General features: G+C 46.4%; 2 protein-coding genes across 3 annotated transcripts; both read right to left on the bottom strand.

Annotated features, from left to right (window-relative positions):
- Positions 1–5109: 5109 nt before the first annotated feature.
- On the bottom strand, positions 5110–41198 carry LOC126522885 (uncharacterized). The gene is made up of 7 exons (XM_050171727.3): positions 40629–41198; positions 31711–31904; positions 23643–23866; positions 17330–17586; positions 14835–15131; positions 9328–13974; positions 5110–7942 (listed from the first exon to the last, which is right to left on the bottom strand). Exons 1-7 carry the CDS (start codon positions 40713–40715, stop codon positions 6239–6241), a joined length of 7410 nt encoding a protein of 2469 aa, XP_050027684.2. The 5' UTR covers positions 40716–41198; the 3' UTR covers positions 5110–6238.
- A 4404-nt stretch (positions 41199–45602) lies between these two features.
- LOC126522889 (histone lysine demethylase PHF8-like) lies at positions 45603–91641 on the bottom strand. Of its 2 annotated transcripts, none has more exons than XM_050171731.3 (19): positions 91256–91641; positions 90522–90607; positions 89728–89786; positions 89589–89647; positions 88370–88530; positions 86549–86690; positions 86062–86260; positions 83749–83999; positions 82084–82190; positions 77077–77165; positions 75604–75690; positions 74860–75116; positions 70790–71103; positions 66518–66713; positions 63806–64116; positions 61685–61774; positions 59123–59235; positions 53581–53722; positions 45603–49352 (listed from the first exon to the last, which is right to left on the bottom strand). In XM_050171731.3, the coding sequence occupies exons 1-19, from the start codon at positions 91351–91353 to the stop codon at positions 49273–49275; spliced, it is 2841 nt and encodes a 946-aa protein (XP_050027688.2). In that variant the 5' UTR covers positions 91354–91641; the 3' UTR covers positions 45603–49272. The 2 variants fall into 2 exon arrangements, with proteins under 2 accessions (XP_050027688.2, XP_050027690.2); XM_050171733.3 differs by having other exon boundaries at positions 70814–71103; positions 91256–91639.
- Between the last annotated feature and the right edge of the window lie 30255 nt (positions 91642–121896).

Here is a 121896-nt window from a genome sequence, read left to right as displayed (position 1 = left end):
CGAGCCAAATGCAACAGCTCGCGTGCGACGCCGTCAGCAGAAGTGCACCATGTAGCAAAAAAGGAACGGAAGCGGGGCTGTGACGTATGCATCATGATTCTCGAGCTCTGGTATAAGAACGCAAGGAAGGAATTTCACTTGCGGAGGCCAGACAGGGCAAGTGGAGAGTGTGTCTCTCCTGGCAGTGGCGTTCGCCTCCTAAAACCATGGGTTCACAGCACTGAAATATTTCTATCTCAGCTATTAATGAACCAATTTGAAACATTCCTGTGGCAGAACACTCCCTAGAGGGCACGTAACAACCTCCAGCGTATAACTGAAATTTGCTATGTAACCTGGTTAGGTGCCCTTTAAGGAGGTGTGAGCTTATTGCATTGCTTGCTTGCTACAATGGTACGAGCCATTGCTGCTGATGATGATATTTTTGTACAACGTGACAAAATGCTGCATTTTTTTAGGTATGAGCCATTGCAACGAGCCACTTGAGGCTTTCACCTTGAAATGGAGAGTGCGCACACGTACTTGGCGCAGACGCTTGTGCAAGCATTCTGAATATGCGAAACATGGTGGACGTCTTCCCCATTGCTTTGACAGCCGTACCCGATATACTTAATTTATACCAGCCCTTCACTTTTCTCCTACAAATGTACTCAACTGTTACAGGCATTCGCAAAACCAGGTTGAAGTTTGTCACACTTGTCTGGCCGTCTGCCAACACCTCCTCCTTCTGCTCTTCATTAACCCTAGGCTTTCCTTTTGATGCGATTAGAATTCTCAGGATACTTGACACACTTTCTGGTGTCAATCTATCAATGTATGGATCAGACCTTGCTCCCTTCACGCCAAATTGTGTCACCGGGCATGTGCCGCTGTGTATATATGGGCCGTTCTCAATTCAACCAACCTCTTTGACACCAGCTAGGTTCCCTGGGTGTGCCCTGCTCTTCAATGAACGGAGGTGCAAGAGGGGAGCCCAGCTGCAGTACGTGCCCCACACGATGCGGTTCAGCAATGGCAGGTACGGTGTGCTGCTACATCCCTTCAACGCTTATTGCATAAAACCAGTAAGGCGCTAATTACTTCCGCTGAATGAAAACTTACTGGCACCCCATTTCTTAAATCTTCAGAATCTTAAAAAGCATACAGTTGCAGAATAGATCAAGAATTCTCGATTCCTTAGCGAATTCTGCAAGGTTTACAGAATGTGGACTTGGTGCAAAAGCTTGCTGCAGGTACATCAGATATGAGAATATAGACTACTTAATGTCTAGCAGCCTTGAAAAGCCCCTATCCAGCTACTTGAAGATAACGACTGGTGCAACAAACTATGAAAAACAATGAAAGTGAACCCGATACATACAATGACATACTCACAGCAAGCAAAAACACCCAACCCTCTACCTTCCCACTCGTTTCATAAAATCATTTTGCACGTCACTCAAACTTGCAGCACAATTCCAATAGAAGCATTTCAAGAAGTATGCAATACATTATGATCATTACTACTTCGATCAATGCTGATGCACTTCTCTCGTTATTGCAGTATTTTCTTCCTTTTTCCTTCCCTCCCGTGTGTGGCAAGACTGTGCGTCATGGCAAGTGCTTACTGCTGCTTTTCCCAACTCAAATTTCGCAGAGGGATTTCGTTCCTCAGCCCACGCTGTCCAATAACGCACTTGGCAAGAAATGGGGAAGCACCGTTTTAACTACATCTCACCGTTACAGAAGTGAACTGCCGTAGAGGTGTGATGTGGAATGGCTTCGCTGCCCGTATGCAACTAAATGTAAAGACTAATCAGGCAAGCTACGACGTCAAGCGTCTCATTGAATAATGTGCATCAAAAGATGCACTCTTGCTACGACATTTTTGCGATTACAAAGCAGCACAGAGTCCTAAATTTTATATTAAAGTTGCTAAAAAAAAAAAAACAGGTACAGTGTAGACTCGTATTTAAATTGTATCACAAATTTTGTTTAAGGAGACACTAAAGAAAGAAATTATATGTGCCGATTACGAAATAACCTTACTGCAATGCCAAAAGAAAGAGAGAACGAAGCCACTTTTAATGCAAGAGGAAGATCTACAAGCAAGACACGAAACGCAACGCAGGTGGTGACGAATCCTGGAGTTGCTAAACAGCTCGCCATGACGCAATAGATTTCGACAGTGTCGATAATTTTTAATCGGTGGAGATGAACTTATCTTTTTCAAAAAATTTTAAATGTAGAAAATTGGAATTACATTGTGTTGTAAAAGAGCCAAATACTGATCTTGGCAAGTTCCGAGAACATTTACTTTGCTGCAATGGTCCAAATACGAAACAATATGATGACATCCATGACGTCATGTGGACATACTTGCACTGAGGTGTTAGTAGAAAAATTTTAAATATATATAGATATGTGCTCCTAATTTCTCTTCTAATACACAGCCAATTACAGCAAAATTAATGAAAATTGAGCTTTGAAAGCATATACTTTATCAAGCTAAACTCGTCTAGTGTTTATGAGGTATGGTCCCCCAAACATAACTAATACTTAATATACATATATGCCTAGTTGCATTTGATCATATACACTACTAGAACAGTTATTAGACACATGTGCAACCATCACTGCAAACGCATGGTCAGTTTTAGTGGCTCCCCTTTGCATTGGTGATCATCAACATACACAGTAGCCTCAATATAAAAACGAGCATGTTCAGATGATTTGCATTCCACGAATGTCCCTTATGAGCCATTTTTCCCCAAGTTCCTTTGCATGCCACATAATTGGGCAAGCTTGAATTGGGTGCCTTCAAAACGGATTAAAATCACAAGTCCTACAAAAAGTTGTGCATTTGTTTGAATTGACCAGAATTTTGAATGCTCCAGTTTCAAATCACCATATGTTGCTGTACACTGTACACTGCCGCACAGTGTATGCTTTGAGTGCAAGAGTGAGCCGAGAAGAATGGTAGCTTGATGAGCAGTCTTCTCATGCGAAGAAGGGAAAAGGGGAGAAGGGAGCAAGCTCGCGATAACACGATCAAGTGCGCTTGAGGGGAGCAGGTTGGCATGCATCCCCTTTTCTAGGGCCGCCGTGGCTGCACACGGCTGTCAACCGCAGAGCCCGTGCGCCCTGATTTCGAGGTAATCTGCCATGTTTACAAACGGTGGGTGTGCCGAGATGGTGTGGCATCATGTGTGCTCTTTCCGAGCGTTTAGTAGTGAAGGTTGCGTAATCTCAAGCTTTGGATAAGCGTTAAAGCGAGAGGCAGATGAAGCATTTGCTCCCCTCTGCCAGCACTTTACATGATAGCGTCGTCCCACTGAGGGTGACAATATCAGCTACGGGGGCGGAGTGAATGCGAAAACATGGCTGGCTTTGCTTCATGCTATGTGAAAATATCACGGCATGAAACCGCATCTTTCATCAGTGACTCTGAAATTCAACAATTTTTTTTCTTTCCCATTCAAATTTGCTTTCTATAATTCACAAAATTTGGCAGCCCCTCCTGTGTAACAAAAATCCATCGGTAACTGTACTTATTGGCACAGAAGGTAGAATTTCAATATAACAATATTTCTATGTAACAAAGCAAATTGCAAATTTTACCGACTTCGTTACATCAAGGTTCAACCAATTCTGAATCGCTCCATCATCACTAGCACAGTTTCATTCCTGAAATGCAAGCAAAGCCACAACAGACTTAGACAACAACAGCCATGTATTGCTGGATGTGGAAGTTCACAAGAAATCGCCAATGTCGAGAAGCATTTGCCATGGTCAACCGATCAGAGAATGGCCTTGAGGGAAAGCCAAGACCCAACAGTCTGCCAAGAAATAAGTAGGTCAGGGCTAGCAATAGAGAGCTTTACTTTGTCCGTAAACACATTATTGTTTGCAGAATAACACATTACTGGAAAGGTGTAGAGCAGCTACAATGCTAATAGCAATATCTTGACACGCAGAGTTTAACCTGAGGGCACACAAAGCTATTACTGCAGTGATTCATCATATTCGACTTCTGGTGTAAAGCGTTGCCAGCACCAACTTTAATGGCGCCGTTCCCGAGGCTGGATTGGGGGATTCAGACATCTCCCAATATTATCGCTGTGGCAGTGAGCTTCTCAGCACAACTTACGTATGTCATTATATAATACATATATATTCATTGTCAATGTGCAGTCCTCGAATTTCTTCATAAGAACACTCACGAAACACAAGTTATTCAAACTCATTGCAGGTGTAGTTGGACAAAGCGTCACAAAATGTCGCTGCCAGCCTAGCAACTGCCATTTATGGCTCCAGTAACCCAGTAATCCGCAAACAGTAGGAAACTTACGGACAAGCAAGAATTCTAGTGACAAAAATTCTCTTTTGTAAAGAGTGCTCTCTTTATGATCAGTCTTCGAATGCCCATCGTCTGTAAGAGTGATTTGCGTGACGACACTTGCTGCAGCAACAACCAATATCAGCCAGCACATATTATACGAGAAGTTTTGTGAATGAGAGGCTAGTATGTCTACTTTGAGCACAACGGTCATAGTTTCTGCAACACGGAGTTTACGCCTTTGAAAAGAACACACGAGGTCCATTCAATCTGCCCGCTTTTCCTGGCTTGGTTAAAGAAATTAAAAAACACAATCTGATTATGATTAATTCCTTAATGTGCACGTAAATCTAAATATACATGGCTGTTTTCACATTTCGACGGAGGTGAAATGCGGCTGCTGTGGCCAGGATCCTACGACCTCGTGCTTAGCAGCCCAATACCACAGCCACTAAGCAACCACGGCAGGTCCTGGCCTTGTTCAAGATCCACTACGCCTCACTATCTGTTTCAACAGTGCAACACGGCATCTGCATGTCGTCATTTGTTTCACACAGCGCAGGCTTTGGGAAGAACTAGTTCACAGCAGACCCCGCACATGCGAGAGAAGCAGTGCAGCGCTCATGCAAGAGGTGAAGGGTGATTTCTGCATCAACATAGAATTGGCGCTGAAGCACAATGAACTGGGTCATGAGGTAGAGGGCAAATCAAATGGGCCTACGTGACAGTTCAACTACAATCATGCAAGCAAATGTTTAGAGCAATACACAGCACGTGTCTGCATACAGCAGTACAGGTTAAAAAGTTTTATTGTATAGTGAAAGTATATTACAGTTGAATTTTCGAAAAGAAAAGAAAAGCTTGCTTCCAAGCAGGGATATTTACAGGTGCCGACTATTATTGTCCATGTGCAAAGAACAAGCGCATCACTATGTACAACAGTTTAAAATACAACTGAACGCCATTCGGCCGCATGATTTTGCACGAAATGTAATAAACTACTCAACTTTTATCAACGCACAGGGCAGAGCACGATTTCAGTCTTTCCAGTTTGTTGAGTGCTACCCGCACGCAGACACGACTAGAACATGCCTGTTCACACAAGACAACCGCAGGACTTTTCTTTGCATTCGAAAGCCATGCCACCGTTCCAAGCCTCGTCGAAATGCCTCCCAGAGAACACCAGTGCTGTGCTTTTCCGCTCTAACACCCGGCAAAGAAAGGGAAATAAACTGGTCAACAGCCGAATGCTACAGCGGGGCTGTTCTATCGATGTTGGGACTTGCAAGAAAAGGTCGATTGGAGGTGTTGAGGCAGGCCAAATAAGTTACAAGCACGGCATCTCATAAATTAGCTTTAGAAAATCTCAGTAAAATATATCTTCGACGATGAAACATGACTGCACTCTCTCTCTCCCCCTCTCGGGCACAATCACTATGTACATTTTGCAGCCAGCCCACAGCAAAAATAACAAACTTCTCATTTCACAAGTATCTTTCACACGGAAGAATGATGTGTAAGGCTACACTCAACCAAACAACAAATAAACATCTGAAAAACAACCCACAAAAACAACAATGGTTGATGAAGGGGGGGGGGGGGGAAAGAAAGGACACAATGAAGTTGGCATCTGTTCTGGTGCAATAAGCCCGCCTGCAGAAAGAAAACAAAAAGGATGGCTGGGGGTTGGCGACATGATGAGTGCAATTCCTCCTGAGGCACACCCAACAGAACACGCACACAGGTGGGCCTTGATGGCACTGATGTTTCGGTGTTGCGTGTTCCCCGAATCCAATGCCCATTGCACACGAGTACAGTTATCACAGGCAGAGACGCAAAGCAACTCTTGAGCTCCTCACCAGGGTCCCAACGTCACGGGGCCCACACACTTCCACCTCACACCAGAGGTTCTGCCGCGGATCACCTTGTCCTGACTTTCTTGGTTGCCGATCGCGTCTTGCCACTCGATGAGGAACTCCGCGTCAGGCGCTTCTTGGGTGACGAGTCCTCACAGCAAGGGCAGCTGCGCTTGACGGATGCCTCCCGCGAACGCGTCCGGCAGTGGCTGGTGCACGGTTTTTCCTCCCCTTCCTCTGCGCGGGGCTCCATGAGCTTCTCATTGGTCAAGGCAGTGGTGCCCGCCCCATCCGACTCCTCGCTCATGTCGCCCGCATCTTCCTCGTCTATGTGCGGCGAACCATCGGCGAAGCTGAGCAGGCCTTCCTGGTCCTGTATGGACATCACGTTGCGGGGCGCAACGAAAAAGTCGAGGCTGTCTGTCCCGTACTCGCCGAGTGACTCGACTGCCTTGATGCCCTCCAATAGTGCTGCCTGGTCGACCGCGTTCCAGGGCTCCTGCGAACCTTGGCCCTCTTCGTCCTTTATGTCCGTCATCCCCATGTGCTGCACCGTGGGCTGAATGTCGTCAATGTCATCCTGAGCGTCGCCACCATGGTTGGCTCCTGCCTCCTTTCCGAGCAGGCTCTCCAGGCCAGCTTCAGCTTCCATCACTTCGTTGACCTCGTCGTCGCAGTCCATTGACCCCGCTGTGGCACCGCCGCCCCTGTTCACTAGGGGCCCCCTTGTCGACGTCCAGGCGGACATCTTGGCCACTTCCAGGGACTCCAGAATGTCCGCTGGATCGAGGTTTTTAGAGAGCTCTGGCGAATCGTGGCTTTTGACCTGCTTGGAAACAAGACTTTTGGGAGCCAGCTGCTTAGCGCTTCCCGCGACCACATCTGACAGAGACAGCTCGCGTTGATTGTCCTCTTTTCTTGAGAAAAAGTCTCGTGGAACCTGAGGAATGACGTTAAAAGATGCATTGTCGCAAATGAGTGAAGAAATGCCAGGATCCGATGGTTCATCCTTGATGCCATACAAAGCGCTCTCCTCTGAATCAGACGGAAGGCCAGGGCTCTCAAAGGACAGCCTCTGGTCTTCGTCGACAGACTGAGCGCAGAACACCTTTTCCGGACTTGAGTTCTCATCATCTTCAGTTACATCAAACAGGGTGCGCTTGGGGGGCTGGGGCGAGTGCTTCGGTGTTTTGTAGGGCTGGGGTGTTGCTGTGTTCCTTGATGGCTGCTTTGTCACCATGACTCGCTGCTGTGGAGAGGGGGTGTCCCTCGAGCCATGCGATGGCACATGCAGCGACTTGAACACCATCTTGTGCACATTCTTTTGATGTCGGCGCAGGTTGTATGCAGAGAAAAACCCCCTGTTGCATCGGTCGCATGTGAACCTCGAAGGCGACTGAAGTCCATTTTCTTGGCAATTGCCACCAGAAGATGAAGAAATCTTGGCCTTCATAGCCAGCTTCTTGGAAAGACTGGAGCCGCTTTCAAAAATGCTCTCGCCAACCGAGGAAGGTGTCATGGTGTCCCTGGCATCCCCGTCAGAGTTCAACTGTTCAAGCAGTAGTGATGACTGACTAGACCACTGGTATGGATCACAATCCGGCTCGGAGGCAACAGAGTCGGAAACGTACAGGATGCTGTTTAACTCGTCCTCGTGCTGCAGACGGCGTAGCAAAGCTTTCTCTTCATATAAGTCTTCCACACTACAATCTGATGAGTCATCACTGGAGTAGTCCAGCTCATATACTTGACATTCTCTGATAGTTGCCTGTGAAAAAAAAGAAGGAAGAAACGAAATGGAAATACAAGCATGTCATGAGGTGAGTGACTGTTAGTATGTATAATGTAGTATAACATATATTAAAGGTAATCTACCTTGAGACCAAAAAGCATTGCAAGAGCAAGCCTGCCCTTCCATAGTACCATGCATGTATTTGTAACTTTTTTTTTAAGGTGACGCTTTCATTAAGTTGCGCCCTTATCACACTATCACTTGGTGCAAGACATAGTTGCTGTATCTGAAAGTTTGCTTTTTTACCAATTCGATATCAAGGCAGGCACTTTTAAGCAGACTGCACATGCGACGCAAGTATATATAAAAGGCTTATGAGTGAGATTAGATTTGATGACTACCAGTAGTGCTTGCCACTATCGTTTTAAATCTAGTGTCGCATGATTACTAGGGACAAGTTTGCCCAAGGAAACATTCAATTATTTTGTTAGTTCTTTCCGCTAGTGATCTTACTTCTTCACCATCACTACACCATGACAGCAGCATATATTACAGCCCTCAGTTTAATTTTTTATTGCACTGCCTTGAATGAAAAAAAAGGGTGAAGCATTCACACTACTCAAGAAGCATTCGGATGGTCACACGGCTAAGCGTTAACGAAAATTCAGCTGGCATCAAAATGAACCATTTTACTATGATTCTCGAAAGAAACAAATTTTGATAAAAACTTTTACCCTTGCAAACAAAGACTGAGACCACAGAAAAACAAGTACCGCAGAGGCTCATTATTAGAAATGGCTGCTGAGGGCACTCGGAAAACAAGAGAATTCCAGCAAGGCATGCAATTAAAATTTGAAACAAGCATACAAACAACACATCCATAAGTTTCAGCAGTCAACTTACCAGGGAACATAAAACATGACAGAGACATAGCATGCTGCTCTAGCCTACTTTGCTAACAGCTGAGTAGGCTAGAGTATGAAAGTGTTGAAGAAGTTTCACAATTACCTAGGTGTTTAAATAGAAACTAAGAAACGTCAAGTCAATTTTCCCGGTTGCCTGTGAAATAACAGTTTTGCACAGAACAATATATCACAAAGTACTGAATTAATGCACCAGTGCGAATTCAGCAGGAATAGTTAGCTGCATCGCGAGAAGACAACTTTGAAGCTGCCAAGCTTTGGCGCCCTGCTGAGCAACGACAGCGAAGAGGCCAAATCAACAATCAGCATAATTCAATTTTACTAAGAGTACTCAGTTGAAAGAACTCTAAAATGTTCAGCAACATACTGCCAATAAATACACTTGAAACCAATGCCTGCTATTGTGTTCCTTAGACAGCAATTTAATCTGACGTAGTACTTTGGAAAAAGCTGCGGTACACAGAGAAGATTAACTCCGGTGAAATTGTTTTTGCTTACCTCAGCGTCTACTTTATTCTTCTCATCGTCAGTGACCAAGAGGCTGCAACGAACAGCGTCACAAATGGCGGTGAGGGACTTCGACATAGACTGGGAAAGGGGCTGTGGTTTCGGCTGTGCAGCTAACCGTGCCTTCTGGGCCATGGCAGCTTTCTTACGACGATAATAAGCCTTTGCGGACTCTTCATCCTCTTTCTGCTTCTCACTTCGGCCAGTGGGCATCAGCTCAGCGCTATTCACGGGTACATAGGTGGCGCCACTGGGACTGGGATCCACCAGGTCTTCTGGAAATGGCAAATGTATTCCAGTGCGCTGGTTTACCGCACTCACTGCTGTTGTGGTCACTGTCTTGGTCGTGGGAACAACTGTCGGCGGACTCTTTGAAACAGCCACAGGAACTGCTGGCTTCTGAACATCTTCCTCAGCTGGGGCAACTGGCATGCTCGCTTGGGTCGATACAATGCAAGGAGTTGCCGAGGCTGTGCTTTGAACAGAGGCCAGGACAGTCTGAACAGCGGATGCTGTCTGCGGTGTCTGTGCGACAGAGACGGCAATGCTCTGCGGCTGGAGAGCAGACACCGCAGCCTCGGTGGGTTTACATGCATTAGGCGTGGGCTTCTGTAGCAATCTCGCGAGAGGCACGGTCACTTGTCGAGTGACAACTTTTTGCGTGACAGGCATGCTGATCTGGCCGGCCACAGAACTGGGAGTGACGACAGCCATGGGCACACCCATCTGCATGGTTGGCATAGTGAGGTGGGTGACGCCAGACAGGTTGGCAATGGGGAGTGTCTTGCAGACAGACTGTGCCAGCACACGGGTAGTACCAGTGACAGATACCGTGGCCTGAGGACTGGTGTAACCGATGGGCATCTGCTGCTGTGAGGACACAGGGGCCAGCAGCTTGGCCTTTGTGACCTTCACAGGAGGCATGTTGCAGGCCTTCCGGTACTCCATAGCGCCCGGCTTGCTGCGTATCGGCATCCAAGTTTTCTTGACCGCCGTCGCACTCGGTACTCCTCCCGTTGTGGACACTGCTGACACACTTGTTGTTGCTGCTGAAACCACCACCGTGCTTGTGCCATCCATGACTGAAAGTGCCGCTGTGTTTGCATTCGACACTACTGCTGTGCCATTTGGCTGCAAGTGCTGCAGCTGGACTTGCTGGACCTGTTGCTGTTGCTGCTGCTGCTGCTGCTGTTGTTGTTGCTGCTGCTGCTGCCTCATTTGCTGCTGCAACTGCTGCACTTGCTGCTGAGCCTGTATTGACTGCTGAATTTGTGCTTGCTGTTGCACCTGCTGCTGAACCTGCTGCTGAACCTGCTGTTGAACCTGTTGTGCCAAGTTTGCAGCATCAGTGACAATCTTTGCTTGAGCAGGCTGGTTCTTGAGTATGATGACTGGCATACCTCCAGCTGACAGAGTGGAGCCCTGCTGAAGCAAGCTGTTGACAGGAATCATGATCTTGCCTGCTATGATGCGGCCTCCAACCAGTCCGCCCTGAAGAGGGAGAGTCAGGGCTGTGATGTTCGTAAGTCCCGCCTGTCCTCCAAGCTGGTCTGCCGATAGCACAGTGGCACCGCCAGCAGCGTTCATCTGTGCCATGGTGCCTGGTAGGGTGTTGAGCCGCACCAGCTGCTGTAACTGATGCATAGCTTGCATGTTCTGAGCACCCACCATTGTTGGTACAATCTTGGCTGAAACCATGTTGGGTGCTGCACTGCTCACTACGGTTCCGGACACTGTCGTGGAGAGTGTTGTGGAGCCACTTGTTGAGGCTGCCAGTAGTCCAGGCAGAGCATTGATGGCAATCTTTTGGTTCCCAACATTCAACACCTTCTCCTGGCCGGAGAGCATAGCAGCATTCAAAATCTTCATTGGCAGCATGCAGACACCTGGCGTGTCAGTCTTCACACCTGCCTGACCTACCTGCTGCTGAAGTGCTCTTGAGTAGATAGGCAGCCTAAGGACTGTGGCTTGTCCTTGCTTGAGTTGGCTAAGCACTTGACTTGCATCAGTGGTAACGTTTGTGATCAGAGAAGCACACGATGAGGCAATGGTGAGTGGCTGATTTCCTTGCAATGAGCAACTGCTAGTGGATTGTTGCACTGGGGTCGTTGCAGTAGATGTAATAACTTGTTGCGTCCCATGTGGTGCAGCAATTACTTGAGGCACCACCTGTGGCTGGGATGGTTTGGCGGCTTCTGCTACTGCAGCATTAGGAACAGACATTCCTAATGGAGGTTCTGCCATAGGCCGTGGCGACTCCTGAACTGGTGGCAAGGTCTCCTGTTGCAACGACACCACATGGCTAGGCAGAGGAGACGGCGCAGGAGCCATGATGCGCGGTGTGGTGGGTACTTGTACCTGGATTGTAGTATCGACAGTATGCTTGGGCAGGTCAATAGCATCAGTGGTCATCATGGCAGCAGGCATTACAGTGCTTTGACTTGCAGAAGTGGAGGTCGGCACAACAGATTGGACGCTGCCCATCGTTTTAACCGCATAAGGAACATTTGAGGAAACCGCTGCTCCTTTCAAAGCCTTTGCATAGTCCTTCAATGGGCGAACCATTGATGGCACTGGCTTGGAAGCAAGCATAGGAGTGTTCTTTGCAACAGTGGCACCTACAGGTGTTGAGGAGATTACAGCAGGTGCTTTTGCGACTATCGTAGTGGGAGCTTTGGAAACCAGCACCGGTGGTGCTTTACAAACTGTCCCTGGCTGTGTTCTTGTGATAATTGCGTGTGGTGGTGCCTTTGAAACTGGCACAGGTGAAACCTTGGGAGCGGCTACGGCGTGGGTCTTGGTCACTGGTGCTGCAGCCCCTTTTGCTGCTGGAACAGCCACGGGGACCACTTTAGGCACAGCTAATGTTGTTGATGCTTTGGAGAGCACCGCAACTGGTGCTTTAAGAGAAACTACAGATGCTGCCTTTGAGACTGCCACTGGCATTACAGCTTTGGGGACCGATACCGACTTGGCTGGTGTGGCAGGAGTCATTGGCACACCCTTCACCGACCGCATAGACACTTTTACAGGGACAGCCTTCTTGCTCGAAAACTTTGGCCTCTTGATCTGGTACCGCAGAAATCGCTTCAGAGGCGTGGTCTGAAGTCGGGCTTCAAATTCAGTGGCCACCCTTTGATATGCTGGACCCTGCGGCAGGTTTAGCTTTGACAGAGGCGACTTCGGTGCTGCAGCCCCGTCTGTCCATAGGTAAGCCCTCTTTGACTCGTCGTCTAGTGAAATATTGGGCAGGGACAAGACGGGCACAACTCGGAGGCCACTTTTCTTGTTCACCAGGTTATTCGGTGCACTCCCCGAGAGTTTGTCAAAGCGCTCCAGCACAACGCGCAGTGTCTGCAAGCACCCACCACCAGTCGGTGCAGGAGTGGCAAATCCTTCCTTTTTCTTGTGCGACACTTTTTTCTGACTTTTCTTTTTAACTTTGGGCATCCCTACTTGCAACGAATCGTGTGCTTTCTCTTCTTGCAGAGGTGGCCCCAAGTCTGTGGGGTCAAGGTCCATGGGCTCCAAGCCAATCGTTTCCAGTTCAGTTGCGTCGAGCTCGGTGGAGTCTAGCCCTGCATCCTCCAGGCCAGCCGAGTCGAGCCCTGTCGGACAAAGCTCCATTGGGCCTAGCTCAGCGGAATCGAGCTCTGTTGCTCCGAGCCTTGTCAGACCAAGCTCTGCTGAGCCAAGACCACTCATCTCCAGACCTGCAGACTCTGCGAGACCTGTCAAGCCAAACTCTGCAGCAGCATTTTCCACTAAGTGAACTTCCTTCTTATGCTTTCTTGAGCTTTTTTTCTTTTTTTTTCGCGACGACTTGCATTTAGCGTTTGCTCTTCGCTTGTCCCTGCGTTTGACCGGCAGCCCTGCACTATCCAAGACCTTCTTAATGTGCAGCTGAGCTCTTCGTCTTGCCTCTTCATCGCTCTCTTCCTCCTCCGAGGCCGAGTCCGTCTCGCTGTCGGCACTGCCACAGTACTCTTGAGGCGTCCTGTGGCTACACTCGTTAGACCTCCGGTTCCGTAGCGCTGCTCGTCGGCTTTCAAAGCATTCCAAGTACCAGCGCCAGTCGGAACAGAGGTTAACACACCTCGGACGCACACACTCGAGAACAGTCACAAAGTCTTTGAGAAGCCTGTAGGGGACCCCATCCATCTGCTGGTTGAGGATTGGGTGCCAGTAGTCCATTTCGTATTCAGGCCTCCCGTCGGCCAGGGCAGGACTTGTCTTCTGCTGCACGGGCTCATCGCTGCAACGGCCACCGCAACGGCACGCCCGAACATCCGCAACGTCCTCGAGTTCGCGGCCTGCACCCTGCTCCTGAGGTGAGCTGGGCTGGCCGCTGATGTTGTAGGTCGACTTGACTTCCACTTGCTCGGTGAGGGACTCGAGCTGGGCCAGCTGCTCCTCTGTGGGATCCAGGGCAAAGGCACTGAGGACGCACTCGCGCGACACTTCGGGCAAGTCAGGGAACAGGGTCGCCAGCTTGAGCAGAACACCCGCCATGTGCACCTCCATCTCTCGAACGTTGGCCCAGTTCTCCCAGTGCATGGCGGTCTGGAGGGCGTTGATGTCCGTCGTCAGCCCACGCACGAAAAGATCCAGGTAGACTGGAATCAGCTGTCTTCCATACTGCACACACACAGAGACAGAAACGAGAAATACTGTAGATGAACAGCCGCATCAATTTCTTCGAATCAACATAGGTGCACTGCCTGCAAGCAAATAGGCCTACCTGTTTCAGATGTATCAGGACAATGAAATACACACTTATGCAGAAAACTGGGAATATGCAAGGAACATTTAGAAGAGTAAAGCTGTTTAAACTGGTCAACCATTCTTTTGAAACACTGTTTTCATTAATTTGGCGTGAAACGGTTCATTACTACAGAAGAAAAGAAAGTGCAAACATTTTTTTTTCTGAATTTCATATGAAAAACTTCGGCCCAGGTACATCAATTTAACATTGCTGCTTTAGAAGTACTATTTTTCTATGCTTGAGCTGTTTTGGTGTAGGAAATGTTAGAGAAAATTGGCAAGAATGGGCCTATAGTTGGTTGACAATGCAACATAGTAGTCCTCTACTAATCCACAATTAACTAGACCAGAGTGAATCCTGTCAAAACGCAGTAAGCCCTCGTTATAATGAAGCCACTTTACTCGAGTGAGCGCTTTATTCTAAATTTCTCCCGGTCCCGACCCAAACGCATGCACTTTAGCCCGAATTGCTCGAAGCTCAGCTCAGAGCAAACTGGCAAGTGGTGTGTGTGCGCTCACGGCGGCACTCGGTGCAAGCTTTTCGCACCAGGAGAGCGAGCGACCCTCTCTGTCACCAGCTATGCCATCACACTGCCTGCGCACCCCTTTCCTCCATGCTACACCCGCGTGTTATCGGTGGCGAGCGGGTGCCACTCGAGGCAGCACTGCACACGAGCAAGCAAGTTACCCTCAACCTCTTCGCCGTACGCCGCCATAGGCAAGATCCCACTCACATGTTCCCACAGGACATCACAGAAGAGGTAGAACTGCGCACTGTTGGACGCATGGGGCAGCAGCAGACGTAATGCAGCCCGTGCCACTTGCGGCACCGCATGGCCCTGTATCCTCTGTAACTGGCACCAGAGCACCATGAGCTCGCGAGTGCAGCAGAATGGAGACGCCAGCAGGAGGTCTCGCACCAGGAACACGTGCGCGAGGGCTTCGGCCACATCTGCACGCTCGGGGTCATTGGCCCGCTGTGCCAGACCCCGCACCAGCTGTACACCTTCATGGCACGAGAACCTCGAAGTCTGAAAAGGGGGCAAACAGGCGCAAACTTATTCACAAACAGAATAATGTTTTGATAGGACTGAATGAACCCGTCATAAGGTTGTAAAACGAGCCCGAATTCATAAACTTTACAGACATTTCGGGAGAGCTGGCAGGTATAAAACTGGTCTTAACCCTTTCAGCGTCACTGACTAGTATGTTTTCACATTTCTGTCCCACCACATTCCTTCTGGGATTCCTTTTGCCAGATAGGAATGTGAAGACCACACCAGGAGAGCACTTGCCATTATCTGTGTCAGTTTTTTATTTCTGCACAGCCAAAAAATTAAAATTCTATGTTTGTTTTATAATATCCAAGAAACTCAATGCTGGGGGTGCTTGCCCTCTGAAAAAGCCCCTACATTGAAAAGTTTGAAGACCAACTACAACTAAATTTTGGACCTCACAAAAAGTCAAATTTCGAATAGCGTAGATGTAGATAAGCCTCCGTGCAAACTTTTATGTTTGAAATGAGAGAAGATGCGTCATGAAAAGGTCACAAAAATTATTGTTTTTCGTCCTCAAACAGAGAAAATCTCAGAGGCACTACACTAGGTCTTGCATCATAAGCGCTCATCACCAGGTACATGCGTAGCCTGCTTAGGCGCTATTTAATGGCCTTTAATAAAGAAAATCTGACAATTACCAGCCCTGCAGCTTTGCCAAGATTGCTCTTTTGTATACCCATAGTACTTATGTACATGTATAGCCAATTTAGCCATACATACTAGTACTTATGTATAACCAAGTTAGGGAAAGTTGGCCGTTACAGCTCAGACCACTTATAATTTAACTGATTATAGTGCAGATTAGGATATAATGCTCTCTTTCCCGACTCCCATTCATCTTCCCACAGAACTCAATGTATACGCATATCGCTTAAAGTGCCGCTGAGCAACGCAAAATATCAGTTATAATGCTGTTGCTGGAAAATCATGCAGACAAGCAAGACAGCGAGCACACTTCGAGAACGAGGTGCGCCGGCCGAGGGGAAAGTGCCGAGGGCGTTGCAATGGAGTAGTACGGTGCCCTGCTCGCTGAGCGTGTGAACGAACAAGGGGGAAAGAATGAGAGAGAGAGAGAGAGAGAGAGAGAGAGTGAGTGAGTGAGTGAGTGAGTGAGTGAGTGAGTGAGTGAGTGAGTGAGTGAGTGAGTGAGTGAGTGAGTGAGTGAGTGAGTGAGTGAGTGAGTGAGTGAGTGAGTGAGTGAGTGAGTGAGTGAGTGAGTGAGTGAGTGAGAGCATCGGCAATATGTTGGTTGGCTCAGCGGAGTGCAGGGTTGGTTAGGCGACAGTAGAACCGAAGAAGCGTTTTGCTCTAGCCACTTGCCGGTGGCACGTGGTCCAGCTCAAATGCGTGCGCATTGTAGCTCTGGCTCTTCAGTTTGTATGCAGAAAGTGAATTGTAACCGAATGTTCCTTTTCAAACACGGACGGGGTCGCAAACATGTCAGAATTATCAGACAGGCCGGAAAAACTAACTTCAATGGCAAAATAAATTTGTTATTTTTTTATAACTGCGGCACTGTAGAAATATCTGTCGGGGCCGCGAGTGTATTGCGCATTCGCCCAGCGCGATGCACATCGTCACAAAGTGCAGATATTGCATGTGCAATCTTGACTCCGCGACGCTGCGAGTTTTAAACTGTGTTCCACAATTTCATCAGTTCGGAATGTTGTACACACTCAAGCTTTCGCCGTCCCTACCAGCATATGAGCACGTACAAAATTTTGCAATACATGATCGGATACTAGCCAGCTGATTGCCTACAAACCCCACTTCAAGTACGCTGCTGACGGTGAAGCCTGTGCACGTGGATCTCACGTCAGATTAACGTGTACGGGCATGAGCCAATATCAAGGGAAAGTTTCAGTTTGGTTCAGAGTCAATGAAATGCTTCACAGTGGCTGTATGGGCAATTGGAAAATGGAGTTATGACCTCTCCAACAAAAGCAAGGGCACATCCCAGGGTCCTATGCTTCGATTCCCCCAACAAACAGGACCGCTTAGTCTACACGTTTTGCGTGCACCCACAACCATTAGTAAATGTTGTGGTTATAGTGTGGTACCATTGACAATACAAAAATTTTAGACTCTGGTAATTTACATTATAAGTGGCCTATGCTGTAGCCTGAAACGCACACACACACTCCCGCACGCACTGGGCTACAGCATCTCACCTCGGTGCAAAGTTCCTGGATCCTTCGCTGCCGGTAGAGGACGCAGAGCAGGTGTTCGAGAAAGGCCTGCCCGCCAACACCCACCCGCACCACTTCCATGCCCGTCTGCCGCCGCTCCTCATTGCGCTGCTCCAGCTCCTGCTGTGCGAGGATGGACAGCCGTTCTCGGCAGATCCTCTCGACCACGTCATACTTCTGCCAGAACCGCAAGCACTCCAGACGGCACAGAAGATCTTCGGAGTCACAAGCTTTCAAGGCTGATCAAGAGAGAAGTAAAAGAAAGGAGAGCAACGTTAAACAGAGAGCTTGTAGTTAGCACACAGTATTTAAAGAGAAAACAGTGCAGACTGCCATATAAAAGAGAATATTAGTCGAGATACACTGGAACCTCATTATAACAAAATATGATATAACAAAATAGTGGATATAACAAAGTAGATGAAATTCCCCTTGAAATCTGTATAGAGATCCATGCATTCAAAACCTAATTTTAACGAAGTGAAATTGCCCGGCCAATGGATGGATATAAAGAACTAGGTTCATCTCCAAAATCAAAAGATACCCGACCATTTTGGTCCGAGTACAGTTGCCGACCGTTTATTCGGACCTCACAGGGACTGCGAATGTCCGAATAAACAGGTGTCCAAAAAAGCGGATTAAGAAAAAAAAAAAAAAAAAAAAGAAATCCTTTATTTTCACGCACTTATTTGGGCTCGGCAGTGGGCTTGAAGAAATCGTGAATGCACCTTTGCACGCTGTTCTGTTTACGTGCAATCAGGTAAGCCTGAATCTCGGAGAGGGTCGTACGGTCACTATAGGTGGCTGAAAGCACAGTCACTGCTTGTACACGCTCCGCATACAATGGCAGCGTAGAACATGGTGCGTCATCTTCCAACTCGGAGTCATCGTCCGGCGGTGCAGCAGAAACCTGACGAATGATCTCGCCGTCGTCGAGTTCTGCGCATGTCAGTACAGCAGTGTCAGCACCTGTGAACCTGTCAAATAAGACGGTGTCCAGAATCGCAATGCAACCATTGCGCAGGTCTTGGCAGAACATTTTCGGCATCATTAGGGAGCACATTGGAAGGCGACAAATCCGAGGCCTCCCGGCACCCGCTTGCCGGCATTCCCCGGCACAGTCTGCACGGGCACTGTCGGCGCCATTAGACACTTGACGCGATGTTTCCGTATGCCGCGTTTCATCACCGCAACCTCGACACAGCACACAAAGCAAACATCACCATGCTGTCATGCCGACACCAGTCGCACAAACAAAAACGTGGCCTACTCGCAGTATCGTGCACGAAGAAGCAAATAAATCAGCTGCTGGATTGTCTTGACATGGCTTACTATGCCGAGGTCGGAACTGCTGTAGCTACAAACCAGGCAGAAACGATGATGATGAACGGGGATTCACAGTAGCGCAACTTCATGGGGCAGCAAGGAGGCTCCGTTTAAAACAAAGATGGCGTTCAGCAAGTCGAACCATGCACCAGTCTGAGTCGGTGCATGGTGCTCTCTATCGAGTTGGCTCAAGGAGTGTCCGAAAAATCAGACGAGAGGTTGCAAGGTGTCTGAACTTTCGGCAGTTGTTATACATTAGGGTCTATGGGGAGAATGGCGGTGCAACGAAGCAGACCGAATAATCGAGCATGTCCGAATTTTTGGAGCCCAAAAAATCAGTTGGCGAGTGTACATCGCTTCCCACAGGATTCAGCCCTCGTTCGCCGCAGCAGCTCAAAACTTCCATGTCCCCGCTTCAAATACGTCGTCGAACAACGCTACTATTTCTCACGGTCACATATAGCTGCACACCTGCACACAAGCGGCAGCTGACTATCGCACTTCTCCACTGACCTCTCTCTTTTCTCCTGCCCGTGTCTGGCTGCGCGAGATGTGCGGCAATGCAAAAGACGCAGAGCAGTGTGAAAGATTAGAGCAATAACTTCTACTGCGCGCCAAGCAGGCATGCGTACCTGGGCGTGTCCTCTGAGATCTTCCCTGCACCATCTTGGTCCTGGCTACGCGTGGCGGTGCAAAAGTGTCAGTGCATTGGCTTGTTTCTTTCTCTGTGGCATGCCACGCAGGCAGCTGCAGCTGGGCTTGGCCTTAGAGATCTCCCCGGCACACTCTCTGGGGGTCATGCCCCACGCCATGCATTCACTTCCTCCTCTTCCCGCGGCTCGCCGCAGGGGCTGACAGCTGTGCGTGACCTCCGGGATCACATTAGTATCAGTGTAACCTCGGAGGCCATGAGTCGACCAAGCCATGCTGGTGCGGCGAAGTTCGCTTGCCTCCTTGATCACACAGTGCAGCGCCGTGTTGTTGCCACGTGCTGCTCAACCATGACAAGCCAAGTAGAAAGCGGATGCGAAAGAGCATCACAATGGAACAGAAGGCAGCTATCTAAAGGCTGTCGCGTCAGGTTCCAAATTGAGTGTTGTACATGCCGAAGATTCTTTTCTCGTATTAAAATTTCATCACATGTGTGGGAAACGCGAAAAAATTCACTTTCACGAAAATTGCGTTGTGAAATGCGACAGCACAGACAGGTAATGCACCACAGAACGAAACTTTACTGTCAAAATTCTGCTAGCCTACTTTGGCAAGCTTTGCTTGAGGATATAGAATTGCACTGCAAACAGCACAAAGTAAGCTGCATGAGTCTATCAGCAGTGGCAGCACAGCTGTGAAGCAGTATTCTCGATCAATTGCTTTCAGATACGATCACTTTTGTGAGGTTTTGCGCAATTCGGCATGGGACGCCGAGCAGCAGCACTCCATTCATGCAGCAGCATTTCTCCAGCACACACTGTCGCCCGTAGGCACCAACGCGTCCAGTGCCATGTGCGAAAGTGATCACATCTCGTATACCCGAAGGCAATCGTTCGAGATTACGGCCCCTTCGCGCAAATATACGTCTGCCGCTAAATCCGCACGCAATGCCTGTCGGGTAGAACCAAAACTAGCGTTCTTGAAGCAAGGGATGCGTACGCTCGGACGATCGCTCAATCACGGCCTGATGCGTCGCACTCCATGCTGCGGTTGCCATCTTAAGCGTCACAAACAATTCCACCTTCATGGGACGTGGATTACCTTGTGCTTGCTGCATTTTTCTCACGAAGGCACTAATTACGCACTGCACAAGGTGTGCAAAAAGTTTGGAGGATGCTTCAGCTTCGCCTTTAAAGTGGAACGCAATAGCATTCCAAGATCCCCGACTGCTTCTCACGCTTCCCGGCAACTGCAGCTTATCTAACTGGCATGTTTACCCGGATTCGCCGGCAGTAAACGCTGTGCACGAAGGCGAACTTTCAGGTAGAAACGCCGCGGCCTCTTGCATGGGCCGCGAATGCACGGAGACAAGCGCCAACTGGATGGTGTTGTTGCAAGAAACCGAGCTCAGCACGCTGCTTTATGAATGGTAGAAACGTTGAAAAAGGGGTCTATGTTCGAGTTTCCGCGTAACAAAATTATGTTTTCTTGTATATTCAAATTAAAGTCCGCCGCTGCCATGTCTGTAGCGTTGTGTGGAAGTCGCACTTTAAAATTTTTTTGACACATAGTACTTTCAGAAATTGAATTAGTTCAGTAATGTCTTTGTGCTACACGGAGGGCCTGCGTGGTTGGGCATGCATGGTTCGGAATGATCCTTTTCAGTCAAAGACAGTCGACACGGGACGCCGACACCAAATTTTCTGTGACATGGGGCCCTCAACGCAGACGCGTTAAAACTGTCGTCACATGCCAGTATTAACATGCATGCCGCTTGAAACAGGTGATCAACAAACAAGATGGCGACCATTACATGTTTCCGGCGCACGCAATCGCTTTCGACACTTCGTTGTTTTTGCAAACAAAAATGGTGCCGCCCACAAAAATGTAATGTTGCGGTATTTAATGCAATTTTAGCGCGAAGAAATCGCATTTGAGCATTTTGGAGCTGCTAGTGTTGCACGAGTAGGTAATATGCGGGTTACGTTCTCGCAAATTTCGTTGATGTGGGATTGTAGTACCACAACATTTTGTTAATGAGAGGTACGAAATGCATTGAATCCTATGGACATTCGGCAGGGATACAAAATTATTTCGTTGTCACGAGAATTTCGCTGTGGTGGGATTTCGTTATTGCATGTTTCGACTGTACAATGTTATAAGCGGTCGCTTGAGAGGACTGAGGACTATGCACCATGGGAGGCAGCTAGCTACAAACGGTCGTCTTTGACAATACAGTCGCCGACTGATTTTCCGGACTCCAAAAATTCGGACATGCTCGATTATTCGGTCTGCTTCGTGGCACCACCATTCTCCCCATAGACCATAATGTATAACAACTACCGAAAGTTCGGACACCTTGCAACCTCTTGTCCGATTTTTCGGACACTCCTTGAGACAACTCGATCGAGAGCACCATGCACCGACTCTGACCGGTGCATGGGTTGACTAGCTGAGCACCATTTTTGTTTTGAATGGAGCCTCCTCGCTGCCCCATGAAGTGGTGCTACTGGAAATCCCCACTCATCATCATAGTTTCTGCCTGGTTCGATAGAGTTGCTACAGCAGTTCCGGTCTCAGCTTAGCCATGTCAAGACAATCCAGCAGCTGATTTGTTTGTTTCTTCGTGCACAATGCTGCAAGTAGGCTACGTTTTTCGTTGGTGCAACTGGCGTCGGCGTGGTGATGTTTGCTTTGTGTGCTGTGTCGAGGTTGTGGTGATTCAACGCAGCATACAGAAACATCGCGTCAAGTGTTTAATGGCGCCAACAGTGCCTGCGCAGGCTGCGCTGGAGCATGCCGGCAAGCGGGTGCCGGGAGGCCTAGGATTTGTCGCCTTCCGATGTGCTCCCTAATGGCGCCGAAAATGTTCTGCGGGGACCTGCGCAGCGGTTGCATTGCAATTCCGGACACAGTCTCATTTGACAGTTTCACAGGTGCTGACATGCTGTACTGACATGCGCAGAACTCGATGACAGCGAGATCATTCGTCAGGTTTTTGCTGCACCACCGGACGATGACTCCGAGCTGGAAGATGACACACCATGTGCTACACTGCCGTCGCATGCGGAGCATGTACAAGCAGTGACTGTGCTTTCAGCCGCTTGTGTAGTGACCATACGACCCTCTCCGAGATTCAGGCTTATCTGATTGCGCATAAACAGAACAGTGTGCAACGGTGCATTCACGATTTCTTCAAGCCTACTGCCGAGCCCAAATAAGTGCGTAGAAATAAAGGATTTCTTTCTTTTTTTTTTATTTCTTAATCTGCTTTTTCGGACACCTGTTTATTCGGACATTTCCGCAGTCCCCGTGAGGTCCGAAAAACGGTCGGCAACTGTACTTTGGCAAGTTCTGATCATTGAGATTGCAGCTCTGACAACAAATGAGCGATGCCATTGTGAAAATAAACACGTTTCAATGATTTGAAGAGAAAATAAAATATTAAGAAAAATCATGTTTTACTTCAAGGTAAGGTGGTCAACCTATATTGGGTTTATAAGGTAACGGGACAAAAAAAACAAAACAAGAGAGACAGATTAGTATGCACTGTTTTCTTTCTAACCAACCAAAGGGCTCAAAGGAGGCACAAAGAGAAATATCAAGTTAAGCTAGGTAGATGGATTGCCCAGCCTTTATCACTAAGAAAGGATTTAGACTACATTTAGAGGTACGTGAAGAATCAACGTGTCCACATGATGTGACAGTAATGACATGCAAATGGAGGAAGAGGACAAGTTGTGCATGCATGACAGAGTTGTGGCTGTAAGAGAAGCACATGGCTGTAGTAAGAAGGGGGGAGGAAGTCTACGTGTCCACATGATGTGACAGTAATGACATGCAAATGGAGGAAGAGGACAGGTTGTGCATGCACGACAGAGTAATGGCTGTAAGAGAAGCACATGGCTGGTGAAAGAAGGGGGGAGGAAGTCTTGGTACCAAATTTAGGGAATACAACGACTGAACTTCCCAAGAAGTGGTGTGGCACATCAACAAGACCACTTTCATGCTGAAAGTTTGTTTGAAAAAAAGAACAAAGAAATGAAAACAGATAAGGGCATTCATTATGTGAGCAAAACGAGTGACACCTGTAAACAGTGTCATCATTATATTCCTGAAAGTTCGGGATGTGTATAACTCCCGCTCCCCCTCCTCGTCTGCAATTTGTAACAAGGAGAGCAAGAGAGAAAGTAGAGAGAGAGAGAGTTGGCAGGAGAAAGGCAATTTGGAATAAAATAAAGTGAGGGTATTTCAGTGGAGACGCCCCACCCACATTCTCCTTCGGTACTTTTCCTGTAGCCTACATTGAAAGACCCACCTTCAGGAAGTGGCTTCGAAGCAGTGGCATCCAGGAGTCTCCGCATGAGTGGGTCACCACCTCGGCGCTGGGATGTCCTTTCCAGAAATTCACACACGGTGAGAAATGGTGCCAATGTCGCAGAAAGCTGTGTCTTGCATTCGGTGATGGCGAAGCGCAGCTGGGTTTTCGACACCAGTGGCGTGTTTTTGTTGGACGGCCCATTTATAAAACGCATTGTCTCCCTGGGGGGAAGAAAGAATAAAAAAAGATGCCGATATTGAAACATTCTCGCACATCCCACTTGCAAGCAAAAAGTATGCAGGTTGGCAACAGAAGAGGGCGTTGGACTGGTCGATTGCAATGTCTACAGCAACATGCACATGACCAACAGAATGTCGGCTAAACTACTGTGCTACCTGGCACGATGCTCATACACTCTTGTTTCAAACTTACAGGATGGAAGAACTAAAGAGTAATTTAAGCTGTTTCTGTCTTGCCACCAAGCATAGACAGACATGTGCAGGAGAAATGTCTATCCACTTTTGTTAAATCTAAGACTATCACCTGCAAATCTGTCCCGACTGTACCTTTTACATATGTGAAATGCGATATTGATATTATCACGGTTTGGTGACAACGAAGACGCCACTATCAGAAATAGTGAATAATTAATCTTGCATTCTACCAGGCAAACCCACGGACAGCAAGCAAAAGGACACTCAAGTAACAACCGTAGCAGTAAGCACAGCTGGCATTGATCATATCTGACGTCGGCGCTGAAGTAGGCCCGCCATTCATGCATGTGTCACCACACATTCCGGGGTCATTTCTAGTGACCACGTAGACTTCATAATGTACAACACTGCTTGCATCACACATGTAATATGAATGCACACCACCTCATCTAGTTCGCCCTTTTAACTCGGAGATTCCGAGAAGTGCGAAGTTCCACTTCACATGCTTTGCAGCACAGCTGTTTCCAATCTGCCACGCTTCCTACAACATAATTACTTCATACATTACAACTACAACTTGTAGATGTAAAGCTACATCAAATCACACATTTGTGCGCCTACGTGCTTCCAGCACGGGACACACTATGTTTTCCGCATAAGCGCACATGTTGCACTGTGGCTGCTTGTGGCAGGTACATGTCACTCTGCTTGTTCAGTGGTAAATATGTTTACATCTACAGTGCCTTCCATTTATTGTATCCTGCTTTGCGACATAAAAGCATGAGACCTAATTTCACATTGGATTACCCAACGTATACCTACAGCTTTCCTTCATGTGACACGCTATTTTTTGGTCCTGAATGCAAGCAGTGAGAGAAGTCTCTCTAAGCCTTCATAGTGTTGCCTGCTATGTGTAAAACAAAGTACAGTGCCACTTCGTTTTACATTTTCACTAAGTACAGTCACAAGCCTTGTGACCGTGAACAGGGAAGTGTGTTTCGCTTTGTACAAGCAGGACACACTGAGGAGCGACTAGAGCAATCTCGTAGTTTGTAGGTTTAATGGATGCACTCCCTGATCATGCTTGAGCATCGTCTGCTACAGTCCAAAGGCTGTGGGGATGCGAGACTCTCACGCATCCCCTGATATGCTGTTTTCCCGCACGGCTCGCGTGGCCTGGCGCCCGCGGCGGTCGGCGTGGTACAAGCGCGGTGCGAGAGATGGCGCGACCGTCGCGCCGCGGCGGGGTTACTCGGGCGCCGAGGGACAAGGTGCTGTCTCTTTCCCGGCGGGTCGGGCGCACGGCGTGGACGTCCCACGCGCGCGCGGCGACCCATGCTTCTGCGAGACCGCCTCGCGTGGCGGCCTTCGAGCGCGCCTCCGTTGGCGTGACCGAACACGCGAACGACCAGGCGTTGGGATCCAGCATGGGGCGAACATATTCGCTCGCAATGCGGTCGCGGTAAGTCGGACTTCTAGATTTGTCGCGCGCCCATCGGCATGTTTTGGGGATAGCAACTCGGCTAGCTGGCATTGATCTATGAAAGGTGCAATAAATGCCCTTGTGATTGTTTGCACTACTGTGTTGTCGTTCCTTTGTCCCAAGAATACGGAGGAGAACCCCATATCTCCCACATCTGGCTGCCCAACGTGGACCTCTTGGGGCATCGGACGATAGAGTTAACAGTTTTGCTTCGTTCGAGACCTTTGTTTGAACCGAAGCGTAGGCCTAGCGTGGATTTTGATCGCTAGCGTCGGCGGCGTGCTTTCTTGAGCGAGGCGACGGTGGCTGTAGTGTGTTTGAACTCATCAACATTCTAAGCCTTTTCGCAAATGTTTTTTTTTAATGACATTCGTCAGTACGAGAGCCACGTGGTCTGCATCCTGGGAGAGCGAGGCTGAGCGCCCGCGGAGCAGTGGCAAGCCTGAAGCGAGTGAGTACGGAAGCCTCGTGGGTGGTCCGAATTTCTTATGTAAATAGCTTCTTCTATGTCTTTGACTCGGATGAAGTCGCGGCTCTGGGAGCCGGGTGGCCGCGGGCCACGGGTGCCACGACGGGCTGACTGGTATTGCGGCCTGGCACCGGGCGCTCCGACACCGTCTGGGATGGTGGGCGCCGTCAACTTGGATGCTGTGTGCACCGAGCGGAGTAGGACCACCTCACAGAGCTAACGTCTCCTCGCGGCTGCCTGTTTTGCGCCCATTTTGGGTGTTGTTTTTGGATGCCGGTTGTTGTCAGGGTAGCGACAATTTAGGCCTAAGGCTTTACGAAGCTGCCTGTCGCACGTGGAGGGACACAACCTGGTGGACCGTGGCGTTGAGGCGTTGCAATTTGCTTCCCTCATTCTATTTAGCCTCTAATGAATTGAAATTACTCGTTCGGCTCAAGGAAGCGAGCTTCGTTCACGTGAACTTAGCGACTGAGTAGCCGCCCGATCTTTTGCTAGCCGAGTCGAACATCGTACCACGTGGGCGATGCGCATGCAGAATTCCTCTCTCTTGCACTACTTTAGTGTTTGCCGAGTGTGTTAAGTGTACGCAGCGTGACTGGAGCCACCCCTGGCTTGCTGTCACCTGCACATCGTCTGCGCTGCTGCCCCGGACTACGATCGAGCCACCTCGGGCGATGGTGATGCTGTGGCGAGTTCGGCGCAGCGACTTCGGCGGCCTCCTGTATCCAGCTCACAACCCTCGGCGGCGGACAAAAGAGCCGGCAATCACCGACAGCTACGGCGGCTCTTGCCAGCAGGGCGCGTCGGCGCGAGCGACGCTTGCTCGTACCGACTACTGCATCGTCGTCTCCGGAGTCCTGGCCTGGGATCGTGCCGTCGAGTCGCAAGGCCGCTGCTGTGACCGGCGGACGCCAGCGGTGCACCCAAGGACAGTCGGCTCGCATGCTATGGACAGCGTGTGGACATTTCCTCAGCGCGGCCACTGTTGCATGTACTATCTTGTTCGCGAAGCACGGGTTAATGTTAGACCGTGTCACATGTTTCGCCGGAATAAGAAGTGATTTAAGGTTGGGGGGATGTGGGGATGCGAGACTCTCACGCATCCCCTGATATGCTGTTTTCCCGCACGGCTCGCGTGGCCTGGCGCCCGCGGCGGTCGGCGTGGTACAAGCGCGGTGCGAGATGGCGCGACCGTCGCGCCGCGGCGGGGTTACTTGGGCGCCGAGGGACAAGGTGCTGTCTCTTTCTCGGCGGGTCGGGCGCACGGCGTGGACGTCCCACGCGCGCGCGGCGACCCATGCTTCTGCGAGACTGCCTCGCGTGGCGGCCTTCGAGCGCGCCTCCGTTGGCGTGACCGAACACGCGAACGACCAGGCGTTGGGATCCAGCATGGGGCGAACATATTCGCTCGCAATGCGGTCGCGGTAAGTCGGACTTCTAGATTTGTCGCGCGCCCATCGGCATGTTTTGGGGATAGCAACTCGGCTAGCTGGCATTGATCTATGAAAGGTGCAATAAATGCCCTTGTAATTGTTTGCACTACTGTGTTGTCGTTCCTTTGTCCCAAGAATACGGAGGAGAACCCCATATCTCCCACAAGGCAGATCGTAGGTCAATGCACATGAGACTACATGTTTCATCATTTGCAGGTGTTGCACAGCAGAAGACACATGAGCGTGACAAGAGAGCACATCAGCTGAACATATTATTATGGGAGAAAATATATGCATTTACAATATATACAGTTACAAGGTTGTAGCTCAGTGGCCAGGGTTAAGAGGAAGCTTTAGCTCGGGGGCTTCTATCTAAATACATGTAAAAGGAGAATTCGTCTTTCTTGGCAACCACTGCACCAAATTTCACGAGGTTTGTTGCATTTACAAGAAAAACTTAAAATCTAGTGACTGTTGGTTTCGAATTGTGCTCTGGTGCTGAAGGCTGACAACTAGCATACGCGATCACACAATTGGTGTCCCATTGTTGCAAGGGACAAGATAGCGCCAATGCCATGGCTGCTTGCATCAGTGAGAACTTCTGTGTAGGCATGCGGATCAAAATGAGCCAACACGGGTGGATTGATAAGGCGACTGATAAGCGTTGAAGATGCTGCAGCCTGGCCGGGTCCCCAACGAAGAGTGGTGTCCTTTCTGAGGAGGTCTGTGAGAGGACGAGCGATTTAGGCAAAGTTCTGGATAAATCGCCGAAAATAGGAACACAGCCCTAGGAAACTTCGGACATCAGTAGAAGAACACGCAAGTGGAAACTCACTAACGGCATGAACTTTATCAGGATCAGGCTGGACGCCAGCAGCGTCAACCAAGTAACCAAGTACTCGTATTTGGCGGTGGCCGAAATGGCATCTTGCAGAATTGAGTTGTAGGCCAGCTCATCGAAAAACAGCAAGGATAGCTGAGAGTCAGTGGAAATGGCTTTCAAACGTCGGAGAAAACAAACAATGACGTCATCAAGGTAGCAGAGGCATGTGGTCCATTTGAATCCGTGCAGAAGAGAGTCAATCATACGCTCGAAGGTAGCAGGGGCACTACACAGTCCGAAAGGCATCACTTTAAATTGGCAGAGACCATCTGGGGTGACGAAGGTGGTTTTTTCGCGATCTCATTCATCCAATGCAATTTGCCAGTAGCCAGAGCACAAATCAATCGACGAAAAATAACTGGCACCATGTAAGCAGTCCAGCATGTCATCAATAAGCGGAAGCATATAGACGTCCTTTTTTGTAATATTATTGAGGTGACGGTAATCAATACAAAATCTCCAGGTATTGTCCTTTTTAACCAAAACGATTGCTGACGCCCATGGACTGCAGGAAGGCTCGATAATATCTTTGGAGAGCATGTTGTCCACCTCCATTTGGATCACTTGGCATTCAGCCGCAGACACGCGGTAGGGCCTCCGGTGTATAGGAGGAGCGTCACCAGTGTGGATGGGATGAGTGACGACACAGGTTCGACCTAGCAGGCGATTGCCAAAATCAAAGATGTCTTCGTAGGACATCAGAATGCGGCGAAGGGCGTCGGCATAAGCAGGTTGTAGATCAGTAGCTATCATTGGTGTTAACTTGTCATTGCGTGAAGTAGGAGAGGCAGAAGCTGCAGCAATGCCGAATTGTGGTTCGGGTGTAAGAGCAGCTACTCAAGTCTTCCAAAGGGGACAGCACAACAAGAGATACACCCTCAGGAAGAACTTGCAGACACGAACCAAAATTCAGAAGAGGAAGCCACACTCGATTGTTGACAAGAGTTACAACTGAGCTTGGTAGTGCTATTTGACGTGCCAGGAGGACGTCGCAAAGTGGGGACACCACGTAAGGACCATCTCAAAGTGGTGTCAAAGGCGACATAAGGACGTAAGTTGTAGCATCAGGTTGCAGTCAAACAAATTCAGTAGAACAAAGTCGGGACTTGTGGTCGTCGGTTGGGTCGGCAGAGTAATGGAGCAGTTCAAGGCGAAGGGTGCCGGTTGCACAGTCAATAAGTGCTGAATGGGCAGTCAGAAAGTCGATTCCAAGAATCACTTCGTTGGGACACTCGGCCAGTACAGTGGACAGGACTAACACTGGACGGCTGGCACTGGTAACCAGGCGGCGCACATTCCCATCACGGCTGTTGTACTGCCATTAGCTACTCGGACGGCAGGCGACTCGGCAGGTGTCAGGACTTTACGGAGAAGGCTGCGAAGATCTGATCACATCACCGACACCTGAGTGCCAGTATCGATGAGGGCTTGAACGGATACATCATCAACGAAAATTTCAACAAGGTTCGGTTGAGCAGCAGGGGTCAGCGGAGGTTTTGCAGTCTGATTCGTCAATGCAGCCTCACCTCCGAGGGCTGCATTGCTTAGTTTCCTGAGAAGCAGCCCGCGTAGGACGGGGAAGTCGAGGTGTAGGCGAACGGAACTGCCGGCGTTGCGGCGAGGGCGAGCGGCTAGTGGGGTTTCCCAGAGCGGGAAGGCCGGCATGGTATGGTTCAGAGAGGGGCGACAAGAAGCGGAGGGTCTCGGTCGAAGCAGCGATCAGCATATGGTCAAGGTAAGGAGTACCAGCGGCTACTACGAGAATGCTCTGCCTGCAAAGGAGTGGCATGTGCTTCTGCATTCACTGTCATAAGGCTTGTGACTGTACTTGCTGTACAGTATGTATAACTGCTCTACCGTACATTTTGTGTGCGTAATGTGATACCTGGCACTGCAGTTACCTACAAATTGTCCTTACGTATTCTTCTTCAACCAACATTGCATTTAAACCTGACGAAAATTAACGAAAGCATTATTAAAGACATAATATGACCGACACATTTGAGCGGGATGAGCACCTTTGCAAAGATTGCTGTGGTAAGACTTAGACTTCAGTAAAATTTAGTGGCCTTCCACTCTGTGAAGAAGGATAACGAGCGAAGCTGTATTGGGATGACTATATAGAAAGCTATATTGATTTATATGGTTGTTGCTACATTGATTGAATAAAGACACATATATGTAACTTCATGATCTTTATCATTTTTATTTTGTCTCATTCATTACCACAGTTACCAAAGCTTTGTGGTCGCTGTGGTACACCGCGATCGGTTGTACTCCTATGCCAGACACGTTCTTGCCAAAGGTTAAATCTATACATGACCGGTGATGTGTGGTCGGCACATTGACGTCCGTGCAGCACTTAATTCCAAACCGTTCCAACAGGAAGGATACAATCCACTTGCCGTCGGGGCGCGCTAGGTCAACATTAAAGTCGACGACTGGTGGGTACACTATTGCGTTTTATTATGTTTTTCGACCCTCCAATGGGAGCACAGTAGCGCTGCCATCCCAGGTTTTCTATATGACCATAAAGGTCACGCATCACAACATGGTCGATAAGGTGAGAACATTCAGAGCGACCACCGCAACTTTCTTTTTTCTTTTTGCACGTACACATGGGGTTGTGCCAGAGGAGTTTTTGGCGTACAGGCAACAGACAGGCGGACGGACGAATCAGCCAGCCATATACAGCTTCGCTGTAAAAAAGTAGACTCACCCTAAATTTAAACCTCTTGAGAGATTTTCTTCAGAGGTAGCAGAAATATAAATGGCCTACAGTTGAATCATGGGCCATTACAAGTGACACACATTACAGCAGCATTAATCTCTCTCTCCTTTCGTGCGTTCTTCCCACACTTGTGACAATTCACTAATTAGCCATGCATGACCAGCTGAAATCAATTTCACTGCAAGGCTTAACATCCAGAAGCTGTACAGTAGGTTACGAGGGACATTGCAGTAGAGGGCTCCGGATTATTTTTACCACCCGAGGTCCTTTATTACGCATTTTTTCACGTTCCACTCCTACCGAAATGTGGCCACGGCACCCAGAAATCAAATCCAAAGCCACCGAGGTCTGTGTGCGAGACCAACTAGCCTCTAGTTCTCTACCATAATAGAATTGTGAAGATGCGCCACACCTTTTCAGCAGCACTGCCAAAGGTGAGCTCGCCTTGCTGGTCACCGGTGTCTTTTCAAGATAGTGCCTCACGCTGCCTCGCCGTAACTACTCGTAGCGTCCTTGAAGGAACAGGCTGCCAGTAAACCTATCATCAATTGGCGGAGGTTTCTGGAGCTCCCCCACCCATAAGGGAGATTAGAATCGCAAACAAAAAAAAACACGACCCAAGAATCACTCACACTGACAACATCCGAGCAGCCTCCTGGAGGGGTATAGCCTGGCGCCATGTCCTCAGTGATACCCAGCACGATGTCAACGTGAGCGCACGTTGGCCGGGGTCGGTCGCTGAGAGGCCATCTTGGTCCTCGACGTCCCTCACGAACTGTTGAAAAGCAGGGCATGGCCTCACACCTTCTGGCTGTTCCCACTGCCTCTGCATTGAACAATGGGCCGAAAAGGGGTTAAATGGGTTGCAACGGCAAAAATTTACAGGTTAACTTAGCCCTAAGCCTAACCCCAATGAAAGCCTAATGCGAGTGAGAAACACTGATGAGAGACTATGTTACACACGAAACACCTCTGCCATTTCGTGGGGTTAACGACACGACAAAAGCAGTGAGATAATACTAATGGTGAATTCCGCTGGCTGATCTACACTGGCTTCTCATGTTCCTTTATCTGGCCATTTCGCATCAAAGCACTCTGCTGCAAACCACTCCCTCTTGCTCTGCTGTCAGGACTTGGATACCGCCATAATAACTTGAAGGGCACCCTGCATCACTTCCATCTGCCGAGAGGACAAATTTGTCCAGTTTTAGTGCTTCATGCACAAGCGTTATTCCGCGATAGCGCATTTCGTGCACAATGACTGCACTTTACCAGCCTGTAGCTCTTTATCAGCAATCTTCAACACCCGAGGCCATCACAGTAGTGAAATTGAGTTGATAAGGTGCCTCAAAAGCCATAAAAAGTAGAGGCGAGCAGGCATATACCTACAAAAGCAATATTTATTTCGGTATAATTAGGTACCATGCTTGTATTTAGTGAAAAAACACAGCTAACCATCAGAGACAAAGAATTAATTTTAAACACAAAATGACAACCTAATTGTCCTTAAAAGCAAAGTGCACAAATAGTAATTCAATAACTTTAGAGCCTGGTTGCACACAAGCTTTCCAAGAAAGAATGGCTGTCGTAAGACTAGCTTTCCAAAAACGCCAAAGAAGTGGTAGCCGAAAAAAGATAAAAAGTTGTGGGAAAGGAAAGAAAAAAAAAGTTCCGAAGGACTAGTGAGCTGTTGACCCATGTGAAAGGGCCAACTACAAGGAAAACATCACACTAGGTTGTGGCATATATGATAAAACTGCTACATGACTGCCGAAAACACTAAATGACAAACTGCAAGAAATTAACAGGTTATCATATAGGCTTCCACTGCGAAACTGAAAGCAAAGCATGAATTATGAGCTTTGTTTCAACACTGCTTCAATAATGTATGTTCTCTCACTACTGATAATTTACATTCGGTCGTTGTGAAATACTTGGTTAGTTTTGAATATTCAAACATACCAAATAGTTCCTTTTCGAATGCTTTCCCACCCCTAACAAAAGCAATCTCGGTAGAAATATTCGCAAGCAGCAGTCAACAACAGTGCATTTTCGTGTGCAGTGACTATTTTCCGACAGGGTAGGTCCCGACTAGCAGTTTTAAACACCCCAAACGACAACTGTAGTGGCACTGAACTGATATGGTGCCTTGAAATAACTATAAATAAAAGTGAACTCCGTGGAAACTTGATACCAGTTGCAGAACCCGCAACCCATGGCAACTTCCAAGGCAATTCAACATGGAGAACTTGGGTTTTCAACAGGATGCTGGTATTGATTTGTAAAATTTAGGCGTTCACTCAAGGGTTCAGAGGGCTGCTCCAGATTGACTAGTGGCTAGTGCTCCAGACTGACGTTGTATTATTCGTGCTGATACACCAGCAGAGGGGATGAATTAATTTTGACCAGCTGGCCTTTTTTTCCCCTCCAATATGTACCCAAGCTTTATAGATTTTGCATTCCACTGCCATCGGAGTGCATATGGTGCAGCCAGGGATCAAGCCCATGACCCCGTGCTCAACAGTAGAAACAGTTCGGAGAAGTGTGTCCCTACAGCAACATTCATCTTTTTGTCTGCTCACATATAGTGCACTTGACTAACTGGACAATCACAAACTATCGACAAGTAAGTGGGAAAAAATGATAAACAAATAAAGCTCTCTGTACACTAATCCTTACAGGTGTGTGATCTGGACTATGTTATCTTGGAATACCAGTGCAGTGCAAAAAAAGGCCACGAGAAGAGCATGTGAACAGAGACACTGCGCTATGTCTGTTCATACTGCTCATGTGTCCTCGTCTTGTATACACTAGTATTCCACGATGGCATACCAATAAGCACACTGAAGACCTACAACTATGCTAGCATGCTACTTTGTTTTTTTGCCGTTTGCGGGCTTATGAGAAAAGCTTTGACACCACAATATACTACCTCTCCTTTGCGCGATGAGAGTTCTTCCTGTGTATCTCTCTCCTTCTTTTTATACCTCTGTGCTCATAGGCTCTAAACACTAATATTATTTTCAGAGAAATCTCGCATGCTGCAACCATTCAAACATAAAAATCATGCATAGAACATATTTTTTTACTGTGGAAGCACATTGCAGCTCATAAAGTTTGAATTCTGTTGTGTGCTTGCACCATGTTTCCTTAGAGCAGTGACATTTTTTTTTTCAAGTTTCACTACTAATCAGTTCCATTACGCAGTTTCCGTCAAAGAAAAAGCTTTGTACTTTCTTCTTGCACTGTGTATTTAATTACAAAGACGGGAACAAAGTCAACAGCAGATGGTTGCACACCATTCGTTGTCGTCGTCTCTGTATCCGTCCTCGTTATTAAGCACACAGCGCAAAAAGAAACTATGAACAGCCACCAACCAGTCCAATTCATCGCTCTTTTAAAACAATACTGTACAGAGTATGTGTAGTGCTAACTAAATATAGATGAGATTTGGACAGCAACACCCACTGTAAGCTTGCTTGTCCGGACCTTGACAGTGGACAAAGCTTCTGAGTATTCAGAGAATTTCCTATCAGAAGCAAGTTTTCTGGGGAGAAATTAATTGCCACAGAGTGCCGAGAGCAGATTGGATCTCAGTGTCGTGCTAGCTAAGAAGCATGTATCTGTCTTCCACTGAAGCAATTCATCACAGTGAGATCACATGCCAAGCATCAAAAGGTGCACCTTTAGAAACTGCTTGTAACGCTGAAGGAATCTTCTGTTGCCTTTTTGAATCACGTAATCACATATGTTTCTGACCACACAAACACTGACTACAACTCTCTGTCTTGAACATTCCATCCACAGGGTTAAACAGGCATTGAAATGGACTAATCTAATTAAGTCAGGTAATGAGTCAGCTTTTGAGTTCAAATATCCTGCTGAGGCCTTAAGACAGTTCAGGGACATTATCACTTTTCAATTCAGTTCTTACTACTGACAGGTATGTGTTACAAATGTGGGAAAGAATGCCACTGTTAGATGCCAGAAGCAGCGCCTCCATGCATGTAAACAAAGTAGCCATTTCCTTATGTTTGATATGGTTAAAAGCTGCTTTTCTTTGCATAAACAGAGAAATAAAGATGTAACACTGAATGGCAGGTTGCCATGGTGACACTGCGTTATGGATTTATGTCATTTCGCACTATTCAAGATGCACTTCATGGTTGCTTTTTGTCATATGTGACGACAAAACGGTCTATGTCATTTTTCTCTATTGGCATACAGAATATAATTAAACCGCTTTTATATAGTTCCACCTGCATCTACCGTCATATCAAGGGTGAATGTTAGATAATTATTTCCTAGTTAAATTCAAGAAGGACTCAAGGTAATGTGTAGTTTAATGCACAGCGGTTCTCAGGAGGCTATGTTTATTAACACAGATATTTAGACTACATCAAGTGTGACCAACTTGGATGGGCAAGCCACTACCTGACACACGCAGCGCTGGTGCACACACAACTGCAGTCAACACTTCAATTAGAATTAGGTTGAATGAGCATTGAAAAAAAAATAATGTGACAAGGCAATACAGTTTTGAAGCCAGATGTCAAAAGAAAGCATTTCTTGAAGTCATCTGAACTTTAGAATTATACTTTACATGTGTTCAGTGCAACTGTGCATGTATGGATATATGCTGGTGAAAGGACACAACAGAATAAAGCTGAAACAGTTTTAGATGGTGGATTATTTTCCCAGTACCTTATCATCTGGTCTTCGACGAGGAGGGAGGAATGGTTACTAGCAGAGAAAACAAAAACCAAGCATCACTTTAACTCATGCTCTAACCCTGGCACTGAAATCAATATGACATCCCAGACTGCACAATTCTGCACATTTGAATTCTTTTTGCATAGGAAAAGCCTACTAAACATTTCCAGGGTCTGTTCTCATACATTTTCTAAAGAACTAAAAACTCCTTATTCTATTAAAAAACAAATTAGTTCTAGCCTCCGACATACACTGTCAAAATACAATTGCATTCAAGGCAGCTGGTGCTGAAATTCCCAATATGGTGTAAACAGCTTTCTTTTCTCAAGTCCTTTTTGGCACAGCAAGCTTCCCCTAACTTCCAAGACTTGAACGTCAAGCATGACTGACCAATCTAGCTTCACATCTTGTATTAGTGTTCCTTTAAAAAAAAAGATCAGTTCTTAGCAGTCACAGCTGGGTGCTTTGCAATAAAACAGCTCTAATTAAGTCTGTGAACTCTCTTACAAATAAATAGAGAAAGAATTCACCAAATCGAGCTGCAGGACAGTGTACTGCCGATAAATCATAGAAATACATGCCTGCGCAACCAAATGTGGGAACGCCACATCTGCTTGGTTGGAGCAAGAGCCTCTGGCACAACACCCCCTTCACTTTTAATGTCACCATATATCTCTCCGTACATCTTTATGAAGCCTTTTGCAAGGAACATGCTATTAGTCATACAAGTCGTGTAAGACAAGATCTTCGCTGCACACACTGTTGAAGTAGTCCAATGGAGAGCTAAAAAATTGAAACAAAGTATGGGTTTAAAATCCCCAAACTGTACAGTGGGTTATGAGAGATGCCGTAATGGAGGGCTCTGTGTTAATTTTGACCGCCTGGTTTTCTTCAATGCAAGGTTTGTGCATCAAAGAATGTTTGTGCAATGGATGGACGGCTAAAAGGTGTCATAGAGTCGAGAACATCCCTAGCCAGCTAAGGCAATTTCGTTCCAATGCAAATAAACAGACAGCCTTCATCTTTTGCAAACAGCAGCTATGAGCTAATGAATGGGCTCCATGTGCCGTCCAGTTCGCATGAATTTCCAACAATGATCATCCAACAAAGAACTGCACGGTAACATAAGGGAACTGAACGAGAGCTTATGCATCTTCCAAGCCATGCACTCTAACCACTACTCGACGTGCACCTTCCACTGCCATCAACTGTTACAAGCTGGGATATTAAGTGAAAGTGTCTGTTACCATCTCAGCAGATTCCTTGAGCTGCAGAGAATGGTGCAGAATGGAAAGGGCACTGGAATGGTGGGTGTGAAGACAGAGATGAGTAACTATAGGGAAAAAGAAAACTTTGTAGCAGCTTTTGCTATTGAAGTATATGCACGGAAGCATTCTTGGCAACAGGCGAATGGAGAGCCACAGCCTTCACATCAATTGACGGAGGCCAAGAAGGCAATAAGCCGTAAGAATAAGTAGCTCAGGATTGGTTACATGTTTTTCGCAATGTCAGGCAAAAAATGGTGCAGCAGCTTGGAAAGACGCGGATAGCGAAAGGAAAAGAGCTGCAAGAAAACACCTCACACATGCTGTTCACAGTAATTAAGTGAAAGTGTCACTGGATCCTATGAGGTTTCTTTTTCTTTCCTATAGTGGATTCTGTAAATGCAAAAACTCCTGGCATCACTTACAATTTGTAAAGATAGTCTACTGCAGTATACTGTATTGGGCAACACTTAAGAAATTCGCCTCCCTCGTTGCTTCAATTTTATCCAAGAATCAATGCTGCAGCTTTCAACCTTAACAACCCCTTCTGGCCTGTTGTCGCAGCTTTGCAACATGCCAGTTCTTGGCCCCTCCATCGGGATGGAATACTTAGGTGAGAGAAAGCTCTGAACTCCGACACCATGCAAAGTTATGTTAAAAAATGCGAGCGCATCGCCACCTATAGTCTAGAAAGTGAAGTCCACAGAGGGAGCTTCCACTGAGGCTGACCGAACCAAGAAATCCAGGCAAATGTATTCATACAGGCACACAAATTCAAAGCTTTACCTTTACAATACCAGGAATTTTACAAGCTGCCATGTGATGCAAGACAGTTACCCTTCCTATTCAACGGGCATCATATAAGAGAGGCTGAGAATATAAACACATCAATAATTAAGGAACCTCTTCTGCCTTTGTTGCAGGTTCCTGTAATGCCCTTCTGCATTCCTTCATGTGATGCCCTCAGGCCTTGGAAATAAGTCAAAGAACTAAAGAAACTTTTTTGCTCAAGAACCCATTTTCTCAGTTCTTGCTATGAAGCCTGTGAACCTAAGAGCAAATAGTGTGAGACTACTTTAAAGCAATCTCACAAACTATGCAACTAGAACCAAGTAATAATGAAATTGAAGATATCAACAGCACCATTGTCAACCAAGCAAAAGCCAAACGCTCAAGCGCCAAATGCAGTATGGATGGCAGCGCTGAAAACAGCTGATCTGTGTGCTCTCTGACAAATTCTGAACTGCTTTCCTCTTTGAGCAGGCAAGTGAAGAAACATGGCACATATTCAAAGAGAACTACGCGGGTTGGATCGCTTTCTGTTTGGGTGCAGCCGTTGTTCCTAACCCACATCAAGTACAGTACGACTACTTGTCACAGAATTAAGGCAAGTCATCATTTGTACAGAACATGCACATTTGTAAAGAATGTGTCAATATAAAATTTAGCACCAGACTGAAGCTCAAGACGGGTTACTGCAGAAATGCCTAGCGAAACATCGCTTCTTGATGCTTGCCAAGGAGCTTGTGTAATCAACAAAATTCATGCCATATGCTTCCACTGCAGTGGAAGAGGCATGGTCATTGTCTGCAATCGCCCTGGCAAGTCAATTGCGTGCACAGGCTACGAGAACGTCTAATTTCAACCAAGTACAACCAGTACACCCATAAAAGTGACTCATTTCTAGTACCCCATTATTGTATCACAGCAGAGCTAAATTTACTAGTGATCAGAAAGGCTGCTCGCTGAGTCTTTCAAAAACGTTGATGGGCATAAAATACTGACGATAATAAACAATTTTAAGGTTATAAAACACACAATTAAGCTGCATCTGCATTTTATGAACACTAGTCATTCAATAGCCATCTGCGAAAATGAGCATGTTATACATATATTGTAAAAGAAATATGGAAATCAGAAAAAATAAGTGAACCAAACATAGGGGATCTATTAAAGCTGGCAATCGCTCGATGGGTGTTTGACATTTATTGAGAATAGGTATAACGCGAAAACAGTTTAACAACAACGAAAAGTACTTTGCTATTATAGTAGTCACCCAGCATGGAGACAAGCTAACCAACGAAAACCTCGTAAAAACCTGGACCCCGTGACGTCTTTTATCCGAGATATAAAGCGTTGTTCCAAGCTGAATCGACGAATGCCAGCCAAATGCAGACGCGAGGCGAAACACGGTACGGGTACGTTTTGTCCGTGGGGGGAAAATATATATATATTAAATCAGACATGCCTGCAATGTGGCGAAAAGGAAATTATGAACGGTGCGCGATCAATAGGCACGATTCTGCAAATCGTTTCGCGCGTTGCTCGCAGCAAGCGTTCATGACAGAGAAGTCACACAATCGACATTTGTTAACAACAAAATATGTCGGCCCTCATCTTATTCGCGACCTTTTCAGAAGCTACCGCGCGCACCGCGGCAGGCAGACATTGCGAGACGATAAAAACGCCAACTCCGATTTCTGTTCCACCGAATCGCAGAGCCAAAAAGCAGAACGCCGTCGCCTGCGCTGACATTACCGTGCTTTTCTGAGGCAGCGAATGTTCCATAATCGACAGCGTCGAGCGCTGTATCACACGATACCACGAAGGGAGATCGTAATTCAACACCGTCCATTAAAATTTCTGCATGATGGCGATCGCGAAACGGGAAGAAAAATACCGCGCGACGATCACGCACCAGCAACGCTGACAAATAACGAAACGAGGGGTTCGGAAGGTGTCTTGAATAACTGCAAATCCAAGCTAGAGATTTAGTGCTACGTTCAATAATTTATGATATGGGGTCATAAAACAGGCTTTGCCGCGCCGACTGCAGAGACGCTCGCCATGAGGTAAACAGAAGAGAAAACACACAGGATAAAAGAGGAGTGAAAAGTAGAATAGCTGTTGCCAGCGGGTAATTAAAGCGCAACTTACTGGCACACAAGAGGGACAACTAAATGTTCATTTAGTAGTTACCAAGCGCTTATCTATGCACGCGGGACTTGTTTCGGTGCCACGCGAGTGCGGACATGGGCATAGCTACCTGGAAAGCGATTGTCCTACAAGAGCGGACACCATTTTATAAAATCGCGCTTTAGCTTGGATCACGCAGTTCGAGTGGGACAGTGCGTAACATTTCGGCACGGGTGTACACAACCAACCAAAAGTGACTCCAAACAACAAAAACTAAATTTAAACTTGGCTGTCAAGGAACATGTCGGCACCACTCGAGAAATATCGTCACGCCCAGCTATCGTCGCCTTATAACAAGTTCCTGCAACATTGCCGGGTCGCAATCGAGGCATCGTCGGCACAGGCAGTGTCCGCTTGTATTTCGGACGATCGGATACAGCGAAAATGAAAGTTCGTGATATGACGCAGCCGATGCGACCGGCCTGTCGGGCCGCGTCTAAACCCCACAACAGCGCCTGCTGATGATTAAGCCTACTGTTTCAATAACAAATAAATAACTATTTAAACTACACACGACGATCAAAGCGTGTGGCAAGCAAAGATGCTTGCCAGGTTCACTATGAGCCACAGCCACGTGAGACAAAAAGTAAACATACCTCCGGCAGGAGCTCCTTTGCATCCATCGAGAACACTTCGCATCGCTCCTGTCTTTCCCTCGTCGGAGCGGCAGACTCCGCCGCCATATTGAGATCCAGGCTTGTCACGAAGCGTCTATCATCTCATTGGCCAACCGGCAAGATGAAGGGTTCCCATTGGACCCAGATTGTACGATGGCGCATTCTCATTGGATCAAAAAAGTATCATATCCGGAATGCATAGTATTCAGCGGAGAAAACGGCGAGGTGACCTACGAGATACTCACGAAATACTTCCAAATTACCTCGTAAGACAACTCCGCGTACCGCAGAGAGAGTTGCCTGCGCGCTCTAGGCATCCTTAGGCTTCCGTAGCAACGGGGGAGCACCACAGAGCAGCCGCTGGCCGTCACGAAACAATTTAAAACATGTTGTTCTAAACGCTGCCCCATCCCACGTTCTGCACCTCAGAAGTTCAACACGGCCCCCTAACGGTCAAAGATACGATGATGTCTGCACTGCATTCGGGATGACGGAACACAAACAAGAAATAGAAACGTCTCCCAGCTTTCCCAGCGAGATGCGTGCTGGTGCCCGAGCTACGCTGCTTAAAACTGCGATTAATTCGTCAGAGACCTCTGGGTGACATCTTCGACCGTGGGAAAAACGAGTCCGTCGCTTTGCGGAGATCTGGCTTGAGACACCGTCGTATGCTCGGCGCACATGTCAGAAAATTTCGTTGTTCCTAACTGGACTCTCGAACATTTCGGGTTCCGTCCAAATAGTCATCTGTGGCGCACATGCATTTAGTGGCGGGTTCGTACGTTGCCGTGTGGCTGCGCGACGGGTGTGCGGTGGAGGAGTGGGGTGGGGAGAGCGCGCGCGCGAACTTTCAAAACGGGCTGCTGGGGAAGCGGGAGAGGAGCGCACAGTGCGAGCGCTCCCGGGCATCCCAGCTGAAGACCGGCTGTGCAGCATCCCTCGGAGGGGATCCGATCCTCCCATTTGCGCGACCACAACACCGGAGAGGAGCGGCGGCGCAAAGGGGGGGTTTCCGGAGGGGGGGGGGGGAGCGTGCGTGCGGCCCGCTGCCGCGACGATCGTGCGTCGGCTCTGACGCGTCCAGCCACCGCTGGGAGGCGATAAGCGCGGAGTGCGCGCGAAGCGCGCGCGCGCGCGAGCGCTCAGACGTGCGTTCTAGTAGCGTTGCTAGCGTAGCCCGGCAGCGCCGATGCGCCTGCCTCCCTTGTCGGGTCTCCCTTCAAAGCGGCGCCGGTAGTAGTAGCAGTTCCGCGCTCGCCCCAAGCGCGACGACTGGCCTCCCTCCGTGGGGGTCGGTGCGCCCCCGAGCCACGCGCACGCCTGTGCAAGCGCAACAGATCGCCGCCAAGCTTGGCTCCCTACCGGCGCGCGCCGCGGCGCCCACGTGTTTGGGTGCCTCCCGGTCGCGTGCCAGCTGACTCGCGTGCCGGCCCCCCCTTTCTTTTCGCCTCCTCCCCGACACAACGCGCGCTTGTAGAACAGCGCTTGTCCGTTGTGTCGCGTCGCTCCTTCGCGCGCCGCCGCTACGACGCGGCCGGCTGCCCACTCCTCCTCTTCTCCGACACCTTCCTCGTTGGCCGCTTCCTCGTTTCTAGCGACCTCGCCGTTTTCGGATTAGCTGCTTCGTGCCGCGTTCAGTTACTCGTGCCTTTGGCACCATACGACGTCCGTAAGTGTCCTTAACTGGGCCCCACTCCCCCGACCTTCTACCCCGAAGGAAGAAAGTAAGAAGAAACCCTACTTACTGCACCTCATATTGGATGCATAACAACAGTTAAATTGAAAGGATGTCCCAGGGAGTCGCAAGCTGTTCCGAGCGTAAGCAAACCTCATGCCAACAGATTATACTGGACAGAAGGGTTAAAATCCGGGCCAGGTCTAGATTATACTGGGCATGATGCGACCATTTCAGTTCAATGAAACCCACTACATTTACACTTGAACATCAGCGCGTGTTATTGGCTATTCTGCATAAACTTACAAAGTATTTGTCAGTAGCATTGCCGGGGGTGGTTTGCATTTCAAGCACCAACTCAACTTCAGGAGCTGTGTGCTCAGTTGATCGCTCTTGTAAATGCCACTTTCATAGCACATTCACTTGGTAAGCCAGTGGACAGGGTGCCCACCACACCGTCAACACGTTGCACTGGGACATTCACACAAAACGTGAAAGTATCCTTCAAAGTGATTGACCCAGAATACGGCCCTAGTGTATAGCCACTTCCTTATGGTCACATATAACATGAATTTACACCTCAACCCTTTAACTCCTAAGTTACTTCGCAAGAAAGTTTACAAAATTCAGTTTTATTAATTCCAGCAAATTTTTGCACATCATATCCTGATTCGAGTGCGGCTTATTTCTTATATTCTCCCGAAATATTAATAAAACACATTGGCTCTGAAAGGGAGACTTTCCCTCAGTACAAATACAACATTCGAGCGCAATTATCTGAGCAGATAACAACGAAACTAATGGAAAACATTGAGGAAGATACTAAAGTGTTGGAACTCAAATCCACAACATGAACTGACGCGGCGACTGCAGCTCATACCAGTACAGCTCGTCTTAATAATATCGAGACGAACAGCTAGGATGAGTGCAACACGGGCTTCGTGGTCAAAGGGTTAATGATCGTAAAGTGGTTTAGTTTATTCATGCCAAGCTATTCCCCACCTGTTTCAGACAAGTGTAGTTAACCTGGATTCAGTACTTTGCCACTTGGAATATATTTACAATGATATGCCTTTGTTTCATCTCATGCAAATAGCATTTTCTTTAAGCTTTCAAATATTTCTTGGTACAAAGGAGCAGTTAAAGGAATAAGCAAGTGCTTCAGCAAAAACACACCTCACGAAGTGGGTTCAGAGCGTCTTTGATAAGTCATGCCAGGAGCATCTGGGAAACGTAGCAAAAATTCAACCTATAAAAAGCAAGAGGGATAGGAGAATGGCAGGTTGCCATGCCGAAAAAGCTGTGAACCAAAATGCAAACTTCTTTCCGCAGGATCCCTGCTGCTAAGCCTGCATTTCCAGTATACTGCACACTGCCTTAAATTTTCTTTTTTCAAAGTTCATTCGGAGGCTATTGATGTCCCATAGCAATGAGCAATGATGCCCCATAGCTATATTCGAGTCTTGGGAGGTTAATATACGTTTGACAAGGAGCAAGTGTGCTGTGCACCTTTTCAGTTGGTCCCACCTTGACTTTGGTCCTTTGATATGCTACCTAGTGAACATCGCGCTAGAGCTCAAAACTGAGTTGGTAAGCACTCGCAAAAACCAGGACAGCACATGCCTTGTTCATTTCTTCTCTTAGTCCTCGTTATTGCGAGATTGAAGGATCATGCTTGAGACTGCAGAAAGGCCCAGAGCATCTACTCAGAAGTACCATTTTGAATATGCCATTGGCAGAAAGAATAACTTAAGATTTTCCTAAACATGCTACGAAGTATACAATGTCCTAATAGATCTTTTTCACAACTGTAAAGCTAGCTTTTTCTGCGTTGCCCAACTAATGGTGGCATAGTTATTTTTTGCAAACAGCATGTGCAAGAATGCACAGTTTACTTGTACTAAGACATGGAAAAATGTAGAAGGGGTTCTCGCAATGAAATAATGCCCAGCTAGCACTTTACCCTGCAGTGCAAATGTGCAGTGCAGAGAAGCGGACTTGTGTATTGCCTTGCATTCCTTGCAGTTGCCTTGCATTCAAGTAAGCAAACATGCCTCGATAAGTATCTGCATGGCAGGTTACCCCCATGCAGTCGCACACTAGTGAAAAGGCACGTAATTTTAATATGCCTATGCCTCGCATCAATCAATCAATCAGAAAAAAAGACAACCAGAACAATGGCTACTCCATTGCCGACCTCTGATCAGCCTCTGCGCGACACTGACTGAATGAAAAGTTCACAAATAAGTAGCCCACAATGGCCAAATCGTCCTTCCTGCTTCTCTGTAACACACGCCTGGCTCTCATTACCAAGTGGCTGACACAAACCCAGGCAAGTTGCTGAGACAAAGTATCGAAACAGGGACAGTGAATAATCCTGCAGGCAATACAACAAGCACTTTGTGCCGCCAATAATCAGCAATTACAGCACACCAGAAACCTGTTTTGATTGCCTCCTCCTATAAGCAATAAAGTCTACATTCTGGGGCTGAGCGCACAGCCAAAACATACTGAACAAATCTGCCAGTTATGAACAAGCTTCTCAGTTACGTCCAGTCGGTTACTGCACACTATCCAATCTAACGAGATTTGGAAGGTTTCCCACAATTTAGAGGACCCTGTTATAAAAGGAAAAAACTAATAGTGAAGGAACTTTTAGCACACAGAGCGCTCAATGACATGTTAAGAACAGCTTGCATAATAAGCATTACCTATTAGGCAAACAAAGTATTCTGAAAACCTGCACGGTTGTAAGACATTACAGGCTACACCAGGTGATATCTGCAAATAGTGCGTAATGTAGTGGCTTGAGCAATGTTTACTGCATTTTCAGCACGAACCATGTTGTACGAACCACCAACATACTACACGTGGCCGGAGCTATTTCTTTACTTGATGGCAAATGCACTGAAAAAGAAATGTTGAATCGTTCTTGCAGCTGCCCCTCCAATGGGACGATTCAAGTGGCACTGCAAAAAAAATCCAACAGGTCGTACAGGCGAGCACAACAGGTACTACAGCGCAAGTAGCAATTCAAATTTTGGTAACAAGCTCAAAGTAAATCACAAAAATGTGCTACTTGTAGTGAAGGAGATAAAAACCAGAGTCAGCTGACACCACAAGCTTTTTCTTCCCTTTTCTTTAAATTTTAAATTAATGCAGTCAAAGATCCTCCATTACTCTGGCCTCACGAAACTTACCTGCTCTCCAATCTTCCAAGGAGGTATGCCGATCTGAGGATGACCCCCAATGACAGAACAAGAGCATATGGCTGAAAGTCCTGCTAAGGTACCGTAAACTTGTGTTTATTCTTAAAACACGCTATGTACAGCAACTATGTACAAGCTATGCATTAAAAGCATCAAGACAGCGTTGGACAAGATGTACTTGCAACCACTTTGTGAACTCTTGCAATGCCTAGATCACTTCAAGCACTACACCAGTATATGTACAGATAACAAAGCGTGAGCTGTCCAAAGGCCCTGCAACCTACCACATTTTCACGCATACAAGCCACACCAAAAGATAGAGCAATGTTCGTAAAGCATCATAGAGTGCCAGGTATGCACAAGCTTCGCCTTCAAGTGAAGCTTCATGGCAACGCATTACACATTACTATGAAGCCTCATAAGAAGGCAAGGCTTTCACTGCCAGAAAGCCACAGTGTGCTTCACAAGGGAACGGTGTCGAAAACGGCAACGGCTGAACGTACAAAACAAGGCTTTTGGAGCTTTCCTTTGTTTCAAAAACTGTGCTTGATTGTTTCTACAAAAACATTTATGTTGTATGCAGTTACTTGCACAGCTTATAGAAGCAGGTTTTCCCCACCCGTTTTCTGAGGGTTACAGTTTGAGGTATCGGCTCTATGTAGGAGAGGGTAATGCGGGTGAAGATGCGGCATTTGGTTTTGGCAGAAATGGCGAAGGAGCCATGAAAATGGTTAACGTGGCAATCACATCAAATAGCCGATTATTTCCACACTTGGAAGCACATGCAGATGTAGAAAAAAAACACCGAAACACATGTAAACAGGCCTTTGGGCCCATTGCAAATCTTCGACCTGAACTCTCGAACCAGGCTGGCAAGGACAAACAACACAACCACTCTCCAGAAACCACATGACAGTTTTTCCAGAAACAACAACAACAAAAACAAAGAATTCAATATTTTTATAAACGTTTCAAGGCTTGCAACACAAACAACGAAAGGTCTCACAGATGTACACAGGCAAGTCCAAGTGGAAAGGTAAAAACTTTCATAAATATCGCAACACCAACACACAGAAAAGATGCCGACACTCAAATGCTGCTTCGCTGTGGGCAATGGCTCGTACAATGCCGCCACTCTATTAAGCACTGTCGTCAAACGCAATGAAAAAAAAGAAATAATAAAGAAATAGTCAGTTTCGTTCGAAGGCAAAGCATTGAAAGCGATAGCAAGGGTTAGCATAGCGCTCGAGCACCCCACACAGCATTCTACCCATACGTGGAGGCAACACAGCGCGACGCAGCACGCAAGACAAACTGGTGCTACGCAGTAAATACTGCATCGTGGCAGATACCAGGCGCGTCACAAAACTGGCTCAACGGGGAATGCTGGCAGCAGTGTTACAGGCACGGCACCTCAAAGCGCACAAGATGATACCGACGGAGAACTGTCAGCATTTGTCAGTGCTCAACGAAAGGATTAGATAAGACTCGGCTTAGCGTTTACAATCCGTACTAGTCGGACCAGTGTACAGTGCAGTATGCGCACAGCTGTCCAGCAGAAATGCTAAGAAGGGCACGCAATATGCTTGATGCTAGCAGCAGCAGTCGGAATGCTGCCCTAGCTGCAACAGAGCCAATTGAGAAGTGGTGCGTCACGCTCGGCTTCCCGTCATTTTTTGCAGCCAAACCGAGCTCTCCAAGAGGTGCACATGCGTCATTGACGTTGTGACGACGTGAATGCGTCTTGGGTGTTCGTGTAATCGACATCGGCGAAAGAAAAACAAAACAAGACGTGAAGCCGTTAAGGACAGCCATACCTTGTGGTATCTGGCTTGGCTATTTTCTACACTCCTTCAGTGACTAAGCAAGCTGGTCCACACTTATTCTTGCTGCTCATCAGCATAATAGCAAGAATGTCCAGCGCAGAAATAAGAAGACAAGATGATGAACGCGCACTTGTTTTGTCGTCGTCCCAGTCTTTTTTTTTTCTGCGCTAAATATTTTTGTTATTATGGATTACCAAATCGCCCAAAGGTACAACCTATTTTGATCACCCCTCTTTAAAAAAAAAAGGCGAGAGAGAGAGAGAGAGAGAAATAACAAAAAGGAGTTACCTCCTTTCTCAGTTCAACAAATGCATTCAAAACAACAAATTAAAAAAGTTAATAAATAGAGCCTTTCCTGGCAGAGCCACTGTTTCTTTTTCTTCCTCAGATTTTCAATTCATTCAATATATTATAAACAACAAAATCCTTGTATAGTACAGCTCCACTTATGATGAAAACCATAGAGTTCTTTATGGTTACCACCACGGAAATAGTGGCGCTACTGTACCATTGCCACATGGGAATGCTGAGAAGCAGGGGAAGAGGCTTTCGGTTGGCCTCTTTCTTAAAGAGCCTAGACATTTGGAACAAGCGCATGACTGATGGTCCATCTTTCACACCCATTTAGTCTGTGTAGAGCAGCCTTTGAGATGGCGTCCTTGCTATAATAATAAGAAATTGTGTATTGCGTGCTAAGGTGTACAGTTATACCAAACGTGAATGATACAATTTGTAGGATGCTAAATTTAGATAAAGAACGAGAATGCCATCCCACATTGTGCACCACTTTCAAGGTGACGTTCACAATTTCTTTGTTCACCCATTGTAACTGAGGATGCACAAATGCAAGATGCTTTACGGGAGAATCAAGGCTTGTTATAAAAAAACAATTTCAAGAAAACTTTGTTTGCGGAGCTGTGGTGATGCGCTTTAGACCAAGCCTCATTTGAAACACATCAAAGTTTCTATATACCTCAGCATTCCCATGCTGTCGCAGTGTCCGTTAAAAAAGTCGCACTGACAGAGCTGCCAGATTTTGCGATGGCAGTAAAGCAAGAAACTGTACAGAAAATAAAATTAAATTAAAAGGAGTTTGCTTTCAATCATGTTGTGCTGCAAAGCCGTCAAGGGCTTCAGAAATACGTCGAGTAGAGACGTGGCCAAACTTTTCACAGCTACATCATCGAAGATGCTCTACATGCAAAGCCGCCGAGTGCGTCCGGTTCATATTTTGTCCTAGACGACATGGATGATTCTAGCACAAAAAAAAAAAAAAAAAAAAAAGCTGCGCATTCACCTGTTTACAAAATGGCATATACAAAGCCTATGTGTTGCCTTTTATCACGGCATTCAAAAAAGTGTGGTATGTGACGCCGACTGACCTCTTACGAGTCACTTTGAACTGGTCACGCTTGTTTGAATGGGCCTCTTGTGATGAACAGTCTAAAAGCCTGACAAAATGGAGATTTTAGAGAAATATATATATATATATATATATATCAGGCATGCGGTACGCATATATCTATGTGTATATATGTGTTATGTATACATATATGTATATAATATAGTATATCTATGTATGCACATCAAATACTCTATGAATAGCGTAATGTGCCTTATGAAACGCATGTGCTTTACACCATGAAGCCCTGAGGCAATTCGCCGAAGACAAATGTAGGTTAGAAGAGGCAGGCGGGAGGTGGGGTGTGTGAAGTGACTGTGTTCGACAGTGGGGCATGACAAAAAAAAGTGAGGTATGGCTGAAGAGAGCAATATGTACACGTGAAGACAACTATCCGCCGGTTTGGAAACAAAACCGTGAAGCTGCTCATGGCTGCTGTAGGTGAAAACAAACACACACAAAAAAATATGCACACACGCACACACAAGCACACACTCAGCGTGTCTCTTTCTCAGTAGATCATCTTGTGGATCTTGAGAATCTTGCCCAGGCGCTGCTTTGCAGTGGCAAAACCTTTCTTCGGCTTTTTCACTGCCGTTTTGTAAACAACCAGAGGTTTCCGGGAGGAGGGGAGCGGGGGATGGGTTGAAAGAAGCAAAACAAAATAATCACAGATTAAAAGAAGCACAAATTAATTATCTGCGTGCATACAGTCGCCGACCGATAAATCGGACACTGATAATCAGCACATGCTCGGTAATTCAGACAGCTTCGCGGCACCGTCAATAGCCCCATAGACTCAATGTGTAAAGACGGCCAATATTTTGGACAGCCGCTTGATCTACATTCGATTCTCCGGACTCTGTTCATGGCTGTAGTGTAAGCCAACTCTGCCGCCATTATCTTCTCTGGCAACCTCGACAAAACACGAAGTATGGCCTCAGAGATTACACGCTATACGGTAATCTCTGAGGTCGTACCTTGGTTGCCGCTCTGCACCTTTGAGATTTAGCTGCAGCTGCCAATCTTGGAGGCTTTGCCTGAATTGTGAAGCCGCATCAACATCGTGATCATCACATCCCGTTCCGGCACCCCATGCATGATGGGGCTGGAGTGATCACCCGACGTTTTTACGCAGGCACTAGAACGAGCGGGTGCGAGAGAGAAAATCTGCAGCTTTTGCTCCTTGCATGTTTGTCTTCGCCTAGGTACTATGGTGGAGAACTTTCTTTGCTCGTTTTGTACGTGTTTGTCTCCTAGGTATGCCGGCGTTGCGGAGTGGAGTCAAGTTTGTTTACACTCCGACGATGGCGGCCTGCACGGTGAGGCAGTGGGCCCAGACACCCCAATTGGTGATTGCTGAGTCTGAAGGTACGTCGGACAGACCTTCTCGCGCCTGCAGCACTGCTGCTGAGTCAGTCATGCTGGATTAAACCTTTCTTGTCCCTTATGGCGCTCTACCTTCAAAAAAGAAACATCACTGATTTTTCCAGGGGCGCAGTAAGGGCTGTAGTAGAGGCCCGGCCAGCTCTCCTGGTGCAGTATTCTTCACTCTTGGCAGGCTTTTCGTATGCTACAGTCCGCGACTTTATGTGAGCATTTTTGAGTGGTCCCGTATGAGTGAAATAAACTCAGCACCTTAGCAACTGCGGTTGAACGCCACTGCCTGATATCACGCCGTGAGGATTACTGGCTTTGCGTCTCGCCCAAGTTAGGTTAGGTTAGCTTAGGTTTAGGTTAGATTTAGGTTACCTTACGTTAGGTTAGCATAAAAGGCGTTACGGTGGCACACCATATTCTTACAGCGGCTACGCCACGTGGATTTTTGTCTTTGCGTCTTGGCCACATTAGCTTAGGTGAATGTTAGGTTACGTTAGGTTAGGTTAGCGTAAAAGGCATCAGGATGGCATGGTGCATTCTAACAGCGGTTACACCGTGAGGATTATTGTCTTTTAGTCTCAGCCATGTTTTGTTAGGTTAACATCAGGTCAAGTTAACGTTAGGTTAGGTTAGGTTAATGTAAGAGGCGTTACGGTAGCCCAATGTATTCTTATAGCAGTTGCAGGGGCGTCAAGCGTCACCAGTGGCCTTTGAGCCACCTGCATTCAACTGCGGTTGCTTCTAGATTCCTTCTAGATTTTTCAATATATGCAGCCCGGTCTCTACTACAGTCCCTACTGCTCCCATGGTAACATTTGTGATGTTATTTTCAAGGTATGTACATCACCGTAAGGCGTGAGAAAGCTATGATCTGCCATGACTGACTTAGCACGAGCGCCGCAGATGCGAGGCAGTCTGTCCGACGCAGCAGTCACCGAATGGAGCATCAGTGCCTAATGCTTCACCTATTTTACCGCACCAGCAGGCAGCGTAAACAAACTAGACCCCACACCGCAATGCCGGCATACCTAGGGGCTAACGCAGGCAACACGCCCTAAGAAACCCCCTCCGTAGTTCCTAGGCAGAGTCATATATATTCAAGAAGCAAAAGCCCACAGATTTTCTCTCTTGCACTCGCTCTTACTCGCGCCTGAGCAAAAATGTGGGGCGATCCCTCAAATGACCATCTCGTCTGCTCATGGGCCGCTATCCCCATTCTGTTTGTTGAGTTTGCATTGTGGACAGCGTTCTGCCATGCTGTGCTTGTTTGTTTAGTTTGCATTCCAGACAGCGCTCTGCTAGCTCCAAGAAGTATTTCTTGTGAAGTTATAGATAGGCTGCATCACACGGCACCAGCAGTGCTCTCGCAGTCCAAATGATCCCAACTTTGCAACTGAAGAGGCTGAATTGCCGCCTACCACAACGAGCTCAAATGCGAACATCATTGATGACCTGCTAGGCTGTGGTGAGCCGATTCCTGCCACCGTTAGATCTGAGGACTTTGCAGACATTGACAGTGCGGTTTCATCGTGTGCCGAAATGAAAGATGACAAAATAAATTAGCAAGTTCTCCCACCATCAAACAGAGACTCTGACTCGGATGACGATGTGCCGTGTGCTCCGGAGCCTTCCACATACGGATCTGACTCAAGCCTTTGCAGTCCTTGCGCTGGCATACAGTGAAATTTAAAAACTGGCACAAATAAAGGCAGACTTGGTTGCACGAAAGCAGAAGTGTGTGCAGCAACGCATTGACCACTTGTTCCTTGCACAAGGGCTTTAAAGCGTAAATAAAGTGATCTTTTTTTAACATGTTCGTTTTTCCAGACATTCGATAGTTCAGACTCATTTACATTTCCCGTGGAGTACGAATTATCGGTCATCGACTGTACTATCAGCTGACACAGGTTTATTCTACATTTCTTATTAACCACTCTTACTTAGATTGGGTTTTTTAAGCACCAGTGCGAAATGGGCAACTGCACATTCCTACACAAACGTGTTCATTACGTCAATTGTGAAATCAATGATCATGAATCAGCATGGACAGAAGACACACGACAGCAAGTTTCTCATCGACGGAAGCAAGTGTGTCATAAACACTATGGCGGTTGGCTCGCAAATAAAAAATTGCCTGTTGTTCGATTTTACATGAAGGAGAATATGGTGCCCTCTAAATCTCCGAAAGCTTGTGGTATAGACAGATACAGAAGTTTGATTCACAGATAGCGTGTAACGTAGCCATGCAGCCCAGGGGCCATAAGAACTGCCACAGTAGAAGGCTCCAGGGTTAAGTCGCAAGGATATATAGCGCGAAGTGGTAACAGCAGGATGACAAGGGGGCAAGAACAGGTACGGCACTTTGTACAATACACCCTCGTAACATAATGCAATATCAGCTAGCCCAATCTGACACCCTCCTAAAGGCATGAGGTCAGTTTTGACCCCCTCTGTGTATTTATTGTGAGCCCAAGGCTTGCTACCTGAGCACTCTTACAGTGCTCCTCCCTTTGAACGCAGTTGCTGACCGATAATCAGGACGTTTATAGTTCTGACATGCACAGTGATTCAGACAGCTTCGCGCTGCCACCACTCACCCCACTAATACACTATAATGTATAAATATGTGCCATTATACATTTCAAACTTCACTTGCACAAGTCGTCAAGACGAGAAGGAAGAGCTATATTTTGTTTAGACACGTTACCAGTGTTTTCTTAAACCAAAAGTAGCCTAGTCAATCCAGCAGACACCAATCGCACCTGAACCACAGCACGAGCCAAGCAATGCTGCTAGGGTGTCAAGACTTGATTTGCTTGTCGTGGTCATCCTGTGCATCCACTATTTGTTCCTTTTAGATATTAAATATAGCACCATGATCGTGGGCGATTTGTTTTTTTTTTCTGCGGCTAAGTAATTTCTTGTCACATATTATCATCAAGCAGTTCCAACTGCGCACTCAATGTTTGCGCCGATAAGAGCAGCAACGAAAGTGCAGGACAATGGCACTTGTGAAGAAACCTGCACTTGTTCCGATTAGAGGAGCACAGTTGACCTCTGTTGAGGTTGCCGAGGAATGGAGAATTACTGCATGCATTGATCATACGTGTATTAACCTGTAGGGACAGCACAGCAATGGTCGAAATACAGACAGACCAGGTTGTGTGCAAGCATGCGTGCATGCAGCAATGCACTGACAAGCTTTTTATCGTGAATCCCCTTTTTTTCTCAGGCTCGATAATTTCGACTTCTAGACAGTCCGAGCATAGTCTGAATTATCGGCCAACGACCACGCAGCTGTGGCAGCCAGGAATTTAAACACGACTTTGTGCTTGGAAGTAGAACGACATATCCACTCAGCTACAGCAGCGAGTCTTGTGGCACCCGTGGATTATCTTTTCAAAACAACAGAAAGAAATTTTTAAAAAGGTAAGCTCACGCCTGAAGGCATCTGGAGGCAGGGAGGGCTTTTTGCTGACCGCAGAGGATGTGGATGGGCCGGCTTCAAACTCCTCCATTTCCTTCTCCTTGGCTTTAGACGGCGCTTGCGACTTCTTGCGGTGGTAGGATCGCTTGGGAGGCTGCAAGTCGTGCCAAGTGAACAAGTGTGTATCAAAAGACTGTAAGAGGGAACATCAAATCACTTGTGATCTGTTGATCCAAATTTGACATGCTAATATGTGACAGGTAGCTTTCCTGCTGAACACTTATCTTCAATGAACACTCTATTGCAGGGGACACGTGCTTAGTCACTACAGCGTCTCTCTTGAAAGCAATATGGGTGTTCTTCGGTAATATTGCTCACAAGGGCGCATATTCGTAACAGCACACCTTAAAGGGACAGACAACCACTCGGAACATGAATCAAGATAGCCCCACCGATGGAATGAATCCCTATCGTAGCGGCTAAAACGAGCCATGTTTTCCCCACTAAATGTGGATTCATACCTTTAATTCATCACTGAAAGTCGTGAAAAATGAGCTTTGGCGCCCCACGCAGCAAAAGCATGACGCTGCATAAGAGGTCCAACACGTGACCTTCTACTAGTATATGCGGTTACCGATCTTTTTATTAGTATTAAAACACCTTATACTTTTTGTTTATTCCTAACATACAATGTGCCAATAAGCCCTCGTTCCTAGTGTGCAGAAAAGTGGCGCTGCTTTCTCTTTCGTTTTCGATGAGTTAACTTGGCTCATTTATCAACAGAACAAAGACAACGGGGGGCCAGCCAGCCAGGACTTAGGCGTGTACGTGGGGAAAAATTCGGTACCAATATAGGAAATATTTGTACAACAACGTGAACTTATTGCACAAGTTTTTTATTTTCAGAAGTGACTGAAAAGGTCAAAATGTAGGTGGTTAACCACAGTTACACCCACTCCTGTGAAAGCAGAATGAAGTGTGGCTTTCACAATTTGGAAGGAGGGCTATCGACATCGCTCTCACTTCCTAGCATTGTTGGAGGAGGGACTCTTACTTTTTTTAGAGGCTGCTCAGATCGAAAAATTCTGCTTACTAGATATCCACGCGCTTTTGGAAGTAACTGCTGCAGATGTAAACTCTACCGAGAGTGAGCTTTGCGTTACGCCATACAGAACTAAATCCTTAAAAATTGGTTGTCAGTCCTGCTAACAAGGTTTGCTGGCGCAATGTTGCGCTGCTAACACCACCTATCCACGGGGTAACTCGGGCGCAAAAGTAGCCTCTTCCTCTTTGGCTTGGGGCCGGCAGGATACGCAGACGTCTCGCATGCCGGCTGGCACGCCTTGCAGAACTGTCCCGAGAAAGGCTCCGGAGTGGGGCACCAGGATGGATAAGCATGAACATTCAAACATACCACCGTTCGCGTGACTGTACAAGCAAATGACTAGGCGTTGATGTCTAGCATGGGGGCGAACATATTCACTCGATATCCTGTCAGGGTGAGTCAGATTTTCTCAATTTGTCAGCGCCCATCGGCATGTTCTATAGATAGAAATGTGGCTGCCTATATTAGTGCATAAAAGGTGCAATGAATGCCCTTTTCGCAGTGTGCACTACTGTGTTGCCCTTCCTTTGTCCCAAGACCACGTTTGAGACCCCACAACGCTTAGCAGACCCAGAATACAACAGGAATATGTGGTCACATTTTGCACAGCCAGCATTTTTGACTAAGAAACAGCCCACCATCTGAATTCACCATGTGAAAAAAAAAAATGATTATTTGATGCAAATGTACCTCATACATTATGATCAAAATCTTGTGAAAAATGGTCAGCAGCAAGAAGCACAGTGATGTGTGCGTGCGAACACGATTACATAGACTGCCATCACAGATCAAAACTAACACCCCTGTCACATTGGACAGTTTAATGTCATTCAAACTGAATGGCATTAGTATCAAATGACAGTATTTGGCTGCTACACAGCGATATTTATTGCCATTAGAATCGAATTACTTCCGCAATCTAATGAGTTCCGGAAACTAAGTCGGCTTCGCACTCGAAGCGAATGTGTACTCGCTATCCTAGAGACAAGATAAAATATGACATTGAGTGTTTGTAATTTGAGAACCGATAATGTAAAAAGGTAATTATTCTGCATGTTTTAAGGCATCTGTCATTTTAATGTGAGAAAGGCTGTCACAAAATGTTTTTACTCTCCGCCTCAGCGGCGTTTGGCTGCCGTCGCTTTGCCAGTCAGCCATACTGCAAACAAACGGGTGCCATTGTGCATGTACAAAGCAAGGTACACAGCAACCAACCGCTTCACTTGCTGCAACTGAGCGTCGTAGTTCAGCGCTCCCATGTCAGTCATATTGTTTGTGTTCATAAGTTTGTGTGTGTGCTATGACTAATAAGCTGGCTAAACTTTGTCGAGGCTTATGGTGGCCAGACATCCTGAAATAGAAGTTTTATATGCATATTATTTCAGTGAAGCGACACCCCAGATTTATTTTAAAATAAATAAATTTGACTTTTCATGCACTCACACATACCTTGTCCTACTTTTATTGCTAATTCTTATTGGAATAATCTCCACTGATATCATGACAGAATTAACTATAATTAAGGGATGCGAACAATGTTCTATGACAGTGGCCCCTTCCCACTTATCACTTTCCACTGTTTAACGCAATATTTTGCATATGCTTCACCACACAGGACAACTGTTTATTTATTTATCTATTATTTATTTTTATTTGTTTATTGGAATACCCTCAGGGCCCTAAAGGCATTGTGGTGGTGAAGCAGACTAAAAAGAGCCGGAAATTACGAAATGCAAGTGAAATCCTTGTGCAAGCCCCAAAATAAGTGTAGCCCTGTGCTTGGCAGAGATCTGGCACAGCGTGCGTGGTTCTCTGGAAGTTTTAACTGATGCATGCTTTCTCCCAATGATTGCGCCATGCTTGGCTTGTGCAAATTTGGCCGCTTGTTGCAACGAAATGGTCACTTGTTGCAATGCGTGAGAGCAAGTTTTCCTCTGCATGGCTAAATTTACATTACTGCCAGCTGCCACGTTCAAATGCAACGTAACATGCGGGAACACTACAGAATGACAACGTATCAAATGGGAACAAGATACAAGGAAGCCAATGGGATTTTGGTCGAGGCATGCAGAAACACGATGTAGCAGCCAGGAAAACGCAAGAGCGAGGAACGTATCAACAGAGTTCCAATGTATGTCATTTGAGTTGTAACGTAACCTCCAAACAGTGATGTTGTACTGCATGATATTCATGCATAGATGGCATTGCAGACTCTACCATGAAATGTGCCGAATAAAATATTTTTTATGACCACACTACCAGCGTAGCTTTCAGAGCATCGTCTACAGAGGATGAAATGTTTGATGCAGTCTTGGCTAGTGGATTGGTGCTTCATAACTATCTCTGCATTTTCTACGGGCAGGAAAAGAAATGACGTCTAAGTAGTAAAAATACTCAAATACACAAGTTTCACAATACTTTCACATACTGTTTGGGTCTTTCTTGAGTAGAAGGAGTCATAAAATTTGAAAAGTTGAGCTCTAGTACATCTTTGAGTGCAATTCTATTCCATTATTCCTGCACATGTGAACATTAAGCTTTGTTTAGAAGACTTCAACATCACACGACGTCACAGGGAGCGGGAGAGGGTATACAGGAGCATGGTTTCGTTCCGTTTTTTTTTTTCTTTTCTTTTTTCCTCCATTTTTGACCCTCATTTATGGCACACGAAACCTTTGCTCGAAGCATTCACAAATGGTCTCTCGGAATGCAATCTACCTATCTAATTCACCTAATGTTTTTTTGATAGTGGTGGGCTCTTAAGAGAAAAAAAAAAGGTTTGCACAACACACCACGGACGTGAAGGTGCATGAGAGTGGTAAGAACTAATAGAATGCAGTCGAACGTCGACATGGCTAACACGGACATAACAAATTACAAGATATAATGAAATAAATGTAGAATGCTTACTGCGGATATCAGCATCTAACAAATATATAGGTTTAATGAATACCTGATATAATGAAAACATTTTTGTGTCAGGTGTGACTACTTTATGGGATTCACCTGTATGGAATAACATTGTTCATATGTATTAAGAAAAAAAAACACAAAAAGAAAGCATTAACCAGGAAAGAAACGTATGACCCAAGGTCGCTAAACATTTTGACAGATTCGACTGTACTTGACATCTGCGTAATGAGAAGCGTAGCACGAATCACTGCAGCACGAGATGCGAACAGGCGACGAGTTTGCGGGGCCCGAGTGATCCGAGATGCATGGTGTTGTTTTTGCAGCATCAATAAGCGTACGCTTGCACTCCTCAAGTTCGACCTGGCTCAGCAGCTTCTTTGGGCAGGGCATCTTGGCGTAAAGTTTTGACATACCCACACGGCGAGAACCATTGCGACACGAGACGCAGACGCATGCCAAAGTGGTTGGACCCGGGTGGCTCAAGATGCACTGTCTTTTGCCATTTTCCTACTGCACATATTTAAGACAGTGGAGGGAAACCGAAACGAAATCGAGCTGGTGGGCGAGGCTGGAACACGATGTCACCTAAACGAAATGTGACACTCGCTTTGCACCTCCTGCAGCAGGGAACAACGATGTGTTTGGCTTATCGCCTATAAGAAGTGTGCAATATGCTTCCAATGGCCCTACACAGCATCCACTGCGAAACAAACAGGTGAAGTTGCTTACTGAAATTTAGGGTTGGCAGCGTTGTAAGTGACAATGTGCAATGACTCGCAAGGCGATTTATGGGTACAGAAAGAGAAAACCGAGTGCAAGCTGGAATTTTCACGTGACACAAGTGGGCGAGCACTGCAGGGAAGGTGCTGTGGCGGGCGCCTACTGCTCTTGATTGCACATGCTTCGCGACTTTTCAAAATGCGTAAGCATTGCTATGCCTACCCAACGAGGAAACCAATCTGTTCGTCTGTCAGGTAAGACGAATTGCTACAAAGAAATTAATGTATAAAACAAAATAACTTCGAAAGGAAAAAAATGTTGGCAGCGGTGAACTTTTAGCCTACGAGCCCCCCCCTCCCCAAGAAGCCGAGTGTGTTGCCCACTGGGCTAAACAGCCACCTTCATCTTTTGCTCAGATTGGATCTAGTGGCCGGAAAGAAATCCTACAATAGCAGTCTGGCTATGTACTGGATACTGTGCACTGAAAGATCGTGTTTTGTGGGAACATATGAAACAGATAAAAAGAAAGCATAACTGTATTGGGCCATTCTTTATGTCCTTGATCGATCATCGATGCTGGCGCGGGAAATCATACAAAACAGGATCGAATCAATAAGGTTCTACTGTATAGACTCTATAAGGGATATGAGTAAAATACATAGAAAGGTTTGTGAATCTACATGGGCAGTACCATGGCACATCAAAGGTTCAAGAGGTTCAATGAAGCTAAACCTTTAATTGCCGCTATGGTAGAAACAAATGAACATAGGCCCTTAATGAGTGAGAAAAGAAAACGCATTGCAAACTAAGACTTACAGGCTTGTTGGCAAGCTTGGACGCTGTGTCCTCGATGGTGCGCTTGACAGACTTCTTCTGCGTTCCCTCTCTTGTGGGACGTGGTGGTTTTGGGCAGTTTGGAGCAAGCTTGGCTGTGAAAGAAGAATGAGAATGAAGAAAAAGAGGAAAGACAAAAAGAAAGTAAAAAATCTCCACAAGTTATTTTTTATGTACCCTTTCCATCCAATTAGGATTCCCCAATTAGGATTCATATGGGCTGTAAGTTACAAATTAAAGTGCAACATTTAAAGTTATATTATATACTAGAAAAACTGGGTTTAAAGGGGCCCCGAACCACCCCTTGGGCTTGGTGAAATAACATAGTCTGCGGGTAGCATACGCTGCTGTGAACATCTCGGCCAAGTTTTGCTGTCGCGCGCGGTACGTGGAGCTCGCAAACGGATTATGAAGTCATCTTTCTCTCAAACGCTCTCTTTTCAACAGAAGGCCCTGTCTTCACTCTATTCTAGATGGACTATATCATCGTCGGACGCACTATTTCGTCATTCCCTTGGACAGCTGCTACTGGCCGAGAGCTGACATCAAGTTGCGGTTGGCTACATGGCATAGGCGCCGCGGCCGGGATGGGGTGCCACCACGAGTCCACTGGCTAAGCGCACTGCGGCTTGTTGAGGACAACCACGTTTGGCTTACATTTAGCACGTCGTAAGCACTAAAGGCGGAAGTCGTGGTGGCTACGTTAACATCCAAAATGAAACGCCAACTGGGTGCCACAGTGACATTTAGAACGCGGAGCGTTGTGGCCACGCTCCACTGTGCCGTAGCCTTCGCAGTGCAAGGCATTGAAGAAGGAACGGGAGCACAGCGGAGGCCATGTTTGATTGCCAATAACTCCACTTATGCTGAAAGCATTGAAGTGCTTTTTGCAGCAAAGTATTTCTGAAATAGCCTATTTTCACTTCAAATGTCGTTCTCCACTGCAATAAAGAGTGGTTCAGGGCCACTTTAATATCTCAAAGAAACTTGCTGGTTATGGGAGATGCCGTAGCGAGCGAGGCTCCGAGTTAATTTCTACCGACCGCAGTTCTTTATTAGTACACCTACATCTGAGTGCACGAGATTGTGTCCTTGCATTTCACCCCCACCGAAACCCGGATGCCACAGCAGGGAGTCGAACCCACGACCTTGTGACCAGCAGCAGAACGCCACAACAACTGAGCCACTGTGGCAGGTCGCAGGGACACTAGAAGGAACACTAAATCGGCCTAGACTTGATGAAGTGTTCTCTCAAAACTCTGCTCTCATGCATTTCGCTGAAAGAGGTTGATTACAGAAAGAGAAACTGAAAGAAGCCAAATTTCCAACATATTTTTTTTTAATTCACACCGAAACTCCCCCGCACAGGTATGTCGGTGCGATATCACAAATTACATTTTCTATTTTTCTATTTCTCCTTATTTGGGATGTTGTGGTGCAGTAGATGTTACTGAAACTTGCCAAGTTCATTCTTTCACTCTCTTGAGACTGAATACTACAGTGTAGTGCATCTTTACTGATAAATAGGTTAGCTGGGCCTGAGCAGATGTAGTCGAAATCCGTAACGTCACGGCAAGCTGACGCAGCAACATCAAGGCGGTGGCATCCCCACACCCCTCTAGTTTTTTGCATCTCTTTCAGCTTATCATGAATCCTCTCATGGTAATACTACTGCGGTGGCTTTTTTGGTACTATTTTAGAAAAGCAATTAATTAATACAGCTCAAACTCTATTTCTATTTAGGGTGCCTTTTAATTACAAATGAAGAATTTAAAGACAAAGAGGCAATGTCCCCTTCTACAAAGAAAGAAAAGCAGAAAAGCAAGAAAAATACTAATAGTACAGTTGATGGCTGATCTTTCGTCCAATGAGAATTTTGACATGCTTGAATTATTTGGACATCTATGCGACGTTATTTCGACATTTCATGTAAATTTCATGCTTCTGATTACACAGAGTTTCAGTGGGCACTTGTCTTTCAAATCAGCTGGCCCATTTTTCCACGTTACTGATACCCATCAAAAAGAACTAAGGGTTTTCCAGCATCACACTTGAGTTCATATCAGCGACGATACGAGTGGAACGAGCCATTGGATGGCAAATGATAGGTGCAACATCCATTAGAGACAGGAGATGACGGTAGGATGGATTAGAGAGCGAACAGAATGAAGATGATTCAAGTCGAAATTAGAGGAAGAAAGGGAGCTGGGAAGGTCATATGATGCGTAGAGAAGATGAGTGAAGGAGATAATGAATTACAGAATGGTTGCCAAAGGAACAGAATTGCAGTCGAGGACAGCCGAGAATTAGTAGGTGGTTTTGGTTTCACGAGATTGGGAAATTTATGTGCATGGGGTGGATTCGGCTAGCATAACACAGGATTAACGGGGCATCACTGGGAGAGGCCTTTGTCCTGCAGTGAACATGAAATAGAATATTAATGCTGATGATGATAACGATATTACCTCTCTCACTGCTTCAGACACAAAAGCACAATTGTAAAACAATGCCTGGCTAACAACTAAAATGTGCACTGGGCCCAACCTTTGGGATTCCAGGCCTCGTCTCGCTTTGATCGCCCCCGAGGTTTGAACACGCGAAGCTCGTCGTCCGAGGCTTCCAGTCCAGGGTAAACTGGAACACAATGAGGACATCAAAAGCAAGAAGCCATTAAACATACAGATGCACACCTGCCAATCTGTGAGCTTTAAAATTTGAAAAACCCACGCAGAGTCAACAGAAGAGGGCGGATAGCACTCATTTTAAAATTTTAAAGCCTGCCCCGAGCGCACGCCTTTTGTGGAATACCTAACTGATTCTAATGCGTCCCCGCGTATAACACACACCCAATTTTTGCGGACTTAAAGTATGAAAATCAAAGTGCACCTGAATGTAACAGGCCGCCGATTCAAAAAAGAAAAATACAGCATGCCCTCCGCATTTGCAATCAGAAAAAAACAAGACACGCAGAATTTGCGTGGACGGGAATCTTTTAAAAATCATCTTTCATAATGAAAGCGGCACGTTGTCTTTGCCATTTGCACTTCGCTGGCCACAGATATCAAGCACAAAGGGTTGGTATTCTCAAACTATCACTTTAGATACTGCTATCACTTTTGCAGGACCTTATGTTGAACTCGTCAAAGCATGCGGCCAACAGTGTTCCTAGCCCTGTGTGCAGATAATGAGCCTGGCACAATGCCAAAAACACTGGCAGCCGATTACACCAATGCATTCAGGCCGAGTCGCACGAAATCTCAGGAAAGTGACACCATCTTCTAAAGTTATTAGAGAAGACTCTAGATTATAGCTCTAGATTATAGTCGAGCATAATATGAACCAACCGCAAGCTTCGCAAAAACGTGCTCTGCCACCATTTTGTGATGGCCACACTTCGCCATCTGACGGCTCTGACGGGTAAGCTATTGCCAACGACGCGAACACAGATTTGGTTTCATATCTGATCGCAATGTGCAGACAATCTTCAGACCCATTTCCTCAGAAAACAGGCACATATTAGATTCAAGTAAATACGGTACACACTTTATTAAATATGATTTAGCTTTAGAGGCAACACACAAGAAGCAGAAAACTTGGAACAGCAGATGTTGATAAGCAATACATTGCTTTTAGACCACAGTGACTTTTTCAACGACCTTGCTGTTGCCGATTTTGCCTGATTCAGGAACTGCGGAAACTTGCTCGAAGCAAGTAACTTTCTAGCATACCTCCCCCATCAGAAGACTTTTAACGGAGGGTTTGGAGACATATAAGCATAACTTTTTCATGTAACAGAATGTAATTTTCATAAAACTTGATGCAATAATCATAAAACCGCAAAATGAGCCAAAGCTTATAAACATTAAGGAAGATATCAGAGTTCGCAGATATGCAGATGAATCAAAGAAGGCAAGAAAGAACAACACACATACATCAACCATTAAAATACAAAATTTCAAAGCAGGAGCCAAGTAACAAAAGTTCATGAACGATTAAAGTTGGACACAAATACTGATTTGGAAATTGCAGCACCGACAGGTGTGAAAAGCAGTATGACACCCTCATTTTCAGCTATTTCACTCCTCGTAACAAAGTCTATGCAGTCTCCAGCCGACACATCACGGGAGCAACGGGTGATGCGTCCGCTGGCATAGCCAATCAGCCTCTGGTCAGGGTGACACCCCAAAAGTGGTCGACCAAGAATATGGCCCGTGTACTAGCATGCACCTTGCAAAGGGTGTGTGTGTATTGTCAATTTGCAAAGTCAACTGAAGCCAGGAGGATGAAGCTTAGGCGAATCCATGGAATGGCATGGGAATGATGGACTAACCATCATTCCCATGCTGGCTGAACAGCCATGCTCGCAGCTCCCATAGAGACAGTAGTGCCATAGTTACCTCTAGTACAGCGGAATCTCGATAAACGGAAATCGCTTTAACGAAACTGCCTCTTAAATGAAACACCATCCTCATGGTTGGTTGGTTTTGTATTCATGCAATCGTATTCACCTTCGTCTCTCAGTAAATAGAACTCCTGAAAAATGGAACCGATTTCCCTGGTTCCTTGAGGTTCAGTTTAAAGAGAGTAATTTTTGCAGGAAACTCTATGGTTCTTGGCACCGCAGAGCCCAACACCCCACTGTTTCAGCGAGACTGAACCGCTCACCATAGTCGTCGTCTGCATGGCACTCCTTGAGGAGAGACTCCTCGAGGTCTTCTTCCTCGCCGGATCGCATCCGGGAGGCGGCAGAGCCAAAGGGGGTGGGTCGCTTGAGCATGGGGGCCGGACCAATCCTTCCACGCGGTCCGGCCAACCCCAGTGCCAGGCCCGTGCTCAACGGGCCTCCCTCGAGGAGCTCCTGTGCCGTGGGGCCCATGGGTCCACCCCCGTCGCACGGCCCAAAGGTGAACGCACTCTTTGACATGGACAGCATCCCCTGGATCGCGTCCCGCGTCGATGGCGATGCTCGGCCACCCCTGGATACAGGGCGACGAGGCAATTTTCAGTTTCACGCTCAGCTCCAATTTAGGAGCATGTTTATGGGACATTAAGGATAAATAATGAGTTCAGTCACTTTCGTAAATTGCTCCACTGGAAATACAAAACAGCCATGTCTCAGGCCAAGCAGAAGCTTGGCAAGTCAGATGGAGCAAGGGAGCAAAAGACAGATGGGGTCTTCAAGATTGACGCATCAGCTTCCAGCAAGGTCAAGGATACTGAAAGCGTCCGCTTTGGCTGGTTGACTACTAACGCTCCCAGGACTACACCTGGTACACGGACACAAATACCCAAGAAAGCGGCCATGAGGATTGTTGCTGTGGTTGCTTAATGGGTAGAGCCCTACATGGACAATGCGGAAGATGTAGGTTTAACTCCCACATGCGCCATGATGCCATTCTGTCCGTCTCGATTTCCCTTTTCCTTATCCTTTTTCCTTATTGTCCATACATTTCAATTGGGACCCCCGTTAATTTACCCTATGCTTTCCTTGGCTACTTGTCTGCTTGTTGTCTGCTTTCTTCATGTGGTTGTAACTAACAAAAAATTCAGCCCTTAACCCTTATTTTCCTCACTTATTATATTCTGGCGACAACATCAAAAGCTTGCTGTTGATAATCAAGACAAAGGACATGTTCGACTAGCATGCAAGCCTCGCTTGAGATAGTCAATCCCAGATATGTAAAGCCTGGACATATCTAATTATCATCTGTATCGAACAGTCGTACCTGGAAATGCCGTGCAAAAGTATGGCGCTGCACTGTGCTTGTATCAAACTCCCATTCACTGCCACATTTGATATATAGAACACTCGGCTGTGGGGTGCCCCTGCAAGTGTGCTTTTCCTAAGGGGGACTGCAATCGCTTCTCGCCTTATCGGAAATATTCAATGACGGAGGAACGGCACTGTTTGGCAAACAAGACATTGAATCTGAAGGGCAGTATCTGTCGCGGAGAAAAAAGAAAACTGCAAGTTCTCAGTTTTGCTCGCTGTAAATATGGATGGCTCATGCAAACTATGGCTGTCTGTTATCGGCAAGAGCAGACTGCCAAGGTGTTTCAGTAACCTAAAAGGCCTCCTGGGGCTCTATTCTCGACACACATGGTGGCTGCACTACTGCCATCTGGTTGGCTGTCGAGAGATCACATGTCGCGTGCGCCGGGAAACGGAAGCTTAGCAAAATGCAATTTTGCACTTACATCAAGATGATGAAATGTGACGTGGAGCAGAAAATTTTATTGACTAAGACTTTTTTCAGGCCCTTGGCAGCTATATTGCGGGTTTAGAGCTTTAAAAAGAAAGTGAGCAGTAGCGTGCAGAAGCCTGCGCAATGCATCTGCAATTTCGCGAATATGTGCTGGTGGCCCACGATAGCTGCGATTTCAGCTTGCTGACTGGCTGAAGGAATATCCTGTGAAGAGCGCCACAGGAAAGGCCGTTTCATATACGTCAATTTGACGTTACGTATTACATTTTCCCCATCATTTGTGGCCATGAAAATCTTTTGTTCATAACGCATGCTTATTATAGTATTTGGATCGCTCTTGGCTGGTGTTGGCATTTGTGTTTTGGGCTATCATTTATTTAAAAAATGTGTTTATTTGTAATAACATTGGTTGAACATTACAAACCATCTCCAACTTTTTGTACTTTTCACTGCTGTGTTTGTATTACGATAAAGATTAATGACTGTTCACATCACCAGAGGTCATGACAATGGCCGCTCTTTAATTTATAAGAAGAAATGTACGCAAGGCTATGCCTTGGAAGTTTCCTCACGTGGTGTGGGTAAGCAGCGAACTGAACAAGAGATGGCAGCGTCGACGCTTGCGTCGCGCGAGCAGATACCTCTGACACGTGCAACACTATCAGATATTCGGCAGTTTCTCAACCAGCCGAGTCGGGCTGAATCGCTTGTGTTTCACCAGCTAGAGATAGCGTGGCCTAGAACGTGCACTCGTCACCACCAGTAGGTAATGTACGCATATGTTGTCTCAAGGTAGAAAACAAGGCATTGGCACCAATATACGATGACTCATTCCATTTCCCGAGGACACACATCCGAACTAATAAAGCAGACGACAGCTTGTATGCAGCAGACGACGGAAGCGAGACTCGTTTTCGACGAAATAATCGCACACCTTAAGCTAGCTGCTTTATTCTTACTGAGGAGGAAAACCGTGTTGCTTTATCAAGAACATTAGGTTCAGTGCCTTCATTTCAGTTTCGTAGGCAAAACGCCAAGTTTGCGTCCCAAATTTCATGGGGTACATGCGCACATTAGTAACGATGATTTAGCTCTAGGTGCGGCACACGAGCAGCAGCTAACACAAGCAAGGCTTACTTTCTCACAAACAGAAGTGCGGGAAAGCACTGACCCCAACTCTTCTTCAAGGCTGACTCGTGTGCTGTCAGTGTCAAGGGCAATGCTGGACGCCAGGAGCAAGTCATCGATGGTTCCGTTCTTCGGCACGTCAGCAGTGTCCTCTCCACTGGCCGTCTTGGGAACCACAGGAGCGCTGGCAGCCTTGCTGTTTGCCGGAGGTCCTTTCTCCACCTTCGGTTTGCCATTGACTGCACAGTGAGGTAAAGCCCATCAGAAGTGAGCATTAGGAACATGCCAGGAGCACTTAACCCTTTAGCCCCCAAATTCCAAAGAAGCATACCAAATTTATCATATTTCTTTCCTTACATGGTTAGCTCCACTGGCTAATGCTGTGAGGCGTGTAGGTGCCGTGATATATGGACATGTCGGAGTACAGTCGCTAGGTAGTCTTCAACCTCACCATGAGACAAGACAAGAGACACACTGAAGTACTTGTTTTCCCCGCACCTATAATAAACGAAGGAGCCATGGCCTAAGCTCTCGAACACATCTTTACTAGGCAAGGGCTGGCTCCTTCTTCTACTTCACCCTCTTCTGTCTCGCACTTTCTCCTAAACCCATGTCCCGTTTCTTTATTTTCAACATTCTCTGAAGAGGGGAAGAAACTGGTTAATATCATCTAGTAGCTTCCAACTCAAGAAAGAATGGCGTAAAAGAGCAAGGATGAGATAGAAAAGCTCGTCCTTGTTTGTTTATGCCATTCTTCCTTGACTATGGATTTCCAACACGCCCAACAGTCAATACTTCTAAGTAGCTTCCAAGATGTAAAATAGGCTTAAATGGATGTGTACATCATTTTCATGTTTTTCGGTGAATAAAACTGCTTTTTTCTCCTAAATTTTCCTAAGTGCATCTGCACCTACACGCCATGCACGCTGGCACGACCAATGTGTACGTAATTTTTTACAAGTACAAGAAACCGTAGGCAGAAACACCCTAAATGAATTAGACTCATGTTTCAACGAAGGAGCAACCACAGCAACAGATACCAGCTCCAAGCGTAGGCAGTGGTGGTGGTGGCAGTAAACGCCACCGTGGTGTCATACAGGTGCCTCTGCGAGTGGCAGTCTTGCGTACTAGTTCGCTGTTATAGTGTACAGTAAAACCTCGTTAAACCGTACCCGCTTAAACAGTAGTTTCGGTTTAAAAGTAGTAAAGTCAATTCCCCGACTCAGCGGCCATTGAACATAATGTATTTAGTATCCGCATAAACCGTACCAGCTTATTGCGTACGCATCGGTAGCGTTTCCACTTTTCGTCGCGCAAACACGGCGGTGCGTCGTCTCCACCGGGCGGTGCGGCAGAACAACAAGCCTCAGAGATCGGTACAACGGCCTCCAAGCGCCCTGTGCGTTTGCACGTGAAGCCGCATCAACATCAACATCATTTCGACGCCGTGCCAGAGAGCGAGAGAGCGTTATGGCGTCGTGCAAGCGAGGACTCGCGTCATACCGAAGCTCGGATAAAAAAGACGCCGGGTGCTCAGCGTAGAAGAAAAATTAGACATCGTCCGTGCTATCGAACGTGACACGAAGAAGTCGGCGCTGGCCCGCGACATGGATCTGCTGTTGACTACAGTGTGCGGCATTTGGAATGCGAAGTTGCTCGGCAGCGCTGCTGCGACCGCGAAGAGATGTCGGCTACGAGGTTCGACTTTTCGCCATCGTTGCCTCTGTTGTTGCCGAAGTGTCGACTAGCGACAGTGATGAGGACGACACGGAAAGCGACAGCACGGGCGATTCAGGCCCGACAGTGGCAGAAGCCACTGCAGTTACGTCAGCCTCGTGAATGCAATCGTCGCAACGAGAACAGGGGCGCGATAACGTAACTATTCCAAACGAAAAGTTTTCCGAACTCCGGCACCCGGCAATAAAAAAGGGGCCCCGGAACTTATGCAGCACTAGTGCGCGCGTGCACGGAGAATACGTAACGCCAACGAGGAATCTGCCGTGCGAGTGTTTGCCGAGAGGAGGGGGGCTGGCTGAGAAGCTGGCACGCAGCTTGAGTAAGTTTGAGGCTGCTGTCGTCGTGCTAGGCCGCCGCGGCATCAAACGAAAATAACACTTATGTCGCGCGAAGTGAATAAATACTGCATGTTTTTTCCCCTTTCATCGCACTCTCTCTGAGTTCCGTTTTCTACAGGTAAGTGGGCGATGTCATGCTATTTCGGTTAAACAGTACTACCGTTTAGTACGTACTTTTTCCGAGCTCCGGCCGACTACGGTTTAACGAGGTTTCACTGTAGTTCAAAAAACGAAAGAAAACAGGTTAAATTTACGAGACCAAGGCAATAAATAAAAAAAGGAATCACAATCTTTTATCGTTTTGCTGCGGAGTTGGATATATACCCTTAAAAAGAAAAGAAAGAAATAAAAAAAAGGATCGTCATCATCATCATCATCAGTCACCCGCGCGAGAGTCCAGCAGAAGTCGCAACACTTCTGGTTCCGATTTCCAGCAGCATTCCGGTTTTGTATGCGTGTGTTCAGGCGTGATGCAGTTGCTATCCATGTGTTTGCCCAAAGTGCTCGCCGTGGCACAAAGGCAATGCCATCAACATGCTTCAAGATGGTCGCAATGGTGCTCACAATGTTGCGACCAAGTTGTTCAGGCATTGAAGATCATAACCAAGCAATGCCGCCAGCCAAAGTGGCCGAACTTTTTTACAGTGCGTCGAAGGATGAGGCCCTCGATGACTTCAAGAGAAGTGGAATAAATGTTGGTTCCCTGCTACCAAGAGGAGTTCAAAGTTTTATTCTGCTAGAACTTGCAGCTCGCGAAAATTTTGTTCGTGAAAATTTAGTGCCCTGAAATGGGTCAGTACAACATTTCGCAATGAATATCCAAGCATGTGTAATCATGTTTCATCACGCCCACTAAGCTAAGGCAAGTGAGTCTTATATACCAATTTCTTTCTTCAAAACTTGCGAGAAGTAGGAAATGCGTCCTACAGAAAGGTGTGAATTATACGCTGTAAAATATCGTATTCAATATTAAATTCGCTATACGAAGCTAAGCATTCATATTTGGAAGATTTCAATACTTGCACAACCCTACTTTTGAATAAAACACGTTGGCGGGCTAGTTGGTTAGAATCCATGATAGAGTGTATAAGTGCAACTGAACGAGGACGTAGAAAGAAACAGATACACAGAGACAGCGCTTTTGAAGTGTCCAGGTCTCTGCCAGGGTCATGGAAGACCAAGATTTTGAGCTCCAGCAACAGAATGCTATGCCACGACAATACCCCCCTGACTATAAGAGATCTTGCGGCAACTCAGAAAGTTGTATCATCCTCAGTGGCCTGGCATAGCAATCGCGTCATCCCAAAAAAAGAATGAATTGCATTAATGCATTCTGGCCAGGACTTATTAAGCATTCACATCATCCCAAAGTTCAAGATAGTGATCGTGCCATCAAGATTCACCTGTATTTTAAGTATGTTGTGCATCTACATGCAGGTTTGTTTATGCAAAGGAGGGGCAAGTCCCAATTTCATGTACACAGGTTTCATCAACTGGAGCACACTGCAAGGGTGTACCAGACATTAAAAAGCCTGACAAAGATATGCGATTGCAAAAGGTCTCACCAGATGTCTCTCTCTAAGACAATGCCCCTCTGTGGTGTGTTTCCTCAAGCCGTTCCCACGGGTCACCACCGATCTCTCTCGAGAACCAGGGGGGACCATAGAGTTTTATACAATTACTAGAGGGAACTGTGGTGCTAGTGTCTACAGGAGCTGAAAGGAGGGCAGTTCAACCAGCACGGGAAGGATAGATTTGGCTAAACTTCGTCCTTCTGGCTTTAAATGGCTACGTGACTTTGCAACGTGATCACTTTTAAGAATGTAATGCAGTACAAGTAATTCAATAAATACTCTTAAAATTGTCCGACGGCATGACTCAAACACAGGACCTCTGGCACAGAAGCCCGATATCGAAACCATTACGCCACGGACACATGGACAAGCAGATCCACTGAAATTAGCAGCAATTATGCGTGCTTACAGAGTCCTGTTACCTTCTGCATTAAAAAAGTATGAATTGCTTTGACGTTTAGGCTAATTTAGGCCCAGATAAAGCGTTATAAACGAAGCCACAAGAACGTCCGAAGCCCCGAGCACGAAGATCAGACCAATCCATGTACTACCCGTGGTGGCTGAACGATTGCAGCGCCAGTGTTTTCTCTAGTAACTGTAGGAAACCCTATGGGGGGGACCCGTGAGTCACACACTGAGAAACACCGGAAAAAAGAATGAACTAACATGAAAGCCGAAGCTTGAGAGAACCTTGCTTGCTGTCCTGGGAATCCATCACAGGTGACGTGGTGCCAGCCGCGGCTGCCGCAGCCGCCGCCGCGAAGTTGCCCATGGAGGCGTTGTTGCTGAACGTGGAGATGGGCGGCAAAGCTGGGGTTGCGGGAACGGCCACGGCTCGCTGATACGAGCGGCGCGGCTGTGGTGGCGGGTTCTCGTCAACCACCAGGCCGTCATCGTCCGAATCGTTGAAGTCGTACACCGACTCCTTGTGCAGCGGCTTCACGGGTGGCGGTGCCGGGGCTGGTTTCTCCTGTTTCACACTGTGAAGGACGACAATTGAAACAAGGATACAGCTGACCTGGAAGAACGAAAAGGTGCAGAGCCCCCGTTTGATAACTGTTGGCCACCAGTTCCTCAAAAAATATTGATAATGCCATGTGTGACGGTAATTCCATGTCAACAAAGTGAGCAGGTGGGGACCTGTGACACAACTTGAAAATTTAGAAAGTTGCAGTCATATTTCAAAGAAGGTGGGAATTCTTTAGTCACGAGGCAGATGGCCACTAGCCATCTACAGTGAACACTCATGGCTGTGGGCAGACTTGTGCCAGTAGGTTTAGGAGAAGGTTTGGCTATTAGTGTTGCTAGGAAAGTTGTGCGAAACCATTTTAGGAATCTTCTGTCCCGAGAGATCAACGAGTGTGGAAGCCTCCACCACTGCTTGCTGTCAGCTCTCAGTATGTGGGTAAGGTATATTTGCCGCAGAAGATGCCATGGTCGCCCACATTTCAGTTGGTAAATCAAGAACCCCTATTTAACATTTGAGGAGTCCTTCGGTGATATTATTTGCCGCAGCAGACACCATGACCACCCACATTCCAGTCAGTAAATCAAAAACCCCTATTTAACATTTGAGGAGCCCCTCAGTGATGTTATCCACAGCAAGCTCACCCGCTCAAGGTATTTATTGAAAATGTAATTACCTCTTTGATGGTTTTGATGGTTGATGGAAACAATGCATGTTTACTAAGGAAAGATCTTTTTGTCACTTTATAGTCACTTGAAAAAAAAATTGTGGTACATTTTTGCAAAATAGGTCAGCCTGAAGATTTTAAATCTGCAATAAAAAAATTCAACCCTAAGGGGTCACATTTGGCGGAAAAAAATCGACCCTCAAAGGGTAAAATGTTTCCAGAGCGTAGAATTGTGCATAGTTTCCTTTTGCTTGAACCATGTCACGGTTGTTGAGAGTAGGTGTGCAGAAAGAGCGATGCGTGGAGCGCAGAGGTTCAATTACAAGGCATAGCCCAATTCCAGTTCACTTTGGCAATTAAGACGACCAAGAGCATGAACAGAACACAGACTGCAAGTGCACAGCACAGCAAGTGCAAGTGCAGACTGCACAGCAAGTGCAAGAACAAGACAAAGCGAGCGGACATCACCGCATACAGAGTGCACGTGCAAAGAAAAATTGTTAACCATTTAAATAAACTAAAGCAGAATGCTAAGGTCAGGGAGCTGCTTCAGCCTCCCTGAAATGCCAACAGTGCATTTTTGACCAACATAATGACCTAATTTTTCAGGAAACCTAAATGGCTGCCTCTGTAGAACTTTGCTAACGAAAAAAATCGCATTAAGCCAACTTGAATTAACAAAGTCTACTGTATTACACTTAGCACTCCACCTTCTTTCACCAAATCAGAAGTTGCTGTCTTGTACAGTTGTTTTACGACTGTAAGAAACAATTGTGGATGACGGCAGTACGACAATCTGGAACACCCGAACAATTGACTTTCTACAGAAGCTGCAGTTGACTGACACAGATTAGGCATTTACCCTTTCAGTATGTGCTTCCTACTCAATGAGATTGCCTCGCATAGTTCACCGAGGATACCGGTGAAATGTAACTACATATATCAACACATTAAGTTGGGAAAGTTGGTACGTTGACGTTTATACGTATATGTGCAGCGCAACACTAACGAGGAAGGAATGGACTCGTGTCATCCATTCCTAGTCCCTTGTCCGTGTCGAGCTGCATGTATGTGTAAAAATGTTAACTATATGACTCGTATAACACATAAAAATTGGGGGAAGATGACTAAGCAGTACTCATTTTCAACGCACATAATTATCCAAAACACATCAAACTTTTGGTACACGTTACTCATAGAGTGGCCCCCATTTCCACTAAATATGAAACTTCTGCAGTTTTTGGTCCTCCCTGGGACGTGCAACAATACATTATAAGTGTTTAATATAACTCTTCTAAATGGACTGAAAATGAAGGTGTAGCAATTTTCATTTAATTCCCTAATTGACAAACACACTTTAAAAATTGCCTGTATATCAACACTTACATTCCTAACATTCTCTAAAAATACGAATTTCGTGAATGTCCTAGTTTTTCCAGAAAACTGTGAGAACTGACATCAAAAGTTTGTAGCAGTTATAGTTCCATTAACCAGTTCTTGGAACTGAAGCTTGAGTTCTGTGAACGCCATGCGTGTTGGGCGCATCAACCCCGTGCGAAAAAGGAGCTTTTGGCCTTTAAGTCTGCACACTCGAAAATTGTGAAAAGAGGCATTGCATCATCTTGCATGGAATCAGCTCTTAAGAGTTTGTGTGTGCACACAATGCAAGAAAGTTTTGATAATCAGATCAGCCGACTTCTGGCAGCTGGGTTCCCAATGTCGCTTTGGCTGCTGTGGTTGAAGCTCTGATTCAGAGAAAAAAAAAAACACAGGAAGGCTGGCCGCCGACCGTGAAACATGAAGGCCTGCAGTGGTCCCTTATATACATAAGGTCACCCATCAACTCAAGAAAGTTGCTTGCAGGCATGGTGTTCCTTTGGCGTTTTCTGCGCCGAACAAGCTTTCAAAGCTGTGTTCCCGCACCTGCGGTGAGAGCAGAGGAGGATGCCAAATTCGGCATGGTGCTTCATATGTGTCGTGCCCTGTCGGCATAGTTTATGCCATTCCACTCTCATGTGGTAAGACGTACATTGGCCAGACAGGGCGTTGGGTCAATGAGCGACTCAGGGAACATGCACTAAAAGTAAACAAAAATGTAGATAGAGGAACGCCCTTTGTTTCGCATATAAACTCTTGCAACAACTGTGAGGCGCGAATTGATGGGACGTCGATTCTTGGAAAAAGCAAGAATGAGCATGCTCGGCTTGCCTTAGAGGCCCGCCACATAAAAAGACAAGGCGATAATTGCATCAGTGACACATCTTTGTCCCTGCACCCATCTGAATTTGACTTCCTACATTTGCGTATGTGATAATTTGGCAGATCTTTGTAATGTAATCTGTGCGCCTGCGCGGCTGTGTGGCCTAGGGTTTATATAGGCATAGACGACAAAGAAATAAAGAAGTTGTTAGTCAGCGCCAGTGTGTGTCATATCTTCCTTTTGTGGTCCGTCTTAGGTGTTTGTGCTGTAAGTTTAAGTTCAGAATTATGTACCAACTAGGCCCAAATGAAGTTTTACTGAAATTGCCAGAAGGAAGTAATTCAAGTCTGTCAAACTCCACGAACGGTTCCTCAATGTCTTCCTCGCCCTCAGAATCTTTAGTCATTGCATATAAATGCATTACACATGCGTGTGCTACAAATAAAAGCACTGAAAAGCTGCCATATGATGTTGCGATGGCTGAAAAGACACTGAAAAAGCTGCACCAAATTTCTGCTTGCTATCAAGTGCAAGCAGGACGAAATTACAGACTTTTCGAATCAATGTGCACTGCTTTATGTCACAAAAGCAACTGAGACATGGCAACCAGAACTTAAGGAGTCAAATTCTATCAGTACTGCTACTTCGTATGTTTCATGGTCACTTGTAAACTTCACAATAAACTTTTGTAACGCCAATATTTGTCCTGCACCCCACCAAATTTGTCGTGGCGGGATTTGTACATATAAGTAGCTGTGCACCACGCATGCATGCACACACAAAATAAAGCTTGCTCTACCTTGCACATCTTTTACGGAACATCCGTGGTCAATATTAAACTGATGCTTCCTCATTTTCCCAATATATTAAAGTGAATGAACAAGTATATCTGTTGTTCCTACCTTTGTGCCTTTTTCGTGGCTGCTGTGGCCTTGGCCTTGAGGCCACCGGTGCCTTTGCCCTTCGCTTTGCCCTTGGCCTTGACTGGTAGCTTCACCTTGATGTTGATGCCCTGCTGGGATGCCCCACCGACCCGCACAGGGGTCACATTTTCCTGCACGCCAGCGGCAGCAGCCACCACGGCCTTGGCCGCCTTGGCAGGTCCCTGCTTGCCCTTTTTGGTCTCTTTCTCAGCCTTAACCTTGCAATTCAGCTTCTTCTGCACAAGAAAAAGTTGAAAGGCAAGCACATCATACACAGTGGCTCGAGAGAAATCTTTCAAGTGTCAAGCAAGGATGCGAAAAATAAAATTTCCACAGTGAAGACAAGTCTTGCAAGCGAGGCCAGTCTGCCGCTATCTCAAGCGGGGCACAAAGAAACTTGAGCATTTAGTGGAGAATGGCAAGTGCTTTCTTCTTGCTTCCTGCGGGTTTAAATTTGGTAATTTTACCATATGGGTAATGCCCAATGTACGACATTGTGTTACTGGTTTTTAGAATGAAACTTGGACCGTCTTGGCAAACGTGAATCGTCTTGGCAAAGCAGCTTGAAGATTAGCTGCTCTAGGGATCACAGACGAATGCGGAAAATTACAGCTGGTATTGGGGCGGCAACCATGGCCAATGCTAGCACTTTTCATGGATGACATTAGATGTACATTCCCTATAACCATCGTTTCCATAAATCTTTTACTTTCCTTCACTTACCTCTGCTGCTCTGACTTCCTTGGCCATATCCTTAAGGAGCTTTGGAACAGTTATCCCACTTGGAATTGCGTCCAATTTACAGTTGGGCTGCAAAACAAGACACAAATTAAGACAATCGATTCAATGATAATCATCACAGTTCCAGAGAGTTGATTCCAACCAGCTACAGCAAAAGGGGAAATGAGAAAGGAAGTCTATGCATTAGCTCGTACACTACGATAATTTGCGCTGCCTTGTCGTATTGTGTGTATCATAGTATCGTGGGTATCTAATGAATTAGCAGATATAACAAAGCAAATCTAAAATGTTTCTCACAAATACATATCAGCATGTAACTAATATATGCTGACAACGAAGATCAGATATCACGAAGGTATTTTAGTGTCGGATGTGCCTTCACTACAACGAGGTTTGAGTGTACCATAGCGTGGCGGATTCAGTTGACACCCAGGATTTATTCCCGTATCAATATCTACACTAGTAGCACTTCTTGCTTTCCGCAAGGAAGGAGAAGGTGTAGACACAGTTGCTACAGAAAGAAGCTGCTGCTTCAGATATTGCTCAAGACTCGCAGAAGGCAACAAATGCTGTCCTGGCGTAATCCACCGGCTGAAATGGCAAACAGTGAATGATCCGCATGTTAACAGTCGTACACTTAAATGTACACGTGAGCACACATCCAGTGTAGAACAGCATGTGGGGAGTACACAAGCCCATTTCTTTCAGCATATCACTGTCACATGGCCCCATGCTGAAACTTGCGCCTCAAGCTGGCAGAACACATGGCGAAGGCTCACCATGCTCCTATTCTATTACAGTCTCTGCGATAATGCAGCATGTGCTTTCATCACACCCGGGGGAAAGGAAAAAAAAAAGTATCTGTCTTCCTGAGATCACGATAGCCCTTGTGTGGAAGGAAAGTACAAAGGTATAAACGAGCAAGTCTCCCAAAAAGATACTCTCTCACTGGCTGCAACACTCAAAACTATGGATTACTACCTGCCTATCCTGCGAACAAACTTGCCGCCTGATCACATGCAATGATGGGTAAGCTGATCCTTTTGCTTCCACCATTTACAAAGTGGACATCCCTCCACCTAGTATGTAGTACATTTCCCTTTTAGCAATAAACATCGTTCGAATGCATGCTGCCATCTTGCCTCAATTGTCCGAACCTACCATAGTTGCAATCTGCTTGTACTACAATTAGAGAATGCTTGACGAAGTGGACAAGTGTGGTTGTAACTGGAGCTTGCCTCCTGCTCTAGTGGCATGCAAGATTGTACCCCATAAGCAGAAGCACAGTCTAAAAAGAAATAAGCAAAGTAGGAGCAAGACTAGGTAATGTAGGCCGGACATCCAAGTGAAGTCCACCGAGTCAGCAGAGCAGAATGATATATCTGGCTGCTGAACCACCACGGTGGGCCACCCGCAGTGCAGCCGAGTTAGATGACACAGCAGGCGACTACTCACCTCTTGGGTCCAGTTTTTAAGTGCAGTCATCAAGGCCTTCGCTCCAACAACCAGGAAGCTGGGTGGCTTGAACTCGGATGCCGTTGCACCTGAAACAATTTTCGACAATATAACATGCTCTGGCAAAACTATCAAAGTTGAAAGTGCTGCCTGGCACAGGTTTTTGTGCCACACCGCTCATTTCAATAATGGGAACGATCTTAATTATGACCCATAAATAGAGTGAAAAAGAAACGTTAAAGTTTTGCATTGTCATCCTATGACAAGGTGCTGTGTACACTTGGCTTCCTTGCAGAGTTGTGTGAACATGCAGGCTGTGGCTCCACAGAGATCCAGAACTGAATACCATATTTTTGCGCGTATAACCTGTGCCAAAAATTCAAAACATTTAGTAGTAGTAAAGTCGGGGTCCAGAGTATGTGCGAGTCTCTCCTTGAGAGATGGCTTCACGACAGTGCGGCGCACGCTGCCGTGAAGTCGCACCTCAAGGCGAGGTTTTCTGAAGCTCCCTTTTTCTCTCTTTCATTGTCGCCCACTCTCCTCCATTTTACCGGGTCGACAGTGCAACAATAAGCGAACAGTGCAACAGCGCTCGCAAGCTAGGGCTCAGATTGCGATAAGCAGCACCCAATGGCCATCCTAGCCGAGCAGAATCTGAAGATAAAGCTATATTCATACGGAGGAGATGATCACGATTCGAGCTTGCGGATAGTGTCACGTGATACACGTCAACCAAGCCTGCAGCCTTTCCTCGGTCCTTGCGAAGCATTTCGTGATACAGCAGAGGGCCAAATCACCATTGCAGTTTTCGTTCCGGCCACTTTTGCTCTGTCACCGTTGCTCATTCGAGTGCTGCTTCATCCGGGCTGTGAAGCTATCTTATTGACGTCACTTGTCACACGACTGAACTGTCCGCGATCGTGTCCGTCTTGTCATCCAGCTTTATTGGCATTGCCAGAGGGAGGGGGCGACAGAGCCATTGGCCGAAGATACGACGTGAACGAGTCGTGCACATCCACAAATGGAGAATGTGTTTGCAGAGATTAGAGCGCTTTTGTGTGCAGTTATTTCCGTGGCATATACGCACAGATTATTTTTTTATTGCATGGCTGCTTTAACTGGAGGTGCGGGTTATACGCGGTGGCGAGTATAGGCGGAAAAATACGGTATATGGTGTTATCAAAATTGATTGTTCGTTTCTCAGAACCCGTGCCCTGACTGAGGTCAGGCTTAGTGTAATTTTAAATATTTATTCCTGCCGAAATGTCGACTTTGTGGGACAGTTTCTAGCACAGCGCAATTAAATGTGGCCTCCACAACATTTCATTGAAATTTGAGGGAAATGAGAATATTTTGCCACAGGTAATCTTGCACAAATATCTAGAAGCCTGCTCCATAGTGGAAAACTGAAGGAGGGGCACAGAGGTGTCATGAAGCTACTTTCATATATATTTGAAGGGGAGGGGGTCACAGGTACCACAGAGTCTCGGGGAGTGGGGGAGAACTCATTATATGTGTTCTGAGAAAGCCCGAGTCATAGCATTGCCCATACATCTAGACTGTGCTACGAAGCTCACTAATTGCATTATGAGAAAACAACCCATACTTCATTTTTGCATAGTACAAGTGCAATTGTAATTATATATGCATCATGGCATGGCACTGGCATGAGCAACTTTGGCACAGTATCCTCACAGCGACGGAACAGGCAATAAGTAAAATGTGTCTGCAACAATGACTTCATATCTAGTTAGGCCATCAGTGGAACCTCTACAAGTTGTCATGTTGGTATCACCATTACCATGCAAGTTCTCTCATTGTCATAAAGGCTACATTCTTTCTGCCCTTTAAGGAGGCCCCCTATACCACTCAAAGTACAAAAAATTTGCCTGATGCAGTCAGTTACAGAGCACTCATTAGAAAGTGTTCCCCTACAAGAAATTTGCAAAATCACATCGTAATATAGCAACAATACACTACTCTGAAGCAAATGAGCACATGTATAATTGCTGTGAATCCCAATGTTTATCCAACGCAGCTGATTAGAGAGATTCGAGCCCACGTGAGCTTAGGCCAGTGTGCGGCAACTCCCTTTTCCAGTTTTCTTTTTGTAATGTATTTACCCCCTCTTCAAGTATGGCTGCCAACACGGTTCCCACAATTAACAGTCTATTCTTCTCATTTCAAACGCTTCTCACATCAAATAAGTGACTACCACACACATGCAATCCAGAAATGGTAAAAACACAACCTCACAAGATGCAGATCAATGCAAGCAAAGGCAAAAGGAGACGCCACAAGAATCTGGTAGTCGCACTGCTTGCTTCATCAACGAGAACTGAAGGAGACACCACAAGGGAAACATGAGCTAGTCAAAGACGGCGGAAATCGTATCGGGCCTGGAAAAGTCGCAGCTCCTCTGCTTCTGTTTGCTAATCTTTTATTTTTATGTTTACCGTTGATTACTACAAGCAAAACCACAAATTAACACTTGGTTGCACCCACTACGCTGGGATGATGAACCAATCAGACTGGGCATGTTGGGAACAAGCAGATGAAGTCAACCATAACAGTAAAGGATAATGGCACCAATATCCAAGACCATCTGTGCTCTTCCTTAAAAGTTTTGAGCACTCCCCAGAATTAGCTGTGCTGCAACATATAGCACATATCATACAGGCTATACAAAGTGTATCAGCCAACTCGTGCCAAGCCTTAAAAAAAATGGTGTGTATGCTACAAGAATGCAATCAACTTAGTATTGTTCACTGTCCTCTTGAGCAACTCAATGTATTTTTTTTTTTTTACTATGAGCTTAGATCATTATTTATTTGCCTTTTAAAGGGCTCGTTTAAAAGCAATACCTTCAACAGAGGAGTATTAGAACATATCGAGAGATATACAAATAATTTATTTCCGTGAAGACAGCTGCTGTGCTGTGTAACGTCCCTGCAAGCAGTGACATTAGTGCCTTCAAATATGCTACCAACCAATGATGCATGAATGCAGAACAAATGCATTAATAGGCCGCAAGTAAAGATGAGAGGCGATGACCACACTCGTCTTCTTCGATGCATTTCCATCTGCTGACAATACCTCATCCTTTATGCTTTCTGTCAGCAGTAAAAGAGTTGTTATTGCCATTCACCATATCCCACGGCTCCATTTGCTTCGCTGCTTCAAGGGTCAAGATATTCCAGCAAAAGCGTAAGCCAAGACCATTGTCTCCGATCCAACTCCATTGCCTAGGTCCATTCAAGCATTCTGTCTGCATGCAGAATCAATCGTTCTTTGGTAGCAAGTTTAGGGGTACTAATGTCACTGCGTGAAAGTGCTTAGTCACGTGGTACTTTTTCACATCTCGCGTACTTTCTTTGAGGCAGGAAAAATTAAAACCCCAGCAGCTATCTACTCGGAAATGAATTCTTTCTACATTTCTTAATGGGCTCTGCAACTTCTTCATTGCATTTACATGAACATTTTAAATTTAGTTAATTATTGGTAATTAGTGACCTAGGCTCATGGTAAAAGATCATTTGAGTTGCTCAAGAGGACAGTGAAGAATACTAAGTTCTTTGCATTCTCAAAGCACAATGTGCAATTCTAAGTGCACTAAGTAATCAACTTGCCGATTCAACGTGCTCAAGCCTACCGAGGACCATTTCAAGGTGTCACTTAGCAACAGCATTCAAGCACTAACAACAAAATACATTAGCAACATGCAAACCACTAACAGTACATTGAACTAGTTCCTATTACACTCTCACCCTGTTTGCAGCGATGCAAAGCCCTCTCAATTTCGAAGCCCAAGAAAGTCTGCCCCAAGCAGCGCATTCAGCTGCTCGCTGAGCAATCAAAGGAACCACGTGACACACAATTCCATCATATTTGGGCCTCGAGCTCGGAGCAAGAATGCTCCCAAGCAATCTTGAGCTGGATCGCAGAGCGCTCCGAATTGAATCAGGCAAATGTGTTCAGAAGGCTCAATTCTGACCCACCAAATGTAGATAGAGCCCGCCGACAGGGCGACTTGTTTGATGAAGATAAATCCCCTTGTCGAAAGACTTGTTCCAGGCAAAGGACGTCTAGTGTTAGTTTATCCCCGGTTGATAACTTAAATCTGTCCCTACCACACCCATTGGGCATCATTAACCCGCTATCAATGGTTTAAAATGCCTCTTTCCGAGACCTTCCGCACCGCCCATGGACACTCTGCGCCATTGGAAGTGAAGGAAAACTATATTTTTGTTTTCTGGGCAGTTCGCTTTTCTTCCTGCCAGACGGTAATTTTTTAACACACTCTGAAGTTTCGCGACTGTCAAAGTAGAAAGCAAAAATGGTCGCCTTTGGGAGCGGCGTGCGCGCTTCGAAAGATCGCAGATCTCGTAATTCCGCTGCGCCTGCGTCTGCTCTTATTGATGTATTGAGCAGCAGTGAGTCCGAGGATGCTGCCTTTTCATCGGACTTTGTCTCTGAGAGCGACGACGACGCAAACCAGCCCAGAACATCGGCGGCTGCAGCCCGGCACACCCAACTGTAGTCAGTTAAATTTTTGTAGTCGATTATCTGTGCAATTAAAATTTTTATTTTTTTCTGAGACAGTGCCTATTAGACAGCAATATATTTTGTATATCACATAAGCGTGTATTTACAAACTCTGTTCAATTTTATCGCACAATCTTGATTCTAACAATATCTTTTTTACGACATACATCTCGTTAATAAAAATTTTATGCGTGAAAAGTGTATTCACTCTGCTCTTTGTTTACGTATTACATAAAATATTGAGTGCAGCAGTTTCTTCAAGAAAAAAAATTTGGTGTAATCTACAAAAAAACACCCCTTTTTCTCACGGTAAGGAAAGAGTTAATATCTCCATCTTCCTGTCATTCTTTCTTTTTTTTAGACATTACACTCTAGACCATTTTCTGCATCATGTTCCTATAAACACAGAATGATTGAAGTGAGAGTAGCGAAAAGCAAATGCAAGATGACAGGGTTGCTCACTTCTCAGCTGTTCGATGACGTACGATGCGGCGAACCAGTGGGTCGTCTCGAACGAGGGGAACTTGTACTTATTCGGGGCGTCGATTCTCTTCTCTAGGTCGTACACTCTGGCAAATACAGAGAAAAAAAGCGACAGATAGGAAGACCGTTGTGACTTTGTCAATCACAAAAAAGGACTTTTTTTTTTTTCAGAGCAAACTGGAGAAACTTACAGAATATGTATGCAATCTGTAAAGTATATGTGTGGTGGTTCGTTTCAGTCACCAATTTCATTGCAACAGCTCACACTGCCGAGAGCATGTTCCCAGATACACGACAATATAGATTAGCACACTCTCCACTTTAAAACACGCCTTCGTTAAACATGTCCTTTCGACAAGGCTGCTCAAATCTCTCAATATAATCACACAATGAGCCCAAATTATAACGCTATCTGATAGGCTGGATTCCCCGATAAGCTGAACAGTTTGTGGACCTTTTGTCAGTTCCCTGCAGATAAAAAGAGCACACTTCTGTTAAGCGCAGCTTCTCATGAAGTGAACAGATTTCCAATGTCTCCGTATGCCTGTCACGAAGGGAATCTACATTCCAGATAAGGTTGTATGGTCATGGAATACAGTGAGCGTCAAAATTCTATGGACCAGGGGATCTGATAAATCATTAAAATTCCTGGCTGTCTGTGTGACTGGCAGAGTCACAGACACAGCCCATAGGTGTTGACGCCAACTGTACTTACACTAGCCAATGTAGTTTCACATTAAAAGAACAAGGAACCAAGACACAGAAAGCACCAAACAAGCAAACCAGAACAGGGCCTTCACGCAGATAAAACGTTACGCGTGCAACAAGCGAGTACTCTCCACATTTGCCCTCTCCCCACAATCAGTTATTTTGTTATGCTGCCTTTTCTCTATCTTGAATTTCTCGGTTGTCATACTAGCTTTCCCCCAAAATTATTTTGGGGGTACCCACATTGAAGGCGATATGTCTTAACCCGACTTCGTTAGAGAAGCTCTAGCATTGGGACAGAAGTTCCCAGTCAGCACTTCGTCATTTTCTACCTTCGTTCTCGTGTGTGCTGTAATTCACAGTAACATGGAACACCTATTGCATACTCTCAAACCTTGTTGGATTCTACATTTTCTTTTTCCTTCAGTGATCTGGAATCGGAAGGAATCAAATTCCAATCTCACAGAGTACTTAAAGTGGTGCAAGTAAACTACCCTGCAGCCTTCACTTTTCTTTCTCTGGTAGATCATACTTAATGATATAGTACTGGAGCTACAATTCTGCACATATACTATTGCGCTCAGTATGAGCTGCAATGTGCGATCTCTTTGCCATGCCCTTTTGCATTGCAGCTCATATTGAGCGCAATATTACCATGCTTTATGCATATAACCTCTCTCTCTCTCTCTCTTTCACACACACACACACACACACAAACATTTGAGCACCAGGTGAAGGTGCTGGTTTTTAGTGAACTTAGCCTTTAGCTGTCGCATCACAGCAACATGGAAAGCATTGCCATAGAGGATGCATATGCGAAGGGATCAACAACCTATGGTACAGGACACCAATGCAATTTAGAAACAGAATGAGAAAGAAAGCTGACAAAAGGACAAAGAAAAAAAAAGAAAGAAGAAGAAAATGACGGGTACGCACTGTAGCTGGAGGCCAATGTTGAAGCTGTGCAGGAAGTTTCCGCCGAAGACCATGGAGTCCACTGAGGTGTACACTGAGTGTATCCACCCAGTCGGGATGAAGAGAGTCTGCCCGGCAGTGAGGGTGAGCCGATAGCAGGCGTCTGCCTGGTCCCCAAAGAAGGTCTCGCTCTGGTTGGCTGAGGCCATCCAGTGCTCGTAGAGACTTAGGTTCGTCTGGGTGGGCCGTATCAAGTAGAATATCTTCTCCCCCTGCACACAAAACTGGCTTGTTTTTCACTTGTTTTACCCTAAAGTACATGTGCAACTAGGCTTGTGTTGCACTCCAAAGAATTTCTTTGACACCAACTTAGGGCACAGTCAAATCCACTTATAACAATACCAGTTTTAACAATATATCGAACTAACAATGAGAAGCCGATGCACAGTCAACTTTTCTGTGACAACATAAACTGCTTACTACAATGCTCCTATGCCGCATTTTCCATTATAACAATTGGATCTGGCTATTGGGTGTGTGCACCAAAAGAAAAAAGAATGCAATATCCTCAAGCATGAGCCACTTCACCAGAGCCACCACTATGCCATGCACCCATCACCCGCCTCCCTTCCACCCCCTCGCCGACCTTGGAGGGGCGAAAGCGAGACTGGAGAGGGGCGACACGGCATGCCGTGCGTGGAACAAAGGCAGCACTTTGCATTTTTCTTTCTAAGGATTTTGCGCTTTCTTTCGGCAGACACACCCAGTAGCCAAATTTAATTGCCATAACCAAAACGTGGCATGGGAGGCCTTTTAGTAAGCGGCTTATTTTACCAAAAAACACAAACGTTCACAGTACTGCATTTTGTTACATCCGAGTATTGTTAAAAACAGGAGTGGTATAAGTGGGCCCAACTGTACTCCTTTCTGTCCAATTAAAATCTTTGGATATCTGCCCCCTTAGCTGTTTCCGTGCAACCCAGTTAACCAATTATCAATTATAACAATGGGATATTCTTGGCACCTGAATAGTGTTGTAAGTGGGATCGACTGTTTGTGTCACTGTTCAATGATGAAAAAATCATGCAAATTTCTACAGTTGTAGGCAGAATTAAACTCTCATAATAAATATTCAAGCAATCCTGTCTAAGTATATATTTACACATGTGCCAAGCAGGGACTTCGCTGCGGCGGCGCTAGAGGGTGCACCATGTTTCGAGGAAAGCGCAAGAGAGCATCCCAGCTGCATACATACCTCACACATGACGTGTTTCGGCAGTTGCAATACGGTGTGTCGATACACTGCTTCAATGCTATGGGTTCTGCCATAATTTTTACATTATTACATAGTCAAATACCCCTGCACTAATCATTAAATACCTAAACACAACCCGAAAAGAAATGAGAAGTGCTTGCAAAAGAGAAACATGCTAGAAGTTTATCAGTAACAATGACAGCAACGGCTGATTTCTAGAAATGCGTAGAGCTTCATAGTGAGCTTACGAGGAAAATTTCGAAAACTCCGCTCAGTTTTACGCTTAAGGGACGAACGACTTTAAAGGTTTTATACAATATTCTTAAGCAAGTGTTCAGTGGAACACATGGAACATTAATGCACTTCTCAACAAGTTTGGGGATGAATACCTCAAAGCTCCCATTCTAAGGTTTATTTGTGATTGGAAATGCCTTTAGCATTTAGCAAATGCCTTTAGCATGTGGCACAGATCTGCCCATAGCACTAGCTATGGGCAGATCTATCCTAACAAAGGTATGCCAGCAATTGCAAACTAAATTCAATTCTATAGCTGCAACACTGCTGCAAATTTATTAACATAAATATAATTAGTAAATACTAGAAAACTAAGTAGTTCCCCAATTATTATCGCACACTTACAGTAGTCCACTGGCACAAACAGTGTGTCGTCAAAATAACAACCTCCTTATCTCTATGTGCTGCATTTGGGAATTTTGGGAAGTCTCCATGAAATCTCCTAACATCTTGCGCAAGCAATAAAGAATATTTAGCTTGCTAATTAATGCACTCAACACAATCCAAGTCAGCCACTACCAGCAGCGCAATCAACTTCAGAAGCACGCTAAACAAGTGCACCACACGACAAAAGTGTCTCTTGGCAATCTCCAGTAACCTTGTGCTGTTTAAGCCATCTTAATCTCATGACTGCAAACTTCTTAATCTCACTGCCCCACTTAATATTATGTCCCTGTCAACTGTGTTTCTACTCCCTTGGCACCCTGTTATCTGTTATCCCTTGGCACTCTTGTTATTGGTTCTGAAGTGCAATAATATTAATACAACATTAAGCATCAACTCACTCTGAGAACGTGATACCACACCGAGGAGCCACCAAAGTCGATATGGAAGTCAGTGAAGCTGTTCTCGGTGCTCATGAGACAGTACTTCATGACGGCAGGGCGCTGGTACACGCCAATGTTGGGTACATGCGATGGCCAGCAGTTCTCCACCCAACTGATGCGCTGAACCAGCGATGGCGGCTTCACAAAGTCGGACAGCCTGCAAGCAGTAGATGTTATGCCAGCTACAATTTCTCAATCTCAATGCAGTCTTGGCAACCAGAATGTGCATTATGAGAACCACACTTACCCACACTTTCTTCACTCAAAGTTATCCCACTACTTATCTGAAGTGTGCTTTTCACTATGACAATGCATGATGGCACAAACAATCATGTTTAATGTCTATCATTCCCTACTGCAGATAACCACAAAAGTTCTATGACAAGTATACCACTGATGACTGTAACCTGATATAAATGCCAGATTTTAAGGAGTGGTCACTGACCTGGTGTCCGAGAACTCGAGGCTGATGACGTTGAAGACCTTGGAGCGATCGTAACTGTTGAAGTAGTCGACCCATTCTGACATAGTCATTTTAAGATCCTCCTGCTTCCGGACATCGATGACGTCCAACATGAAATCCGGCCCTGTAGCAGCACGCGGACCAAGCATGTTGACATTGCCCAGTAACAACGCCATACCACTATCAGAACTTTCGTAAAACAAGAGCACAACAGCCTGTAAATGAATCGCCTAGCCATGTGTAATAAATGAGAAGAAAGGGGGTTAACCGAGGGGCCCGATTTTTATTGGTCATATAAGAAGTCAACCAACAACGACACCAAGGACGACATAAAGGAAATTACTTGTGATTAATAAATGAAATAAAGAAATGATAAATTTATGGAAATGAAAATAGACGAAAAAACAACTTGTCGCAGCTGAGGCACGATCCCACAACCTTCGCATTTCGTGTGCAATGCGAAGATTGTGGGATCGTTCCCCACCTGCGGCAAGTTGTTTTTTCATCCACTTTCATTTACATAAATTTATTGTTTCTTTATTTCATTTATTAAGCACAAGTAATTTCCCCTACGTTATTCTCGGTATCGGTGTTTGTTGGCTTTTAACTATGTGTTGCAAGAATTCTGCTACGTGTATTTGCATCGGAGGTCACGAGGCTCTGGTAAGAAACAGGGCAGCAGACATAAACGGATTATAGCTTTTGCGTAACGTCCACAGCACTGGTGGCAAAAGCTGTTGTGTTACTGTTATATGCTGTATAACATGCAGCAAAACAGTCACAATTACACTGTCTGGTTATATGCTGGTTGTCTTGTGTTGTGCTATGTGCACAATGCAACTGCTGTCTCATGAGCCACTGCTGCTTTTAGCACTTGCATTAATACTGACATCCATGTGGCACAGTCGATGAGAGTCAATTTTCGGAAGAAAAAGTGCCAGGCATAAAACCAGCCAAGCTGCAAGCTGACAGTTTCTTAATGTCAGATACTCCAGGCAAATATCCCCCATCAGCACAGTGAGGTTCTGTATAAAGATCAAGTGCGATGACATCACAGCCACACAATGCATGCTGGAAGTGCAAGTGAAAGCTTGCAAGAGTGAGCCGAGAAGTATGGTGGCTTGATGCAGCGGTGTTTTCTCGCGCTCGCAAGGGAGGAAGGCAGGGAGGACGCGCACTGCTTTCTCACGCGCGCAAGGGGAGGAGGGGGAAGGGGGCAGGCTAGTGCACAACTCCCCCTCTATTCCAGCTGCGGCAGCTGAGAGCGTCCTATCTTGGAGGCAATGTGCACTGGGTTCGAAGGCTAGCCGACCGGATGTAGCTGATGGCTTCGTGTGAGCAGTGTCCTCGCGTGCCCTGTTTGTGCTGAAGCAAGAGACAGCACGAAGGGGAATTCACTTGCCGATGCTGCTGCTCTTTATCATGCCAGCATTCTGACAGTGAGTGTCCGCAGTCATCGAGTGAGATGTGTTCATGTTTGCCTGTGTGCGCGTGACAATGTGCTTGTTAATTTAGTTAGTAAGTGAATGTTTACAGCAGTTTATGCAGCTGAAAAGACAACTAACCTTACTTCGTATAGCTGTCTAATAATTTGCTATCACAATCAATGCTTCGCCTGTAGAGCGAAACCACAACTTTTTCATTGTCATCACGAGACCATGATGATGTCAATTACCAGGAGATGAGTTACTATGTTTGCTACATAGACTGACGACACAAGGCAACAGCACTAGCCCAGTCAGGAAGAAAGTCCCTGTGCTGTTTAAAAAAAAAGAGATTTTAAGTAATGAGAAGGTTACTAACCAATGAAATCCATGACATCACTGACAGTGAGGTCCTCTGGTGGCATAACAAGTCCAAGGCCATCCTTCTTTGTGACCAAGACTGGGTTAGTGAACCCGCTGTGAAGCAGGTACTGCAGGTTGAACTGGTCCCCATTCAGCCGGGTCACTATGCTCTCCGCACTGAAAAGGTTGTAACAAGGAACTTAATTACCTCCAGAACCAATAAGAGGAATTGTTAGCCCTTTTTTACCTACCTAATCAATGGCAGCAATCGTTACCAGGAGTATGTGCTGTCGTGAGCAAAAGTAACAGGACACCCCCCACATTTTTAAAACCGCAATTGGGCATCACTTGACAATACAGTTAATAGTTTTAAAGTGTACTCGTATAACTGAACAACATAATCCGTTAGAAATAACATCTTTGCTAGCTGATGCAGAAGTGCAAGATGAAACTGTGTGTACGTGGTGGTGGTGGGAAGGGTACATTATTTTTGCATGCAAGGGCACAATGTTTATCATGCATGCTAGGTGTACAAGTGTGCAACATTCGCTGCCATAGAAATGCAAGTTCCATTTTATCCAAAAACAGTCATCGCAGCTTGACACAGCTGCTTTCCTGTGGCAAATAGGCATCAAGATTTAACTTTGCTCTTTGACATGCCATTATTTTACAACAAATGGCTTTCAAGGGCTCACTAATCAGTTTTGGAGGCCTCCGTGCATGTGTAATATTACTGCTTTCAGGTTTGACCTGGTACACAGCTAGCTTGAGAGAGAGAGCACTGGATTGTAGGAACCTATATTACAGGTGTATACTGCCAGGAAGATTTATTGGTCTTTTCATTTCTTTTTTAACTTCAAACTGGTCATAACTACCTAAGAAAAATATTCTCACAAGGTCACAAAGGCATAGTAGCAAAGGTAGTTCTATATTATAAAGCATTGGAGCATTGTCCCTCTGGCACCCCCAATATGACAGCATAGAATTCAGTAGGTATTGCTCAAGATTTCATGAGAATGTGCACAATTAAGGGCAATGAGAGCTGTTCTACAATGATGACTTTGTGAGCACTGAAACACACCAACCCTTCCTTTTTCTTAGATTTAGCCACATCATTCTCACGGATTCAAATGGGCACCAAAGTAACAACACATGCATTAAAGGTCCTAACAAAAAGGTCCCAACAGAAAGTGCTAAGCATAAAATACTTCAGTGCTAAAACAAGAGAAACTTACCTTTCAAAATGCCTCGACTTGAGTTCCTTTATGAAAACGTAGGTGCCTGTCTGCACAGGCTGAAAACATGGGATAAGCAAGTTATAACACAATGTAACATACATCACACACAGATGTCAGCAAAATGTGAATGCCTTACCTTATCACTCGCATCAGGATCTGAGTAGTCGTGCCGATGCCAGTTAGTCCTCTGTTTCCCTGAAATATCATGATGCCGCGGCAGCATCAGTAGATGTGTCACTCAAACTACATAAAATAGTGAAGGATTAACCCTTGAAAACCTAATCCAAGCAGAAGAGAAAATAGACAGCTGACCTATTTCATGAGCATTTCCTGTGCAATAGAGCAAGGCAGATTGAGACAGAACAGACATAGAAAGCAGAACAAACTTGTTCGATTTTTTTTTCCTTTGTACATTATTACAATTCATGAAAAAAATATACACTGTCCACCTTTACTCTATGAAGGGAAAAATGAAAGCTGCAGATGCAATGCTCACAAGATGAAACAATAAAGGTTTATTATCACCACAGATAACTGCAGTCATTAAGTATGTTAAATCACTAAAATGTTTCCGGATAAAATTAAAAGTTTTACACTGGTTATTGTAAACTAAAGAAAAGGGGAGGGGGCAAAGATGGATGGATGGATGTATCCGTACGTCGAAACCATGTCAATACCGTCCGATGAAGTTAAAATTTGAACACGTCAATACAATATTACGCTAACACGTCATCCCAAACGCTTTTTTTAAAGCTCGGGTTAAAATGCCGAAGGTTAACGCGTCACTCAGAGAGAGGGTGCTTTGAGAGAAGTTCACATCGATGTAAGCGACGTATCGTTTACATGATACACAATTAGTTTCACTTTGCAAAACGTTCTCCTTGCTAAATGAAAAGAATAAGCCGCGGTCAGAGAGCATGCTTCACTCACAGATTGACGGCCCGAAGGTCAACTGGCACTGAGGACAGTGGTACTTGATGATGTCGCAGGCATCGTGTTCCTTGACATCTACGCAACTGAAACCAAAAAAAGAAACGACACGGCAAACGGTCGTTTAAGAAGTGTCGATTCGCGAACCGCCTGCAGCATGCGAGCGCCCCAGTTTGACAGCTTTCACAAGTGTGCTCTTGGGCACGCTCTGGAGAGCGTGGTCGATACGTCAGGTGCAGCCGGGCCAGAGACGTTTCCGTCTCCCCCGTGTAAACAGCAGCGCTCAAAAGAAGTGCGCGACTTTCAACGCAGGCAGCACGTCCGTTATTGCTCAAACACAAGCTTTATAGAGACAGCTGTAAGTGAGATCAACGGCGCGTGTAGTGTTACTCGTTGAGAAAAAGAAAGCGCAAGAAGAAACATTGCACTCGGAAGACGGGGGGGACCAGCTGATGGGCAGTCAGCATGCGATACGCGACGGAGAAACATAAACGAAAACGACTACGATCCACGCTGGAGCAGCTTGCAAAACGTTCCACATTGCTACGACGGCTTCACCGAGAGCGGGCAACTTCGCGGGCAAGCTGTTAGCAACAGATCAGCGAGTGTCATCCGAGCACGATAGGAAACCAACGCGTCCGCGGCACGCTCCTCGCACAATCGTGTCGGTGGGCAAATTACGGGCGCAAACGCGCAAGAAACGCGTGCATTGCGATCGGGCCGAGGATACTTACTTTCCGTGAAACCAGTCTTTACAAACATCGCACTGTATCATAAATAGATTTGGGTCGTACGGTTGGCCACAAACACAATACACATCTACGGACGCCATCTTAGGTCCAACGGCAACCCAAAACAACGCACATGGTTGGAAACCTCCATTTGCATAATATTGCGCGAAACCAGATCACGGATAGATTGATGACGAAATAAACAAACACAACAGGCGAAGGACTATTTTGCGCCGTTTTATTGGCCTCGCGCGTGGCGCCTTAACTCGCTTTTATCAGCTCGTGTTGTAAACTTGACGGTCCTGCTGCGGCGTCATTTACTATGTTCAGAAACCGCCATCAGAATGCGCCACGTATGCAGCCGTGCTGGAACTGGCGCTAAACTTAAATAGCTCAGAAAGCAGCAACGGTGGTCATGGTGGTACGATAGAGAAAGGTGGTACACTCAATCCCTAAAGCGCTAAGCAGTTATAATCTAATAACGAAACCACAAAGCCACGCTTGTTAGAAAGTTGCCCATAGATTCTAAGAGGAGTCTATGGCATGCAATGACCAGCCTTTAGGTGGCTACTGATTATGCATCCCCAATGTCTGCAGGTCTTGCTTGGTTTGAGAGGATGTTATAGCGAAGATCCAAACAAGGATACAGGAGAACAAAACAGAATAAAAAATGATACCTTCAGGACGCGTTCACCAATGGCATTTGAAACTTCTTCCTCGAGATGGAATCCAAGCGTTTCAAGCACTCTGATGACGATGATGATCCGCGAGAAATCGTTTAGAAAACGGCTCCACGTTTCTGGCAGATGCCCAGCTAGAAGAAGAGAAAAAAGAAAGACGCTTGCCAAAAACAATTGAATCATTAGCTGCGAGGCAAATATGGACTCAGAGGTAAGTTCGCGTCCTCGAAACGGCATACCGGTTCTTCCTCGTACGATGCGCGGGCTGCCAGACGAGGCGATTCCCGTCTCTCGAAGGAGGGAAAAGAAGTTAAAAAAGAAAACATTATTATGTAAGATATACTGTTTACGCCGTTTCTATAACTCTATCGCAAATGCGGCGAGCTTCCCTGTCTGCTTTTATCCGAGTCGCCACCAGATTTGGCGAGGAATTTTCTGCACTTGTACGGACATACCTTTCCCCGCACCGGAGGCACGTATAAGTGCCTTCTGGACTATCGCAGCCGCATTGGCCGCACTGAAAATGTTGACTGGCACCGTCATGTTGGCCGCCTGGCTACCAACATGACGGTGCCAATCAACATTCTTGTCTCGTCAACACCCGGCGCTATGCGTCGTTTAGAATCTAGGCACGAAGAAGCGGCGTCGACACAGCCCTCTCCACCCTCCCCTTCTTCCCTCAACCAGCAACAGCACTCTCGGAGCACTAACGAAAAGCAATCTCGCAGGCAATAAATACTCCTGCAGTACTGCGAGCTCTGCGGGCTGTTGAAAGAACTGGCGACGTCAAGGCCACCATTTTTAGGCTTGCGCAGTGGCGTAGCAACAGAGGGGGCCGTGGGCCCCGGGTGCAAGGGGCCAGAGGGGGGGGGGGGGGGGGGGGAGTGACAGAACACCTATGGGCCTCGGGTGCCAGACGCCCTAGCTACGCCACTGCTCTTGCGTAAGGCTGCAACTTATGATGCAGCTCTGGTTTTGCCCAGAAACTGTGATAGCACTGACGGTAACAGTCAGTGCATTATTACGCACAAGTCGCACGATGTTCAGTGTAGCATCGGTTGCAGAAAGCATTCGCAGCTGCGCGCTAGGCAAGCTGCTTTAAAGACCTCCCCTCTCCCCCGCCGAGTTTGGCTGATTCCTCCTTAGCATTAGTCGTCGATGTCATCATTGATGTTGATGTATACAGCTTTATGCGATAATGGCACGTACCCACTGTGGGGGATTAGCCAGAAGTTGGGTAGCCCGAAATAATAAAATTGAATTTATAAAATGCAAAAAGAATAAACTAATGTAGTTCATATCGGTGCCACACGGCCGCTTTCAATCGCGATCGAGCCCGATCCGGATCGAAATTCTCGACCGCGATTGGCTCCCTCCTGCAGTTCGCGCAAAAACGGAGCCAATCGCGACCGATAAAGTCAATACCGATCGGGTACGATTGCGATCGAAAGTGCGCCGTCTGACACTGGTATTAGAATAGGTAGGTTAGAATTAAGGAAACAAAACTTGGAGGATGTGTATTTATTGAGAATGGAGGAATAAATCGGAACATAAGTAAACATAACATAAATCAAGCTAAATCTGGCTGAAAAAAAAAATATTAAGTTCAGAATTTAGCGTGCTGCACATCGCCATGGCTATAGTGCACTAGATAGCCATGGTATCCGTGAACCACGAACCCATATATAATGCATATATGGACACAATAAGATACACGAAGTGTTAGTCTCACTGCCAACCACGATGCCAACTAATACCACGACACAATATATATTTTTGTAATCGTAGATAGCCCAGTTGAGATTCCGATGCAATCCTTATCCTTATAGCATCATCCGAATGATTCAGTCGAACAGTGACTCGTGTAGACTACACTCGTAAAATTCTAGTCATGGTGATGAAGATCTTCTGGGTGTTCGAAGCAATAGATCTATACAAACTAAATGAAATAAATTAACTAGTGGTGGAAACAATGTGTACATTTACAAACGCGTACAGGATTATTATTCTTGACTATCTTCGCGAAGAACAGAACCCTACAGAGCGCCGAGAAACGTGCGGTCCAGTAGTACGCCTCGAAATGCGGGAGAGAAAAAGGAAGAGAGAGAAAGAAAGAAAAACGTCAAGCATTGAAAGACGTTGCTAATAATAGGCCCGAGACTACATTTTGCTGTTTGGTACGTGTTCCATTTTTTTTTTTTCGGTCCTTTTAAGCAAATCTACACAACTGCGACTTTCACTTATCCGGATGAGTGATTGGGCAATATGAAAGCAACTCGTCAGAAGACATGCAGCGGGCTCACATAAAAATGACAGCTGTCAGTGTGGAGAAGAAAGCTTAGGCAGGCTTCATCGATATACGACGCTCGGAGCAAAAACCGTTAAAGAACGAATGTGTAACACTCGAAAAACACGAACAAGGTAACGGTGGGCATGTCATGTGGATTTCCCGCCCTTAGCCATCGATCAAAAGTGTCGCGGCGGTACACTACAAGGACGCGACAGCGCCCATCACACTCTGCGCACTGCACCTACTACAACGAGTCCACGACAAGCCTTGTCCGCTCCATTGCGGACAAAGTTGAATGGGAATAAACGCGAAAAAAAAAAGGAAAATAAGGAAAAACAACAATAATAGTGGCTTCATCAATTCCGGCCATCCCGCTGCTCCGCTGTGGCGCCGGCCGACCTTGAAGGGAGAAAGAGACGTTAGATTCGTGGAGGAAAAGCGAAGAGAACGCAAGCCCAAGAGGGCTCGCGCTTTCTCGTGACGTCACCGCGTCGGGCAATGGCGGCGAGGAGAGAGAGAGAAACGCCGCGCCTCCCTCTCGTCTGAGCGGTGCAAGCTGAAATCGGCGAACCGCCGGTGACGCGCCTTTTGAAAGCGTTTATTTTCCGGGGCCTAATCGACGACGACATTCACGGACCAAGTGCCTCCTTGATCGACAGTAGTGAGAGCGTGTGAGTTGTGTTTGGTGCGTGAGGCGCTCGCCGGACGCTCGGTTGTGAGTGAGTTTGCAGTAGCTGTAGCAGAACGGACGACGACGGCCAAGCTAGCTGGATACGAAATCGGGCCACCAGCGGTAGCAGACGACGGTCGGAGAGCCGAGAGCAGACGACACACAACAAGTGCCTTGCGGCGTTCTTCATGTCGGCGCAGCCTTCCAAGCGCTTCGGGATGCCGCTACTGTCGCCGAGACTCTTCCGAAGAGCGGACAAGGTAGAAGTCGCATACTTATATCTGCCTATCATAATTATCTCGCCATTACGTCGCGCAAAGAGTCTCCACTTTTAGGAGCCCTGCCGGTGGGAACCGCGGTGGCCGGTAATCGCAAAACCATTGTCTAGGGGCAACCACTCTAATTTCGCCAGCTAAGATGCCCGAGCATTGTCCCTTCTTTTCTTCTGCTACTTAATTTTCGCGTGCGACACTGGGTGCGTGGCCTTGGAGGGAATTGAGGTCGAAATCGCGTAGCGGACGTCCGTGCTCCGTACGGGACGGTGTGACGTCACATAGTAATTACAAGCGCGAGGTCTTTAATGCAAATGCGCAGAATGGAAAAAGGGGTCTGCGTTTACACTACGTAAATAAGCAGCCTCCGGTGTCGAGGCGATCGCACGTCGCACACGAAACCCGTCTCCTCTGTATTTCATATGTGTTTATTATAAAAACACAGTTCAGTCCTTTCTAAAATTTCTAAATGGCTCGCACTTATGCATAGACGCCATTCAAATCAGCTATTCATATTTGTGTGCACAGAAAGGCTTTTAAAAAGGGATTCCGGTTCTGCTTTCCTTTCGCAACGATTTAACGAATTATCTTCTGCAACGTTCTATAGATGTCAATTGCTGGATACTAATATTACGCTTTTATTTCTTTTTCTTTTGTTAATGGCTTGTAAATACAATGCTCGATGGTTTTCAACTAGATAAACCCTGATTCTGCGCAAAATCCACGTCTGCAGCAAAGCAATGTACCGACTATGCGTCATCACGTGCACAAAACATTGTGTTGCGAAATGGTAGTTTCGTAGATGAGTGACACGGACCCCACGCCCGTAGTTTCAGCGTCTCTGACCGAGCTACCGCCACTGTTATACAACACCATTCGTTCAAAACCCTCTGTGGTTTGGGTCATGGTGGTCTACATCTACACTCCATTCACTGGAATATAGCGTGGTCTGCGGTGCCCCCCAAAAATACCTCGGCGTTCCATTAAATGCACACAAGTTAAGTGCACACTCTTGGAAAGAGGAAGTTCCGGCCCTTGAACACCACAGAGTTACGTTAAATCCTTTGTACCGGACAACCATGCAATTTTCGGTAAAGCTGAGGCATGCAACATGATCTTGGCAACAAAAGTTTTTTAATGTATTACAAGTGCTCCATTGTGCCAGATCACACCTTCAACGTTTTCACTGCGACTTTCATGTGGTCATCGAGTAGTGAAGCCATGAGATGAGATAATATTTTCAGGCCGGTCAGTGCGGGGGGCTGGGCTTAGTACGCGTGTACGCGTGGCAACTGGCATCTCACTATACTTCATTTGTGCGTGTGTGTTTGTGTCAGTCCACTTCTTACAGTTGGAGCTTTCTTACAGGTCAACTTGAGGAATGTTTTACCAAACGTGGTGGTTTCATGAAAGTTTTTTTCTTTGCGACCATGTCCTTGCGGGTTCGTGTGTGAGGTGTATTCCTCGGTTCGTTCGATCTCCAACAGTGAGGCTTTCAAATGAATATTTGTCCCGTGTATCGCGAAAACGCCTTTGCAGAGATTTAACATCGTTGTTCCGCCACCACTTTACCGCACAAAATACATTCGCTGGCCAGGACAGAAGGCTAGTGTGCGTAAAATGCCTCTGCCTCTATCTAAAAGAAAAAGGAAGAAAGAAAATCGTTTTTTTTTTTATTACATTCCGAAACCTTGCCTGTCAGGACCTGGCTACTTCCAAGAGACAATTTCGTGACGTCCAATTTCGTGTATGACGTACCTGACACAATTGAACATCGTTTTATTTGCGGCAGGGGTGCTATTTTGTTTTGGGATGCGCTTCAACGAACTCTTCACAAAGACTTTCATTTAAATTCTCATTCCGTGCGATATCTGCATGGTGCCAAACAGTTGTGACGATGTACACTTTGGCATGTTTGTATACTCACCTATGGAATGCACAGCTTGCGGAAAACACGCATGTTGTATGTCGAAATGCCGAACCCATAATTTCATCAGCAACTCATTTTGTTCAAATGATCTTCCACCTGGAAGGTATTCAGTTGGTATTCTGTATTGGTAGGGTGCTTGTCCTTACCACCATTTTAGTGTTGCGGTCAGTCTTCGTGTGAAGATTAATTAAATTATGGGGTTCTACTTGCCAAAACCACTTTCTGATTATGAGGCACGCCGTAGTGTAGGACTCCGGAAATTTCGACCACCTGGGGTTCTTTAACGTGCACCTAAATCTAAGTACACGGGTGTTTTCGCATTTCGCCCCCATCGAAATGCGGACGCCATGGCCAGGATTCGATCCCGCGACCTCGTGCTCAGATTTCCTTTTTTATAAAAGTATAACTTCCGTCGGCGTGTGAATGAGATACATACATATGCAAAAGACGGGGTATACACTTATATTACAGACTTGCAAACCTTACAATAATTTTAAAAAATGGATACGACGTTTGAAGCCAAAAAATACAATAATTTGATGAAATATGCTAAAATTTAAACGTTCGCAGACTTTTTTGTTTTGAAGGGACAATTTGAACCAATTGTTTGAACAGGCATGCGCTATGTTCACACAAACAGTGTTGTGCGTCACAAACAGAAATGTTTATGAACTTTATTCGTGAAACGTTCACCTAAAGGCGGCCAAAATTTCGGCTGCAGTTAAACATTAGTTCCATAAGCTCGAGTCCCTGCGGCGTGTAGGTCCGAATAATCGACGAGTCCGAAAAATCGTACTCTGAAATTGATCAGCGACTGCGCACTTTATCTTTTGAAATCAGTTCCGCCTTAATCTAAAGCGCAAATAAAAAAAAAGACATCGTAAAACGATTTGTGCCGGTACGACAATCGTATACAAACAAGCTTTAAAAATCGGGCGCTCTTGCGATAAAATCGTACAATGTGTCAGGTAAGTATATAGAAAAAGTAAAATAGATGAACGTTGTAGCTACTAACTATAAGTTAGTAACTTAAACGAGTTTGAACGCCAGCTCGCTGGTACGAATGCATCGAAGAAAACGGCACTCAAAACACGGACGGGGCGGACTTAGACAGGACTGAAGGCAAATGTATAGTTTTTTTGTTCGGCTCGACGAAGGAATCGGAGATCATCGTTGTTAGCATAGCGCACCTGCGCGTCCAATGTGCCTTATTTTTGTCCTCGCGTTTCCCTGCGCTCAGCGACGTTCAGTTTTTTTTTGGCTACGTACCCTGTTTTCTGACAAGCGCGATCAAGCATTATCGCAGGAAACTTGGCGAGACGTGTGACCGGGTTCACAAAGCCCTACGCGTATACACGCTCACTGAATTGAGTTGGATGTTTACAGAGTACAATAAACAGCATGGAGGGAAAACACGGGGAAGGCGGGAGACGGAAATTCAAGACGATGAGCAAAACGAGAACCAGGATAGAAAAGCGGGAGCCAACGTTTAGTCAAGCGTCCTTTCTTCAAGGAGACATACGCTTTCCTATATATACTGTGCCGAGGAAAGCATATACGTCGCTTTGAGAAAAAAACAAAAAAAGACAAGTCCACTTGTCGAAACGTTGGTTCTCGCTTCTTTTTTTTTTTTTTTTCCCTCGTTTTCGTTTTGCTCATCAATGAACTGCGCGGTGTCTTACGAGGGACGTCGTCGTGGAGGTCTCCAGAAGAATGTTAACCATGTACCCGGGGGTTCTTTGAGGGTGGCATGCCCAAAGCGCGTATATGATGCGCGAGCTGTTTTCGCATTGCGCCTCCGTCGGAATGCGGCCGCTGCTGTTGGGAAATCGAACCCACGACCTGGTGCTACGGCAGCGTGAACGCCACAGCCACCGACGCCGGTCGTAGGCAATTAATATGTTGTAAGACGGTGCGCCGGTCAATTTCACCATTAAACAATATAAGCGATAACAAACATGCAGGTACAAGGGCGAAAAAAAAAAAAAAAAGAAACAGATGCACTATAGTAAAGGAGCGAATTTACAAATGCCGCAAGCTCTGCGGCACAACCTATATATATATATATATATATATATATATATATATATATATATATATATATATATATATATACATATATATATATATATATATATATATATATATATATATATATATATATATATATATATATATATATATATATATATTGTAACATTACAATTATTACAAATGCCCGCGCAAGCTCTGCGGCACAACCTATATATATATATATATATATATATATGCTGTCTTTGCAAGTCTTTCTGAAACATGCATATTTATTATCCAACTCGATAAAACACGCACTATGACATCACAGATTAGGAAAATGCGATGTATATTGTCTGTCTGCTTTTTTATCTTTTTCTTTAATGACAAGCGAACGCCCCGCCCCCCGTTCGGTTGCAAGATGCTAAATATTTGAAATGGTTCAGTTCACCAGTCATGATCTTTTATTGCTATGATTGAAGACGAGCGCGAGTTAACAACACACAGAGGGATGGAGACAGTACATGAGTAGCTCCCGTCTGTGTCGATTGTTAATTTGCGCTCGTCTTCTATATTAGCTCTGCATCGCAAACTAGCCCAACAAGAAGTACTCTTTCATACGACATCCTCTTTAATTCGTTTACCTACCGCGGTGTATATATATATAGCCCGGTGGCTCTATGGCGTCGAGGTGCTGAGCTTGAGGTCGCGGGCCCGATTTAGGCAGCCGAAATTTCGATGAGAGCGGAATACAAAAAAGAGAAAAGAAAGAGAAGAAGAAGAAGAGGAGGAGGAAGAAATACGCTGCAGGTGCGCGTTACAGAACCGCCCCCCCCCCCCCCCCCCCCCTAGGTGGTCAAAATAAATGCGGAGGTTCCTACTACGACGTTCCTCGTAATCAGATCGTGGTTTTTCGGCATATGTAAAACCCCAGAATTTACTTATATTTTTTATTGTTGCTAACAGTTGCAATCTAGTATAAATAAATAAATAAATAAATGGAATTTTGAGTTGATGCGCATGATTACTGAGTTGATACTCAGTAACTTTCTTGGTGCTGCTGCCACTGTTATCCACTCGTGCAAGAACCCGGCACAGGGCTGCGGCACAGGGCTGACAGGATTTGCAGGTAAATAGCACAGTAACACCTCAGCGTAACGATATCGCGCCATTCGAGATGTCACTTTATTCGATTTTCTTTTGGGTGGGGGTGGAGGGGTGGGGGAGAGGTTTTGATCGCAGTGCGTGCATATTGTCGACCGGAATATTCGAAGTGCAGAGAGGCGCCAGACCCCGCTCTGCACGAAGTGCGCGAAGAGCGGAATTCGCAGGAGAACCGCTCGGTGCAGCACATACCGCATGGCTCTTCGCGTTTTTTTTGTTTTTTCACTGTACCAACATAAAAAGGGCAAAGAGCGGTACCGAGTACCAACTCCGGTCACGACACCAACTGTGGTTGCGTGACGGCAGCTCCTCGGCACTAAGTGCACCACACGTGACTATTAACCGACAGTCGAAGCAGCTGCACCATCACGGGCGTCGGCAGAATTTTGCCACTGTCATGTATAAATTGTTCCCAACACAGAGTGTACCGCATCCTCGACTGTCGCGCGGAAGCGTGTCACTCATTCCAACGAAGAGTGAAAGGGTATTTGTGAATACCGCACACTACAGCCACAGCCGAGACAGTAACGCTGCTGGTGTCTAGAGTCTATCGAGCACCTCGTCTCCATTGACGACCACGCCATGACAACCACGAGCTGCTCCTTCTAAACTGTGCGCCGGATTAGACAACCTGGATTCAAGATCCTTGTTAATGACAAAAGTACTTGGACCCTTGCCACGTGCCTCAAGTGATAGGATGTACCTTGCTGCAGTTCGTGAGGTCGACAGACCTCGGTGAGCGACTGTAATTATGATGTGCGCCTCCGGACGAACCGACACCCTCAATGTCTTCCCTCCTTTATTTCTTTCTATATTTGCATCCCTCAACCCCATTTCCGCTACGTAGAGGGTAGCGAACAGGATGTGTGTCTTGTTGACCCCCCCTGCCTTTCCTTCGTTTCCCTTTTCTCTCTTTCTCTGACATGTCCTCACTATCGAAGAAGCTCCCGCACGGTAGGAGTGAACGTCCTTCATAACTATGGCTCTATTAGAGCCTCTCCGCTTCTAGCGAAGTATCGCCCATAACGAAGTCCATTTCCTGTACCGATGACTTCGCTATAACAAGTGTTTACGTGGGGATAAAATACGCGAAGGTTGTGGTTTCTGATCTCGGCAGTGGCGTACGTGCTGTCTTTCCTTCCATTCTATTTCCTCTTTCCTTTAAACACAAAGCTCATGGCCTTCAACGCACAACTTGAAGAACAGTTCGATTCCCCAGGTTTTTCCTCGAGCAAATCCTTTGGGAGTGCGCCAAGGACGACATAAATTCTGCTGCTTCCCAAAGTGCAAAGTATACTCACGAGCGATAGCGAGATAAGGTACAAACTTGAATGATATGCTGGAGGAGATGATTATGATATACACGGCGATGAACACTTAAATAGAAGAAGAAATATGTTGTCATCCACCCGAGTGCATATAGCACGGGGATGCAAATCCGACTTGCCATCATCGCTGTTTCCTGCGCTTCCAGTTGTCGATCAATTCCGTCCGTTGCCGCCATCTGCTAGCAGTCTTCTCGTTATCTCAAACGGTTAAGACCGACCGAACCCCGTTGAAATGCTTTGGTACCGGGTTCGTTCCCAGCTTCAGTTAGACAAATTTCAACTGCGAAATTTCCTTTCTCTGAAACATGCACGGGGTTTCGCTTTGTAGCTTCGCCTTAATCTCGAGTGGATGGCAATTTATTTTTTTATTGCGATAACAATTATATGGACTCACCCTGAGGTTCCGCATCAAGTCCAATGGCATGCGATAAGATACTATCTCGCACCGTATGTTGTGCGTGCGAGGGAGAGCATGCGAGTGGTAGCCCAGAAGCACGGTGACTTGATGCGGGCCAAGGGATGCGAACGCGTGGCACCAGGATCATTCGCGCTAGAAATGAGGGGGGGGGGGGGGGGGGGGGGGCAGATGAGCGGGCGTCTCCTCCACTAGCCCGGCCGTGGCATGCTATCTCGCAGGCAATCTCCTGCGGGTGCAAATGCTGGGCGAGCCGAGATGGATGGTCGCTTCACGTGCGCTGTAGTCCTGCGCTCCGCGTCACGTTTCGGAGACGCGTGGAAGCGAGAAGCATCAGAAGCGTTCCCTCCTTTCTGTGCTCCTCATCACGCCAAGTTATGACATGCTAGTGTTCGTGGTCATCGACTGATTCTATTCATGTTTGCCTGTGCGAGCCGCGTCGCCATGCTTATTACAACTTATAGGCCCTTTTCGCGGAGCATTTTGCTCTAGAGGAACGAGATGGCACTTTCGGCTGCGTGCCGCACGTTGCCTCAGCGAAAGCTCACGAATACTAAACCATTGTACCGATTCTGCCTTGCTACCGTGCGATAAGCTGTCGTAAATGCAACTGGGTGTTCGGTAACGCACTGTGATCTATTCATGCTGTAAAATGTGGAACGGTAGAGGAAAGACGTGTGCATTAGTTGGTCGCGAAAAAAATGTGACTTGCATATCAACCAATGCAATGAGTCCGTGAGGCCAAGTTCATGGACCGCTGCCACGTAAGGACTGCGTGTACGCTGCCGGCCCTTCGCAGATAAAAAAAAAAAAGAACGCTCATCCACCAGAGTTGCATAGCTCACATACAAAGAAAGAATTTGAACAGCGGCACGTCGGCAAGAGTGTGTAGTGCTCGCCACACAGCGACAAAGGGAGAAGCGCCGCTTACTGGCATAGTAAGTTTCTCGTGCTTCATCTGCACAGATGCAACCCGATTCGCACGCAAGCTTATGCCCGCTCTATCGCCAACGTAATGAAAATAAGTGAATGGGCGCACTCTTGAATCAGTGCGCCGAAGCATGGGTGTCGGCGACTACAATGACAGTATACGAATCTTCGAAGCTGACCGTTTCATGACGGTTCATAGAGTGGGCGAGTGACTAGCGATAATACGTCATTGCTAGAAGCTGCAACAAAGTACACAATATCTACGCTCCAAGCCCTTGCACGCAGCAAGATTAAGTTTATCTCAACTGAGCACGCCTGCGAGCGATTAGGCAGAAAATAAACAACAAGATAGTCGCGGCAGCGAGGAACCTTAATGAGTCAGAAACATGACAAGCCGCGCTGCTTCAAAGTGTTTGCCAACTAAAGAACGAAAAGCAAAACACACTGATCTCGCTTTAATCCATGAACGGAAACTTTGTGCAGCTTGAGAATGCATTTGTAGCCCCGCTTCTAGTACAAGCACCGTATATATACGCTGCTCGCGCAGTTTGCACGAGGCGTAATGAGCTCCGAAAGCGCTTCCATGTCCTCTGAAGCTGCGGACAAAGTTTCAACTCGTCTGCCCAGTCACCGTCTACGATATCCGCCGAAACAGAGGCTTACCGAGCCGCACCGAGAGGCGTCACGCACATCCGTTGTAAGCACGGAGGCAGCTGCAGGTAAGCAATGGAAGCGTAACCACGTGATCAAGCATGGTGGCGCCCACGGAATCGCTGCGAAAAGGGGCTATACGTCGGATAAAACCTATATGCGTATCTTAATTCGTGTAGTTGCCTAATAATTTGCTATATCGTTCTCAACCTGTTTCAGCTTTCGAACGAAACTGCGACTTGCTTTTTTTTTCTTTCGTGAAACATCCTCGACCTTGTGTGATTGCACAGAAGTGATTTGCAAATGTGCTACCACCACAATGGCGGCGTTGGACGAGGATGAGGCATTTTATTTGTAGAAAGGTAGTGGAGGTCGGCCTGAGGGGTAATGTGCGCTAACCTGCTCTGCTCTGTACTGGGGAAAGAAGGGGAACAAAAAGGGGATAGAGGATGACGATGGTAGGGGAAGGGGTTCTCAGCGATGAATGCTGGTCAACATAGCTATATATTTACACAGTCGCGTTGCGCTGCCGAGCACGAGGTCGCGGGTTCGCGTCCCTGCCGCGGTGGTGGTACACCGGTGGAACGCACAAGTGGTCGTGTAATATATATACCGTGCCACCCAGAAGTCGTCAGCACATACACCTCGTGACAATGCAATACATACTCGCGCTTCGCGTATTGCTTTCAGGAGTCGGCCGGGAAGTAGTTACGTAGCCGGTTTCCAAACGCGCGTGTGCATATATTAACTATTTGATCCGACCATTAAGGGCGCCGGCAGTGCGCACAGACCCAGAATGACGCGGTTTACCACGCGTTTTCCGCAAGATAGAACACGTAGTTCAATACCAGTAGAAGCAGCAGCTATTGCTCACGACTTCCTTGGTTTCCTCGTTCTTTCCCTCTCTTTCTCTTCATTTATTGTTTCCTCCTCTCCGATTTGACGTCTCCACACAAGTACGTGTCCAACAAGGAAAAGAAAGAAAGAAAGAAAGAGAGAGAAAGAAAGAAAGAAAGAAAGAAAGACAACGGGCAAGGTAACAAGAAAGAACCGAGCAAAAGTGATTGGCACACGCGTCCGATATTCCCTTCCTCTTTTATATCACTTTTGTATTTCTGATTAACATTATTCTCATTATTTTTTTTTCTTTTTGTTCGTGTGTTTCGGGTCCGGTTGGTCAAATAATCGGCGAGCGCTGGCCCGAAAGAATAAGAAAAGGGAACACGCAAGCCAACGAGCAAAGAAACACGGCCGTTTCGTTCATCGAGGACTCACTTCCTCGTGGCGCGCTATGCGTCTACGTGCCTTGAGGGCGCGTGTTTGAGACGCTGCCGACCACAATGCGCGCCACATCCCTCCAAGTCGTACTGTATATACACAATGCTGCTCACGGATAATACATGCCACTCCCTCACTTCCTCCACCATCCCCCTCTCATCGTCCCCACCCCGTCCTTTTTGTACCGCCTCTCTGTCTTTTCTTTCTTCCTATCTTTCCTCCCTTAATATTATTATTTCTTTTGAGGTGCGTGTAAAAGTCGCCTCTACTATGGCCGCACAATAACGCCAGTGTGAAAGACAGCCTATGGAGAAGCTGGACAGAAGGTTGGGGGGGGGGGGTGAAAGACAGGGTCGAAGGACGATGGGCGTATTATGATCACATCTTCTCAGCTTTCGTGAGCATCGCCGGGTCCTCCTCGTTACGTTTACTTTCAACGTCTTTCCCTCTTCTTTCTTTCTTTCTTATTCCTTCTCAGATGTGTTGCTGCTTTGTCATTATTGATCGCGTGCTGAATGTCATCGAGGGGCCAAATTAAAAAAAAAAGAAAGGAAAGAAAGCAAAAAATAAAAAGAACTGGGATCGTCTTGCGAGCACTCTGATGACGCAAACCTCGTAATCACAGAAAGCGAGGGAAGGATCGTGTAGTCGGTTATGATGGTGATGATGATGGCGGCCTGAAATAAGACTTTGTTGTAATCGCACCGCTGGCACGAGTTGTTGGGGTCTCGGTGCTGACGCCCGTTATTGCCAATGGGTCGCAAGCCCCAAGGGTAGCGTTGGCCTGGCGGCCTGGGGCACTGGAAGCATCCGAAGGTCCCGGCAAAGCATGAGAAGACTGGTAACAGAACAACTTGTTTATTCTAACATAGCAAAAGAGCGGCCGGTCAGTTCGACCGAAGTGGAGAGACGGGAGAGCACGTAACTCAACAGTACAAATCGGAGCCTCTCTCCTGGCGTCCGGGGGCAGCTGCTCTTATACCCTCGGCGTCGCGGTCCAAAAGAGAAGGTCACGGGAAGAAGGTCACGGGACGGCGGAGCATGACCCCACGACGGCGCGAACTGTCGAGCCGAGAGACCTGCTGAACCGAGTGTAGTGACGCATCGCCAACCTTCACTTGGGGAGCTCCGCTCCCCTGATGCCGCGCTTTGACAAGCGTGGGCACACACACACACACACACACGAAGACACGTGGCACTGAAACACGCCTGGACACGCTTGGCGGGTAGGCGTTGCGGCCGCGTCGGACGGGCCAAAATGTCCGCCGCTTTGAACAAAGCCCCGGCGTCCGTTGCATCCGCGCCGGCATTACCGCGCGTTGTAGGCGAAACGTAACAACTTCCACTAGGGCTTGTTGGTATGACATCGTTCTGTTTACTGCGCTATACTGTTACGCAAAGGACAAAAGAAAAAGAAACGCAAACATGTGTGCAATTGCGCCCATGTGTGTTAGTTTCTTTTTCTTTTCTTTTTCTTTTTTGTCATTTGTGCATCAGTATAGCGCAGTAAACAGAACGTCGATGTGGGGTGCCAAATCACACGAGGTCACAAAGAAGGGCACGCAACGCTGAGAACGCGACAGTCTGTCATCTGTGACGGAGCGGTATGTGAAAAAAGTGTGCGTAATGGTGTGTGTGGGGGGGGGGGGGGGGAGGGAATGCTGCAAAGAGGCCTAAAATTGCGCACTCGTGAAATGGTGGCGACGACGATGGTGACCTGTGTGGTTTAGCGACGCGATAGCGCAAACGTGACCGAAGAACGCCGAGTGACAATATGTCATCAGCGATAGGACAGCCGGAACGAACGCAGTGTGTGTAATATGCCTAAAATGGCTGCATTGAAGAAGCTGAAAATTGTGCCATCCTATACGACGACGACGTGAGTGCACGTGTGTGATGTATAATGGTTCAAGGGCCCAAATGTGACCATAGAACACTGAGAAAGTGACAGTCCGTCTTCAGTGAGAGAACACGGGAATGCGAATGATGTGTGTAACGTGGCTGCAAATAGGCTTAAAATAGATAGATAGATAGATAGATAGATAGATAGATAGATAGATAGATAGATAGATAGATAGATAGATAGATAGATAGATAGATAGATAGATAGATAGATAGATAGATAGATAGATAGATAGATAGATAGATAGATAGATAGATAGATAGATAGATAGATGTATGTATGTATGTATGTACATTTGTGAGAACTGTCGATTTTAACCTATATAGCCAAATTCCTCACATACTACTGCATGCGAAGGTGCGTTATGAAATCAAAGAAAAATAACAATAAAAAAGGTAATGTATACATATGTTCACACGTAGGAAAACACACACATAAGCACAACATCTCACATGAAAGCGCCTACCGCACCGGTATTCCTCGGACAGATTTCTCCGTTGTCTGTGTTATGGTTGGTAAAATCGATTTCAAAATTTTGAAGGCGCGCCCCTTCCGTAAACACACCGAACGCTGGCATGAGCATCCGCCTACAAAGTAGCTCCGCCAGGAATAAAAGACCGGGGCGGATTTGTCTGTCAATCTAAACGGGGCCGGGAGGAAATTGCTGTTGTTCTGCCATCGCTGTGTCCTATCTATCTCAGATAATGGGAGTGCATTTTATTTTCGTTACGTATATGTATAAAATGTGACGTCGCATCTAACGCGTTGAATGCATTTTTAATGTGTAGTACTAGGGGTACCTATTTCTGAAAGTGATATAGATGTGAGTTTTATGAAAAAGAGAGACTCTTTACCACAGCTATAGGTAGTCCTACAATAAATTCCTTTCTTCTCGTTTTTTTTCTTTTCTAAGTTGCATTGTAATACTTGTAATACATTTGTAATTCATTTGCCCGTAGCGGTAAGATGCAAGGAACTATCTGAAAATATTATTGTTCGTGCAACAAAGAAGGATAATGGCGCGCACACGTGAACGATGATCAAGACCGGAGTGAGTGAATGAACATTGTTTAAGAGACTAAGCTATTGATGCCACCCAATTCCGGGTAGCCGTGGGCCCGTGCTGCTAGCCAAGACATGTTCAACATGCGTAGCTGGTCCTCGGCACTTGGGCAAGACCGGACAAAACTCTATTTATTACATAAGAGGAGAAACAAGTTTTCATGCTTAAAAAGACACCACAATTGTGGCTGACAATACTGGGCGCACATTAACACATCTTAAAGGCAATATCTTTCTTAGCCAGCGTCCCCAACCCCCTTTCTTTTCATGTCCGGTATGTTTTTTCTAGCCTCTTTTGTGGACCGATAGCCTCTTTCTAGCCTCTTTTGCGACCGCTCCGGTGACGAAGCTGGTGCAGCATAAGTATGTCGGCCGATCCCGAAGATAGCGCAGTTAAAAAAAAAAGTTTTGAGCAGTTTCACGCTCCTCCTACTCCCCTCAAGCGAGGAGTGGTGACACGAGAGAGTGCCCTGCGCGCCATTCTCATCCCAAACTCGACCAGGACGACATCGTCTTCGATCGACGCCACCTATAGAGGTTGAATCGCCTTGCAACTTATCTCTCTCTGTTTTAGAGCGCAGCTCTTTGGCGTCCGTTCCTGGGTTTCGCGTCGTCGTCGGCGTTGTCGTCGGCCTCGTAACCAGCTCCGCCCCCCTTTCATCCCCCCAGCGCTAGCAGCGACCGACTGATACCGCTGGATGCCGCTGACGCCGCTAGAGAGTCAAGATAACGTGACTGCATAGAACACCGTCGCCGCCATGCAGAAAGAGGAGGAAAGGGTCCCCCCCCCCCCCCTGTTCTTGTGTGGCGGATAGGGTGCTCTTCAGTTGCCGACGCGCCGGTTATTTCACGTAGGCCCCGGCACGTCGACGAATACGTGACCACCTTCCCACGGCTAGACCTGGTTCTTAGCGCTGCGGAAGCGAGGGTATCATATTGTTTGTGTCGGCATCGGCGGCGTTGTCCCTGAAACCAACTCCGCAGCTGGGGTTGACTCACTATCGGCGTCAGCGGCATCAGTCAGTCGCTGCTATCTCTTCCCTCCTCCCTTTATCGTGTTGTCCGCTTGCTGCGTGCGCTTCTGCCCCCATCGTTTGCCGCTGGGTGTACACGCCGCCCCCCTCCCCCCTCTTCCTGCGAGTCTCCGGTTGTCAAAGCGCCGGCTCGAACTTAATTCCTTTCTTCGCTCCTCCTCCAATGCAACCCCTGTGCGGTGGCAATCAGAGAGCCAGATCGGTGGCGGCGGATGTGTATATGTGCACCGCCCGAGCCGAAATTGCCGCTGCCGTTCGCCCTGTGCGGTGGCAATCAGAGAGCCAGATCGGTGGCGGCGGATCTGTATATGTGCACCGCCCGAGCCGAAATTGCCGCTGCCGTTCGCCACTGCGAAATTATCTTGCTGGTAGTAGCTGCCTACTTCGCCCCTACCGCACTCACGAAAGACGTCGTGCACTTCCTGCAACTCGCATTAACCGTCCATCGATCCACACCGATGTTTGTAGTGGGGGACTTTAATGTTGACATAAAGACAAACAGCAATTTCCTAACACTTATGCGGGAGAACATCCCGTTCCTCTCGCTCGTAACGCGTCCCACGGCTGTGACAACCTCGCGAGGCACTTGTATAGATCTCGTCTTTGAGAATCAAGCATTGGTGTACCAAGTCGAACATATATCAGTCTATTTCTCCGACCACAAAGCTTCCTTCATGACTGTCAAGAACTGTTAGTGGAGTCTTTGTTAAAGGAATACGTGTGAAAAATAAAAAAAAAAATTCTGTGATAGCGTATACATGTGTTGCTCGATTTCTTTGCCTCAATCTATCGAAAAGGTGAAACAGCTTATTTGCTGCGCTCAAATTTCGCATTAGGAAGTAACGTAATCGTCGGTAATTTTTTTGTTGTTCTCTTTGTCCTTTTTTTCAGAGATATTGTAGCATACGTCCGGGGTGCATGCATCCCCCCTCCCTCCCCTTTGTCCAAATTCGTTCCCCGCATAAATGCAAAATGTGATACCTTACTCTCTACCTTTCGAATACAACATAATACTCTGTATCTTTCGAATACAGTACTATGTATACTCTCTACCTTTCGAATACGATACTATACTCTCTACCTTTCGAATACGACACTATACTCTCTACCTTTCGAATACGATACTATAATTTCTACCTTTCGAATACGTAGAGAGTATAGGTATAGGTAGAGAGTATAGTACGATACTATACTCTCTACCTTTCGAATATGATACTACACTGTCTACCTTTCGAATACGACATTATACTCTCTACCTTTCGAATACGACACTACTCTACCTTTCGAAAGAAAGTACAAGTGCGAATGCGAAATTCGGCTGTGCACGCTCGCCAGAACACCATGCGTGCTGCCACTCCCTTTGTTTTCGTGCACGCGTTTGCACGCCGCTCCGTGCGACATTCAACGAATGGGGGCTGCGATGCCGCTCCATTGAAACCATTATACTCGGTCATTATTCGCGCGCACCCAAAAGCCACTTTCCTCGCGTGCCTTATACGACGCAAATAACGTTACGGAGAGCCGGCCCTTAATTGCTGCGTCTCCGCGCCTTCGACTCGCCATTTGCAGTCGTGCGTTCTTTGTTGCGTTGTGTGTTCGCGTTCTCCTACGCGTGTTTTGAGTGGCACTCGATATCCGAAACGTCCCCATGCCTGGTGGGGCTGCAGAAGGATTTGCTCAGCGAATACGTGCAATATACATTCGGGCGCCACGTGGCACTGATATGCGCACAGGGATCATCGAGACATTAATGTTACTAAACGCGGGTAGTTTTAGAGGCGTACGAAGCTGCGACTGTTGCAGGTATCACCATGTTTATCGTGGTAAAACAGGGGGAAGACGGGAGATCGTAATTCAAGACGATGAGCAAAACGAGAACAAGGTGAAAACAGTAGTCGCCTTGAAGAAGACAACTGCACTTGTCGAAACGTTGGATATGTCGCCTTGAAGAAGACAAGTCCACTTGTCGAAATGTTGGCTCCTGCTTTCACCCTGTTCTCGTTTTGCTCATCATGTTTATCGTGGTATCTTCCTGGAAGAAAAGTGCCTCCAGAAAAGGAAAACTTTTCTTATTTGTGATTTCCTGCTTTTCTTACGTGGTGCGGGCCGATGCATTTTGTTTTAGTTCAACCGTTCTTTTTTTTTTCTTGTTGAACTTCCGATTTCGCTTTAATTTTGATTAAAGATAACGAATGTCCCCCTCACCCAAGACTATCCCGTATCCGTGACGTGCGAACCGCGTCGTGCTGTCGTTAATATTGTCGTCGTGCCGTCATCGACATTGTTTACTCGTTACATTGTTATCGTCCTCCTTATTCTCGTTGTCGTACCACCGTTGCAATTGTTCCCTCGCTACTGTTGCCATCGTCCTTGTGTCGTCGCCGTGTCCTCATCATTGTCGTGCTTGTTTACGTCGTTTTCGTTGTGCCGTAATACATATTGCCGTCGTCATTATTGTATTGTCCTTGTTGTCGTCGTGCCGTCGTTGTGCACCCGTTCTTGTTGTCCTCGTCATTGTCCTAGCTAATTGTCCATCGTCATCGCGTCCTTATTATTATTGTTATCGTCTTGAAGCAATCATTACTTTGTCCTCGTTATTACAGCCCGCGTCGTCGTCATCGTGTCGTTCGCTGTCGTGCCGTCATCCTCATCGCTTCATCGTTAGCGTTGTGACAGACGTCGCCGTGCCATCCTGGCAATGGTGTCCTCGGTATTGTTGTCCTCCGTCATCGTAAACGCGTCCTCACTATTGTTGTTCTCGTCGCATCGTCGACGTTGTCGGCCCAGTTACCACTGCTTTGGCCGGCACTACGTATAAGGCCGTTCCTTTAGGTGGCCCTGTGATGTGTGCTCGTGTACATACGAGTGCGTGTCCGCGCTCGAGCGGCACGGGCATATGTGCGGTATATGTTTACTATATACATGCGTGCCTGCGCATCGTAACTCGTTTGGCCCTCGCATCGCGCGGCACGTGGAAGAAATAAGCGAACAGAAAGGGAGGAAGGGTGGAGAGCGCATGGCGCCTAGAAATGACACGGACCGTTGCCTCCGACAAGTGGTTCTGCCCGCGCTCTAACCACATTACAGGAGGAAAACAAAGAAAGAGAGAGTCACATTGCCTCTCTTGCTGACTGTGTGCTCTATCTCGGTCATGTAGACAATGTTCGACCTTTTCGTCATTTGGGTTTCTTTCTTTTCTTTTCTTTTCTAACGCGGAGGAGTTCTTTTCCTTAGTCGGGACCAAGGTCAGAGAAAGGGCACGCGCAAGGACACGCCAAATTTTGTCTCCGAAAAAAATATGAGCCAATACCGGAGATAGTTCAGTGCGAAAAACTGCCGGACGTCGTGTGAACAAACACCGGATATAGTGCGAGTTAAGGCAGGCCACGGCGGCACTTGATGCACCTGAACGCCGATGTGCGCTCCGACACCAACACGCCGTTGCTGTCATGCTGTCGTCGTCACTTCGATACCCTCATGACGTTGCGATAATTTTTTCGTTGCCATGTCATCGTCATCTTTCCGCTGCTTTTTTTACTCTGTTGCTGCGTCACTGCGTTGTCATAACGTCGACACCACACCGCGGTCTTCCAGCCTTCATCGTCAAACCGTTGTCATCATTCCGTCGTCGTCATTTTGTTGTAGCGATTGCATCGCCTCACGCATTGTCGTCACAACTTTGTCGTCACGCTGCCGTCGTGATTCCACCTTCGTCATGCCTTTGTCGTCATACCATGCATTGTCTTTTCGTCGTCGTTATCATACCATTGTGACTCTTCTAAAATCGTCATCCCATCGGCATCACTCCCTCACGTTATTGTCACACCGCCATCGTCGCACTACCATCGCCATACTGTCGTCGTCACTGCAGCTTCGTGACGTCACAGTCGCCAAGCAGTTGTCACAACATCGCCGTCATCATACCAACGTCGCCACTCGTTGCAGACATTTGTATCGTATACGTATACCTTTCAGAAATGCTTGACATGACATGGATAATCATTAAAGATGGTTTCAGTCTCAAATATTTGTTTTTTTTTCTGTTGTAACAGCGATATACTATATATAGCTGTCATGGGGTATACGTCACTCCCTGTAGTTGTTTTGATGCGATTGCAGCTTGCGCCGATTTCCGCTGCAGGAATCCCAGTGCCGTTGCGAAATTGCGATACACCCACAGAAAAGTGGCAATAAAACGTGTTTTCAATCGTTCACTCCATTTACCACGATATTAAATTTCGAGGTGGAAGAACTTAAACAAAGCCAGCGGTAAGAGCCGAAGGTATATAATATGAAAGGGGAGAGAAAAAAACGCCCATATTTCTATACTTCTCATTCAGCTAAGGAAAAAAAAAAGAAGGAAAAAGTATTTCTTAACCACTGCGAAGCGCCCTTTCCATAAGCGAAGAATCTTCTCCTTTTCGAATGGAGGTTGCTTGCTCTGTGTAAGTTTTCGACCAACATGCCACGTGCATCCTGTGAGCGTGCTATAATAACAGCGAATGTTAGAGCGCCGCGCGTTTTTTGCGCGTCTATACAAACCATATATGCAAATTTATTTAATTGTATCGTGTCCACGTGTTGTTGCCTGGTCGCTCAGTTTGCACTCAAGTCCTGGCGTACGTGATAAGGTTGCTTGTCCTCGATGATCGTGTGTCCCGTGTTTCCCATTGGCTCGAACCGCCGCATATTTGTGCATATACTCTGCAGACCGTCGCATCAGGCAATCAAATGGCGGCGAGTCCGCGCTCTCTATAGTCGCGGTGTTGTAAGTAGTATTCTCGGCTATCGTTTCAGCGGAGTGGCCCAGAGGTAAGAAACCTTCGATTGGCAATTTGCGTAAGACTTAGTGCGCGCAATATTGCTCAAGCTATCGGCGCGTCATTGCGTGCTTTGTATTATGGACGAAACTGCAATTTTGTAGCGAAGTTGTTAGCCTCTTGTTGGTCGGCATTTTTTTTTTTCGTGTCCATGTCCGTGGGCAAAAAACGTGCGCCGATTCCCGAGGTAGGGCAATGCTGGCCCGACAGGCGGCGGAGGTGAAGCTGGCTTCAGGCACTCACCAAACTGAAGCGAAGAGTGCATACATCATTTGGAATCAGGAATACAGCATACAGAATTCACAGCATTCGTTTCAATAGAAAGGACGAGCACAAAACAAGCATCCGAACCACGTCATTGATGATAAGGCGCTCCCGATAACAATCTATAGTCTTTCGTATGTAAAAGAACGAGCCTAGCGACTAATCTCACTGTTGTTGCAGCACCGCTATGGCAAGGCATAGTTACGACTCACGAGGAGCAGCGTGAATAGGAGAAGCGGCAAAGGGAAAAAGAAAGGGCAATACGACCAGCGGCGGCATGCTGCCAAAATTACCATTACTCCAATTCCTACCATTACTCTAATGCAATAAAGCGTTGCATACCGCCCTCAGCAGCGGTAGTGGCGGTTTTCAGCAACTTCGATCGCTGGACATACACTTTCGCAGGAACGCGATGGCAAGTCATTTTTTTTAAATTTATTTTCTTGTCCCTTCCATGTGAATTCAAATACCTTAGCGGAAGTACAAATCCCTCCATATAGCTGGGCTGACAGCTGCAGTGTCTAACCGTTCTCTCTCTTTCTTTCGGCGCCGTAGATACGTCTGTGATTCAGTGGATAACTGCGCAATTTGTTCTTCTGTTACTTTCAGTAAAAAAGGTCAAGCAATGTTATTCCATTCTTACTATAACGAGTCTCCCTTGTCCGTGATAAAGGCGGATGCAGAAATGCAAAGGTGGATAACACGGCGCAATGTAAATCAAAGAAAGAGTAATGTCAGCAAGCACGTGTGTTTAGAAAATGTTTATTTTGATTGTTCTTTTGATACAGAAAACTGTCAAATGAAACTCGCTAAGTGCACAATTCGATTGGTACAAAAATTTTGGCGTTGCCTCTATAACGGTTTTTCGCTTTATCGAGCAGACTTTTGTCTCTTGAGCGACAAAAATGCGCATTCGGTGGAAATTTTCTAAATATTTTTTTAGTTCCTACTTTTCAAAATTTCATTCTTATAGATTTGTCACGACATTTCTCTTAGTCTATTTTTAATCGCTCTTAGCGGATTCTGAATGCTGTTTTATCGGAACGGTAACAGTCAGACAGAGAGCTTCACTGAAAAAAAAAAACAAGAATAAACCACTCATCCTATATCATGACCGACCACAAACTGGTTCTTTGAGAGGAAAAAAAGGAAAAGAACCGAACAAAAGAGCACGTCACCATGAGTCCGACGCAATTGCGAAACCTTGTTGCGACGTCAAAACATGGTTGTCCCTACACAGATGAGAGCGTGCCAACAGATGTACCTATACGAGTGTGTTATTAACCCCCCCCCCCCCCCCCCCCCGATAAGCAACACGGACTCGCATGGCTCTGCTGCGCTGCTTTCCCTTCATCCGAGTCTCCTCCTCGCGGTGCACTCCGATTGACTGGCGGCAAGAAAAACAAGTGTGTACGCCGATTTCCCTCTCTCGTGTGTCTTCGCGAATGTCGATGGTGCGCCGCCAAGGCTGCGGCCGACAAAACGACGACGGAGCCGTGCATAGAGTGGGGCGGAGGGGGAGGGTAGGGGAGGGGGGGATGCCGGACCACGGCGGCAAGGCCACGAAATCCGCCAGGGCCTTCCTCCGTTGCTCCCGGTGCGTGCGAGACGCAATCTTTCCTGAAGTCGCTCGGGCATGCACGCGTATGTCCCGTGAAATTTCGTTTCTCTCGCACTATAGAACATAGCTCCCTCTCCCTCTATCTCTCTCTCTGTCCCCACTCTTTCTTTCTTCGCAGCGTCACCAACCTCCGACTTTGTCGCGTTCTTTATGTACCCCCCCCCCCCCCCCCCCCCCCGCTTCAGTTCTGAGCGACGCGCACGTGTACGACCTAATAACTATATACGGCCTCCCCCTCTGAATTTCAATATGTTGCTTGGAAAAAAGTCGACCGTTTAGGACAAGTGTGACAGACTCGCGGTCCGGCCCACCCTTTTAAGTGGTCGTCGCCGCCTAATTAAGTGGTATTCAGCCGCATCATCAAACCTGCGCAACCTACATGTTTATAAAAAAGAAAAGTGAATACAAGCGGAGCAGGACACAGCACAAGTTTCCATAGAGCCCTTGTCCTGTTGTTGATGTCGTTGCTGCTGTTGTTGTTGTCTAGCGTAAATGAGGCTCAAATAAGTGTCGCGTGGCATATTTATACCAGATTCATTTGATACTCTATACCGACTATGGAGGATTGACTAAGAGTCTGTGGATTGAATATACCCGTTCACCGTAGGTGTATGTATATTGAGGCTCCCTAAAGTGACGAATGGTCGTTTCATGCTTATCATGAAAATAGCATGGTAGGGCGGCATGAGACGGGACATAGGTAAATGTTTAGTAATGGTATTAGGTAACGTAATTTCGCGAAACACACCTCTAGCCTACCCTTTATTGCGGAATTCGCTGCGCCAGATAAATGACAGGTGGCCGGCAATCAAGAAAAGCAGACTACAAGATCCCGTGATGCTTCCATAACTGTCCAGTATGGAAATAGTAAAGACGGGTGAGGTTATGGACGCCAAATTAAGGGTTCAGAGTTTTGCATAACGTCTAAGTCAGTTACACACACAATAACAAGTCATAATTAGTGCTTGCAGTGGTTCGCGAGCCTCTTATATCTCATATGTACCTCCAAGATCGGTAACCACGCAAACCTTTACGTACGACCGCAAGTTACACTTCTGCGATTGCACTGCATGATTTGTGACATATTGTCGGAACCGTTTTCTTTGTCATATATCTAATCGCGCAAAAAACAACTTAAAATAAAAGCAGCGAAAAGACCGCAAAGGTGGATGCCGATATGTCGAAGCCAACACCCATCATTCAATGAGTGCACGGTAGATGGCGCCACAATACTGCGTCGCAGTAAACTCGGAGGCTTCATCACTCGTAGTACTTGCGTCTTATTAATATACATAGCGCAAGATTGTCAACGTGCTCCTGAAGCATCGATTTAATGAGCGAGAGCGCTTGTACCCCAGCGGCATCGCGTGCAAGGGATACCTAAACTTGTCGCCCCTACGGGAAGTTAGTTTTGTCCACCAGCGTACATAATGTATGCGCGTAAATCAAACGCACGATCACAACTGTCTATATGAAAAAAGATTTTAAAAATAGTGCGCAGTAAAAAGAACTTCCTCCTTGCAAGCACACATGCACGTGTGTGTGTGTTGTTTTTAAGATGAAGCTTTAGCTCGTGCTCCTATCTAAATACATGTAAAAGGAGAATTCGTTTTTCTTGGCAACCACTGCACCAAACTTGACGAGGTTTGTTGAATTTAAAAGAAAAAACTTAAAATCTGGTGACTGTTGGTTTCGAATTCTTGATTAAGGTTGTCAATTTTTTACTAAAAATGGGCAAAAATAAACATTTTTCAGAAAACGAAACTATTAAGTTTACAACGTGTTAACTCACCAATGAAAAATGATATCACAATTCTGTGAATTGCCTCTCGTAGTACATCTCAAGCGTACAATATTGATTCATTACACATGAATCTAAAAACACAGTAATATGGAAATACAGCTTTGCAGAACTCTTGTGCACAACGTAACAAACTCACGTAAGATATAAATTGACATATATAGTATTTGTCCGCTTTGAATGATCTAATGGATGCCGTTTACAGAACCGCGATATCTGTTCTTGATGCAGAGCTATTAATTTGTAAACTTCGTCCTTCTATTTTTCTTTTTTTTTAACTTTCGAATTTTTGAAAATTTCTTCAATAAAATTCAGACCCTAAATCGAAATTACGCTTCCAACAGTCACTATAATTTAACTTTCACTCTCAAATGCAGCAAGTTTCATTAAAATCGGTCCAGCGGTTACCTCAGAAAAGCGTTTGTGCGTTTTACATGTATTTGAATTTTTTGCCGATTCTGTCTAGTGGACACACACACACACACACACACACACACACACACACACACACACACACACACACACACACACGCGCACGCACGCACACGCACGCACACGCACGCACGCGCACACACACACACACACACACACACACACACACACACACACACACACAATGAATGCAGCCGCTCAGCCAGAAGAGATGCACCTTACGTGGCGATTGAAACGGTACTGACTTTTGTGATCTTGAACACTGCTTTCCGATAATTCTGTGCCCGAGGCAAGCGCTCCGATAGAGCGGCATCGCACGCGAAAGAACCACTTGACGGGGGCGTGGCGGATATTGTTTCCCATTGCGGTCACAACTCTCGCGTATAGTTTCCAAGATTAGTTTGATTAAGACATACAGAAGAGAGCAGCTTGTAGTGATAAGAATGCTTGGAAACGCACGCGCATGTGAACTTCGATGTACAGGACTATCGTTCTTATCTGTAACATGCGCAAGCGAAGATTACGGGATCTCACAAACACATGGCGAAACACCCGGACATGCGTATCCTGCTTCGGTCGTGTATAACTTGTCGCTCCTGCCTGTCTGGCCTGCGATTCGTATTACCCCATGAATGAACAGCCATGGTTAATAATTGCATGCGGTTGAAAGAATAGGTCCACGGAGTGACTTACTGACTCCATGTTAGGTCTGAACGTCACCAAAGATTCGCCTATAGCCATGACGGATGATGCAGAACGTGAGAGTGGGGGAATGGGGGACGGCTCCGAAGTAAGATTTACATCCAGAGTTCATATACAACGCGTGTATAGAAGACTCAGTGTCCAGGAATATTCACATTCCGCCCTCATCGAATTGTGATAGGTATAATGTAAGACATCTCCATTCCTTGCGAGGTGACTCAGCATCATTCCATTTAATTCTGACTCGCTTCCACGTACTACAATATTTAAGAGAAACACACCGTCTTATTGCGTAGCATAATCGAAAAAAGCTCACCGGAAGTGTATGTACCGGAGAGCGATAGTCAGAGTGCTGTTCCGTTCCGCTCGACGCCTGGTTTTCCGCCCGCTTTTCGCCGCTCCGACCGCCCTATCGCCTGGTGTGAACGCATATATACGCTTAGCGGCCAGCTCCTTGTCTGCATAGAGTAGATGGATGCTTGGCCAGACTGCGGTACCTAACGAAGCAGGATCAGAGACTAGAGGTGTGAAAATCAGAGAAAGATCGTAAATGACTATGCACAGATCAGGTATATTTCCTCTTTGAAAATTAGAGCCACTGCTTGTTCCTTTGAGATGTCTTTTCTGGGACCTCAAGCCGCGCCATTCCTCGCACCGGGGACACTTTCCGGACCTGTCGAACGGAGACGGCTTTTGGCTTAAAAAGGAAAAAAAAAAAAGGACGATAACTTCAGAGCCGTGGTGCTTGATAATTTATGCACATCTATTAAGCTCAAAGTTAACGCGAAGCCTGTGGCTGTGACGCAGACGCAGGCCTGCCATCTTTGCCAGCGAGCCCCAACTTGCGTCGTTTTACATCGGTGTCATGATCGACCACATACGGGCTAGCATATTAACTAAGGCAACTTGTACTACCTGCACTGCAGGCTTAATGCGCACATGTCTTCATTTGCTTTGAATATTTTTTTTTCTGTGTATAATGTGCGTGCGTGTGCAGGCGTGTATTTGCACTTAACCGCCACATTACTGTTCAATGACTCCTATAGTCCAAATCGTATAGTTGCCGATGTCGGAGTCTGAAGAACGTAATTTATGCAAAATAAAAAAAAGGTGTCTTTTGGCCCGCGTTAACATTGCAACTCGAATTCATTGTGTATACGCATGCCCTATACCGACCGCACCATGCATATATTGATTTGATAACTTTCGCCGACGCACTAAAACGCACATTTAGTATGGTTTTAAGAGTTCTTGTTTCTTATATCGCTTTCTAATTCTCTGAAACTCTCTTTAATGCTCAACGGAGACAAATGAAGCGGTAGGCAAACAGGGAAGAATAAAATTATTCACGCACCAACTATGATATTGCTAGTTAGAGAGCTACGATGAGATCTGCTCACGCTTTATAACACTTAGCTACAGCGACATGGAGTATATACACGCATACGACTTCGCACTGCTAACACGTTTCTTGTCTTTACTTTATTTCGCTACCAAGCCACGACGTCCGACTACCACGGCCGAGACGACAGCTGAGCGCCCGCTGACGCATCTTTCGTCCACGAGTGACGCAAGCAGAAGAGTGCGCGAACGAGACGCCGAATTAATTTCGGATATTGGTGCCGGTCATAAAGACGCCGCCCGAAGAGCGATCCTGGGGACGTGCCGTACATTTGATGACGCCTGCAAGAACAGCGAAAGAAATGGAGAAAAGCGAAGGGTGAGGGCGAGGGGGAGATAGACCTTCTCCGAGGCGTTTGGCAGTATAGCCTAGTTGTAGAGACGGCGTGGAGCGAAAAAAAAGAAAACAATACAAAGATTTGATGGGTCGAGCTGTTAGCGTAATAAGCTGCTTCCGACAAATAGCGTGTCCCACTGAGTTTCCTAGAAAAACTACTAGAGGAGGAGGAGGAGGAGAAAACAAAGAGAGAAGGCAGACCACGAACAACGTAGGCGTAGGTACAAAAACGGAATTCCCAATATTGGTCCAGAAAGTTTGATGCTGGGAATTCATTGCGTTAAAAAAAAAGACAGAAAGAGAAAGGTTGGACATTATGTAGAAGAACAAGAGCTTGGGGGCGTAACCCACGGCCCCGTTTGAAAGGGAACGCTCATAGCATTCATTCATTCATTCATTCATTCATTCATTCACCTTCGCTTAAGTCTATTATTTGTTTACATCTAGACAGGCATAGGGAGACTTTGCAGAACAGTTTCCATATATATGTGTGCAGGCAAGTGCGTACGCTATCGGATAGCAAGGTGGGTCTTTCAGATGCAGTAGCGGGCGTCGCCGAGCCGCTGGTCGTTGACCGCACGTGCAGGATGTTCGGAAACGACAAACGTGACGAACAGGTGCGGCAAACGCTTCACTCGACGGTCGTCACTGTTGTCGCCCACACGGCATCGAGGGAGCTGGACAAAGGGATAAAAAAAAATTGGCAGTGGCTTAGCTCGGCTATGCCAGGATATACGTAGCGAAAGCTAAGGCTAAGCATGGTTAGCCTTGGTTAATCTTGATTGCAAGTACAGGTTAGTCTGGTTGTCTAGCTATGTTGCGGCGTTTAGCCAGTCGTTCGGCGCGCTGTTCGTCTGTTTCCTGGGCGACTCGTTTCCTCTTCGTCTCGTTCCGAAGTCGATTCCAGGTTTCCTCCTGCTTATCAGAATTGTCGCCGTCCATACTGCCGCCTCAGCTGTGGTTGCGGCGCACGCGAGCTCTCCTTTTCAATCCTCCGACATGTTATCGGGCATGCGACGCAGCTGGCGAAGCGAGCGGAGGCGAGCGCAACGACGAGGAGCGCGGTGTGACGGGAACGCGGTGTGACGAGAACGCGGTGTGACGCCATGTGCCTCCTCGGCGCACGGCCACGGCGAAATCGCAAGTTCGCGTCCAGTAAAGCTTTCGCGTTAAAAGGGCGAAGCCGGCAGCGCCGCCTGTGAAGCTAATGGGAAGACGAGGAGCCGCGCTCCTCGGCAGGTCTTCGTCACACAAAGTGGGCCCGCCGCCAGTTGTCTAACAGTTACACACGGCGCGGTCTCCAGTGGGCAGCAGCAGTTCGCGAGCCGGGTAACGAGCGGATTCGAAAAGAAAAGAAAGAAGATAAAAAAGAAAAGGAGGGGAAATGGTTTTCCTTGCTTTTGTTTGTGTCCTTTAATGTTGCTGTTTCTTTTTGCTGGTTTGTTTTAGTTTGTGATTGCTTTGAAGTGAAGCCACAATGTAAGCAGTGGCCAGAGGAAAAAACGGGACAGAGCGAAAGGAACCAAAAGGGGTGGCAGGAAAAAAAAAAAGAAAGTTTTGGGCTGATTTGATCTAACCATTAGTTGAAGTGACAGGTGTGTGCTTGTAAAAACGCTCGTGATTGCATGGTGGAGTTATCCGGCCTC

The sequence above is a fragment of the Dermacentor andersoni genome, chromosome 6, assembly GCF_023375885.2.
Source record: "Dermacentor andersoni chromosome 6, qqDerAnde1_hic_scaffold, whole genome shotgun sequence".
NCBI classification, from domain to species: Eukaryota; Metazoa; Arthropoda; class Arachnida; order Ixodida; family Ixodidae; genus Dermacentor; species Dermacentor andersoni.
This window is presented reverse-complemented; position numbering and strand designations above follow the sequence as displayed.

Coding starts and splice junctions, on each gene's coding strand:
- LOC126522885 (XM_050171727.3), bottom strand. CDS start 40,715: ATGGCGGCGGAGTCTGCCGCTCCGACGAGGGAAAGACAGGAGCGATGC. Junction 13,975..14,834: donor GTGATGTCCTGTGGGAACAT/GTGAGTGGGATC, acceptor GTGTGTGTGCAG/TATGGAAGACAGCTGATTCC. Junction 7,943..9,327: donor AGAATAAAGTAGACGCTGAG/GTAAGCAAAAAC, acceptor TTTTTTTCACAG/GCAACTATCAGAGAATGTCA.
- LOC126522889 (XM_050171731.3), bottom strand. CDS start 91,353: ATGGCGTCCGTAGATGTGTATTGTGTTTGTGGCCAACCGTACGACCCA. Junction 88,531..89,588: donor AAGTCGAGGCATTTTGAAAG/GTAAGTTTCTCT, acceptor CAACCTTTTCAG/TGCGGAGAGCATAGTGACCC. Junction 59,236..61,684: donor CGAGGCCTGGAATCCCAAAG/GTTGGGCCCAGT, acceptor CTTCTTTCACAG/CCAAGCTTGCTCCAAACTGC.